The sequence below is a fragment of the Nilaparvata lugens genome, chromosome 7 (genome assembly GCF_014356525.2).
Source record: "Nilaparvata lugens isolate BPH chromosome 7, ASM1435652v1, whole genome shotgun sequence".
In the NCBI taxonomy this organism is placed as follows: domain Eukaryota; kingdom Metazoa; phylum Arthropoda; class Insecta; order Hemiptera; family Delphacidae; genus Nilaparvata; species Nilaparvata lugens.
The window spans coordinates 52,224,020-52,362,196 of NC_052510.1; the positions used below are offsets into that span (position 1 = coordinate 52,224,020).

General features: G+C 34.2%; 2 protein-coding genes across 5 annotated transcripts; one reads left to right on the plus strand and one right to left on the minus strand.

Moving 5' to 3' along the window:
- Positions 1–2,885: 2,885 nt before the first annotated feature.
- On the plus strand, positions 2,886–110,605 carry LOC111058214. 4 transcript variants are annotated; one of them, XM_039433090.1, is made up of 4 exons: positions 2,886–3,004; positions 41,724–41,792; positions 99,116–99,309; positions 108,290–110,605. In XM_039433090.1, the coding sequence occupies exons 3-4, from the start codon at positions 99,132–99,134 to the stop codon at positions 108,580–108,582; spliced, it is 471 nt and encodes a 156-aa protein (XP_039289024.1). In that variant the 5' UTR covers positions 2,886–3,004; positions 41,724–41,792; positions 99,116–99,131; the 3' UTR covers positions 108,583–110,605. The 4 variants fall into 4 exon arrangements, with proteins under 4 accessions (XP_039289024.1, XP_039289025.1, XP_039289026.1 ...); XM_039433091.1 differs by lacking the exon at positions 41,724–41,792 and having other exon boundaries at positions 2,894–3,004; XM_039433092.1 differs by lacking the exons at positions 2,886–3,004; positions 41,724–41,792 and adding an exon at positions 42,621–42,964.
- Positions 39,040–39,799, minus strand: LOC120352461 (homogentisate 1,2-dioxygenase-like; the record flags this gene model as incomplete). Its single annotated transcript, XM_039433093.1, is given in 2 exon segments — positions 39,040–39,622; positions 39,625–39,799. Coding segments are annotated over 2 exon segments (708 nt in total), but the record flags the coding sequence as incomplete, so codon positions are not given.
- Positions 110,606–138,177: the final 27,572 nt, after the last annotated feature.

A 138,177-nucleotide genomic window follows, 5' to 3' on the forward strand; every position in this document is an offset into this window, starting at 1 on the left:
TATATCATAGATAAAATAGCCCAATCCGGTGCTCCTTTAAAATAATAATAGGGGTGATTTCCCCCCCCCACCAATGGAAAAATTCGTCTTCCACCCCTTCTCCTTGAGAAACAAATGTCAGTGGTAGTCTTAAACCATTTTTGGACCCCAAAAAGTTAATTTTTTTAATTTTTTCCCCTACCCTGAAAGAATTTCAAATAGGGGTGTCCCCACCCCCCAAAAGGAAAAATTCGGCATCCACTCCCTCCCTTGAGAAAAAATGTCAGTAGTAGTCTTAAACCATTTTTATGGACCCCAAGATTTGATTTTTACCCCCACCCTGAAAGAATTTCAAGAACGGCGCAGTCTGCGTCCCTCCCCCCCCCCTACTGGAATTTTAAAAATAGTCTATTACGGATAATGTACATATATAATGAAATTCCAAGCAATCAAGCAATCATCGAATGTTGATGGTAAGCAGTGCTTAAATCCAGTAGACTATTGGATGGTAATGGACTTTTTGAAATAATGAAAGAAAGTGAGATATCGCAATACTGATGTTATTGAATAGTAGCCTAATATATAATAGTAGTTCTGTGAACAGTAGACCTCACGCAGTATTCTCATCCACAAGTACCTGATTGAAACTATAGACCTCACAGCAATAGACTGGCTTCTCCACACATCTGTGTAATCACTTGTCAGCTGATTTATGATGAATAATTCTATAGTCTGATTTTTACTCTAATATTGGCGTATGAAGGAGGCTCCTTATTCCTTTTATATTATCCTTGAAATGCAAAATTTCCAAAAACCTTGTATATACGTCGACGCGCAATTAAAAAAGGAACATACCTGTCAAATTTCATGAAAATCTATTACCGCGTTTCGCCGTGAATGCGCAACATATAAACATTTAAACATTAAGAGAAATGCCAAACCGTCGACTTGAATCTTGAACCTCACTTTGCTCGGTCAATTATCAAATACTAATGAAATAACTGTAATTCAATAGGAGGATACGTTATAATAGTTTTCCGCCAAGTTATTCAATGATCTTTGTGGAAAGCATATCAATCTGTTCCTCGAATTTCCAGTGAATACAGTACGATAATTCCATTGAAATCTACATCAAAACCATTACACCCCTCTGACCAAAATGAAAGCACTCCGCTTTATTAGTAAAGTTAAAGGTCATGAGTGCTAATATGGAGATTGACTAGTTCAGTGTAAAGCTTGAGATGATATCAACTCAACTCAATTAAATTAGCTATCCGTGATGGGAACTTCATGTAGTGATGATATTTTCACCTCAGTTTCAGGCTTAGCAAACAATGGATTAACTGATTAGTATCTGAAACAATCTTATAAAGTGGAATCAATTTTTTTCTAGAGATAATTTCAAAACAAAGTTTATTTGTATTATGGGTTGGCTTCATATTCTGAATACAGTACTATATTTGATATTTTGTTAATTGGTTTTTTGGTAATTTATCAGTTGTTTTCCTCCAATCTGCTTTCCCTCAAGTGAATTTTTCAGATTTTTTCAAACACTATATTATTCCTTTCATCCTTTCTGACGGTAGGAGTGGGGTTTTATAATTCTCATCTCATGCATTACCGTATTCCTAAACTTCTCACCACATAACTTTCATGCTTCTCACTGTAGTGAGGTCCACGTTATAATGGCAGTGGAGAGAGATAGGAGAACAACGTTGCCGATCCTCTGTCTTGTCAATGCCTTTTCTACGGAGGAAAAGTGATGGCTAATCAAACACTGCCATTATAACGTGGACCTCACTATAGTATTGATTTGTCCACTACCTACTTGATGACAAGGTAAAAATTCACTCTGTAGCTCTGTATAATAACTCCATTATCACTGGTTCAGAACGAGTGGGTCGTGATTTATACAGAGTGTTCTGAAAAAAGGTCAGGGGGCGATTCCTCACATCAAAAGAAGAAGAGAAGTTCCAATCAACATAGGTCCGAAAATGCTTGGTTACCAAGTTATACAGAGTGAAAGATTTCGTCTGAATTTCAGTTCCCCTGCTGAAACGAAGCCCTACGGGTATTTGTTGGCTGTTAATCAAGATGTAAAATTTAGCGGAATTTATGTAAAATTAACTGAAAATTAAAATTAAAATTAACGTTTGATTGAATAAAACCGTTTCCAGACCAGTAGCTACAGTAATTTTTAAGATATGTGACGAAATACGCGAAACTTGGTCCCAAAAAACAAGTTCCTTTAAGGTTTGAAGCAGATTTACTATGTTAATGTACAATAAACACAAAATACAAAATATTTATCGGTTTTGATCGAATTTGAATGACATCTTGCTGAACCGAAATCGACAGTGTAGCTCGGGCCACAATATTATCATGCAGCGTTCCGATCCTACTCATGTCCGATATTTCTGTGGGGTGGAGGGCAGGTGGACATGTGTGGCATGCACCATTTTATGCTTTTGTCATTGAAATAATAATCGATTTTAAAAATCTGCATTTAACGAGGATACGATGTTCGTCAGTTAGTCCTTTTCCCTCACTGTCAATTGAAAACAAATTCATCAACCTTCAATATAATAATGAAGTCCCCTCAAGAATGACGAGAGAATGTTGATTTTCCAATGAAATAGATAAAAATTGACCCATCACCATCAGAGACTAGGAGCCAATGTGATGAAGATGTCCGTTTGATCGTCAGTAGTCGCCGCGTCACGAACAAAGCAGGGGTTGACGGTGTGTGAGTGTGTGTGAGTGTTGAGTGTCGTTTCAGCACGCTCGATGGGGCGTGTGATGTGCGATTGCCGTGTGTGTGGGTGCGTGCGCCTCTCTTCAACAGGTGTGTTGACGCACGCGCACCTCCGTCAGCGCGCGAATATTGTTTGGTCAGCGTCGGCGTCAGACCGTCAAACGGAATCTGAACGGCTTGCGACGATAACGGGCTCGCCGATGATCAGCAACGCTAGCGATACGTAAACGTCAACTGCGGCCATCTAACAACACAGCCCCCTAGTTGCAGGTAATAGAATTGATGGATTTTTACGAAAAATTGAGGTTTTCGACAATCCAATGGAAACCTCTTCCATTCTTAAGTTTCCTAAACTCTATAGATTACAATAATTATTGAAACTGATGATGTTTTGAAGAAATCTGGAAATCACTCTTCAACAGTGATCAGGATATTCTAAGATTCTCTTCCATTTTCCATTCTCAAGTTTCCTAAATACAAGAGATTACAATTATTATTGAAACTGATGATGTTTTGAAGAAATCTGGAAATCACTCTTCAACAGTGATCAGGATATTCTAAGATTTTCTTCCATTTTCCATTCTTAAGTTTCCTAAATACAAGAGATTACAATAATTATTGAAACTGATGATGTTTATAGAAATCTGGAAATCACCCTTCAACAGTGATCAGGATATTCTAAGATTTTCTTCCATTTTCCATTTTAAAGTTTCTCAAAATACAAGAGATTACAATTATTGAAACTGATGATGTTTTGAAGAAATCTGGAAATCACTCTTCAACAGTGATCAGGATATTCTAAGATTCTCTTCTATTTTCCATTTTTAAGTTTCTTAAATACAATAGATTACAATTGAAACTGATGATGTTTTGAAGAAATCTGGTAATCACTCTTCAACAGTGATCAGGATATTCTAAGATTCTCCTCCATTTTCCATTTTTAAGTTTCTTAAATACGAGAGATTACAATAACTGAAGCTGATGAAGTCTCTTCAACAGTGATCAGGATATTCTAAGATTTTCTTCCATTTTCCATTTTTAAGTTTCCTAAATACAAGAAATTACAATAAAATTGAAACTCATGATGTTTTGAAGAACTCTGGAAATCACTCTTCAACAGTGATCAGGATATTCTAAGATTTTCTTCCATTTTCCATTCCTAAGTTTCCTAAATACAAGAGATTACAATGACTAAAACTGATGATGTCTTGAAGAACTCTGGAAATCACCCGTGGACGGTGATCTGGATATTCTAAGATTTCTCATCTATTCAAATCTTCCATTCCCCATTCTTGGGGGGTTTGAATACAATAAATTTACAGTCGTAACTGATGTTTTGAAGAGCTGGAAGTCACTCTTGAACAGTGATCGGGATATTCACTGGGAATTCTCATGGATTCCAATCTTCCTTTTCCATTCTTGGGGTTTTGGAATACAAGAAATTTAGTCGTAACTGATGCCACTCTGAGTCAGTAATCAGGATAAGCACTATGATTTCTCATGGTTTCCAAGTAGTAGCCTAAAGAAACTATACGAGGTTTTCGTGATAGTAACTGGGTGAGGAGCATAGAACTATATTATTTTTACTACTGTGTTATAGTCATGAACTAAATACTCATAGACTACTAAGCAAGAGGGGCTTTGAGCGTTTCTAAGGGCTTTTTCGTAAATTGAGATATTATAAGTTGGGAATTTTGGGTTTTAGAAGTAGAACAAATATAATCTCACTTTCAGAAACGGGGATGGAGGGCAATAGAAGGATTCCTATAGATTTTCTTGTAGCCTGAGGGGTTTCCAGAGGAGATGTATGGGGTTCTGTCATTTGGAAGCGCTTCAGTCACTGACGGGGTTATGGATTATTCTTTCGATTTAACGTTCCATCCCTGTCCCTCTTGGGTAATATAAGTGGAGAAATTGAATGTTTTATCTTAAATAATTTAAGGTTTCAATGAAAACTGAGTGTCTTGATAGTTTTTAAGGGTTTTGTAGAATTCTACTAAGGGTTAGAATTCTACAAACCCTTCCAAAACAAGAAATTTTTCAAAAGAATTTTTCGTTGTTCTCCAGCAGCATATAATAGAATTTTCAGAAGTTCTGTTCGATCTTCTTCCACTCAATTCAAATCCTAAGGAGTTTCCAGTTCTCAATGTGATACAGGCAACTTCCGAAGTTATATAGGGAGTTGGAATGTTTGAGAGAAACATATTAATATTTTGAGTATCGTAGGACTTGAAACTAGTTATCTACCAAAATCTACTAGTCTCTTTGGAGACTCCTTCTTTATAACCTGAGAGGTTTTTCCCCCTTACAGATAAAAATAATAGGTTCTACTCATTATACTTGAAGCGACAGTGTTTAGAGCATCAAAGTGTAGTGAAATTATGAGAATGTTCATTGTGTGGTTCAAGTGTTTTAAGATGAGTTCGAATGAACACAATAGAAAAAGTTTTACTCGGTTATATGTATCATTGGTAGGGTATTTCCTTTGTATATCCACAATATTAATTTGTTAAATATTGTAACTCTTTTCTTTTTATTACGTCTTGCCTTTTGGTCACCTCTTCCAGATGCTCACTCATCGAAGTCAGAATTGAAAGTAGAGAGAGAATAACATACTGTGCTCCTCACCTGTGTTCAAGATAGAGCATTTGAGTGAGCTTACTTTGAAATAGGATTCTTCTTATGTAGAAAATTGTCTAAATTACCGATGCCTCGTCTAATGCAATAGGATTCTCCAGTGAGAGGTCTCTTTGATATGAGTTCCAAATGCAGAGATCGAGATATACGGTTGCACATTTCAAAAAATTGGAGAGAAAGGCAGATTCTGCCTTGGATTTGTGACAATCATACTGTACAGTATTTCAAACGATTTCAGTTCTCCAATATACAGAGAATAATAGTAGTTCTCTCTAAAAATAATAATTATATTTCTCTCCAATACAGAGAAATATTCTATTTCTCTCTACATTCACTCAATTTTCAAGATTATGTGAACATGCTTCCCGATTCCTTCCTACCGTACTAATCAGGATGACTTGAAACACGTTCTTAGTATGCATAATGAACTTCGATTTCCTATTGTCTTTTCCTCTTTCAAATTCCTTTCAGAATAAACTAGTTGAATACTGTTAGAAGGTTACTGTAGAGAAAATTTCACTGAGAGTATGATCATATTGGATGCTTGTATGTGCAAATGCATGTCAGATCACGCATGAACCAAACAACACAATTTTGAAAGAGCTATTGAAACTCATTGGGCCTTTTTGTAGCTGCTAACACTGAACGCAACCAACAAGTGCACTTGTTCAGAGTGAGTGTTCCTATTGTCATGCATAATCAAGCGTGCACTTGCACATTTACACATCCAATATGCCTCATGAACAAATATTGGCGAATACACCTTAATTTATAGCCTACTATCAATACACCCTTCTTAAGATATTCAATAGTGTGCAATGAATTACTAAATCAGTTGTAGAACTGAATGGGAGCTCCTCTCATTCATACTATTGTTTCTGCGTAAATTAAGCTGTCTAGAATAACAGAGCATTTTTCACATACTCAACGCAGATGAACGCGGAAGTTGAAAAATGTCTGCTAAATGCCTTTTTTATCCTAACCTTTTTCAAAACTCACTGTCAGCAGACCCAACTTCCACTTTTGAAACAAATGAAGGCACTCAAAAAATATTTTTAAAACTCATTCAGCTGAAAAAGTAATAGGCTACTTTGCAATGAGCTTGAAGTTCGAGTCGGGCTTTTCTTTGAAACATTGTTTCAGCTATTTTTTCTGTGAAATCCCTTCTGAAACAAACATCGTCAATAAAGCGATACGTTAGAACTGATCTATTGAAGTCCTCATATTGCCTACTATACCCGTGGTATAGTATCGATTGTGACATTTTAGAATTACATTGAGCCACATAACATTTCTCTTGAACGATGATGTGGAAAAATGCGTGGATTCATTCAATAATATTAATGAGATCTACCATCTTGTGGAAATCCCCCAGAAATATGTCAAATGTTTGTGATAGTGAAGAAAATTTTTTATCTATTGAAAAATTTACTGCATAATATTTTCCTTTTCGGCTCTCAGAATTTTCATCAATGAGCAAAGTGTGGAGAGATTCTCTGTATTATCTATTGTGGAAGATGAAACAATGGCAATGAAGTTGACATCTGACATGGATATTATTTGACCTTTTCGAAAAAATAAAATAGATAGGCCTTAATAACAACAAAAAATTTATTTATTTATTCAAAGACAATAGAATACAATACAGGTGAAAACAACAGGCATTCGTCCAAAACTGCTTTTAAACTTACTTTAAAATAATACAGCTAGTATAATATTCGGATAATAACATTCACTTTTCACTTACATTGGATAACATGTGAATTCTTCCAAACAATTCTAGCTGATATTATTAAGGGTAGGTTTGAACTTGTTAGACAAATAGGAAAGTGTGAATATTTCCTCGAAAGGTCACATCCTGTCTCATTCGCTCATGTCGCATGTCCTCATTTCCACATCATGTCTCTAGCATTATAATATTGACTGTAATACAACATGGTTTTGAAATTCTCCTAGAAATGTTAACCCTACCTATCACCTGCATTGAATACAGTTCACCAAGGAGAAATTGTATGCCAACTGTATAACTATGTGTAGTGTATGTAAACTGTATGCCAATTAGGTACTATTACCTAGACTAGTTTGTGTGGGAATTTTCAAAGAAAATTCAAGGAAGGAACCGTAGCTGGTTTCATTCTAGACGAGAATCCATATTTATTTCATGAATTTCCGGCAGTAGTTGAGTTGAGTGTGATTCACTTGAAACTGTCACCATTCCTAATGAATAATATCAATGCTTTCCATTACTCTAATGCTGAATGGAGTGAATCTCGCTAGAAAGGAGTCGTCACTCGTTAAATTTTTACGCGCGGTGGTGTCACTGTCATAGTGTCAGTCGTGAGGCGTGGGATGGTCTGCTTCAAACTGTCTCGTCATTATATTATCGATATTCGGTCAGGATGTCTTTTTATTACGATATTCCTGTTATTCTTATTGATAAACGGGTGTCACAAGAAACATGCACGACTTAGTTGCATACCTATAGTTGCGTAGTTTAGTGTTATAATGTGCATCATCATTTTCTTCCATTTTCCATTTTTAAGTTTCTTAAATACAAGAGATTACAATAACTGAAACTGATGATGTCTTGAAGAAATCTGGAAATCACCCTTCAACAGTGATCAGGATATTCTAAGATTTTCTTCCATTTTCCATTTTAAAGTTTCTCAAAATACAAGAGATTACAATTATTGAAACTGATGATGTTTTGAAGAAATCTGGAAATCACTCTTCAACAGTGATCAGGATATTCTAAGATTCTCTTCTATTTTCCATTTTTAAGTTCTTAAATACAATAGATTACAATTGAAACTGATGATGTTTTGAAGAAATCTGGTAATCACTCTTCAACAGTGATCAGGATATTCTAAGATTCTCCTCCATTTTCCATTTTTAAGTTTCTTAAATACGAGAGATTACAATAACTGAAGCTGATGAAGTCTCTTCAACAGTGATCAGGATATTCTAAGATTTTCTTCCATTTTCCATTTTTAAGTTTCCTAAATACAAGAAATTACAATAAAATTGAAACTCATGATGTTTTGAAGAACTTTGGAAATCACTCTTCAACAGTGATCAGGATATTCTAAGATTTTCTTCCATTTTCCATTCCTAAGTTTCCTAAATACAAGAGATTACAATGACTAAAACTGATGATGTCTTGAAGAACTCTGGAAATCACCCGTGGACGGTGATCTGGATATTCTAAGATTTCTCATCTAATCAAATCTTCCATTTCCCATTCTTGGGGGGTTTGAATACAATAAATTTACAGTCGTAACTGATGTTTTGAAGAGCTGGAAGTCACTCTTCAACAGTGATCGGGATATTCACTGGGAATTCTCATGGATTCCAATCTTCCTTTTCCATTCTTGGGGTTTTGGAATACAAGAAATTTAGTCGTAACTGATGCCACTCTAAGTCAGTAATCAGGATAAGCACTATGATTTCTCATGGTTTCCAAGTAGTAGCCTAAAGAAACTATACGAGGTTTTGGTGATAGTAACTGGGTGAGGAGCATAGAACTATATTATTTTTACTACTGTGTTATAGTCATGAACTAAATACTCATAGACTACTAAGCAAGAGGGGCTTTGAGCGTTTCTAAGGGCTTTTTCGTAAATTGAGATATTATAAGTTGGGAATTTTGGGTTTTAGAAGTAGAACAAATATAATCTCACTTTCAGAAACGGGGATGGAGGGCAATAGAAGGATTCTTAAAGATTTCTTGTAACCTGAGGGGTTTCCAGAGGAGATGTATGGGGTTCTGTCATTTGGAAGCGCTTCAGTCACTGACGGGGTAATGGATTATTCTTTCGATTTAACGTTCCATCCCTGTCCCTCTTGGGTAATATAAGTGGAGAAATTGAATGTTTTATCTTAAATAATTTAAAGTTTCAATGAAAACTGAGTGTCTTGATAGTTTGTAAGGGTTTTGTAGAATTCTACTAAGGGTTAGAATTCTACAAAACCCTTCCAAAACCGGAAATTTCTCAAAGACTTTTTCGTTGTTCTTCGGCAGCAAATAATAGATTTTTCAGAAGTTCTGATCGATTTTTCCACTCAATTCAAAACCTAAGGAGTTTCCAGTTCTCAATGTGATACAGGCAACCTCCGAAGTTATATAGGGAGTTGAAATGTTTGAGAGAAACATATTAATATTTCGAGTAGGCTATCCTAGGACTTAAAACTAGTTATCAACCAATATCTACTAGTCTCTTTGGAGACTCCTCCTTTATAGCCTGAGATGTTTTCCCCTTAGAAAGAAAAATAATAGGCTCTATTCATTATACTTGAAGCCACTTCAGACAGTGTTTAAAGCATCAAAGTGTAGTTAAAGTATGAGCATATTCATTGTGTGGTTCAAGTGTTTTAAGAAGAGTTCGAATGAACACACTAGAAAAAGTTTTCCTCGCATATATGTATCATTGGTAGAGTATTTCCTTTGTATTCTATATTTTTTCAGATATTTTGACTCTTTTATTTTTATTACGTCTTGCCTTTTGGTCACCTCTTCCAGATGCTCACTCATCAAAGTCAGAATTGAAAGTAGAGAGAGAATAACATACTGTGCTCCTCACCTGTGTTCAGGATAGAGCATTCGAGTGAGCTTACTTTGAAATAGGATTCTTCTTATGTAGAAAATTGTCTAAATTACCGATGCCTCGTCTAATGCAATAGGATTCTCCAGTGAGAGGTCTCTTTGATATGAGCTCCAAATGCAGAGATCGAGATATACGGTTGCACATTTCAAAAAATTGGAGAGAAAGACAGATTCTGCCTTGGATTTGTGACAATCATACTGTACAGTATTTCAAACGATTTCAGTTCTCCAATATACAGAGAATAATAGTAGTGCTCTCTAAAAATAATAATTATATTTCTCTCTAATACAGAGAAATATTCTATTTCTCTCTACATTCACTCGATTTTTAAAGATTATGTGAACATGCTTCCCAATTCCTTCCTACTAATCAGGATGAGTTGAAACACGTTCTTAGTATGCATAATGACCTTTGATTTCCTATTGTCTTGTCCTCTTTCAAATTCCTTTTAGAAGGAATGCTTAGAAGGCTGTTAGAAGGTTAGTGTAGAGGAAATTTCACTGAGAGTATGATCATATTGGATGCTTGTATGTGCAAATGCATGTCAGATCACGCATGAACCAAACAACACAATTTTGAAAGAGCTATTGAAACTCATTGGGCCTTTTTGTAGCTGCTAACACTGAACGCAACCAACAAGTGCACTTGTTCAGAGTGAGTGTTCCTATTGCCATGCATAATCAAGCGTGCACTCGCACATTTACACATCCAATATGCCTCATGAACAAATATTGGCGAATACACCTTAATTTATAGCCTACTATCAATACACCCTTCTTAAGATATTCAATAGTGTGCAATGAATTACTAAATCAGTTGTAGAACTGAATGGGAGCTCCTCTCATTCATACTATTGTTTCTGCGTAAATTGAGCTGTCTAGAATAACAGAGCATTTTTCACATACTCAACGCAGATGAACGCGGAAGTTGAAAAATGTCTGCTAAATGCCTTTTTTATCCTAACCTTTTTCAAAACTCACTGTCAGCAGACCCAACTTCCACTTTTGAAACAAATGAAGGCACTCAAAAAATATTTTTAAAACTCATTCAGCTGAAAAAGTAATAGGCTACTTTGCAATGAGCTTGAAGTTTGAGTCGGGCTTTTCTTTGAAACATTGTTTCAGCTATTTTTTCTGTGAAATTCCTCCTGAAACAGACATCTTCAACAATGCGATACGTTAGAACTGATCTATTGTAGCCCTCATATTGCCTACTATACTTGTGGTATAGTATCGATTGTGACATTTTAGAATTACATTGAGCCACATAACATTTTCCTTGAACGATGATGTGGAAAAATGTGTTGATTCATTCAATAACATTAATGAGATCTACCATATTGTGAAAGTCCTCTCAGAAATATGTCAAATGTTTGTGATAGTGAAGAAAATTTTTATTAAAAAAAATCTATTAAAACATCTATTGCATAATTTTCTCCCTTTCGGCTCTCAGAACTTATGAAAAAACTTCGATTAAAGGTCTTTTCCAAGAAATTTCATCAATGAGCATAGTGTGAAGAGATCCTCTGTGGACTATTATCTATTAATTGTGGAAGATAAAACTACAGCAATCAAGTTTACATCTTACATGGATATTATTTGCCCTATTTGAAAAAATAGATAGGCCGAGATACCAACAAAGCATTTATTTATTTATTTATTCAAAGACAATATATACAATCCAGGTGAAAACAACAAGCATTCGTCCAAAACTGCTTTTAAACTCACTTTAAAATAAAATAATACAGCTTGAATAATATTCGGATAATAACACTCACATTGGATAACATGTGAATTCTTTCAAACTGTTCTAGCTGATATTATTAAGGGTAGGTTTGGACTTATTAGACGAATTGAAGAAAGAGTGAAAATTTCCTCGAAAGGTCACATTCTGTCTCATTCGCTCATGTCCCATGTCCTCATTTCCACATCATGTCTCTTGCATTATAATATTGACATTATAATAAAACATGGTTTAGAAATTCTCCTAGAAATGTTAACCCTATCTATCACCTGCATTGAATACAGTTCACCAAGGGGAAATTCAGTTTACTGTATGCCAATTACGTACTATTACCTAGACTAGTTTGTGTGGGAATTTTCAAGGAAAATTCAAGGAAGGAACCGTAGCTGGTTTCATTCTAGACGAGAATCCATATTTATTTCATGAATTTCCGGCAGTAGTTGAGTTGAGTGTGATTCACTTGAAACTGTCACCATTCCTAATGAATAATATCAATGCTTTCCATTACTCTAATGCTGAATGGAGTGAATCTCGCTAGAGAGGAGTCGTCACTCGTTAAATTTTTACGCGCGGTGGTGTCACTGTCATAGTGTCAGTCGTGAGGCGTGGGATGGTCTGCCTTAGTCTGCCTTGTCATTATATTATCGATATTCGGTCAGGATGTCTTTTTATTACGATATTCCTGTTATTCTTATTGATAAACGGGTGTCACAAGAAACATGCACGACTTAGTTGCACACCTATAGTTGCGTAGTTTAGTGTTATTCTGTGCATCAATCTTGAAGTAGTTTCAGTGAGTTATCAGTTATTTCAATCCAATAATATGAATACTGCTTTTTATAGTAGTTCATTCCTAGTTTACACGATTTCAGTAGACGTTTCAATTAGTCTACTGGAGGTATTTTAACGGCAGAAAGTAACTTGAACCGTGTGATCTCTCACTTGAACCCGAAATCTATTCATGTACGTGTCTACACGGTTCCACCTGTGTCCACACACTTTTTATGTTGTGTCTATCATTTGTATCGTATCATATAGTTGGTTATGAAAGATTATTGACCGAGCGAAGTGAGGTCTAAGATTCAAGTCGACGGTTTGGAATTTCTCTTAATATTTAAATGTTTATATGTTGCGCATTTACGGCGAAACGCTGTGATATATTTCCATGAAATTTGACAGTTATGTTTCTTTTTAAATTGCGCGTCGACGTATATACAAGGTTTTTGGAAATTTTGCATTTCAAGGATAATATAAAAGGAAAAAGGAGCCTCCTTCATACGTCAATATTATAGTAAAAATCAGACTATAGAATTATTCATCATAAACCAGCTGTCGAGTTGACTATAAATATTGCATGCCATGACGGATGCAATTCAATATCTCAATGTAACTTGGTAAAAAATTAACAGCTGTGTAGACTATAAATTGCATGCCTCATTGCATGCCTCATTGAATGCAATTTTTATGCACTATTAAATAGGAAGCAAAGAACTTTCAACAGCTCGTCTGGGCGCCTAGATGTCTTCTGGTTTTCTCGCGCTAAATTCCGGAAAGCGTTATATGATAATTAAATCTTGTGTAAGCATAATCTGATCAAATTAATAGTTAGTGTATCAGTGTGAATGTACTTATGGTTTGGGACGTCGTTATAACAGCGCGAGGTCTACTGTTCACAGAACTACTAGTTATATTGGTTATATGAGAAATTATTGTATCGGTTATGTAAGCATGAGTTACTTGACAGAATACAATAACAACATGATATTCATTCTTTTGAACAATAAAATAGGTTATTTATTTACTGTGATGCGGTAACCAACTAGAAATTTGGAACTGTATTGCTTTTTGTATTCTTGTATCTAGTCTAATTAATAGTTCATGATACGTTTGCAGAATACGTGCAAGTTGATCATAGCAAAACCTCATTCATTGTGAATACCATTGAATTTCAATGTCACTAGATGCTTTCATATCAACATTATCACATACAGGCTTTTTACGAACTCCCTACTAACACTCTAGGGCATTGTTCCTGGGTAACAAACATATCTAAATATCATATTTAAATTGTCCGGAAGTCTTCAGTTACTCACACAGCGGCCATTCTACTTTTTCACTTATTATTTTTCTCCAAATAATGGTTAAACATACGAAATTGAATACTAGAGTATTGGTAGAGGGGTCGTAAACATTCTGTATATTGAGATTATTCTATTCAGGAAGAGTTAATTCAATTTTCCAGAAAAATCTATGGTCTTGCCGTCTCAAATACATATTGGATTTATAAATAGATTTAGGATACCTATTACATTACTAGTAGTTCTGTAAACAGTAGACCTCACGCAGTATTCTCATCCACAAGTACCTGATTGAAACTACAGTAACTATATTGGGTAATATCATAGCCTACTATCATAGAGAAACAATAGCGTAAGTAGATGTCCCAGTAGGGAATTTATGTCGCAACTTTTACGGTTATCTCAAGCCGATTACTGTCGATTATTGTCAATTTTAACTGTTTTGTTGGGGTGATAGTGTATGAACGGCACAAGTTGAGAGACTGCCAGCGTCACACAGCTGCATAGGAAAGAACTTTGTGAACTATCGGCATGGGATAACAGTAAAACTTGCGACATAAACGCCCTATACCAATACCTACTATTACGTAAGTAATTAGATACGTAAGTAGATATCCCATGATATAGGCAATACCTACTATTACGTAAGTAATAGTAGGTATTGCCTATATCATGGGATATCTACTATGCTATCGTTTCTCTATTCCACTATATCTAAAGTAAGCCATGGTAATATAGTTACTGTAATTGAAAATATAGACCTTATGGAAATACAGCAATAGACTGGCTTCTCCACACATCTGTGTAATCACTTGTCAGCTGATTTATGATGAATAATTATATAGTCTGATTTTCACTCTAATATTGACGTATGAAGGAGGCTCCTTTTTCCTTTTATATTATCCTTGAAATGCAAAATCTCCAAAAACCTTGTATATACGTCGACGCGCAATTTAAAAAGGAACATACCTGTCAAATTTCATGAAAATCTATTACCGCGTTTCGCCGTAAATGCGCAACATATAAACATTTAAACATTCAAACATTTTAACATTAAGAGAAATGCCAAACCGTCGACTTGAATCTTAGACCTCACTTCGCTCGGGCAATTATTATATTCAGGAAATGGTAATTCAATTTTCCAGAAAAATCTTTGGTCTTATAGATACATATTGGATTTATGAAAAGATTTAGGATATCTAGACTATATGGTATTATGATGTATGGTTGAGTCACTGCATAGAGTAAACATAACTGTTTGCAGTCATTTTAGCAGACATAAATTAGCTATTATTCATAATTCAGCTATTATAGCATAAATCAGCAGGCATAAATTAGCAGCCATCATGGAAAGGATTAACTGCTGAATTTATATGGGGACAGGCCCACCTGTAGATCTGTTAACCTTGGTTTAGGCATACATGACTGAGGAAGTGTAGTTCTCATCACCGATACTATGCAGCATACAACATGATACATGATTGACAGACCGAGCTGCAGCTTGACGGCCATCTTTTTTTAGAATATTAATCTTCCACGTGATGCTCTTCAAAGGTCTTGTTATTGATCACATCGTTCGTTCATTCCTTGCCGCCGGTTTACAATATTTGCAACCTATACGTGGTGATCCTCCATTCATTCATTCAACGCAGAGTTGTAGGGAACCGACAGTAAATTGGAATAAAAAGTTGCTGATTTTTGTATTATAGTCTAGGAGTAGTTGCTTGTTGGCTTGGCAATTGAGCTGAAGTCCCAACTTGTCTATAAAACTCATTCTAGGAATCTTCTAGTTGATATTATATTATTTTTTCCAAGTACCCATTAATTGATATCTGTTTTGAAAAGCTTTCTGATAACCCTTTGTAGAAGCTACTGTTGATGATACTGTATATGGAAGCTAGTTTCAAGAAGCTGTTATAGAAAAGTTTCTTGATTGATAAAATAGACTATACTTTGCCAAGGTATTTTGCTATTGATAAATCTACTATTGTTGATGATGTTTAATGATTAGTAGATCAGTTGAATAAATAAATAAAAATGATTGAATAAATAACTTGAAATACACAGTACATTAATGAGACAAATTTGTTTGTCACACTAAGGCCCGGTTGCACAACAGCCCGTTAAATTTTAACCGTGATTAATTTCACGAGAATCAATCAGAGGAGGCGTTTTTGAAAAGACGGCTCTCTGATTGGTTCTCGTGGAATTAATCACGGTTGAAATTTAACCGGCTATTTTACACCCGGCACTAAATCTCAACTATCATCGAAATGAGTATGTTCAAATTCGATAATCGTTGAAAGTGACATTTTTGGGTGTCAAGCCTTTTAAATACTTATCGAAACATGAAAATACTACAATAGTCTCAAATACATGAATTCTATCAACCTTGATTGTAACTATGCCCTGCACTTCCTAGTATTATTTTCCGATTGTGCGTCAAGACTTTTGAATACTAAATATCAAAACAAAAACATCCTACATAGTCTAAATTACATGAATTCTATCTGCCTTGATTGTAACTATCCCCTGCACTTCCTAATATTATTTCCCGATTGGATGTTCTTTGCATAAATTTGCCCAATGTGATTATTTTTTCGCTATCAGCAGACAACATTATACTGTTGAATATCATAGTTTTAGTTGAGTAAAACATTATTTATTTATTCTTATGGCTTTTATCGGCAGAGAGATCCTTTCGGATGTTCTGCCTCGCCGTATTACCCAATTTCATTTCCTATCAACACTCAAGTTTATAGGTTATGTCTTGGGTTCTTCATGCTTTCTCACTAAAAATTTGCACTTTCACTTCCTGTGATTATATTTTATAGATTTTAAAATCAAGAAAACTATTTTCAAACACAAAATCTCATTTAAAAAGCAGAACTATATAAATTTTGATGATAATATTGAACTGAAAATTTCACATTACAATTTTTTCCATGGCAACCAGACAGTCGAAATTTCTTAAAAGTAGAACATTTAAGCTCTAGAACTCAATTTCAACTATTTAAACCAATTTAGTACATTTTTCTTAGGATGTCCCTCCCCAAAGTTTGGATACTGCCGTAGGAGGAACGCTTGAAAACATTTCATTTTGACTTCCTCACCTGTATTCTCTACTTGTCCTTATTATACATGAGTAGGCTATTCGATTCGTTAATCAAATGAGGTTATAATACTCACTGAACAATCAGATTGGTTCGATTATATCTGAAACCTTGGTCATGAAGTGATTGCCATATCTAAACTGCTCTGAACTGTACCCGAACACCAATCAACGAATATGACAATGCCATACTGTCTCCGAAGTGACTACAATGATATCAAGTTATAATGTCATCACCAAACTAATATGCCAACTTCAAATTGCGTCCACAATAATCATTATACTACTCTAACTTGCGGGAGAAGTTTAAAGTTTCCTCAGTTAATTTCATTTATATGATAATTTTCTCTCATGAATGAAACACTTTACCTGAATTTTTATTGTTGCAAAGATTGCTTCAAGACAGTTGAAGTGTAAGTTACGTGAAATTACACATTTCATGAGCGGTATTAGAATAATGTGATTATCATAGAGGTACTAAGATATAGTAGAGATTGCATTTGATTGTTTCTCAACCTGATTATATCTTGAAGTTGAAGAATAATGCCAATTTATTTTTTAATTGTCGGAACGCTCATCTTATCTTCAATGAAATCTGACTATACATCGCTCATCGATGGTTCAAGGTTTCTGAAATTCACTTTCTACCAGTGAGTATGGAATATAATTCCATAAGTCTATGAATAGTATATTATGACTATAGTCTCTGAATAGTATATGAATAGTCTATGAATAGTATCATATAAAAGAATCTAAGAAAGATTTTAAAGAATTCTAGAAGAATCTTCGAAAAATAAAAAAGTTTTAAAAGAAAGTTCTTGAAGTTGTTATCTGTGAGTTACGGAATTTCCTTACTCCGTCTAATAAATTACATTCTATACTCACTGCTTTCTGTTTTGATGATTTCGCTAAATCGCAGGAATGATGGAGGTTATTCACGTATTATACAGTAAGCAATTTATATTAAACTTACAAACAATTTTTATCTTTATCTTAACTATTAACTTAATAGGAATCTCACCATATACATTCACTTTTACTATACCTAAAAATCCTCTAATAAAAATTCAATAATACTTACTAGCAATAGGTATTTTGCACTAGAACAAGACTAGACTTGTTCTAGTCTTCTTCTTCCGTAAAAAAAATACTAGAACAAGTTTACCTTCACAAAAGATTTTATGCTATTCAAATTTTTATCTGAAAATAATATATTCTAAATCAGTAAATTTCAAGAGCTTCTATTTTCATGATTTTGTCATGTGATGAATAGACGACGTAACACTCTCACTGAATAGCATGACTATTATCTATTATCAACCACCTATTCGATTTTAAGGGATAATTGCTTATTAATTATTGATGTATTCATGCTTTTGATTTCCAAAAACGAGCTATCAAACTCATGAACCCCTCTGTTCTCAAATATGGCACGCCATCGACAAAATTTGTGTCTGAATTTGCTCAAGGAACGAAATTGACAAGTCCATTGTTGGAATATTACTCTGAAGAAGACCCTTGAACACCCTTTGTAGCGGAAAGACACTTTCCATATTCAGTTCAAAAATGGAAAAATCCAATTTATTCGTTGTTGGTTATCCATCTTGTTTTTACTAATATTAATACTATTGTATTTTTATATAACTTTAAAGTGAAAAACAAAGTGAATTGAGTGTTTTTTCACTTTAAAGTTACATAAAAATACAATAGTAATCCAATTTATTGTTTATTCCAACAACGGTCGTAGCACGGTTTTAAGAATAATAATTTCCATTTTTATAATATCAATCATGTGTATTATCATGTATTACTATCCAGGTAAATTTCTCAAGTCTTGGTAATCAATAAACTAGTGGGGGAAGAATTATTATTAGATTGCAGCGTACCTTGCAAGTAGCGAGACTCGGGCCAACCAACCTTCACTTACTTGAATGTGTCCCAATATAATCACATTGGCACTGCTGTACTCAGAATAAGGCAATCAGTGCTGCGGTCAAAAGTCCCCGTACAAAGAAAGTCCAAGAGGAGATGGCAGAGGAGAGAGATAAGAGGAATGGTGAAGAGAGGGATGAAGATGAAGGGAATAAAGAAGGGAAAGGAGAGGTTACAATGGAAGGGGAATAAGAGGGAGTAGGCTAAATGAGAGAAGTAGATAAGGGAGTCAAAGGAGAAGGAGAATGCGAAAACCACAAGCAAAAGAATGGCAGATGAAATGAATGGTGAGACTGAAGGAGGTGACGGTGGACAGCTAGCAGAATATAATAAAAGAACAAGACTGAAGAAGAGGAAGCACGAGAAGACAGAAGAGTCGGAGGAAATCTGTATTGGAGAACAATGAATAAACTGAAAAAGGAAGAAGAAGATAGAATTATTGGAAGAGAATTGGTAAGGAAGAGAAGGTGAAAGAGAATAAGAAGATGATGAAGAATGGAACATCCTCGGATGGAGTTGCAACAAGGAGAGAATCATGAGAAGAACAGGACAGAAGAGAATAAAGCATGACAGAAAATATGTTTGAAAGAAGAAGGAGAAGAAGAAGAAGAAAAAAAAGAAGAAGAAGAGGAGGAGGAGGAGGAGAAAGAGAAGAAGAAGAAGAAGAAGAAGAAGAAGAAGAAGGAAGGAAGAAGAAGAGTGGATGGAGTTGCAGCAAGGGAGAAAATGATGGAAAGGACAAGACAGAAGAGAATACAGCATGAGAAAGATGACAAGGAAATAGAAGAGAAATCAGAAGAAGCATAAGAAGGAGACGACATAGGAGAAATCAGAAGACAGAGAAAATGAAGCGAAATGGGAAGAAGACATCAGAGGAGAACTCAGAGGACAAAGAAAACGAAGAGAAATAAGAAGAAGCAGAAGAAGGAGACGACATAAGAGAAGTCAGAAGACGAAGAAAATGAAGAGAAATAAGAAAAAAAGACAGAGAATAACGGAAAATACGAAGAAAACGAAGAGAAATAAGAAGAGAAAGGCAAGGAGATGAACTAGAAGGAGGAAATGAACTAGGAGAAGAATAAGAAATAAAGAGGAAGCTGTAAAAGAAGAAGAAGTAGAGAACAGTGATCTGGGAGCAGAGTGTGGTGTGGAGCAAAGTGGATTGACGCGAAAATTGAGGTTGATGAGAAGATTAGACATGATAAAGATAAGTGTCGAAGAGGAGGGGTGAAAGGAGTGAGGAAGAAGGAGGTGCCATTCAAACACCCCCTCAAAAAGTGTCTTCCTTCAAGGGCTGGTTCAATACTCTGAAACAATCTACCATCCAATAAATCTTCAACACTAAAAGTCAATCTTAATTCTTAGCAATATTGTTAAAAATTAAATTCTTATTTTGCTCCCCAATAATTTGTCTCTCCACTTCTACATCCAAATGAATAATAATATTATCCAAATGATAATCGATATCCAAATGAGTCTTTGAGTGGAGGCACAGACAAAATAAGTAAATATTAATTTACTTCCTTAATGGTCAAGGTAAACAGCGAGTGACACCATCCATATGCGTGATAAATGATGATAATGATTATGGGTTGACAATGTTCATGAAGAGAGGAAAAATCTAATAATGCGTGTTGGGAACGCCGCAAGAGAGACAGAAAATGGAACAAGCGAATTAACTAGCTCTCTCTCCTGGGAGTCGAACGAAGTGCATTTCAACAGTTTGAAAATATTTTCACTTGTGGTTGAGCTTCACTCCTGGGATCGTCAATTGTTTGCGGTTGGAACGAATTTTCAATATCCAAATTCAATATGTTTCAATGAATTCAGCTCGATTTTTTTTAGAAAGTTCACTGTTTAGTAATCCTAATTTGCTAATTCATATATTGCTACAATGGAACAGTTAAATTCATGTAAACGATTAACACACCTATCAGTGAAGACGCTAGAAGCTAGACCTTACTATTTTCAGGTGAAGCGAAAAGAAAACATTTTACATATTCAATACCTCGTGCATCACGAAACGCCGCTTGCTATGTTGAACCATTTGTAAACAATGCAACTTTCATAAGAGAAACGTCTTGGTTAATTTGAAACGCAGATCCATATTTGTAATTTCAATACCGAAAAAATGCACACTCATTACAAGAACTTTTAAAATTGTATAATCACTCTCTTTCAATTCTTATTCCTCTTTCTCCAATCCTTCCTATATCAGTCGTCATTTGGTCAGTAGTCTTATTTGAAAACTTCAATGACATAGGCTTTCGTCACCATATTCCTGTTGGTTCTTAAACAGATTATAAAACTTTCAAATCCTTCAATTCTTGGAAAATGCTTTGACAATTTAAGATGAAAAAATACTATTGTCTAACATAATGATTAATTGATAATTGAAAATAATCTATTGTTACTTTCCATTTCTGACTGAGCCTATTTTTCCGTACACTTTGTTGAAGATTCTTCCCCTCTATCACAGCAAAGATTCTGGGGATTTTCAAGCCCCTTCTTATACCCTAATGTGGGATATTCTTCATGAAAGTAATTTCCGTTTTCCAAGCTGAAGATGATGCCTCATTTAACTGGAGGATATGAGACTTCAGGACACAGTTCTGGGACATGTTTATGCACTAGATGCAAACGAATTTTGACCACATTGTGCGTTACCGGTACCTGTTTAGTTGTAGCAGTCTAGTCATCAGATTCACTTTGCCTAGTATTTTGATTATAGTGAACCGGTGGGTGTTCTGTTATCCAACACATTGAGGATAAGATACTCTATAGTGAGGTCCACGTTATAATGGCAGTGGATAAAGATAGGAGAATAGCGATGTCGATTCTCTGCATTAATTAATTATAATAATATTTTAATAATATTTCTACACTGTCAAAAACATAATTGGCATCGTTGTGGACCTAGAAAAGGATAGTATCACCGGCTTTGTCGAATGATAGACAAGGATAGCAATTTCAAAGTTGAGCAAATACTGTCATTATAACGTGGACCTCACTATAGTTAACTGTATTTATCTCCATGTTAAGTGTAATCCTCAAATAACGATTACAGTCATTTGATTAAATGAATGGGTGGGTGCTATTCAGAACATTGAAGATAAGATATTTATCTTATACCTAATTTAAAATTTAACTGTATTTATCTCCATGGTAAGTGTAATCGTTAAAACTATTATACTTCTGAATGAGGCAAGAATAACTGAAATTGGGAGAATGAAAGCACGTCAGTTCAATTGGGAAGCCTACAATTCAGTCTATTTTACTCATAAAAGTACTTACTTCTCCTATTTTGAAAGTTGTTGCCAAGTTACAAATTAAGTTACAAGTTACAATGACCCTTCAATCTAGTCTCCATTTTGAATTTGTTAAATAGTACACTCTACATAGATATTTAACATCATACTGTAGTACCTTTTTAACATAATTTTTCTCAAATAAATTGAAATAGGTACTTTGATTTCTAAAATTCATGAGAATAAACTAGATAGGTAACATTGAATTTTCTCAGCAAAGTCATAAAACTTGGCAAAGCAATACCCTACCGCAATATTCCTCTGAACGGCATTCTTGCCCGATTCGCCAGTTTCCAGACTTTCGACATGAGAGTTTCGCTGAATACAGGTGACCCCATTTCTATCATATTAATTTTCTTCAAATAAATTGAAATGAGTACCTTTATTTTTGGAAATAGTTCATGTCAATACAAAAGTGACCCCGAACAAGGAATTGAATACCACATTTCATTTCATTTTGGAAACTTTTGGAAAGACATGAGAATCCAAATGTAGGTCAATATTTTCCATGATAAGACGTTTTCTGTTATTATACGGGTGACAAGGGTGTAAGAATGCTTTTACACAACACGTATTATATTGACTCTAGTAGATACCAGTATATGAGAGTTCTAAATGAAATCAAAAACTTACTGATTAGAAAAAAACATGTTTTTTTCATACTTACAGCTGTTTTCCATGCATTAAATCAAGCCGGTAAACAGCTGTTTGCAGAAAAAGAAAACATGTGATCTTTATTACAGCATACTATACTGTAAAGAGATCATATGTTCTCTTTACAGTCGAATATGTTAGGACTCTACTGAGTCCTAATAACATCTGAGTAATTAATATACTAACTCAAATAATTAAAGAACTAATTTAAGGTGTTTCAAGTTATAAGAACTCATCTGAAATCTTATAATTTAGACCTTTATTAGTTTATTTGAGCTCGAAGGGTCTCTCTGTTATGAACTAGGCGTTACGAGCTAGGTCATGATTGTTTACAGAATGCAGTAGCTCGAGCATCAGCAGGTAATGATTTCTGTTTCCCAGCAATATTATTCTTTCTCAGATAAGTATGACAAAAAATGTTGTACGTAACTTGTACGGTAACGTATTTACCGCATTCGTAAGATAACTACGTTGTAGTTTCCGTAACTAAGATAAACTACGTTTCGGGCAGAAACAATCATACTTATGCGGTAAATTATCGTTACCGGACTTGTAACGTAAAGTACTATTAAGCTAATTGATGAGGCTTAAGGGGGCAAAGCCCCCATCAAAAAAATCAAGGTTTCTATTTTTACTGGGATTTCACAGATCCACAGATTTCCCTCACTTGTCACCAAACCATCTGCTGCTTTCCACCGTTATTCATATTAGGAAGAGCTGAATTTCACGAGTAGAGTCACTGTAGATTAAACAAATTGAATCTTGTCGCCTATTCTGTGAGAAGACCAGTTTAATCAAGATATAACCGAATTGAGTGGAGAGGGAATTGAACGTGGAGCTGTTCTTGGTTTTGCACGTTGTTTGCATATAAATACGCTTCTGGACTTCAACACGTGGATTCAATGGCAGTCAATTGTCAGCAATATCCTAACTAGAAATGCAATGAATTTCAGAAATAGCAAGGAAGGACCATGCTTATGAACAGAATTTACTCACTGTGTGTTTGTTCTTTTCCATCAAAATTGGATGTCATTAGATAGTTTCTATTAAATACTAGCAGGTCACCCGTGCTCCGCAAGGGTCCATTTTGAAACTTTAAAAACTGAAAACTGAGTGGAATGTTGGAGAGTTTGAAGCAGGCATATGACCATCCTCATTTAATTAATTAAGATACTATATGCAAAATTTTGAAGTTGATTTCAGTCCAGTAGTTTAGACGTGTTGATGCGTCAAACATAATTTTTCTATCCCGTACGTGCATAAGCTAGTTCTTTCCTTTATTATCCTATACTATTAACCGAGCAACTTCTGTTTATATGTTCATATGTTTTATATATGTTTGTATTTCACCGGATCTCGAAAACGGCTCTAACGATTCTCACAAAATTCAGAACATAGTAGGTTTATAATATAAAGATTCGTTTGCACTAGGTCTTATCCCTGGGAAAATTCGCTGAAGGACATTAAAAGGATAATTATTATTCATTCTTGGAAAAAACAGGTGTTAATAAATATTTCGTCGTCTGTTGGTGATGGAAGTGAGTGAGCGAGTTCATGTGTGTGGGACTGTGTCAAAATTATGACTCAGCAGTTGAACTTTTGTAATCATTCAATCAGGTACTTAGTGCCGGTTGCAAAAAAGCCAGGCTATTTTCAATCCTGATTAATTCCAGTAGATCCATCTTTTCGAAATGGTCTTCTCTGATTTGGTTCACGTGAAGTTGATCAGGATTAAAATCTTAAAATCTAACCGGCAACTTTGTGCAACTGGGCCTTCGTGGGGGGGATTCTTCCATTCCTCTGGGAATTAATCTCAATTTACTGTGATAAGATAAAGCATTTCTGTATGAATATTATGAATGTTATTATAATTTCTTCTTTCGTTATAAATTTCCTATGCTTTTGTACTCCAGTACTCCAGAGCGAAGCTCGGTCCTCGATATTAGTATAGATAAGTTCTTCAACTTGGTACTTACATAGTAAAGTGATATAACTCAAATCTTGTTCAGCAACCTTCCTCAACTTGATACCAACCTGACAAAATTGGACTGGCTATTAATTTAGTTACCAATTTTAACCATCTGTTTCGAAGAGGTAGTCTCTAGATTATAGTTCTATATCAACATAAATATATGGTATGTATTCTTGTCCCATGAATTAAAATTTCAACATTGAATTCTAAAGAATCTAGGAGAAAAATTGAAATTCGGGCTTCGAGGAGCACGAGATTGATATTTTTAGAATCTATGTGCAAAATTTGAAGATCTAAATCATTCCCGTTTTTCCAGTATGCAATCCACAAGTTGACATGTTTTGATGCGAACAAACACAACTCTATTCTCTGTTATTATGATAGAAGACCCCATTTACATTATGCTTCCCATGAAAAAAGTTAAAAAATTTTAACATGAAAAATTGAAGAATATAATAATGTAACACTATAATATCTTCTTCTCACAAACAAGGATTAGGCTATAACCTGTGCCGACTCACATCTAGCCAATTATTCAAATAAACACAAACAAATTCTATTATTGCCACCGCTTGCGGGGTCTGCCAACATCTCTTTTGCCTAAAGGCTGATTATAGATTTCCAATGTAACTCTCTCAACTAACATTTTTTTACTTGCTCTCTTCATTAATGCCGATTCTCCGTAACCCTTCCATTCATATTGAATGAAAAAGACTAAGAAATTGTCAAAAAAACACATATTTAAAACAGAATGTATTTTGACAATTTCTTGGTCTTTTTCATTTAATATGAATAATTACCACAATATCAACTTCTCAACTACACAAAAAGTCTTTCATTCATGCTGCAGATATTCAAATTATTTCCTAATAGCTTCATTCCTGGAATGATCTCTCCTGTCACACCCCTTGGTTCTTCAAAGAAATCTCATCTCAGCTGCCTGCTCTCTACTTCAAGTGGCTTGGTTGTCAACCATGATTCACTACCATAGAGGAGGACTGGAGCGGCCATTACCTTATAAAATTGCATAATTGTGTCTGTTCTAGCTTTTTTAACCATAGTCCTGCTGATATTTCCACATAGCATTTGGAACTTTCCTATTTTCTTCTCAATATCTTATTAACTATAGTGAGGTCCACGTTATAATGACAGTGTTTGATTAGCAATGGTATTGCTATCCTTGTCTATCATTCAACAAAGCGGATAGCACTATCTCTTTCTCGCTTTGCTCTGTTGCCAGATCGTCTTTTAACAATGTAGAATTAATAATTAATTAACAAAATATTTCATCTTAATTATGAAAATTCATCATGAGATTATTGGAAAATATAATTTCTTGCTTCATAGAATACAATTGATTATTTTAAACGAAAATTGACCGTTAATACTACATCAATAAACCTGTATCAGCTACCGTCTATAGAAGGCATTGACAAAACAGAGGATCGGCAACGTTTTTCTCCTATCTTTCTCCACTGCCATTAAAACGTGGACCTCACTACTATATACGTGAATATGTAACACTATATTTTTAGAATATAATCAGAACATGTGAAGTATAATATGATGATTTATGTCACTTGTGGGATTTGGTATATTATTTAATAAGGTATAATATGAATAGTCAATATCAGTTTATCAGAATACTGAGTATACATTGAGTGGGAAGAGTACATTGTAAAAATAACCTCTCAATAGTCTGAAAAAAAAGAAATAATTGGGCTGTTTCATGTCCTGAAAAGTGACATATTAGAGTGTCAGATATACGCTCGTATAAGTCAACGCGGTTTACTTTATATAGGAAAAGTTATGTGGTTTTTATGGCAATGCTCTTTCCTCAACCTCGTACCTCTTAGTCCAGCTCACAAATAACAAGCTCTATATCCTTCTTCTTCTTTTACTTCTGCTGTTTCTTCTACTTCACTTATTCTACTTCCTCTAATTCTTCTCCTCTCTTCTGTGCTCTTATTCTACTTCCTCTACTTCTTCTCCTCTCTTCTCTTATTCTACATCCTCTACTTCGTCTCCTCTCTTCTCTTCTCTTATTCTATTCCCTCTACTTCGTATCCTCTCTTCTCTTCTCTTATTCTACTCCCTCCACTTCGTCTCCTCTCTTCTCTTATCCTACTTCTTCTCCTCTCCTCTCTTCTCTTATTCCACTTCCTCTACTTCGTCTCCTCTCTTCTGTTCTCTTATTCTACTTCCTCTACTTCTTCTCCTGCCTTCTCTTCTCTTATTTTACTTCCTCCACTTCGTCTCCTCTCTTCTCTTCTCTTTTTCTACTTCCTCCACTTCTTCTCCACTCTCCTCTGCTCTTATTCTACTTCCTCTACGTCTTCTCCTCTCCTCTTTTATTCTACTTCCTTACTTCTTCACCTCTCTTCTGTTATTCCATTTCCTCTACTTCTTCTCCTCTCTTCTCTTATCTTTTTTTACTCCCTCTACTTCTGCTCCTCTCTTCTCTTCTCTTATTTTACTTACTCCACTTCGTCTCATCTCTTCTCTTCTCTCATTCTACTTCCTCTACTTCTTCTACTTTCTCCTCTTCTCTTATTCTACTTCCTCTACTTCATATCTTCTCTTCTCTTCTCTTTTTCTACTTCCTTCTCTTCTTCTCCTCTCTTCTCTTCTCTTATTTTACTTCCTCTACTTCTTCTCCTCTCTTTTCTTCTCTTATTCTACTTCCTCCACTTCGTCTCCTCTCTTCTCTTCTCTTATTTTACTTCCTCTACTTCTTCTCCTCTCTCCTGTGCTCTTATTCTACTTCCTCTATTTCTGCTCCTCTCTTTTCTTCCCTTATTCTACTTCCTCTACCTCGTCTCCTCTCTTCTCTTATTCTACTTCCTCTACTTCTTCTTCTCTCTTTTCTTTTCTTATTCCACTTTCTCTACTTCTTCTACTCTTTTCTCTTCTCTTCTGTTATTCTACTTCCTCTACTTCTCCTCCTCTGTTCTCTTCTCTTATTCTACTTCTCCTCCTCTGATCTCTTCTCTTATTCTACTTCTTCTCCTCTCTTCTCTTCTCTTTTCCTATTTCCTCTACTTCGGCTCTCTTTTCCTTTTCTTTTAATTTCGCTGATTATCTGTACTTATCATTATAATCTCTAATAGCATCCATGTTAAGACAAAAAGCGATTTTCTACTACTGCAACGCTCCATATAGGTGATTATTATTTAATATACACAATATTTTCTTGGCTGTTAGGACTCGAAATAACAGACCTTGAAAATTAGTTCAAACGTCTCTCCATGTCCCGAAACTGACTCTCTCTACCGGTTATCTTTTTAAATAATTTCCAAGGTATGTTCAAGGTTTTTCAAAGAATTACATTGTCAAGATATCGTAATTTGCATCCCAACATATAGAACGTATGACTCCACATTCAATTGCTGACTGAGTCCCTCGAGATCCAAGTATAGTATAAGTTAAAGGATAGCTACGGTATATACTATCTTTTCTCGAGATCTAAGTTTTTCTGGTATTCCTAAGATTGTATACTGGTTTCTCATTTGGTTTATAAATCAAGCATTTAACTCTCTTCTTTACCTGGATATCTCAGTTCCCTGACAAATCGGTCAAGACAAAAAAGTTGATAAATTAGTTGAAAAATTAAATTAGTTTTAAATAGTTAAAAAAAATAGTGATATTTTTGACAACATCCCAGTGTTTCCATGATACAAAATAGTTAATTAAGTTTGTGGCATGAATATTGATGTTGTGGAACTTTTCCATAATTGAAGAGGCTTGAAATGTTGTCAAAAATCCACTTTATTTTAATAAAAATTGATATTTTACAATTCAAATTGATATTGCTCTTGCTTTTCTTGCTTTTGTTAGGTTGGAAACTTTCTACTTCCCAACTGTACTGAAAATTACAGCTGATGATGTCTGAGCACACACGAAAGCACGTTCCTGTAAAATATTAATTTTTATGAAAATAAAGTGGATTTTTGACAACATTTCAAGTATCTTCAATTACAAAATGGTTAGCCTATTGGCTTGTTCTACATCAACAGTTTGTTATATTGCTCTTCAATGACTATTACGATCTAGACATCGTGATTGCCCTTGTACCACGCTATCATCAAGTGACAACCAGTGAGTATGATTGTAATTTAATATTACATTACATTCTATACTCACATGTAATGTTACAGTCTATACTCACTGGTGACAACTAGATTATTACTGCTTTGTACTGAATAGCTGGATAATAAAATATCATTGTGCTTCAGCACGGTGCAGTGATAATATGCGATAATCGCGATAATATGTTCTCATCATGTTTACAACATTGAATAATTTGTTGCATTGTATTGTATTGTAACTATCGGCTGCTAAAATGTGTAGTTACCAGCTACAAGTGGGTACCTATCGAGATGCAAGTATCAATAAACCATAATGTGATGTAATTATACAATGATTGCAATGTCATTATTGTTCATAGTTATCTCATAGTATGTGAGTATCTAATGCAGTATATTGTCACTTACCTCAAAGGTCGACCGGAATCTATAAATATGAGTTTATCTTGCCTAAAACACCCAATTAAGGGCCGGTTTTCGAGCTCGGGATTAAGCTAAGTCCTAGACTTTAAACAGCTGGAGTCAGAAAATTGGTTTTCCAAAACGGGGCGTAGTCGCAGTCATTGTCATAGTCACGTTTGAATTAAATTTCGAAAAACTAGAAAATTGAACACAAAATAGAATAAAGAGAAAATAGTGTAACGTTTTAGCTATTTTGAATTATTTAGGAATGTCTAATTTCGTCAAGGAAAAACGTTTCCAATTATAGTAATGAGAAAATAAAAACTACGACTACTGTTATAAAAGCTGCGACTACGCCCCGTTTTGGAAAGCCAATTTTCTGACTCCAGCTGTTTAAAGTCTAGGACTTAGCTAAATCCCGAGCTCGGAAACCGGCCCTAAATGATTTGAGATGTGATAACAATACACAATCAATCACCCAATCCAGATAATTGAAGAAATGAGGCTTCTATTATTAGATCCAAATGGCAATCAATCCATGGTAACTCTACTCAGACAATAATTATCACATCTACATGGATTAGTTTCAAAATGACAATCAATCAGTAATGATTGTCTAATGATCTCATGATCTAATTACTGATCAGTTATTAGCCTAATGACTGACTATTTCGTCGATCTACTAGGTCCATGGATTTGTGCTTAAAATTCTAAATACTAATCCCTATTAGTAGGTAAGGTTATTCCACTCTATACCAATCAATCATGAGTCATCAAACACATAACAAAAAAGTGTAACATTTTTATGTCTGAATCAGATCCTTGATCGGTTTTCAGAAACCTATCCATTATTTTATAGTTTCTTTTCAAGTTGTGGAAATTATGTTACTCATAAGAAATCTGATCAATTATATCGCTAACCCCAAAGCATCGTGGATAATTATCATCAGCAGCAATACATGGCATGAACAGCACTAAATAGTTTCTCTCTTTTCATTCTCAGTATATTATCTGGATGTTTTAGCATATAAAACGTGGTCCATGGATAATCATCAACAATTCAAGGCATGAATAACACTTATGGTTTCTCCCTGTGTTAGCATAATATATTCTTCAATGAAAGTTTTATTAATTTGTTCATTCACGATACAAATGACACGGTTCCATGATTTTCATAATTTTTTAAATTAATTTCTGGGTGCTCTGACAAATTCCTCCTCAATCATTCGTTGGAAATGAGAGAGGGGAGCGACCAAGAATAGAGTGATGAAGACTGCTGAGTTTCCGAGAGATTTTGTTGAGATGATGTATTCTCGTAAAAGGAGAACTGATCATATCCAATCTAGATGACATTTGTATGAAAAAATGTTGAGTGGTAATATAGGAAGAGGAATCGTGACTCAGATTTATTCAACGTTGAGTGTGATGAAAAGAGCGGAATGAAGACAATTTGCGTCATTCATTATGAGTGAATGAATGATTCATTACGTAAACCATACCTCCCGGCGGGTATGTGACAAAATGAAGGGTTTGTCAAATCTTGAGTCGAGATTATTCCGAGAATTATGGTGAAGGAGAATATTATAGAGAATGAAAGAATAGGAGTGGAAATAAGAGAGGTTGAGTTAGAGAGGGATGAATGCAGAGGATAACAAGGGATTTATAAGTAGAACGGTTGTTAGGAGAGTCGAATAAAATTGCCTGAAAAATTGGGAAGAAGATAATAATATGAGGACGAAAAAGAAAGAGTGGGATGTAGAGGGTATAGTGGAAAATACATAGACAGATGCGATGAGGAAGCGGAGATAGAAAAAAATATTAATCAGAACAAATACGGAAAAAATATTCAAGAATAAAGATGAGAGGAAGCGGGAAACAGAGAGGAAGACAAGGAGCAGAGATGAGAAAAAAGGGAATGGGAAGAAAAAAAGAAGAGAGAGGAGGGAGAATACAAGAAAAAGAGAAAATAATGGAGAAATGTTGACAGTTGGAGGAGACACAGAAAAGAAAGAGGAGATCGGAAAGGAGAGGATAGAAATAGGAGAGACTAATAGAATAGAAAGTGGAAAGATGACACGAGAAACAAATGATAAGTAAAATACAATGAAATTTGATCTACGAGCTTCTCTCGATCTAGTTAGATTCTCTTCGGAAAAATATTACTACAAAATATTCAGATTTCAGACTTCATAGATGATCGAAAATTTCCTCACTCTACCATCTAAGCTTGAGAATATCTTCTATAACATCTCTTGGAGGTACTCGCTCAAGCTCTCAAGAAATCATTGAAGTGAAGTTCACAATCCACAATACTCCTTGGTTGAAATACGTCGAGAAAGGATAAGAGTGAATATAGTGGTAGAATGCATAAGAAATGTATTATTTATTCTACAGAATTATGAAGTCAGAAAACGGATAAACCGCTCTAGAAACTTCTGAATGTATCAATGTGTTTTTTTCTCGTATGGGGTGTCGACTCAAAAACATCATGTTTGATGAAACTATAATTATTCCCAACAACTGAAAAAATATTGGAAATTTAACTAACTTTTTTTTTTAATTTCATTGCGATCTAGTCTAAAAATACTAATGATCAATTTTTTATAATATAATAAGGGGTTAAATTAATGAAATTGGTATTAAACTATCTGTATTTCTATTAAGAACCCAAGTTTTATTTTTATACGATAGACTCATACAAACCATCATAAGCTAGCCTACTCGAGTATGATTAATAGAATATATATTTTTAGGGGTTCATGTATTCTATATGTGACTTCTGAGTAAATATGAAAAGTAAAGAGCTCTGAATTCCTTTGTGATGAACAGTGATTTATGATATTCTTGGAAAGGCAACATGTCTAGGAGAATGAGAAGATTTTTGTCATATTTTGTTCAGAAAATTTCCGGCTCTTGTCCTCATATTGAGTGTTTTGTGAATTTATTAAACATGAGAAACAGCAAATAGGAGTCGAAAAGCCAGGGAAAATTGCGTACGGTAGCAGAAAATCAAATCAAATCATCCGTCTTTATCTATAATGACCAACTTTCAAATCATCAACGATGATGATGTCTATGCACTGCCTATTATACTCATTTTTTGGTCAGTGAATAATGCATAGCAAGTCACATTTTAAGCCATAAATAGTTTTCTTCTGCTCCTTATTAAAATTGATTGAATTTTAAAATAATTCTTTAGTTTGATTGAGCTTTCTCTGTAAATAATTATGTAATATCATTATTAAGGAAATGGAGCAAATTTCAGCTCTCAGCAGAATCTGGCTCATCTTCTAACTTTTCCAAGATATTTGTCGAGAGAGGTCAAATTATTGAGGTTGCATCAAGCATAATATTCGAATACATGTTCAATGAACATCACGATATTATTCAAATAAAAGTGTACCACAGTATAAAATTCACAGTACATAACCATGCCACAGTAATAATCATATCGCATGATCTCATTTCATCACGTTTAATATGAATTAAACAATACAGCTAAAATTTTCCGCAGCTGCTAGAAAATGTACAGGATCACCATAATCTTAATAAATCTTTGCTAGGGAATCATAAATTATTTTGCACTCCTCGACGTCGATTACCTAAACTCAATTATGACCTCCTCTTCAAACCTATTGAAGAGTGAAATACCTCTTTAAAAAGCCATCAATCAGAATTACTCGGCTCGTCTCATCTACCTCAATCAATTTCACCAAACTACACTTACCATACCAATCAATTCTAGAGCTGCAGTGCGCATTCCTAGATACCGGGAACTTACCGGTTAATCAACTGGAGTGAAACTTACGTTCTATTGTCAGTATTATTTTTTGGAGAAGTGTTTTAATTTATGTGGTTTAAAATTCATGAATTACTCAGATTACATAATAATAATATCGAGTGACCTGGCTGGCTCAGGTTTGGTGTCAGAGTTTTCAGGTAACTGATAAATTTCAGGGCCTCTGACATGACCTGACGACTGCTTTCTAGGCAGCCGGGATCGACGGATTAGATAATAGAAAGATTGGTACCCTGGAGAAATAAACAAAAATTTTGAAGGTACAGGATAAGGTACTTACCTAATGCCTTAACCAACTACCTGTCAGCTAATACTTCTCCCAAATCTCAAACAATAAAAGATCAACAAGCAGTCAGGAGAAAACGTAGCTGCCTCAAAAATGTTGTTCTCAAGAAAGAGTTTAGAACATCTAATAATTTTTAAAATTTGGTTCAGACCGAGGAAACATCAATATTATTACAATGTTTTTGATTCTTACAATGTACTAATAAGTTGTTATTCTAATACCTGGAGTAATTTTGCATAAAAATAATATGTTCTACGCTAAATTTTCACAATTTTAATCGTCACAGTTCGTACAATCGTCAAAAGACAGTATTCAATCGTATTCAAGAAGATGATAATCAATTCTAACGAGAAAACCGTATTTTCTTGCAATTACAGGTTATTCCTGTTGCCGAGAACTTCAGTTAATTTTCCTGAATAACATTAATTAAACTGGGAGAATAGAATGCTTGATAAAAAAGATTGTCGGTCAAGTTTCCGTTCAGGTTTTCAACAGTTGGAAAGCTGAACTCAACAAGGGTGGAAGTGTGGTTTAATGGCAGCTTTGCCTAATCCGTTCGAGGGATGTTTAAGCCGTATCGTTTTTCACAATTTCCTTCTCACCAACTACAGAGTAACTCATTCCTCCTTTCATCTCGCCTTTCTTTTCTCTCCTCCTCCTCCGCTCTCCTCTTTTCTCTTACTCCTCCTCGTCCTCTTTCTTCCCACTTTCATCCTCTAACAAGTGCTGATCGATTTGTGTCATGATTGTTTGTGAAGGAAGTCTGTACGGAATTTGCCGTCAACTGATTCAGTGTTCGTTTTTACGTCTTCTAGAAGTGAAATCCACCTGTTACTCTCTTCAAAACTCAAGACTTCCTGTCGTCACAAATGAATGCTTCTCCTGTGCCAGTTTGTAATATCTTATAAATGTTATTATGTCTTCATGCAATTCAAATTCATCACTATGATTGAGAATTTTAATCAAGATCTACATGATGTATAATAAGAAAGACATGTGGTTTAGATTAAAGTTTCGACTATTCGATTCTATATTCATCAGAGATGTGAAAATCCTTATTTTGAATCGCATCAGGGTCTGTAGATTATGGGGATAAATCATTTTGTGTTTAAATAAAGTCCTGTTACATTATACTCCAACTTTCTTCTTGATTATTTAGTCTCCTCATGTGATTCTTGAAACGTATTCAAGGAATATAAATTTGAATATTTCTCTGTTTTCTTGCTTCTCTCTCTTTTCTTTATTGATTTATACAGAAAGTAAATCATCGAAATGATAGGAAGAGGAGAAATATGGTAACCTTGTGCTATTCTTAATAGAGCACATTGTGTTATCCAAATTTAGATAACGTAGCACACAGTCCGAAATAGGTTATTGTGCTATTGTGTTATCCAAATTTAGATAACGTAACACATAATCCGAAGTAGGTTAAGTCTTGTAGATAAAAAAATCTTCAAAAGTCAATCGTAGATAAAGCAGATGAAAAACTATAACACACTAGAGCTTCAATGATAACTCATGCATTCTATATTGTAGAGGTTCCCCAATATTGATTGGATTCAATTAACGTGGAGAATTTATTTATAGAAGAATTATTTCCTGCTTAATACAAAACGAGACCATTTTCCGTTTTGGACAACATTAGTTACGAATGTACTTTCAAGCACCAGTATCACAGTTGATTCTTAATCATATATCCTATTCCTCACACACAATATGATCACGAATGTCGCAAGAATGAATTACCAATTTTTCATGAGAAATGTTGGAAGAGCATCAAACAAAACATAACTACTGCAAATAATTATCGTTCTCAAGCTTGATTTTCATGGAGAATAATGAGCTCAGCCCACTCATCCGTGTTGGTGATGATAAGAGGGATCAATGAGCAAGAAACGACATGATTATTTCCTCAAAATTCCACCGTGACATTCAGCTCTTTCCAGGAAATTAGAAACAGTCCAAACAAGAGCTCTTGAGTCACTCTTTTCTTCGGAAAAGCTAAATATATAATAAAGCAACTTCCATTCGAGGATAACCGGGAATCACGCAATGAAACACACCCACTAAGAGAACGAGAGAGTAAGAGAAAGTGAGAGTGCAAAAGTAATGCTATCAGAATAACAGGAATCTGAAAATTGGGGAAAACGAGAGAGAGAATGTAATGAATACTATTACAAGAAAAGTGGTTGTATGGTGAAGGAGTAAGAGAGAGAGGAAAGTGTATGTGTGAGAGAGAGATGAGTGGGGTTAGAGACAGACATAGCTTTGAGAGATTGATGATAATACAATAACAAGTATTATCAGAAAATTGTGTTTCCACCATGTTATCAAATTCTCCACACGCTAGCTCTTTTCCATTTATTTGATGTGACAATTTGAATTTGGATAATACCAATATACCTGGAATGTATTGTAGGTACCTTGGATAATACGGTACAATATTTCTTTATTCTTGGAGCAGTGAGATCGATTAGGTAGGAAATCGGCAGGGGAATTCTATAGGCGTGAAAGAAGAATGAGAAGTATGGAACTTGAAGAGAATAATAACTAGCTAGACATGTGTGGGTGGAGAGAGAAATACGAACATAGAATGAATGGAGAAATATGAGAAAATGGAAGGCGTAAGATAGGGAATGAATGAAGAAATGGTGCGAGGTATCTAGTTAGCATGATACTTGAAAAATGTAATGGTTGTGAGCGTACTAAGTTGTAAAATAGATAAGTAATATAAAATAGTTGGTTGTAAAATAGTTGTACAGTAATTTTAATGTAGAATACAGTGATGCCACATGTTGTAATATTCATAGGCCTAAGCTGCTGAAATGAGTTTTTATAAGCTAAAAAATTGTATTGTAATTGCTATAAAATTGCCACTGAATTGGAGACATGTAATGAAAAATTCTTTAGCATTTGCATATTTGCAATATCTCAGTAATTTCCATATCTGTGAATTGGAGACATTTACCTGATTCGATCATTTACTTCAAATTCCAACAAGTAGACTGCCAACACAATGGCTTGAAATATGGATTCGAAGTAGAATCAGATGTAAAAACCGAATTAGAAGACATAAAAACAAGAGGTGCTTGAACAGGCCAATAGGCACTTGTAAGAAGATTATTATAATGTGGTAACATGAGAATAGTCGATCCACCCCACATAATAATTTATTGTATTCTCCTTGAAATTCCTGTTATGCGGACTCTATCATCTTGCTGCATGTAAATGAACGATTCTTAATAACTGAGTTTTAATGTGAGTCATCCAACTCGAAACTAAACTCATTACATAAAGATGAAAAGCACAAAACAGATTCAGCCAGTTAAAGGGAATCCATATACAATTAGAATAATATCTGTTAGTGGCTTGCCATTGACACACTTGCTTATTTTCAAGTACCAATAATATAAAAGAAAAGTATTGTGAGAGGTATTATGACTAGGAATAGTATTATTTTATCGTATACTCTCCAGAAGTAGTAGAGACATGAACTAAGTAAGCTCTGCAGAAAATCTCACTCCTTGGAATAATTACTTATCATTTAATTAATTACTCCTCTACGATTTTACAGTATAATGAAACTGGTCTAGAATATAATTTCAATGTCATTTCCATCAAGATGTCGTAAAATGACTCGGAGATAGTTATGAAAATCGATTGTAGTGCGAAGAAAAATTGTCTGCTCTCCCTAAAAAATACTATCTTTTAGGAATAGTTATTTCTCTAATCCTTACAGTAATACAGTTACTATAAATAGTACCTATTCAACCTCTCAGAGTACGGAAAGATTGTTGAGAAAAGTAATGTAGGGTGTATACATTATCTGCTTAACAATTTTTTTATTGTATCTACTAGTAGTTCTGTGAACAGTAGACCTCACGCAGTATTCTCATCCACAAGTACCTGATGTCAACTGTTTTAAATGTTCAAACTCAGTTCACGTTTGAATTTGTATTCCTTATGATATAATTCATCCAGTTCCGTGATAATCTTTCTATCTGATGAAAATTAATTTTTCAGAATCAAAGATATTATAACTTCTCCAGCATTATTTAGTTCATTTGTTTATTTTTATTCACCTATTAAATTAGTTTTTTCGAATGTGAGAATATTGATACTGATGGGCACGCTTAATATACCATGACTGCAAAACAAAATATCGAAACCAAATTTATTAATAAAATATTAATAACTCAATCCTTATAGATCATATTTGATTGAACATAACTTATCACACACGATGAACATGTTTGTTTGTCAACTTCCGTTCAATCTAATAGAATCTATAAGGATTGAGTTATTAACATTAATTTTGTTTAACTTTGGTGTAAACCCAGCTCTAAGATGCATACCTCTTTATTTGATTGAAACTATAGACATAATACAAATACAGTAATAGACTGGCTTCTCCACACATCTGTGTAATCACTTGTCAGCTGATTTATGATGAATAATTCTATAGTCTGATTTTTACGGTAATGTTGGCGTATGAAGGAGGCTCCTTTTTCCTTTTATATTATCCTTGAAATGCAAAATTTCCAAAAACCTTGTATATACGTCGACGTGCAATTCAAAAAGGAACATACCTGTCAAATTTCATGGAAATCTATTACCGCGTTCGCCGTAAATGCGCAACATATAAACATTTAAACATTAAGAGAAATGCCAAACCGTCGACTTGAATCTTAGACCTCACTTCGTTCGGTCAATTGCTTTCGTTACGATGTAACTATAATAATAACTATACTTTAAATATATTTTACGATGGAACTGTGAAGATAAAACGAATTAGACAAAACTAGGGAAAAGTTGAATGTAGTATGAATTTAAAACATTCAAATGAGAGTTATCAAATAAACTTGAGAATATAGTCGTGATATAAAAATCATCACAGTATCTTATTGGAAGAAATAGCAAACAGTTCTTCAAAAACGGTTGGTTCTATTAATTTATCGAGATCGAGTGTTCCCTTCCAGACAAAAGTCACTTCCACATAATGACTGGAAAGGCGGAAAGCAGTGATAAAAAGTCCAAAAGCAATGAGAAGTCTAGCCGAGAGCGCAAATAACTCCATATAAGTTTCATCGAAGCTTCATCTCTTCTTCTTTATTCACATCACACCAAACCTTCTTTTCATGACTCCTATTTCATTAAGATTGTAACTTTCCGGAAGATATCATTGTCCTTTCAAGAAACAGATTCAAGATTCAGGACTACTCTAAATTAATTTTGGGATTCAGTTTCAAATGAAATTAAAAGTAAAAGAAGTGACCTGGTGCTTCAGCTCTCTATATTAATATCTAATATAGATCTATAATGTATCTATTTCTATATAATATCTCATATATTTAATATAATACGGTTAGGTTCACGTTTCAAAGTCAATGGAAATGATAGAAAGACGTTGTTGTCGAGTCTCTTCTGCCTACTGTTGTGGATAGCTGTAATTCCTCGGTATATCTGATTTATTATTCATAATTAAATCTTGTTAATGATAATCAATTCTATCTCAAATTCATATTCATTAAAAGAATTTTATATTTCATGATTGTTATGATAAATATCCATGATTGAGTCCACAAACAATCCGACAACGGTGCGTAATTATTGAATTCTATAAATCTTTGCAAAGAGATAGTACTTTACTATTATTGATCTTAGAATGAACTCTTCCTTGTCTTGTAGAATAAGGATGTAGTTGGAAACTGATTTGATACAGTGAAAATGTGTCAAGATCTTTTCACTTTATTCCGTTAAATTGTTTCTTCAAATTCAGCCAACATTTGAAGTAGTCGGGGTCCAATTTCTGGCAGATTTTCTCTCCCCATTTAGTGACAAATAAGCTGAGTGAACTCTCAAACATGAATGCCATAGTACCATCTGCCACCCTGCAAGGTTTCAATGGTGCTTCTGAAGCTGATTTGAAGCATTCGGCATCGGGACCATGAGGAGTCATCATGGAATGAAGGGACGCTCCCCCGGGCATAAAGCCGTCTTCTTTTGCTTCATATTTACCAGTTATAAGTCCCATGAACTCGCTCATACAGTTTCTGTGGAAATAAGGAGGTCTGAAAGTATTTTCAGCCACTGACCATCTTGGAGGGAAAATTACAAAGTCAGCTATCGCTGTTCCCGGCTTATTAGAAGAGCAGGTGAGTACTGTGAAAATCGAAGGGTCACAATGATCGAACGAAACTGTGTTTATGGTCATGAATTTATTCAAATCATATTTGTAAGGAACGTAGTTTCCATTAAAAGCCACTACGTCAAAAAACTGTGATTTTGTTTAGCAGAAAATAATTTCCCTTGATATTTGGAAACAATAGAATACTCATCATCCTTGTCTTCGTAATATGCACCAGGCGTTTGGAAATCTCTCGGATTGGCCAGGCCGTTGGCACCTATTGGACCAAGATTTGGCAGATCGAAATGACCGTTGAATATTTCCAAAATGTATTATTGGAGAAGGAAAAGGCTATCTCCTTTGTTTAATGACAGACAAGGGTAGCAAACCAATATCAATCAGATGCTGATTTTCGAACATGAATTGCACTGTAGGAGGATAAACAATACACATAACATAAACAATATACAATAAAAATATATATGACAATCATTTTTCTTTTGCAGTGCTGCTCTTGTTCTCTGTACTTCACAATGTTGAAAACTCCATTTTCAAGTGATACCGCAAAAATCGCTTCATTAATTTAAAGAGTATCTTTCTTCGAATTCATACTTGCCTGAGTTAGCTTCTAAAGAATATTGCAAAGTAACAATCAACAAAGCTGCCATTGGATACAAGTCTTCTATTACAAAAGTATTCAAAACTCAATATTTTCTACAATATTTATTAACTAGATACAAAACAGCGAAATGTACCTCAAATACGTTCTCGTAGACTCATTGAATTATGATTTCGTTTCGATCTATTTATCGATCACGTTTCTCAGAAGAATGACCAGAGAATTGTTATTGTAATATTTCATGAAGATCGATTATTGTCGAAATTTATTTTTGTGAAGGAAGGCTACTGTGTATCAGGGTGGCAAATCACATTTATTTATCCTGTCAATCCTGATAAATTATACTAGAAGGTGCGTAGGATAGAGAATCAAGTGAAAATCTCAAGAATGCACCAGTGTGGGTGCTCGGAAGACGTTTTCGAGTGATGAAAATTCATCCCTTTCATGTGGGCTGTGGTGCTGTGGACCCCTCCTTTATTGAACAGTACCTATGAAGAAGTGACAAATTGAATTGTGGTGAAAGTGCAGTTCACGACAAGAATAAGTTGAACCATATTCCTGAAGCTATAGTGTGGTTTATAATTCAATAAAGAAAATTATATAACTTGTTAAAAAGGAACTCTTTTTCGGCTCAGGAGGCCTGATAACATATATACAGCAATCATTAAATTAGGTGAATCTACGGTTTTGAGAAAGTAACACTTTCCCACGGTAGTAGTGGAAGGAAAGTAAAAACACATTTTTTAGCGTTTTCATTCTAAACTAGGAAATATATTATAGTCTTTTCTATTTTTTCCAACTTCAATAAGGTCTAGAAAACTCAGAAAAAACTATGACTTGAGTTTCAAAAGAGGAGTGGCTTGAAAGAATCACTAATTTTTCTAATCAATAAAAATAGAGATACGAGCAGAGAGATAAGGAGATACGAATAAAAAACTAATTCATCATTCAATGGAAATACACGAAAATCTACAACCTACTTCAACTATAAATTTCTGTGATTATGATAAGAATTTTTTATATAACCTCATTTGAACTTTTTTTGTGTATAAAAATTGAGGGGAGAATAGTTTTTGATTTATCCTGCTGATTCTCTCCCAATCAAATTACTTTTTTTTCTCTTAAATATTCATATTGATTGAAACTTTTACAAAATTTCCATTAATGAATAAATCCTTAGTTTGAATAATGAAATTAACGTTTTGGTAGAGAGTTAGTGGGGAGGATATTTTTAATATTCTTTCCGAAGGATGGACATTGATATGTCCAAAGCTCCGCCAATTTATGTAGATGCATAACAATATAATTATTATCTATAGTTATTATATTACAAATTGCTTTTTCATATCATATACAGTTCAATTTCTTAGTCTATATTATGTAAATTCATCTATAATGTTGCTGTATTGTAAGCTATTGTATATAAGTGTATAAGCCAGTATATATTGTAATCTACATAAATAAAGTACTCAATCAATCAATCATTCATTTAATGTTGTGATTGCATAAATGGAATGAATAAAATGAAATGAAATGTAGCTGTGGATAGTATATCGTATGCTGTAGAAACTATGGATTATTTCAGCTCATTGAGTCCATCATGATACTATAGGTTCTGTTACTGATTTCAGACGTATTGGAAGAACTCTGTGATCATTGGAGCTGTCATTTGAAGTCTTCAAGAAAGAAACCGATAGAAGGTAGAGTTATATGCTTCATCAATAGCATGGATTATTCCGACTATTTTTCAGTGTAGATAGTATTCGCTATATACATCACCAATGATTTTATAAATTAAACATATAAAAGATACTATAAATTACTATATACATTTACATATAGATTACAAAATAATTATATTAATATTAGACGATATTTTCTCTCGGTACTCATAAGAAGGTTCCAATGCCTGGTTTTAGTAATACAATAGTTGGATATGTTCCTCTGGCTTCTGAGGAAGAACTAGTCTGTTCTGATAAAGTAGATGAACTTATAGTTTTCAGGTTGTGCAGAAATTATTATTATTCTCGAAAAGGTAGAAATTATCCAATTATGAGTAATCTGAATCGAAACAAAACAGAGATTCAATAGAAAGTCAAAGCCTGAAGTATGAACTTGCCAGATCGACTCCACGACATGATACAAAACAAATGAGTTGAGTATTATTAAAACGTTATGAAATGGGGAAAAAGCCTTGAAGAAAATCAAATAGAATTCAGTCTTCACCCCATCAATAGAACTAGCCCTGAATTACATTTTAAACTTTTCAATCCAATCCAAACAAAATAGATATAATTGAAATCGTCCATGTCAATCGTAGAAAAATGTCGCAGCCTCTAACTACATCCTATACAAAGACAGTCCACCTATCAATCTCTATTACGCAATCAAAAACAATACAATCAGATGCAAGTGCAAGCACGTGTGTATGCATGCGTTGATGTGCATGTGTATGTGTACTTGAAGTGAATGGTGTGAAGTGTCCCATTCAGATTGCATCTGGCAGTATTGACATAGAACGCGACAAGTGTGGACGCCCGCCTTCACACGAGCCAACATTTCATCTGTCAATTATCAAAAAGTGCGAAAAGTTCACCTCTGGAGAGAAAAAGTGGGAAATATTGTGTGCAAATGAAACGTTCTTGAAATATTGCCGCTGTCATCGGAGTAAAATTTAATTTTCCGTCCTGGTTTTCTTTTTTCCGGAGTCGCGTTGGAGAGCTCTTCTCAATGAAAATGGAAAAGTGGGTGTTTCCGGTGCCATGGGTTGAGTGGCCTACTCATTGTTTGTGTCTGACATGAATTTGAAAACAATTAGTGTAGTTGTCGTCTGATTTTTGCTGCTTCAACTATATGTTACCTGGAGCCGTGAGTGAGTAGGATTTGATTCATTTCAATCATCGTCAACTACTCAATACGGCGGATGTAATTCTACTCCAATAATTATTGTCATAACATATAATTATTTTCATCCCTCCACTGCTGTTAATTTTTCCTTGCCATCACAAGCTTAAGTGGAATCATATATTTTCGAATACGAGATTTTAAACTGTACAAATAGTACAAAACTTCTAGATAGATGTACAAATCTTCTCCTGTGGATTCTGATATTGTTGGGAACTTTTTCGGTCTTGAGCCCTCGGTTTTGAGATTCCGATATATGTTGTCAGGTTGATTACATTCAAACTGTATAATCAATCAATCAAATAGTTTTATTATTTGTTATTGAGAAAATGCTCATATAAGTGTTGCTATCCTATAGTGACGTCCACGTTGTAATGGCAGTGGAGAAAGAAAGGAGAAAGACGTTGCCAATCCTCTGCTTTGTCAATGCCTTCAATAGACTGATACAGGTTTATTGATGTAATATTTTAACGGTTCATTCTCGTTTAAAATAATCAATTTTATTAAGCAAGAAATTATATTTTTCAATAATTTCCTGATGAATTTTTTAAATTAAGATGGAATATTTTGTTGATTAATTATTAAATCTATATTGTTAAAAGACAACAGAGCAAAGCGAGAAGAGATAGTGCTATCCGCTTTGTTGGATGATAGACAAGGATAGCAATACCATTGCTAATGAAACATTTCCATTAAAACGTGGACCTCACTATATAGCAATACCTATAGGAATTGCTATCCTAATGACCAAGTTGCTATCCAAACTGTATAATATTAAATAATTGTTGTGTGTTTCTTTTCAAGAGTTTGCGTTTTCTTTTATGGAATTCAATATTTTGAGTAGGTTGGGAGATTGAGTATTAGCATAGCAAAATATAATCTTCAAAAATATCATATCTTTTTCGATATTAGGGAAATTGACTATCCCCTTATAAACAAGAGGTGCTTCACAATAGTCAACTAGACACTAATTGCAGAAGGCCACATCTCGCTAGTTTTTTATATCATATTTTGTAAAGTTACATTTTCCAATTTCTCAAGTTCTCCATTATCACGAGATACCTGCAAGCAATTAATGCGCTACTCAGTTGATCACACTGTTAGGATTGACATCTGAAAGGTGATCAATTCCCAGCATTAATTTAGTTGTAGAGGCAAAGTTAGATTGAGTGTTATTGTTGTACCAAATTATAGTTAGTTGTTGTGTATCGTGGCCTTGCAACGTCAGAGTCTGTTTATTGCAAGTGTTCAGACAAGAGTGACCAAAGTTCTATAACTACGAATGAAAAAATGTTTGAGCTACTAAAGAAATTGAAGTGATCACTTCAGAAGTAATGATTTACATAGGAGAGTAGATTGTAGCTTATTTCGATAGCAAAAGATGGAAAATCCATTGAAAATTGTTCAATTGGTGGGAAGAAAAAGGACGAGGGTGAAATAAAAATTTGATCATGAAAAGACTTACTTGATGTTGAATGATCCTTTAGCAGGAATAAATTCAAAGAATGATAATCATAATGAAAATAGAAATGTTTTCCCATCAACATTTGTAGAGTTTCGAATTCCATACGGTACTCTTTTAAACATTTCCAGTAATAGAACAGAAATTTATCAAACAATTATATCATCAATCAACTCAATGTGCTCTGGCCTATAATAATATTCGTCCATCAACGATAATCACTGGAGGTTGCATGCGAAAACATTGGAAAAAGTTTTAATTGAATCTTAGTTTTTGAAAAAAAAACAGCTTTACCAGCCATTTCAGAGAATATTAATGCAATAATCAATTTGTTAAACCAGCTTATTTCGGTTTTTTAAGTGAAATCCTAGTGTATTTTGTGTAATACTTGCATATTTTTACAAACATTGTGCTCGATTTCATATAATTGCACTGGTAATTGAAATTCTACCCCAACAAAACCGTACAGGCAGAATGAATAGGATGATAGATTGGATAGGATAAAAAAGTTGGGAATATTATTGTTTACTTTGGCTGATACCGAAAACGATTTCATGGCAAAAACAAAACTGGCAGCTAACGGCAGCATTAAAAAACAACAATGCTCAAAACATAAAAATTGTTTCAAACCCACACTCGTGAAGACAGGAGTTCATTAAACGGAATAAATGACATGTTATCCTTATCGAGGGTTCAGGAGTTTATTAACAGAAATAATTGACTCATCAATTTTCCATCGGACTCTCAAATTCGTTAACTGAAATCCATATTCAAGACCTCGGTGATTGAAAGGACTCCGCTTTTCAAAAAATTCAGTTACTATTAGAATACAATCTCAATCTAGTGTTCAATCGATTTATGAATGATATAAATTTTCAGAATGATAGACAAGTATATTATCCAATTTTGTGTTGTTAGTTAGCTATGGGAGTTTCTATATTTCTATATTCTCTCATTGTGTTCAATAGTTAGCACGTAAAAGTTTCACTTGGAATCAATATTGAGACTACATTTTTATCGAAGAGGTCATTGTGTTTAATAGAGAAGGTTCACAAAGAATTTCATTTCAATCACATCATACTAGACTCCTTGACAAGCTCATATTCTTCAGGAATCTGAAATCCTGATTATTCTTTCCCTGGAATCGTGTCCTTCAAGTTCAAGTTTCACTTGTGATGTAAGAGCATTAATTCAATTTTATTAATTATAGATTTATTTATATCCATTAATTTTGTTGTATTCTCCAAAGATACTCTGTAAATTGTAACTTGAAATAATTTCTCCTTTTTTATTCACATTAGCTGAAAAGAGAAATAACTCATAATGAAAAAAAAATTAAAGATGTATATTTATAAAGATGAACAGGAGAGGGTATAAAATGAAGGTTTTGAGAATGGTTGATTTGCTTAATTCATCAGCAGGAGTGTGAACAACATTCAAATTCAAAGTAAACTCTGGAATACAGAAACAGAAAATGAGAATCATGTATTTATTCATGACTCTCAGAATATACGACGTTTTCCTCAGCAATTCTATCTTTCTAATGACAAAAAATGGAATTTTTCCGTCTTATTTCACAATTCTCTGCTACGCAATCACTCTGGCGATTGGTCCAGAGTACACATAATCAATCTACAGACATCGTCTCTTCCTTGTATTGATCAGAATTTAATTTTAGAAGAGAATTTGTAATTTGTTGTGTCTGGCTGTCTCTTTTTCGAATCATTCAATGATGATTAAAATGTTGGTAAGCTTCTCAATGAGAGGTCATTATCTACAAAAATTTCATTCACTTTAATATGCGGTTGAATCAGCTATCAAAGAGTTATCAACTTCTTGAAAATAACAATTCACATAGTGTTATTCATTTTTTGCAATAATACGGCACTATTGATAATGATCGTGAGCTTGATGTTTTGTGAGGTACATTACATCTTAAATATGAAAATACTAATCAGGATTCTATTTTACAAACTCTACGTAGCAAGTACGATTTAACCCGTGAAATTTGACATTTTGCAAACCTCAATAATTACTTAGGAAATATTCGAAGCTGTTATTATACTCATGGAATCTATAACTGATCACTATTCTATTCATATTTTGTAGCCCCATTTCAATTTTATTATGTATGTTTTTGCTGTAATTTTACGGCTAATAAATTCGTAACCAGAAGTTTTCATATCCTAGGAAAAACTGAAAATGAATTTATTCATAAGTAAGATAATATTTGAACAATGTCTGTCATCAACAACGGAATCCTGACTGCAGAGAATCATCCATGAGGTACATAGTACCTCATCATATATCATATGATTGCATATTGAGAACAAGTAGATCACAAGATTCATGTATAAAAATATTGACTGTTGTGAACATATTAATTAATTTGCCCCAAGCTATTTTCTGGATTTTTTGATGTCAACAAAGTCGTAATTTCAATGAATGATGTTTCGCGAGATTTTACTTTTTTTGAGCAGGGCAACAACCACAGGAGAAAGAAACTTTAATTTTTCTTGGATTTCTATCAATCCTCCACTATGATTTCTTCAAGAATTCTTTTATTTTTGAGATTCTCTTTTTTTGGAGCAGGGCAACAGCCACAGGAAAAATAAACTCTGTTTTTTTTCTGAATTTCTATGAATCCTTCACTATGATTTCTTCAAGTAAGCATTTCTTTTCGATTTTTTTTTTTGGAGAAGGGAAACAGCCACAGAAAAAAGAAACTGATTCCTCCTCGATTTCTATGAATCATTCACTACGATTTCTCCATAAACTCTGGTCAACCCAACTAATTCTATAAACTTTGTCATTACAAGGCTGCCTTGCTATTACCGGCGTGAAGCAACATATCAAGGAAGTCGGACTGCATGAATGTTTGCTATTGTGTGGCAGCATGTTTATTCATACACCTGCAACACGACATGGCGATGACACAGGCTTGTTGCTGCGGTACCAATACCGGGAGCAAGGATCACTGCTCTGTCTTGTTCACAGGAGGATATCCTCTCTGCTAAGTGAGGAAGTAGCCTGAAGTATGGGGGAGGAGGATGAGGATGAGAAGGATGATGAGGAGGAGGAGTATTGGGAGGAGGAAGAGGAGGATGAGGATGAGGATGAGGAGGTGGAGGAGGAGGAAAGGAGGAGGAGGACGAGGAGGTGAAGGAGAAGGAGGAGGATGAGGAGGGGGAAGAGAAGAGAGGGAGAATGTGGGTGAGAATAAGATGATGGAAGAAGAAAGGGAGAATCGTTCAAGGGGAAAGTGTGGGAGGGGTGAATGTTAACACTGACTGTTAACTTGCTCGAAAGGGTATTTGACCTTGAACAGGCAATCTTCACAAATCGAATGTGTAGAAAAATTTGTTGCAACTGTTTTCTTGTTCTTCTTCTTCTTTTTTTACTTTCCTTGCCCTACTACCATAGGTAAGGAAAGTATTGGTCCCCTGAGTCCAAAAACATGATTTTTGGGTGTTGGTCTGTGTGTGTGTGTATGTCTGTGAACACGATAACTCCATTTCTAAGTAACCGATTGACTTGAAATTTTAAACTTGAGGTCCTTATACCATGAGGACACGAAAATAAGAAATTCAATATAATTCAATTCAAGAAGGCGGAAAAAATGACGGATAATTACTAAAAACCATGTTTTTCACGGTTTTTTCAAAAACGGCTCTAACGATTTTCTTCAAATTTATACCATAGATAGCTATTCAAAAGCCCTATCAACTGACATGAGTCTCATTTCTGGGAAAATTTCAGGAGCTCCATAATATTCATGAGAAAAATGGCGGATAATTACTAAAAACCATGTTTTTCACGGTTTTCTCGAAAACGGCTCTAACGATTTTCTTCAAATTTATACTATAGCTATTTATAAGCCCTATCAACTGACATGAGTCTCATTTCTGGGAAAATTGCAGGAGCTCCGTAATATTCCAGAGAAGAATGAATTTTGTTAAATTTCTATCACGATTTTCTCGAAAATGACTTGACCGATTTTTTTCAAATTCATATCCTGTATAGTTATATTATATCAGCTCTATTAACTGGGATGAGTCTCCTCCCTGAGAAACTAACAGGGGGTCCACCGCATCCCTGAGAAATTCACTTTGTAACCTCTTTCTCGTGCGTGAGGTAGGTAGGTAGAGCAGTTTATTCAAAAGAACACATGTCGATATTTTATTTGTCAAACAGCTGTCTGTTTTGACAACTTTCAAAAAAACCTGAAATTTCATAATTCAAACAAAGGAAAATGTACTCTGAACACAATAACAATCATAGTATAATCGTAGTTATTTAGCCGCCAATCGGCATAATGTTATTCCCCTAAATTATCCCCGTTTAAGAATGAGGTTTATAGATCAATGAGCAAGGAAAGTTGTGTGAGTGTACCACACCAGATTTTTTTCTTCTTATTCTTCTTCTTTTTCTTCTCCTTCTTCTTCTTCTTCTTCTTCTTCTCCTTCTCCTTTTTCTTCTTCTTCTTCTTCTTCTCCTTCTTCTTCTTCTTCTTCTTCTTCTTCTCTTCTTCTTCTTCTTCTTTCTTCTTCTTCTTCCTTCTTCTTCTTCTTCTCTTCTTCTTCTTCTTTTCTTCTCTTCTTCTTCTTCTTCTTTTCTTCTCTTCTTCTTCTTCTTCTTCTTCTTCTTCTTCTTCTTCTTCTTCTTCTTCTTCTTCTTCTTCTTCTTCTTCTCTTCTTCTTCTTCTTCTTCTTTCTTCTTCTTCTTCTTCTTCTTCTTCTTCTTTTCTTCTTCTTCTTCTTCTTCTTCTTCTCTTCTTCTTCTTCTTCTTCTTCTTCTTCTTCTTCCATCATTTCTACTGACATTAAAACGCGAATCTCACTAAGAGAGAAGTAAATGGATGAGTAAGTGAGAGGAGGTGAAATATAAAAAGGTGAAGAAGACAAAGATCAAACAGAGAGAATGGAAATTGAGAAAAAATCAAAAAGAAGTAAGTAAAATAAAGAAGTGTCCAATGGAAAGAAAACAAAAAATAACGGAGCGGACAGGAATGATAGAAGTGAGGAGCTGGAGAACAGTATGAAGGGGAATGAAGACTTCAAATATGAAGCTTAGTAGAGAATAATGGATTATTTCCTATTAGAACTCTGATAATAATAGATCATTGTACTGTGGTGTACGATGATAAAGATGCTTCACGAATTCACGAATATAGACGGTGAATTTGATAAAAGAATAAAATTATTGATCACAATGAATTGATTTATGTATTTGTCACAACACAGCAATGTGAATTTGGCACATTGTAAGATAATTCAGACATTTTACTTTCCTTGACCTATTACCATAGGTAAGGAAAGTATTGCTTTTCGAAAAAAATTAAGGTACCCCAATTTTCAAATTTCTATACGTTTCAAGGTCCCCTGAGTCCAAAAAAGTGGTTTTTGGGTATTGGTCTGTATGTGTGTGTATGTGTGTGTGTGTGTGTGTGGTGTGTGTGGTGTGTGTGTGTGGTGTGTGTGTGTGGTGTGTGTGTGTGTGTGTGTGTGGTGTGGTGTGTGTGTGTGTGTGTGTGTGTGTGTGTGTGGTGTGTGGTGTGTGTGTGTGTGTGTGGTGTGTGTGTGTGTATGTGCGTCTGTGTACACGATATCTCATCTCCCAATCAACGGAATGACTTGAAATTTGGAACGTAAGGTCCTTACACTATAAGGATCCGACACGAACAATTTCGATCAAATGCAATTCAAGATGGCGGCTAAAATAGAGAAAATGTTGTCAAAAACAGGGTTTTTTGCGATTTTCTCGAAAACGGCTCCAACGATTTTGATTAAATGCATACTTAAAATAATTATTGATAAGCTCTATCAACTGCCACAAGTCCCATATCTGTAAAAATTTCAGGAGCTACGCCCCATCAATGCAAAGTTTGATTTTAGATTCCCAATTATCAGGCTTCAGATACAATTCAAACAAAAAATGTTGAGTGGAAAAGATTGAGCATGAAAATCTCTACAATTAATATTCAGCAACATTTTCACCTAAAATTGAAAATAAGCTCGAAATTCGAGAAAACACCAGATTTCTTTTCTTTCATTTGAATTAAGTGGACGAGACTGTTAAATGTGACTGGGTAAAGACAAGAAAGAAAAACATTCAAGTTTGTGGAAGATGTGAGACATTAAAGAATTCTCAGATCTCAAAAGAAAGCTTTGAGAAGAGTTTTTGGTCTTTCTAATAGATGTTCCTGTAGACCCTTATTTAAGAAATACAACCCTCTTACTGCACCGGCTATTCATATATTAGAACATACTGGCTCTTTCTGTTTTTAGGAATAGAAATCTTTTTGGTCAGGGACGGGTGACGCATGCATATAGTACACGTTTTAGAGGCCTTGTCTACTCAAGTCATAGACTCACATTACTTGAGGAAGGCCCATATTACATGGGGATGGAAAATTTCAATGCTTTGCCACATAGAATTCAAGATCTCATGATCGTTTCCAAGAAAGCCTTAGATATAGTCTCTTGAATATTTGCCCATATAATATTGAGGAATTCTTTGAAAAAATCTCCACTTAATGCTATACATATCCTGAAATGTATCATGTAATATGTATTATCCATTCATCTATTTATTCATTCTTCATTGTTTCCATTTATATTAAGTTGGCGTTTCATACATCACTAGAGATTTTCTCTATCAAGTGATTTCATGTGAAAATTGTGTGATAAATAAAAAAATAAATGAGAGAAATACATTCTGGAGTGAATGAAAGTGGAGATAGTTTGGTTAGTATTAGTGTAACAAAAAATGAATAGGGAAACAATGAAAAAGAGAAAAAGAGAATAGAAAACCTAATGAAATGATGTCAACAGGTGAGACATTCGATGAGACCTGTCAAACAACGCATTATCTACGTGAAAAATCTGTTGTGCAAGTATGATTTGATTTAATCTATCAGTTTATTAGAACAGAATTATTTGTTGGTTATAAACGCAATGAAGTAAACTCTCTTTTGAAAGAGAGTGGGAGATTGAGGAAAAGACATTTGAACTTCCATGAAACAATGAACAGGAGACAGATAAAAACAGAGAAGTAGGAATGAACATGGTAGAAGTGAGATGGAAGTAATGGCGAGACGTCACATCCTCCAGCCTTCTCACAAAATAATGCTCATTTCAAAAGGGTGCCTCACAAACACTTTCCAGTTGGCCTTATCTACAGTGAAAAAGCAGTCTGCTTCAAATTTGTTTACTCTTCGAACAATGGCCGCATCGAGTATGGGTGTGGGAGGATAATAGAATCCTGACTGGACTACTGGACGATTTCTGTGCGAAGTAGAAATAGGTCATAGTATTATTGAATCACTTCCGTTTTTGTAGTTTTATATCGTGGGTTCACTACGGTTCAACAATAACCAATAATTCGTTGATTTTTAGTTATTTACAAGTATTTTGATCCTTTCGTATTTATTATTCAATAGAAATCCAAGTACCCTTTTTCAAATTGTTTAAATAATTTATCTAGTCAGTAAAAAATTTTAGAAAAGTGTACTTAGATTTCTATTTTTATTTCTATTTAAGAGTAGCCCTAACAAAAATAGATAATTTGATTATTAGTTTTTCACATAACGAAACAGAGGATAATAACTATGTTGGAATACAGTAACTATATTAACTATGGTTTAGTTTACTTTGGAATTAAGAATCTCCGTTTTAAACAATCAAAACACTTTGAGAAAAACAGACATTCCCCAATAATCTGAATTCCAGTATTAATGGGAGTATTATTCTATCCTGTTATATGTCAAGCAAAATAATATTATTATAATATAAAATTATATTACATTATTATGTGGAACTGAATGAATGAATAAATCTTTTCATTGCTAAAAAATTTCGAATAAGACTACACGAATTATGAATGCTGAAATATTGCTTGAAATTAATCAATATTCATACATGATTTTAATTCTGCAAGTGCCCTCCTGATACTCGAACAGTTTTCGAAACTGTCTGTAGACTTGCAGATTAATTAATTGAGCTCCGATTTCAATTAAACTCATACGTTGCGGAATATCAGTATACATTAAAAAGAATCGTATAAACGCGATTTTCAATTGAATTCAAGCATGGCTTGAGTAATAAATAACCATGACATATATGCTTTAACCATTATTATACTAATTAATATCTTATCATTTATTTGAATTCATAATACGAGCTCATACTCAGGGATTGAATTGAGATCGAATTTAAAAAATATTGTAATGAATAAAAGTGTTCTCTTATATTACGGCAAATAAGGAATCAGATTGGCCTCATAGCATTTAGAATTTGGTGTTTAATCTGTGATATTGTGTTCAAGCAACATACTATAGTGAGGTCTAAGTTATGATGGCAGTGTGTGATTTTCAATGGTGTTGCTATCCTTGTCTACCGTTCAACAAAGCAGATGGCGCTATCTCTTTCACGCATTGCGATGTTGCCACATCGTTTATCAACAACGTAAACATTCAACTAATTGACAAAATATTTAATCTCAATCATGAAAATTTATTATTAGATATAAAAAAAATATATTTTCTTGACAAATAAAATATAATTAACCTTTTTCAACAATAATGAACAGTTAAGTTCATCATATATACCAGTATCAGCTGTTTGGGTGGCAAGGCTAAAATCTGGCAACCTTTTTCTCCTATCTTCCCACACTGCCATTATAACGTGGACCTCACTATACTTCACTATCTATTTGGCTTCATCTCTCTACCTTTGAAAATAAAGAGAAATAATAATATTATTGAAATCTTCACGTATAACGCTCATTAAAAAACCCCTCTATAATGAGCTTCACATGACTTAGTTCATTTCTGTATGCAGTATTGTTTTATTATGTTTTGCTATTTTTTCCAAGCTCATTAATGGAGAAGGAAATATTAGAAAAACAATCTCATTAGCAAATATATAATTATTAAATCTACGATGTACATACCTACATACCGGCTCGAACATAGTTGAATATCATAATATAAAATATTGAGAAGTGAAGTGACTGCTCAGTTGATAGCAAGGCGGCTGTATATTTTGGATCAGTGACTATGTTGAACACACAACAAATTCTGTAGATTAACAATAAATAAAACAAATATCTACTATGAATAAATAAAAATAAATCTGAGTACCCTTTTTAAAATTATTCAGTCTGTATTATAAATACATTTTATTTATTTCCCAATCACTTAATAATGACATTATATAGCCGAAACATGTCATGACTAAATTATTTTAAAAAAGGTCCTCAAAAAATAAAATTCACTGCATATTCTAAAAGATTTTTTTGTAGAGATTAATATCGAAATATTCATCATTAGGCTACTGCTTCGTTTGTCTACAAGTGTCAATACTCGTTACACAGAAAATGTTTATCAACATAACATTCAAAAATAAAATCACATTTATTGTACATATCCATGAAAAACACAACATCATCTTAAACAATAGACATAAACATCTACTATAATAGAAATGAAAATCACCACCTATGGATCTCACATAAATCCATAATGTATCTAAAATTGAGAGACTGGGTTAAAAAAATGAGACGGGGCCGCCAAAAAACAATGGATGGGACAGGTAGAAGTTCTAGAGGACCTTCAGTGGTCACTATTGTTATTGAATTTCGACATTTTCGTGGTCTATTGTTAAGTTTTCCACTCGGAGCAATATATTGGTGGACCAGTGTGGTTACTTGAAGGCACTTTCAGCTGTAAACCAGTGGTAGCATACAGTGATTGGATAAGCACACACGTTTTTCTCATACACACACACACACACACACACACACACACACACACACACACACACACCACACACACACCACACACACACACACCACACACACCACACACACACACACACACAACACACACACCACACACACACACACACACACACACACACACACACACACACACACACCACACACACACACACACACACCACACACACCACACACACACACACACCACACACACACACACACACACACACACACACACACACCACACACACACACACACACACACACACACACACACACACACACATACAAACCAATACCCAAAAACCCCTTTTTTGGACTCAGGGGACCTTGAAACGTATAGAAATTAGAAATTGGGGTACCTTAATTTTTTTCGGAAAGCAATACTTTCCTTACCTATGGTAATAGGGCAAGGAAAGTAAAAATATTGTAATGAATGAAAGTGTTCTCTTATATTACGGCAAATAAGGAATCAGATTGGCCTAATAACATTTAGAATTTTGTGTTCAATCTGTGATATTGTGTTCAAGCAGCATACTATAGTGAGGTCCACGTTATAATGGCAGTGTGTGATTTTCAATGGTGTTGCTATCCTTGTCTACCGTTCAACAAAGCAGATGGCGCTATCTCTTTCACGCATTGCGATGTTGCCACATCGTTTATCAACAATGTAAAAATTCAACTAATTGACAAAATATTAATCTCAATCATGAAAATTTATTATACATATAAAAAAATATATATTTTCTTGTAAAATAAAATAAAATTAACTATTTTCAACAATAATGAACAGTTAAGTTCATCATATATACCAGTATCAGCTGTTTGGGTGGCAAGGCTAAAATCTGGCAACCTTTTCTCCTATCTTCCCACACTGCCATTATAACGTGGACCTCACTATACTTCACTATCTATTTGGCTTCATCTCTCTACCTTTGAAAATAAAGAGAAATAATAATATTATTGAAATCTTCACGTATAACGCTCATTAAAAAACCCCTCTATAATGAGCTTCACATGACTTAGTTCATTTCTGTATGCAGTATTGTTTTATTTATGTTTTGCTATTTTTTTCCAAGCTCATTAATGGAGAAGGAAATATTAGAAAACAACTCTCATTAGCAAATATATAATTATTAAATCTACGATGTACATACCTTACATACCGGCTCGAACATAGTTGAATATCATAATATAAAATATTGAGAAGTGAAGTGACTGCTCAGTTGATAGCAAGGCGGCTGTATATTTTGGATCAGTGACTATGTTGAACACACAAACAAATTTCTGTAGATTAACAAATAAATAAAACAAATATCTACTATGAATAAATAAAAATATAAATCTGAGTACCCTTTTTAAAATTATTCAGTCTGTATTATAAATACATTTTATTTATTTCCCAATCACTTAATAATGACATTATATAGCCGAAACATGTCATGACTAAATTATTTTAAAAAAGGTCCTCAAAAAATAAAATTCACTGCATATTCTAAAAGATTTTTTTGTAGAGATTAATATCGAAATATTCATCATTAGGCTACTGCTTCGTTTGTCTACAAGTGTCAATACTCGTTACACAGAAAATGTTTATCAACATAACATTCAAAAATAAAATCACATTTATTGTACATATCCATGAAAAACACAACATCATCTTAAACAATAGACATAAACATCTACTATAATAGAAATGAAAATCACCACCTATGGATATTCACATAAATCCATAATGTATCTAAAATTGAGAGACTGGGTTAAAAAATGAGACGGGGCCGCCAAAAACAATGGATGGGACAGGTAGAAGTTCTAGAGGACCTTCAGTGGTCACCTATTGTTATTGAATTTCGACATTTTCGTGGTCTATTGTTAAGTTTTCCACTCGGAGCAATATATTGGTGGACCAGTGTGGTTACTTGAAGGCACTTTCAGCTGTAAACCAGTGGTAGCATACAGTGATTGGATAAGCACACACATTTCTATCGATGGACTAGTAGGTACAAATTTAGTCAAACGTACGTGGTGTGTAAAGCTAAAGGTGCGTACAGATATACGCGCCGCGAACATGAGCAATTCACTTTTAATCAGCTGATGCCAAGCTTCTAATATCTGTATCTTACCGTTTCTGTAAAAATACAGATATAGTCAGCTGATTAAAAGTGAATTGCTCATGTTCGCGGCGCGTATATCTGTACGCACCTCAACATCAATTTTTGGACGTACATTTTTATTACATAGACTACATAATATTTTTCTTCCTATTTGATATTCATTGATCTATATCGAGTGAAAGTGAACTCCACTCACTTGTTCACTCTCTCTCAACTCTCTCTTTCTCCTTCTCCACACCAACGCATTTCCCTCCACCCTTCCATCAATCTCATCATGAAACTGCTGTGTTCTAGCCGGCTGCTATCCATTGAAAGGCGTGACGTCATCGCGATGAGGGGGTGATTCCTCTTTGAAATGGCTTCTTCTTTTTGCCAGCTCGAGTGCGCGCATAAGAGACTAGTGGCCTCTTAGTAGAGTACATTAGTGTGCATCTAAGATGAAGATGAAGGAGAACAACAAAGAGAAGAAAACACCGAAAAAATAGAGATGCTCCCCTTGTTTGCTGCTAATAAAACAGTTAGCTGTTAACAGTCAGTGTTTTGCGTCTAATCACATTCGGTACTTCCCAGTATCCATAAATAGAGTTTCTCATCCTTAACTTGTACTGAATTGATACACTGCCTTATGATCAACTTGTATTCAACAGCTTGCTGTGAGTTGAACGATGTAAATATCGTTTATCTGTGATAATTAGTCTTATTCACATCAGTTATCTAGAAAAATTAAGGCTGTGCAAAGGCTAAAAATAAACTTTCTACTCGTGATATTTTTCCAAGTTTTTCGATTTGTATATCATCAAGCTATCAAAATGAAAAAGTTTTCTCAGGAAAACATTTTTTTTCGATCATTACTTTTTGAGATATGAGCGACTGAAGTTTGAATTTTTGGGACAGACCATTTCAAACTCGGTACGATATAAATCCATGAGATTCAGAGGATACATCATGGTATTATTGATCTAGTAAAACAAAAATTTTCTGAAATAATCAATTTTTGGAAAAGTTATTCAATTTACCCAAAATAACTCAACTAAGAGTTATTTTTAGTAAATTTAATAATTATCTTAAAAATTTATATTTTCAGAGAATTTTTGTTTTACTAGATCAACAATAGAATGAAGAATCTATCCTCTAAATCTCATGGATTTATCTCTTACCGAATTTGAAATGTTTTGTCCCAAAAATTTGAACTTTAGACGCTCATATCTGAAAAAATAATGATCAGAAAAAAATGTTTTCCTGAGAAAACTTTTTCATTGTGATAGCTTGATGATATACAAATCAAAAAACTTCGAAAAATATCACGAGTAAAAAGTTTATTTTTAGCTTTTGCACAGCCTTAAGGAAGAGTAGGCTACTGTAGTATTCCTATTTTTCATTCACTTAGTAGTTGATTTTTTAAAATTTTTATTTATAGTTTCATCCAAAAATGTTATTGTTGTTGTTGTATTTGAAAATAGTTTGGTTTTTATTGTAACAGTTCTAAAGTTAATGAAAGTTTTTAGAGAATGAAATGTAAATTATAGGATCTTTTGAGTCTTCCAATATGTAGATGCATAACAATTTAATTATTATCTATAGTAATTATATTACAAATTGGTTTTTCATATCATATACAGTTCAATAATTATTTTCTTAGTCTATATTATGTAAATTCATCTATAATTTTGTTGTATTGTAAGCTATTGTATACAACTTTATAAGCCAGTATATATTGTAATCTACATAAATAAAGTACTCAATCAATCAATCAATCAATAAGTTCATTATTGATCAGTTGAATGACTTTTGAGTTTTTCTAGTGGAAGAGGAAAGTCTTGTCATATTTTTTTTACAATATGTATTCTTAAGTGGAAGAAACTGATCCCTTATCAACAATATTATTTTGTCTTTATTATTTTCAACAATGATTCATACTAAATAGTTTCTAAGTTTACGCACACCGACGCGTGACGAATTATCATGAAATCTGTTTCAAAATATTCTTCTTCTCAATTCGTGTTTTCAAAATAGAACAAACGTGAGTTATCTTTCAAGAATATATGTAATCGAAATCGACTCATCTCGAATTTTCTAGTTTATTAATTTATCACAACAGAAGACTTCCTCACTCTCTCACTACAGCATTTTATGTTAATGGTATTCTATAGTGAAGTCCACGTTGTAATGCCAGTGTTTGGTTAGTAATGGTATTCCCATCCTTGTCTATCATCCAACAAAGCGAATATCGATATCTCTTTCTCGCTTTGCTCTGTTGCCAGATCGTCTTTTAACAGTGCAGAATTAATAATAAACCAACAAAATATTCCATCTTGATTATAAAAATTTATTATGAAATTGTTGAATAATATAATTTCTTACTCAATAAAATATAATTTATTATTCTAAATGAGAATGAACAGTTAATATTACATCAATAAACATGTATCAGCTACCGTATATAGAAGGCATTGACAAGACAGAGGATCGGCAACGTTTATCTCCTATCTTTCATTATAACGTGGACCTCACTTTAGGTTTCATTCTACCTCATTCGGTCACTTTCTTATCTCATTCATCAAAAATAGTCACAGATTGTATGTAAAGCCAATCAAACTCATGTCGATTAGAATTGAAGCAGCTTATTCCAGCCTGTGAATTCAGATTCATACGAATCCGTGCAAACTGTTTAGCAAGCACTTGTCATCACTGGGAAGTGAGAAGTATACGCACGCTCTCTCACACACGCACAGGATTGCGAGACAGATTTTGTCAAGTTGTCCCTCATGTCGTCACGTGACGTCACGTCTCTCATATACTTCCTGTTTATTTAGCAGAATATTGTGCGCGACTGGAAGTGTTCGTTCTCCGCCAGAGATTCACTTCATAGCAATGAATATTTCATTCTGCTCTCAAAATAACATTCAGATGTTGAATTCAAAATAGGAGATTATTACAGCATATTGTAGTGAATCACTATTCGCCTAAAACTAGTCCTTCTTCGTGATGATCTGTTTTACAATAGATTGAGGACTATTTTCTTATATTATTATATAGGTTACATCAATCACAGTACTACTCATATCATGAAGGAGTTAATCAAAGAATCTCAGTTCCAGCCAACATCTTTAGTCACTCAATTCTAGGTCAGGATAACAGGGAATTTTCAAGATAGCTCATAATTGACCGAGCGAAGTGAGGTCTAAGATTCAAGTCGACGGTTTGGCATTTCTCTTAATGTTTATATGTTTATATGTTGCGCATTCACGACGAAACGTGGTAATGGATTTTCATGAAATTTTACAGGTATGTTCCTTTTTTAATTGCGCGTCGACGTATATACCGGGTTTTTGGAAATTTTGCATTTCAAGGAAAATATAAAAGGGAAAAGGAGCCTCCTTCATACGCCAATATTAGAGTAAAAATCAGACTATAGAATATTATTCATCATAAATCAGCTGACAAGTGATTACACAGATGTGTGGAGAAGCCAGTCTACTGCTGTATTTTCATAAGGTCTATAGTTTCAATCAGGTAATTGTGGATGAGGATACTGCGTGAGGTCTACTGTTCACAGAACTACTAGTTTAATTTTGAAGCTGAATAAAATAAGTGCGATGAAGATCCTGAAGATGACACCATACGGTAGGTGTTTAAACATGGATGTAACTTTTTTATAAATTCGTGATATTTCTAAAGATAACATTCTAGATTTTTTATTATAGATTTAATATCACTATATCTAATCAAAAATTAGAATCTGATCTGAAGATAAGTAAAGCTGCGTTTACACTGAAGTTATTAACAAAATCTTTATTTTTCCGTCCTTATAGATTCTATTAGATTGAACATAACTTAACAGAGCTTTGTCAAGCTCTGTCCAATCTAATAGAATCTATAAGGACTTAAAAATAAGCATTTCCAATGAATTTGGTGTAAACGTAGCTTTAGTAACTGAGAATTTGTGTACAGCTGCGTACAGACTTATGTGTCACGAACACGCGCATTACGTTTCCCATCACCTGATGCTAAGCTTATTACATCTGTATCTCATCGTTTCTGTACAAATACAGATGATATGAGCTGATGAAAAGCGAAATGCGCCTGCTCGTGGCGCAAAAGTATGTACACAGCTTTACTCTACTGGCTGTTATAACACTAAATTGGGAATTTTTTGCGCATTGAACAAATTAATTGTTCAATTTCTCATATACTCGCATATTCTCAATAGTTAGAGAATCTGGTGTGGCGCACTCACACAGCTTTCCTTGCCGATATGAAAATTGATCGCCTGACGCTAGTGTTCACGCGCATCCCAAGTCTACTATTCAAAAATCTGAGCCAGCTGGTGACAGGACAATGACTCTGGAGACACATGGTGTCTGCTATCTCTACAAAGTGAATGTTTTAATAGAATCAACAGTTGCCAACAGTTTGCAATTGAATAATCATATTTTCTCGAATTTCGAGCTTATTTTCTATTTTATGTGAAAATGTTACAGCACATCAATTGTAGAGATTTTCATGCTCAATCTTTCCCAATTGAAATTTTTTGTTTTAATTTTATCTGAAGCCTAACAATTGAGAAATCAAACTTTGCATAGATGGGGCGGAGCTCCTGAAATTTTGACAGATATAAGACTTGTGGCAGTTGATAGAGCTTATCAATGACTATTTTAGGTATGAATTTGATCAAAATCGTTGAAGCCGTTTCCGAGAAAATCGCGAAAAATCCTGTTTTTGACAACATTTTCGCTATTTACGCCGCCATCTTGAATTGCATTTGATCGAAATTGTTCGTGTCGGATCCTTGTAGAAGGAGGACCTTAAGTTCCAAATTTCAAGTCATTCCGTTGATTGGGAGATGAGATATCGTGTACACAGACACACATACACTCATACACACACACATACAGACCAACACCCAAAAACCACTTTTTTGGACTCAGGGGACCTTGAAACGTATAGAAATTTAAAAATTGAGGTACCTTAATTTTTTTTGCAAAGCAATACTTTCCTTACCTATGGTAATTGGGCAAGGAAAGTAAAAAGGTCAACTTCTTTTAGTACGTTTGATAAACACTAATGAACTCTCTTTAATTTCTTTATAAGAGTAACAAACAGAGATAAACTGTTCTGACATTATGATTGACGCCGAGTGACAGATGACAGTGTTCCCTACTCAACTCCCACCTCCCCTCTCTCACCACGGACCACTACTTGTCAACTACTGTGTAGATAACATTGCATTGCATTATATTATACCCTATAGCTATATTATCACGTGGATATGGTATGTTATTGTAGATGTGTATATATATGGTTATAAATTATCCTCTGCTTTGAGTCACAACAGTTCAATTGATAATGCCACACAGCTTCCATGATAAACGTATCATATTGATAACTAAGTGTGTGATAATGGGGCAGACTGTCTGCAGACTCAGGCATAATTGAGGAAACTTGGTTCATGTGTCATATTGTGATCTAGGAAAGGGTTGGTGATCTAGGATGTATTTTTTTTACCTCCTCGTTTTCAGATGGTTAAAGAGACTAGTATGTATCCCTTGGTTGAGAAAAATTCAACCACAAGGACTATTGTGTATTGTCACAACAAAGAATAATATATTTTATTTATTCAAAATGGAAACAACGGGTTTGAATATTGAATACACTTCCATAATACCAACTGTTGAACTACTTTGTTGTACACTTTACTTCGTAAAGTAGCATTTTTCAAAGTTTGAGGTCAAAGTCTCCTCTGCTCCTCTCAATCAATCAATCAAACTCTTTATTCAATATACAGAGTATTTCAGAATTAGTGTCGAACATTTTAGAGTATTGTTCCTGGATGATATAAAACTAGTAGTTCTGTGAACAGTAGACCTCACGCAGGATTCTCATCGTACTTGTGGATCTATGGTGTCATCTTCAGTGCCTTCATCGCACTTATTTTATTCAGCTTCAAAATTAAACTAGTAGTTCTGTGAACAATAGACCTCACGCAGTATTCTCATCCACAAGTACCTGATTGAAACTATAGATCTTAAGGAAAAACAGCAATAGACTGGCTTCTCCACACATCTGTGTAATCACTTGTCAGCTGATTTATGATGAATAAATTCTATAGTCTGATTTTTTCTTCCAATATTGGCGTATGAAGGAGGCTCCTTTTTTCCTCTTATATTATCCTTGAAATGAAAAATTTTCAAAAACCTTGTATATACGTAGACGCGCAATTAAAAAAGGAACATACCTGTCAAATTTCATGATAATCTATTACCGCGTTTCGCCGTAAATGCGCAACATAAAAACATATAAACATCCAAACATTTAAACATTAAGAGAAATACCAAACCGTCGACTTGAATTTTAGACCTCACTTCGCTCGGTCAATTATTACAAATGTCAAATTTGAAGTGTCCAAAACTCAGCGGTTATCCTTTTGTTTTTTCACTTGGGAATTTTTATCTCAAGAACGAAATGTTGTATTGATCTGATATTTGACATGAATATTTATGCTATAAAGACTCAACTTTAAAAAATGAAATAAAGAATTTCCGATTTAAATTTTCAAAATGGCGGTCATTTTAAATTTTTGTTTACGAATTTCACGAAAACCGTTCATTTTACAAAAAACTTACAAGAGACAAAAAAGTTAGAAGATTTTATTAAGATTTCAATCATACCTTATTTTTATCAAGATTGGTCACTATTTCTGAAACACTCTGTATACATTGATTATGTACATGAATGCGGAGTATTCCGGAACAGTCTTATAAAGAGGAGTATATTGTTGGGTGTCAACTTTGGTCACAACATAACAATGTTGATAATATTCAGACTTATCAAAGTTGCAAAACAAAATTCTAACACACAAACAAGCTTCCAGTAGAGTTCTGAAATGTCGACACACTGCTATCCAAGGATTAATTTAACGGTTAACTAACTCTGGTGTTAAGCATGAGTTAACTTGCATGACATAAATACGTGAGCAGCACCTCAGAACGTGGGTTGAGCCTAATGCCTGTAATGAAATCCAGAGTTCAAGCTAACATACAGCCGAGCTTTTGACTTGTAATATTATATTAATGGCCTGTTAAGTGAACTATGAGTGAAGTCTTCCCTGTTCTACTTTGGGCTTTCGTCTTCGTGGGAAACAATCAGATCAATTTGATTTGTTGTGTAAGTGATGACGTTGATGGATAAATGAAGTCCCTATTTAAAATAGAGCTGCACTGCAGCCTGTGTATCAAATTCTCACTTTCTGACCATATCTTTCTCACAAACTTTAAGTAAACTAGTGAGAAATTGCTGGAAAACATGGTGTTTAAGCGCTCCCTAGTATTGTCCTTACTATTGTATCCTTTATTTTGCTTTCAGTTAAAGTTGTGTAATAAATCTAAACTTTGGTCAAGCTGCTCTTAGTTACTTGGTTTACTTGATCAATCTTACACTATGCAGTATAGTTTTTAAGTTCTGGTGATAAATGGAAAATTCGAAGGTTATCGAAGATCAGAGACCTCTCCATTATGCTTCCATCTAATACTAGTGACCCCCTGGGTTGGAGAACTCGCTCAAGAACAGTTGTATTGTGATTTTTAGAACCCACAACTTTCAATAAATTATACAGAGTTGGTGAAAATTATGGAAACAGCTAAATATTTATTTTAAAAGAATAATTTGACAGTAGGTTTCATTGATGATCCTATTCAAAATGAAAAATAAAAATTTGGTGTGCCGCACTCACATTTCCAACTTTCCTTGCCGTTATGAAATTTGATCACCTGACGCTAGTGTTTCCGCGCATCTCAAGTCTACTATTCAAAGATTTGAGTCAGCTGGTGACAGGGCAATAACGCTGGAGACACACATGGTCTGCTATCTCTTTATAGTGAATCATTTAATAGAATCAACAGTTGCCAACAGTTTGCAATTGGATAATCACATCTCAAATTTCGAGCTTATTTTTAATTTTAGGTGAAAATGTTACTGAACATTATTTGTAGAGATTCTCATGCTCAATCTTTTCCACTCAAAATTTTTCGTTTAAATTGTATCTGAAGCCTGATAATTGAGAATCTAAAATCAAACTTTGCATAGATGTGGCGGAGCTCCTGAAATTTTTACAGATATGGGAATTGTGGCAGTTGATAGAGATTATCAATGACTATTTTAGATATAACTTAAATCAAAATCGTTGGAGCCGTTCTCGAGAAAATTACGAAAAACCCCGTTTTTGACAACATTTTCGCCTTTTTAGCCGCCATCTTGAATTGCATTTGATCGAAATTGTTCGTGTCAGATCCTTATATTATAAGGAGCTTACGTTTCAAATTTCAATTCCGTTAATTGGGAGATGAGATATCGTGTACACAGACGCACATACACTCCTACACACACACACACACACACACACACACACACACACACACACACACACACACACACACACACACACCACACACACACACACACACCACACACACACACACACACACACACACACACATACAGACCAATACCCAAAAACCACTCTTTTGGACTCAGGTGACCTTGAAACGTATAGAAATTTAGAAATTGGGGTACCTTAATTTTTTTCGGAAAGCAATACTTTCCTTACCTATGGTAATAGGGCAAGGAAAGTAAAAAAGGGAGCTGCACTGCAGCCTATGTATCAAATTCTTACTTTCTGACCATATCTTTCTCACAAACGTTGAGTAAAATAGTGGAAAATTGCTAAAAAATATGGTGTTTGAGCTCTTCCAAGTATTGTATCTTTTATTTTTTTTCAGCTAAAGTTGTGTACTAAATCTAAACTTTGGTCAAGCTGCTCTTGGCTACTTGGTTTACTTGATCAATCCTAAACTATGCAGTATAGTTTTTCGATTCTGGTGATGAATAGAGGATTCAAGGTTATCGAGGACCAGGGACCTCTCCATTATGCTTCCATCTAATACTAATGACCCCCTTGGTTGGAGAACTCGGTCAAGAACTGTTGTATTGTGATTTTTAGAACCCACAACTTTCAATAAATTATACAGAGTTGGTGAAAATTATGGAAAGAGCTAAATATTTATTTATTTTACAAGAATAATTTGACCGTAGGTTAAGGTTTCATTGGGGATCCTATTTGAAATGGAAAATTACTCTTCAAAAACTAATCTTCAAAAGATGAGGAGGTGGTCATGTGATACATGAATTCGATACAAGCTCGATAATGTTCCTTCAATTACCTTGAATTATCAATGGAAACCAGTTTACCAGGAATCAGAAACTATTGGGAAACCAGAAACCAGGATACCAGAAACTCGGAATCTTGATGACAGAGTTAGCCAAATGAAAACTGGGCTTTCACTATGTGATAAGAATTCATTTGGTTTTTATGTGGAACAGTACTGTATTTAGTTGTTGTTATAATGCATTTAGTTGAAAGATTTCTCACAATTTTGAGATTGACAGCATGTTTTCATTTTCATAGTCCTTTTTTCGAATGACAAACTATCTATCCTGGGTAATTGAAGATAATACAAAAATGATATACCTAGTAGTTTCTGTTTCCATTGTAAGAGAACTGAGAACAGACTGAAATGGAGCTCGAAGCCAGGAAGACACTCCCACACCTTTTTGTTTCCTATGCGCATGCGTGACAATCATGCCTGACAACACATTAACTTCGTTTGCGACTACTTGCCAAGTTGTTAGCCTGCCACTTGACAGCAACTTTACACGTCCACCGTTCAACAAGTAACAAACTTCATTTAGTGACTTACAACTTGCAATGGATATGCTCCCTCCACCCGACACACTACACTGTCTTCAATTTTGATTCTTCTCTCTTCCACATTTTCCATTTCTTATTTTGCTTATCTTTTCTCTTCTTTTCATATTTTTTTCTTCCTCTTCTTCTTCCTCACCTCTTATTCCTTTTACTCCTCCTTCTTTTTCTTCTTCTCCTCCTCCACCTCCTTCTTTTTCTTCTTCCTCGCCTCTTATTCCTTCTACTCCTCCTCCTCCTTCTTCTTCTTTTTTTTCTCCTCCACCTCCTTTTTCTTCTTCTTTTTCTCCTACTTCTCATTATTCTTCTTTTTCTTCTTCTTCTTCTTCTTCTCCTTCTTCACTTTCTTTTTCTTCTTCTTCTTCTTCTTCTTCCTCTCCTTCTTCTTCTTCTTCTCTTTCTTTTTCTTCTCTTTCTTCTTCTCTTTCTTCTCCTTTCCCTTCTTCTTTCAAACACCACCCATTCTCTTTCTCTTCCTCGTCCTCCACTTACAGCCTACTTTTTTCCCAACTTTTCTTACGTCTTCTTTACCTTCCCCAATTATGTCTATTCTACTCCTTTGTCACCTGCCCCATTCTTTGCCTCTCCATTTTGTCCTCTCTTCTACTGACTTACTCTGTAGAAAGTTCTAAAGATTGTAGTAGCTGAGATAGAAGATTCAACAAATTGGATTCACAGCAAGTGGATGAGTTTAGAAGTGCTTGATTTAGAACGGTTCTACGGAAACAGACTACTAACACTCTCATTCATGTCGTTTGGAGCTTCAGTTTTGTAGAAAAATCTGTACTTCACAAAATACTATCATCAAATATATTCGTATTAAATCTATATATATAAAAGCGAAATGACACTCGCTCACTGACTGACTGACTGACTGACTCACTCACTCGCAGAACTAAAAATCTACCGGACCAAAAACGTTAAAAAACAACCTTAACAATGACAATTTTAATAATAGAACTATTTGCCTCAAAAATTGATTTTACTGTTCAGTTGGCCCTTTAGAGGAGCACTAAGAAATCTTTTGGCAATATTTTAACTCTAAGGGTGGTTTTTAAGGGTTTAAAGTTCGTCTTTTAGCATGTATATTCTTCTTATTCCAATCTCTTAATTATAAAATAATACATCTCATGTCAATTCTCCCGAATTTTCAACATATTTGAAGAATTCTCATCACTATCAATAGCAGGTATCCAATATCTATTCAAGACGAATCAGAGATTTACGGATTCTTAGGATTTCTTAAATATTTTAAATTTTACGATGTTCAAATTTAGATTTCTTGCAGCTTTGATAAATGAAGAAACATTTTCTTATTTCGTTTTCATCCTAGTTGAACTGTTGATATCAATAATAATAAATTGTGTTGTTAGCTTACACTTCCACAACAGTAATCACGGTTTTCTTGCAAGTCCGACGAGCTTTTACTGTTGTAAAAGTGTAAACTAACAACACAATTTATTATAAAGAAACATTTACATTATATTTATCATATATTTACTTCAAATCTTCAAATTCTTCATTTGCCATAATACAATACAATTTTTTCAAAACAAAAACACCATTGAAAATTTAATTTAAACATTAACATGAAATAAATAATAATTCTTCTCAAAATAAGCTTATAGGCGTTGCCAGCAAAACCAGAGGTTTGTGTGCTGCAACGAGTATCAATCTTAGGAATCTTAACTTACAAAATTAATAAACCATCGATATATCAATATTGAAAAAATAAATAAAATAAAAATAAATAATAAACAAAAGGAGTGCTTTATTACAGAGATGGCTATAGGAAAAAAACCTAAATTGAAACTAAAAATCTATATGGAGGTGATAAAAGACTAGGAGATCAACTTTGAAAAAGGTGAGGTACATTAACAGATTTTATCCATTCAACTATATTTCTTAGGGATGACTTAGTAATATGTTTTGCTAGGAAATGCTGAGGTACCAAGTTAATAAGTTTATTGCTGATGTAAGTGAATTGTCTTCGGCAAACAGTTAAGTCAGTTCTATTTATAATATAGTTCGGTTGCAATCGGAAGTTGTATGACATCATGTATGGCTTAATATATTTTTACATTCATTCAGGTACAGTATTAAATTTTTCATATTTACATTAATAAAAAGTATTTACATTGTAGAGAAGTCACGATGCATTGTACTTGAGATACTACTACTAATGTTTTCTTGCTTTCACCACTAGTCATGACAAAAAATATCTGTAGAAAATTTGAACATGAAGGCTTCATCGCAGCGTCATTCAATGTTATATCCTGTATGTCAATCCAGTTGAATAGATGACAAAGCTTATAGCCCTTGAGTTTCGAATACACAAAGTTTGGCTACCCCGTTATTCTATATGGAAGTTGCATTCTAACAACACACTGAAGTTGGGGCTTTGTTGCAGCTTCAATGTTGAGCTTAACTTGTTGTCTATTCTTCGTCATAAGCTACTGTAGCGCTCTATTATTAGGGTTGTCTAGTCGACTGTATAATCCTTCATATTCACAAGAAATAGAGGGGTATCATTATCATCACAATAAATGTTGCCGCTTTCTTACAAAAATTGGCAGTTTGGAAAATCACCTTCATTATAATTACAGGAAATTTATACACTTTCCCATTTGAATTTCCATAAACATTCAAGTTTGTTTTTTGGTCCTTCAAAATGATTACTTAAAAATGTGAATATTCACTATTTCAGTTATAATAATGTGAAATATTTTTCCTATGTTTGGCTTTGAAACATCTAAATTTAAAAATCTACATTGTGAAAATAATTAAGGACTGGAAATTTCGTTAAGTGAACAACTACAAGAGACACCCTATTTTGGACTATTTGTAACCTTATATAAATTTTGGAGAGGAATAGCACAAGGTTACCTTATTTTTCTCTCCCTATCATTTTGATGATGTACTTATTGTATGAATCAATCAATTTAAATCGACATCCTCTTACCATTCAAAATCAAATGTTATACAGATAGAGAATATTCCACTGATATTTTACACCCACTTTCACTGAGTAAGGAAATTTTTGATAGAATTAATTAAATTCTTAAACGTGTGCTTACTTTAGAATTATGTAATTGTGTAATTTATATTTTGCTCTATGGTGTTCTGATGTGTAAATCAAGCACATTAGATGAAACCAGGTATGGTAAGGCACCCACTATACCTGAAAGCCTATTTTCTGCAATCCCATATATTATATTTAATGAATCAGTTGATTACAACGTGGGAGAAGAATTCTCTCTCACTTGCGCTTTTAGAATCATGTAATTATTCACTTTATGTAGTACTGATGTGAAAATCAAGCACATTTGATGAAACCAGGTACAGTAAGTAAGGCACCCACTATACCTGAAAGGCCTGTTTTCTCTAAATCTCATATCAAATTTAATAAATCAGTTAATTAAAATGTGGGAGAAAATTCTCGCTGATCGGTCAACTGAAATGAATATCACCGGGAGCTGTATTATGATATTCATACCACAACATCCCACACATCGGAGAGATAAAAAAATTAGAGTCTATCACAAGTCTTATCAGTTTTTTGAATTGTGCATGTGGCATCACTGAAGTGGGAGCAGGGTGGAGCGAATACATGTAGCTGACAGGTGGACTGATATGAAGTGATCTTTTCAAAGCTATCACACCGAATCATTCACTAGAAATGTTGAGTTGAATAATCAAAGCAGCACACAACCCCCTGCTGGATGATCCCAGTTGAATAAAAGAATATACCACGTTGCACTTGGTGAAGGTCGATCAGTCCACAAAATAAAAATTATCATGAATCTTTTTGTGTAGTTGAGAAGTTGATATTGTGGTAGTTATTCATATTAAATAAAAAGATTAAGGAATTGATTCTAGGGGCTTTAGAAATAACAAGAGTAATTGAAGACAATTCCCAGTATAGTTTAAATGACCAGATTAATTCAAACCAATACAGCACTACGAATTTAGTTTTATCATAACATTGTAAGCATACATTAGTCGATAGTTTTTCTATTTACATATTTGTTTTATTATCTTTTACTTGTTTTCTTAGTTCTTATTTTGTACTGAAAGTAAATTTTGTTATCATGGCGAGTCTGTTGCTTAAGCCGCAATTTTGTGAAAGTTCTGTTATACCGTTGAGTGGGAGGAGACTGTCTGTCTGCCTACTGGTATAAATTCTGCAGCTCTTGAATTAAGTTTTAGTTTATCAGAGAATGACATTGGTGTAACAACCGAAACCGGGCTTTCAAACTGGCAATAAAATCTGTGGTTTTTGACAATTTCTTAGTCTCTTTATTCAATATTATCATGAATGATGAATGTACTAGGAACTCCATAGAAATAGTTTTGTTGTATGATGATAACTGATTGAAATATTTTGTGGCAGAATATACAGTATTTATTGCAACTTCATTCAAGTTCATTGGTCATCACAACAAGAATGCTTCTTACATTAGAAACCTGATGGATGATTCCTTAGCCAATATAAATGTAGCCTAGATCAGAATACCCAATTCCAATACAACGAATTTCCCTTTTGTTATATTGAGTTCGATTGTATGTTATCAGAACTCTGGTTTTCCTATATTACCAACGTTTAGATGACAACATTTTGAATTTAAAGAATTCAGAATTAAAACAAGAATCAAGAATCAACATTCTGAATCTGAAGAGTTTTTGCTGGTCATTGCTCATTAGAAACAAATAAATATTTGAAAACTGTTAAAGTTAGCGATTTATATTCAGTTCGATTCAGTGGTATCGTTTTCCTCAAATATATAACTTACTATACTTATGAGAATGAGTTTAATCACATGGCAATGTTTTCCTAGTATCCATTCGATATTCGGTTTATTCAGTGACAATGAACCAATCATAGTTGGAAACTTATTATTCGAACAACTGCTTCTGAAAGAATAAGAGATCATAATAATATATGAGGGTGAGATAGTTTGAAATTTGAAATATACGAGTAATGTCCGGTTTCAGCTTTACCAAGCTCGATCAAAACATTCGAACATTGTCAAGAAGGGGACAGTAATTTAAAACGCGTACACTGGAGCATATAATTTCTATGATTTTCAATAATTACTATAGATAATTTCAGTTCACGCGTGTAAAGCGTACCCAGTTTGACCATGTTCAAATATCTTGACCGAGCTTGGTGAAACCGGGTATAAGTGTACTACTGAATGGATTGTTGAGAAGACAATTACTTAATCAAATCACTTAGCTATTGTTTTAATTGGATATCTTTCGATTGCAGTCCGATCCTCCAATGTAAACGTAGAGTAGCGGTTCCCAACCTGGGGGGCGTGGAGAAAGTCCAGGGAGGGGGCGAGACACTCAAATGAAATAAATGAAAAAAATACGAACATAATTTCCTCAGAACTTTGAAATAGCGTCTGTCTGATTTTTCATAATTGTTTTTGTAAAGTTTCAATAGATTTATTGGTTTGTAAACTCAAGTTGTAATCCTCATGGTTTCGAGTGTAAGTTAATTATTGTGCCGCTAATACGTTGTGAATCAACTATACCTAATCTAATCTAATTTTAGTATCAATCGTGACTGAAAGTCCAACCAGAATCAAACAGTAAGGAAGTGTCCTGTTGTTTACTTGCGCTAGTCTTCACCATTTAGATTTTTTCTCGACAGAAAACCTAGATTTCGATTAAGATAACTGTTCAATTCAATTGACTCTGTAACTCGATAGAATGACTTCTCATTAAAGCCGATCCGCATTAGTAGTCTATCCCTATTGGAAATGAATTGAATTAACTTCATTGAGAAAACATGAGGTGTGAAATTGAAGAGAGGCAATATCATTAGACACAAAACCAGTCTGTCAAGTCCTTGAAGGCTGTTTATTGGTTTTTCAAATCGAATTCGAATTGGACTTTGAGATCTAAATATCAATTATGCATGGTGCTTTTCCTCGGTCTGGCGTCTTCTTTTCAGAGGTACGGCATTCCCCAAGAAATCGAAGCTTCTTTCAGTTTATCTTCCTCTCCCATAGATTACCATTCCCCCTCTATGTTGACGATTTATTCCACGTTCAAAATAAAAGGAGAAAGTGTCGAATATATCTCTGCACTTCTGAGACTTTTGGGAGTAGAAATAATATTGGCAAAGTTGGAGTTATGCATGTCAAAAATTCATAGAATAAGAAAAAGAATGTAAGGGCATTGCACTTGTTAAGAGAATAATACTTTTCTATCATCATGACACTGTGTATTTTGATTAACATTAGATTAGATTTGATTAAATACTGTAATTATTAATTGTATAAGGATTTCATCCTCCAATTCAATGATTGATCTGTGTCACACTACCTAACCTCATAGTTTTTTTATTCTCCAATTCAATAATTTATTTGTGTCACACTACCTAACCACAGTATACATACAGTATGGAAACTCGGCTAGTACCCTGGCGCAAAAATGCGCCATCTTGCTAGGAAGCGCCCCATGGTAATAGTATTAATGGGAGGTTCGGATCACTTTACTGATCCAGATCAATTGATCTCGTTCACTCCCGCGAGCCAATCAGAAAACCAGGATTGGAATTTCCTAAGGTCACGTGACGTGTCTAGTATTTGCGCCATGTAAAAAGCATTGGTTAGATAGGCGTTTGATTGATAGTTTCCATTCTGTACCTATTCTGTGACCTAACCTCATAGTTTTTATAAGATTTTCATAGTTGATCCATTGGTTTTACTTCCATGTAGCGAATGCGAATTTTTCATGCAAAAATAGTTTTTCTCATTCCATGAAGCTAATATTGAGAACAGAAAATCATTATGGAAGTGATATAATTTGTGAATATCGGCATTTCATGGAAATCCTTATTCCAAGATTTCCACTATCCATGACGAACTGCAAGTAAATAATTCGTTTTGAACTATTTTTGACGACACTACAGTCTGATTTTTTAATAATAGTCATTAAAAACTAGTACGCTCACGTGTGGAACGCTTTTGAATTTTTTAAAATCTATTTTCAACACTGCTGTCTTTATCTCGTTGTCATTGGTAGGTGGGAAGCGGTCGGTCGGTTGGTATCGGTGGTGTTGGCGGTTTTATCTCAATTTATTAATGAGTCAAACAGTTTATGAGACTTGAAATTCAGATGTTCGTTTAAGATGTTTTGTGGATCAGTTTTTATATGTTTGTAGATTTCCAAAATTTTAATAACGAAGCATGGATGAATTATAGAAAACGAAAAATCATGAACGTAATTGATTACTAAATCATGACAACTGTCGAAGTATAAATTGGTGGGATTAATGAAAAATTGTAATAATGGATCTTTGTGTATCGACTGATAACTCTTGAGCATCTAATAAGTGTTCACATCAAATTAATAATTCTCCCTCTCACTCAACCGATTTATTGTCAATAATATTTTTTCTGCGAAATCTGTGCACAATTTGCTAGGATAAATCAATTTGTTCCCAAACCCAACTTCATCTAAGTAGCAGAGGCTTGGGAGTGTTTCTTCCAAAGTCATGATGTGTCTTGTAAGCTGCTTATCTTGCTCTCAACTACTCATAACTGGCTCGGAGACAAACTCAGCAGCAATATAACCCCTCTATACATTCTCCTCTACCACTATATATCCTGCTACAACCTTACATACTCCTACATATTATCTCATGCACTGCTATATATTAGACCCCACACTTAGTAGCAGATGCTTTTCATGGTGTGAACCCTACCGTATGTTATGGAGCATTGAAGTGAGCAGAATTCCCCAATATTCTGGAGTGGAGAATCGTGATTTCCCTCGAAATTTTGTTGGAACTCTTTATGCGGTTTGCAGTGTCAGTAATTGAATAGTTCAGTTCCATCAGGACAGAACGGTCAGGGCGATATTACTTTGCAATTGTAGCAGAAACTCAGTTGCAGAACGTTTTGTAAAGTTTAGCAGCGAAATTTATGAATGAAGTTGTACATTTGTTGACAACCTCTTCATGAGATTATATGCTATACTCACGATCCTAAAATAGCAGTATGTATTCAACTTTTCAAATATACGGTTTGAATCGTCAATAGCTCTGACACAGTTGTATTATTACATCTCCATAGAGGAATTCTATATCCACAAATTAGACAGGAGAGACGAAAAGGTTGATGTATCAAGTAACTTTGTAAAGTAACGGGGGAAATCCTGACGCTCGTCAGAAAGCATTTCATAAGAGGTTTCTATAATATGTGACACATGTATAATATGTATATTATGCTACATTTATCTATTTATTTCATTTACAATCACAAATCATAATTATAATATATAATATTAAATAATTTATATTTTTGAATAAAATTTATAATTTTTAAAGTGAAAAGTGAAATATTAACCTCATTCTTTTTGAAACTTTTATTTGTAAAAATTTGGGAGAAGACAGTTTGGACTATGCCTGTTGTCTTCTCCCAAATTTCTACAAATAAAAGTTTCAAAAAAGAATGGGGTTAATATTTCATTTTTCATTTTCCAAAGTCCAATTTCCACTTCAAAACTAATGAATATACTGGAAATTTAAAATGTTGATATTCAAAAACTAATTAAAAACAAAATATTACTCTATCCATTAGTAATAAAACAACCATACTATTTCATCTCGATGGAAAAAGCCCGAATACAAATTGAGTTTGAAAGTAAGAGTGAAAAACAGAGTATTTGAAGTAAATATTTTGAAAAAAGTCTAGAGAAACGCTTGTAATTAAAAGATTTGAATGGAATTTTTATTTCAAATTAGGAGTGAATTTCAATTTGTATATCAATACATATATTTACATCCGCCAGAAATAATGGTATCTCACTTAGAAGAAAAATCCGGTCCCGTTCGTCTTCTGGAGATATTTCAGGTCCTTTCCTTGTCTTCCTTGACTGCCATGGAGCAGAGATTCTCCAATTCAATTTTCTCTCTACTCGCCATGAAATCCAGCGTCGGACCGTCATCAACACTTCCATGAATGGTCATCGTTTCATGGCAACTACGCTTTTCATTGACGATAAAATATATAGCTCAAAACTTTCTACTACAAACTTCACAATTTAGGTAGATAAAGAAGCTTTGAAACCTGGGTTTAGGTACTTGATATTAGTCGAGTAGTATGGATGAAGTATGTTCTCCTCATGCTTCCATTGAATTAATCCCATTAACGGCAGATCGTTATAGACGATTATATTTCAAATAGGTATAGATATTTCTTCAGATGGATATTTTATTTATCAATTGGGCACTGTAATAGAAATATTTATTCTCCGATGAATGCATTGTTTGCAAGGATATATTATCGCACTTACTGTTAAATGGATAAATGTATATAAGGGATTGACGGCATAAGCCCTGACCAAACACATCGATTCTTGTTCGTACGATATTTTGCCGTCCTTAAGAATTCTATCAGATTAAACGGAACTTGACACACATCATCTAGTTGAAATCATCTGTTTAATCTAATAGAATCTATAAGGACGGGAAAATATCATGCAAACAGAAACCGATGTCTGTGTAGCTAGCCAAAGTATATATTATTTTACAGGCTACGTGAGACCTTCCCGTGAAATACTCCTCAACAACAAGAAGCCATACTAATACTTTTGTTGAAGTATGAACGAAGAACTTGAATACGAAGGAATCCAAAACTTACAATTTCTCCACCAATCAATGATTTCTTTAGAAATTTCAGTGATATTTAATAGTCTCGACCAGAGATTGCTTCCCGGACTCACCTACAAATTACAATGTTCGCGAATTCTCACGTAGTTGTGTTGGCGGCTGGAGTGGTCCGAAGCAATAGTTCCAGCAGTTTGATTAATAATTCCGGGAATTCGAGTCCAGCTGGAGCCTTCTGAATATTGAAATCTGTATTGGGGGTAGAATTCTCACATTCATCTGAATGACCCGCCCCACAGCAGCTTACTGACAGATTTCAGATCATCTTATTAAATATTCATTGGACAGGCATGACAATTGGACTATTGTTTTCAATGAAGATTATTTACTCAATTTTAATTATAATTGTGTTATATTGACTACAATCATTTTTACTCGGATACCATTTTATGCTTTCAATTCGTAGTATGTTATTGATAATTCTCCACTTAGCAAAGGGCGACAATTTCCCTGAGAGAGAAATGGACTTTTGTCCAGCGATGCATAAAAAATGTTTTCTTCATCTATTCTAATTAACAAATTATCTTCAATATATAATAATACTAGCAGGGCACCCGTGCTTCGCTTCGGGAATTGAAAGATAAGATTATTTTTGTGAACCATTTATAATCTAAATTCTACCAACATTGTTATAATCGTTTTTGAGATTAGGCCACAGCTTGGCATAAAAAATATTGAATCAAATCATTCGATCAATCATTGATGTGTTGGAAGTGCTCTGTAGAATAGTAGTCCAATTGCAGCGAATTTTGTAGAATATTGAGAAAAGGAACAACAGCTATTTGGCCGTTTTAATAAATGACCCCTTTCTTCCGCCAAAGTTAAATTTTGGCCGAATTTCCTCATTCTTTGCAAACAGATTCCACAACGGACACTTGGAATAGCTCTGATTGAAGCAGCAGTGCACAATCAATTTCTTCTCGATAAATGCATTTTGATTCGTTCTTCAACTTGGTGCCAACCTAATGAAGTCATCTCAATGCCAACCTGTCAAAATTATTAATTGAGTTGCCAGTTAACAACTGTTCGAAGAGGTACTCTCTCTAGATTATAGATCTATGATAACATTTGATAATTATGGACATTTCTATTATAATAAGGAGACTGGGAGAAGAAGAATATACATGCTAAAAGACGAACTTTAAACCCTTTAAAACAACCCCTAGAGTTGAAATATCGCCAAAAGATTCCTTAGTGAGCACCTAGGACGTTTAAGGAAACTATATTCCAAGTTTTGTTGCAATCCATCCAGTAGTTTTCCAGAAATCGTGATCAGTGAGTCAGTGAGATAAGAATTTTATAAGTATAGATTAATGAAGTATGAACGAAGAACTTGAATATGAAGGAATCCAAAACTTACAATTTCTCCACGAATCAATGATTTCTTTAGAAATTTCAGTGATATTTAATAGTCTCGACCAGAGATTGCTTCCCGGACTCACCTACAAATTACAATGTTCGCGAATTCTCACGTAGTTGTGTTGGCGGCTGGAGTGGTCCGAAGCAATAGTTCCAGCAGTTGATTAATAATTCCAGGAATTCGGGTCCAGCTGGAGCCTTCTGAATATTGAAATCTGTATTGGGGGTAGAATTCTCACATTCATCTGAATGACCCGCCCCACAGCAGCTTACTGACAGATTTCAGATCATCTTATTAAATATTCATTGGACAGGCATGACAATTGGACTATTGTTTTCAATGAAGATTATTTACTCAATTTTAATTATAATTGTGTTATATTGACTACAATCATTTTTACTCGGATACCATTTTATGCTTTCAATTCGTAGTATGTTATTGATAATTCTCCACTTAGCAAAGGGCGACAATTTCCCTGAGAGAGAAATGGACTTTTGTCCAGCGATGCATAGAAAATGTTTTCTTCATCTATTCTAATTAACAAATTATCTTCAATATATATTGATACTAGCAGGGCACCCGTGCTTCGCTTCGGGAATTGAAAGATAAGATTATTTTTGTGAACCATTTATAATCTAAATTCTACCAACATTGTTATAATCGTTTTTGAGATTAGGCCACAGCTTGGCATAAAAAATATTGAATCAAATCATTCGATCAATCATTGATGTGTTGGAAGTGCTCTGTAGAATAGTAGTCCAATTGCAGCGAATTTTGTAGAATATTGAGAAAAGGAACAACAGCTATTTGGCCGTTTTAATAAATGACCCCTTTCTTCCGCCAAAGTTAAATTTTGGCCGAATTTCCTCATTCTTTGCAAACAGATTCCACAACGGACACTTGGAATAGCTCTGATTGAAGCAGCAGTGCACAATCAATTTCTTCTCGATAAATGCAGTTTGATTCGTTCTTCAACTTGGTGCCAACCTAATGAAGTCATCTCAATGCCAACCTGTCAAAATTATTAATTGAGTTGCCAGTTAACAACTGTTTCGAAGAGGTACTCTCTCTAGATTATAGATCTATGATAACATATGATAATTATGGACATTTCTATTATAATAAGGAGACTGGGAGAAGAAGAATATACATGCTAAAAGACGAACTTTAAACCCTTTAAAACAACCCCTAGAGTTGAAATATCGCCAAAAGATTCCTTAGTGAGCACCTAGGACGTTTAAGGAAACTATATTCCAAGTTTTGTTGCAATCCATCCAGTAGTTTTCCAGAAATCGTGATCAGTGAGTCAGTGAGATAAGAATTTTATAAGTATAGATTAATGAAGTTTGAACACTAATTCTGAAAAATCTAGAAGGAAAATTGCAATTTGGGCTTCCAGGTGCACGAGATTGATATTTTTAGAATCTATGTTCAAAATTTGGAGATCTAAATCATTCCCGTTATTCCGGTATGCAATCCACAAGTTGACATGTTTTGATGCGAACAAACGAACAAATGAACACACGAACAAACACAACCCTACTCTCTCTTATTATATAGATAATCTTTTCCTCGAAAAAGATCAGTTTAGAATGAGTATTTCCTATACTACAATGGCAAACCCACTCAAACGTGAGCACATGATTCATAGAGAAGACGAGTGGAAGGGTTACCATATTTTTTCACTTTCCTATAGCGTTGTTGTCAATTTACCCCCCACCCCTTCTACTATTTTATCTAGACGAAACTGCTTATATTTAATCCCGGCGGAGTACCCACATTCAGTAACAATACTTCGTCCCTTAGGGGAAAATAAATACTTTATCATTCTGCACCAGAAAGTAAATGACTTCAGATAGTAGGTAGGATCAAAATGTATTCTCATATTCATAGAGACAATTCAAATGTTTACAAATATTTCACCTATACTCAATTGAAAATGTCAATCCTTTTGGATAACGTACTGTGATAAAGCTCACTCCAACCACATCACATCTAATGCAATATAATTTAGATCAGAATATGGAAGAATATGCTGAATAAGATATATTTGAATATCAAATGATATGCCATGAATAGTCATGCCTTATCTGTGGCAATGCTATAGAAATACTCACTCATGAGTCCCGTCATGATTCTCCAATATTCTATCGTAATATTCTAGTAATATAACAAATGCCTAGATATACACTGTATATTCCCAAATTCTTTGAGATGTTGTGTAGTTTTCGGTCAGGAGAACATAAGTTTGTCTGACCGCCATCATTTGCTAGTCCATTTAGCGTTACCCAATGTGCACCATGGAGGCGAACTAGCGTTACACATAATTAAGTTAAAAGTCTGATTGCTGGAACAATTTTGAGGTTAAAGAAGGTTGAAACTCAATTTTCAATTTCAACAGAAAAAAAAACATTTTCAAAATCATCTTCATCATTACAAATGTCCAAAATTGCTTCAAATTGTAATTTATCACATAAAAACAATCCAAAAGTGGAATTTCTGTTTGAAATTCACACCCAAAAAATGATTAGACTAGTTAATAAGATCTTACAATTGTCTCTTATCAGAGGATAAGAATGAAATGAAAGTAATAATGTCACACATTTGTGTGGAGAAATGAATGTGTTCATTGTAATAACTGCAAACTTTATGGTTTGAAATCATAACTCGGGTGCAAGTAAAACCTTAATAGGATATGAAAAACATCAATCCACATCTACCTTAGCTCATTTAGTACGTGATGTGAATGTTAATGACGTTTCTCGTTTCAAGATGCTTTATAAACATTGATTTTTCAATATGACGCTTTGTAATTTCATAGTGTCTCTAACACTGTGTATAGAAATCTTGAATGTAGAGATGTGCGGAATATTTTGTCTAGAGATTGTTAGAATTAAAGTAAATCTCTATGCCTCGCCAGGCATTATTTTTGACATTTTGAAGAATTTTTCACTCTTGCTCAGTATTTCTCACTCCATGGAAGTCTTACGCATGAATAAATTATAAATTTTAATATTATAAATACATAATCATTGCTAAAAATTCCAGTTCTGAGTATTATTGATCTATTCTCATTTTTGAGTCATATTGGGATATTATTGGGTAACTTCCTACTTTTTGTAAATTCCAAACCAGTCACATCATTGACGTTACTAGTAGCACTCGGAATTCCAGTCTCAGACCTCTATTGTGAATTACTTGAATGGTGTTTTCCTTAACTCATTTTTTTGAAATCATCTACTCGTAGAATCCTAGTAGTATAGGTGGATATCCATCAAAGTCTAAACCTCCAATCAAAATTAGTTTTGACTGGATTTGATTCTTTATTCTTCGTATTGAAAGTCAACTGATAGTTTCTCAACATTGGATGTCAGTAACTCCAGTGAAAAGTAAAACTCTAGTAAGTTCACTGTCAAAAGTTTGTATGCCAGATTGCAGTGAATTCTGAAAACTGAATACAGCACTGAACAAACAAGCTGTATGAAATTATTACTCACCTTCTTGTGCAAATAGCTATACAATTTATGGAATGGGAAAGAATTGACACATTAATAAAGTTCTCACAGAAGGATGTTTCAGCAAATACTAATAACTTGATTGACCTTGGTGAAGCTGTGTAAGTGTTGTCATATGCAAGGAGCAGAACAATCTGCAATATTTACTCAGTGGTTCAGACCTGACATGTTATGAGGATGAATTACTTTCCAGGTGTCTCTCAATTATTTAAATTGGAAAAGTCTGTAGTCTGTATTTGCATGATATCACACTTTCTGGAAACGTGGTTTATATTATAGAGTGATATATCATTTTCAAGGTAAACTGGAATAATCTGATAATTAGAGCATCATGAGTGCTTCAGTAGGTTAGTTTCATTCCGACAAGTCATGTCTGTATCAATCATGGATTTAAACTATCACTGAATAGTTTACTCGTTTTTAACATTTAACAGTTTGAACATTTTAATCGTTTTTTCTTGAGTTATGTTAATTTAAGAAAATCAGAGTGATTATTGTTAATTGAACATTTGTCTCTTGTACTTTAGACTATAAATCTTTGAAAATGTGACGTAACCTAGATTTTTAATGTTGTATGAATTGAAATGAGAACAGTTTTGAGTACAAGCCTGGTTGGTCATTTTAAAAGTCATAATTATACGATCTGACATAAATAATGAATAAGATTCTACACATTTCCTTATTTTTAGATCGATCAATGAAAGTATTGTTTTAATAAACGACAATGCTTTCAAATTGAGTGTATTTCGGCATAAATGTTTTTGATTTTGATCAAATTCATACCTGAAATAGTCATCGATAAGCTCTATCAACTGCAACAAGTCCTATATCTGTAAAAATTTCAGGAGCTCCGCCCCATCTATGCGAAGTTTGATTTTAGATTCTCAATTATCAGGCTTCAGATAAAATTTAAACGAAAAGCTTCAAGTGAAAAAGATTGAGCATTAAAATCTCTACAATTAATGTTCTGTAACATTTTTTCCTAAAAATGAAAATAAGCTCGAAATTCGAGAAAATGTGATTTTTCAATTGCAAACTGTTGGCAACTGTTGAACCTATTAAATCATTCACTTTGAAGAGATAGCAGACCTCGTGTGTCTCCAGCGTTATTGTCCTGTCACCAGCTGGCTCAGATCTTTGAATATAGTAGACTTGAGATGCGCGTGAACACTAGCGTCAGGTGATCAATTTTTGACCGAGCGAAGTGAGAAATGAAATTCGACATGTCATGAAATTCGACAGGTATGTTCCTTTTCAAATTGCGCGTCGACGTATATACAAGGTTTTTGGAAATTTTGCATTTCAAGGATAATATAAGAGGAAAAAGGAACCTCCTTCATACGCTAATATTACCGTAAAAATCAGACTATAGATATCAGACTATAATTATTCATCATAAATCAGCTGTCTAGTGGACTATAATACTACCCGTTAAAAACATCGAGCATCTTGAAAATGTATCTTTCCATTAACGTTAGTAGACAGTTGACTATAATACTGCCCGTTCAAAAACATCGAACATCTTGAAAATGTATCTTTCCATTAACGTTAGTAGACAGTTGACTATAATACTGCCCGTTCAAAAACATCGAACATCTTGAAAATTGTATCTTTCCATCAACGTTGTAGACAGTTGCAGCCAGACCTGATAACAGCGCTCACACTCACATTCCGGGACGACACGTCACGGTACGATATAGGACAGAAAGCTCTATGTTTATTTGGGGTTTTTTCTAGACATTTTTAATTGATAAATTATTTATTAATTTTTGAGAAAACATAACAACAGGTCAATGTAACTCGCGAGGTCTACTGTTCACAGAACTACTACTAACATAGGAGGAACTGTATACCAGGAGGAGCTACTAGTTATAACGGCAGGGATGAAAGTAGGTGATATGATAAACCATATGTTTTCGTTGTCATTGATTCATTCATAAATATCAAATGTTGTTGATCCGTTACTAGTAGAAAGTCATGTTCAATTTTATTTGATTAAAGCTCTACAAATGAAGAGTTTACTTATTTCAATTTAATCAAATAAAATGCCGACAAAGAAAAAGACAAAAACGATTGAAAACCGTAACTACGAAGAAGATAAGATGGAATCACATATTGACAAGTTTCTCAAGCCAAAGGAATTATCTATCGACCCAGATTCGCCTACGGCAGAGAGAGAGTGGAAACATTGGAAAAAGACGTTCGAAAATTTCTTAGAAGGAACGACAACCAAAGACAAAATGAAAATATTGGTAAACTTCTTATCACCTGCTTTATACGAAATTGTGGAAAGCTATACTTCATATGAAGAAACTATATCCATGTTGGAAGATATGTTCGTTAAACCAAAGAACGAAATTTATGCACGATACTGCCTTGCTAATGCAAAACAACAAATAGGTGAGTCCATTGATCACTACTATTCTGAACTAAAAAGATTAAGCTTATCATGTAACTTCACTAGAGTGTCAGCCGAAGAAAACAAAAACGAGCATATTAGAGATGCTCTTGTTTCAGGGTTATGTTCTATTGAAATTAAAGAGAAACTTTTTCAACAAGGAGATTTGAGTCTACAAGAAACCGTTTCCCAAGCACGTGTTCTTGAATCCGCAAAAACATATGCCGACTCCTTTAAAAGTACTTGTTATACAAACTCTGTTGAAGAAAATAAAAACATAAGCTTGAGTGAATCTTTCTCAGATGTTATGCTGTAACCCAAAATCGACAGGCAATTGTAGAGAAATCCGTTCAATGCCAACGTTGCGGATATAAAAAACACTCAATTCTCAAGAATGTCCTGCAATAGGAAAGACTTGTCATAAATGTTCCCGAATTGGACACTTTTCCCATGTGTGTAAAAGTAAAACGCTCAAAGAAAAACTAACTACGTCAACTATTACTGCAGCTGGTATAGCCAGTAATCTTTCTAAAGCTACAATTATTGTTTCGGTGAATGGAATAAATACACCAGCTCTTATTGATACCGGAAGTGTTGCCAGTTTTATTGATAAAAAATTTGCAAAAACAAATAAATTTAAAACTGCATCAGATTCTTGTTTTATAAGATTTGCATCTGTTCAACATAACACCGCTACAAAAGCATGTGTTTATAGCAATATTGTGTACAAAGGAAATGAATACAACAATATTAAACTCTTGGTATTAAAAGAATGCTGTTGCAATGTGATACTTGGTCACGATTTTTTGATGAATCACTCTACAATAAGTTTAGCATTCAATGGTAATAAACAGCCTCTTGTAATAGATAATAATTCTACAACCACACCACCCTTGAAAGATTGCCTCTTGGTGGAGGCCATGATAAAACCATGTTCCCTTTTCAATGACTTGACTCCCGATTGCCACCCAATAACTACCCGATCCAGAAGACACCCACAAGATGACTATGAATCCATGAAGAATGAGGTCAATCGCCTCCTTACAGAAGGAATAATTGAGGAAAGCCAGTCCAGTTGGCGTGCCCAGCCTTTCATTGTAACCAATGGACAGAAGAAACGAATGGTCATAGACTATTCACAGACTATTAATAAATTCACAAATTTAGACGCATACCCTCTCCCATTGATCGAAGATCTTGTAAACTCAATTGCCAAGTACAACATTTTTAGTACTGTAGATTTCAAGTCAGCTTACCATCAAATACCGATTCTTGAGAATGAACGACATTACACTGCCTTTGAAGTAGGCCGAAAACTTTATCAGTTCAAACGAATACCATTCGGAGTAACCAATGGAGTAGCTGCCTTCCAACGTACAATAAACGGACTTATAGGAAGAGAGAATTTGAACGACTGCTTTGCCTATTTGGATGATGTTGTCATTTGCGGTTCAGATCAAGAAGAACATGACAGAAATCTTAAGAAATTTCAACAAGTAATTGAATTGTATGGCTTGACTATAAATGAAGAAAAATGTAAATTTTCAAAAAAATCATTGAAGTTCCTTGGGTATGAGATAAAACATGGAGAAATTAAACCTGACCCAGAACGCCTTGCACCACTCATGAACTTTCCACCCCCAAGAAATGCTAAAGAAATGAAACGACTCATGGGATTACTGGCTCATTACTCCCGATGGATTAAAAACTTTTCTCAAAAGATTCCCCCTTGTCCACATACAGAAATTCCCTCTATCTCAAGATCTGATGGAAACTTTGGAATTGTTGAAAAATGAAATTGCTTCCGCGGTACTGCTCTTTGTTGTTGAAAATGTACCATTCATAATTGAGACAGATGCATCAGATTTTGCAATTGGTGCAACATTAGCACAAAATTCTCGACCAGTAGCCTTTTTCTCACGAACTTTGTCCCAAAGTGAAACCAGGCATTCAGCTGTTGAGAAAGAAGCCTATGCCATTGTGGAGTCTATAAGAAAATGGAGACACTATTTACTACGAAAACAATTCACTTTGATCACTGACCAAAAATCAGTCACATTCATGTTTGGCACTCAACACAATAGAAAAATAAAAAATGAAAAGATACAAAGGTGGCGCCTAGAATTATCTGAATACAAATTCAACATAGTCTACAGACCTAGAAAAGAAAATGCACCAGCTGATGCACTCTCTCGTATATGTATTACAGCTGGTTGTTCAACATTTAACTCAGCTTTGGCAAAATACCATGATGAACTTTGTCACCCTGGTGTAACTCGTTTCTACCATTGGCTCAGAATGAAAAATCTCCCCTATACTGTAGATGATGTAAGGAAAATTTGCTCCAATTGTGCAATTTGCTCTGAAATAAAACCACAGTATATGAAGACAAAAGGAAATCTCATAAAGGCAACAAAACCTTTTGAACGAATTAATATGGACTTCAAAGGACCCGTACAATCAAAAACAAGAAATAAATACCTACTGGTGATGGTTGATGAGTACTCAAGATTCCCTTTTGTATTTCCTTGTCCAGACATGACTGCGAGAACAGTCATAAATTGCCTGGTCTCATTAATATCATTGTTTGGCCTTCCAAGCTATATTCACACAGACAGAGGAACATCCTTCATGTCAACTGAGTTGAAGAGCTTTCTTGGCTCAAAAGGGATAGCAACTAGTAGATCAACGCCTTACAATCCGAGAGGGAATGGTCAAGTAGAGCGATATAATGGAATTATATGGAAAGCAATAACACTAGCTCTAAGATCACGAGGACTTGATTCAAATCGATGGGAGGAAGTGTTGCCTGATGCACTTCACTCTATTCGATCTCTTTTGTGTACTACAACAAATTGCACCCCTCATGAACGAATGTTCCTACACATGAGATCCTCAACAAATGAACAGTCACTACCATCTTGTCTAATGAGCCCAGGACCAGTTTGGCTGAAGAAAATGAACCGAAATTCAAAGCAAGATTCATCAGTAGAAGAAGTTGAATTGATTGAGGCAAACCCAGAGTATGCTCACATTCGTCGCCCTGATGGACAAGAGTCCACTGTGTCGCTCCGTCATCTTGCCCCTAAGATAACACGAAAATCTAGCCGGGTAGAATGATATGATAAACCATATGTTTTCGTTGTCATTGATTCATTCATAAATATCAAATGTTGTTGATCCGTTACTAGTAGAAAGTCATGTTCAATTTTATTTGATTAAAGCTCTACAAATGAAGAGTTTACTTATTTCAGTAGGCAACCTGCTTAACAGGCTGAATGATCATTTTTTAACATTATTGGCTGAAGTTTATTCTATCAGGAGAATTCTATCACATTCCTGGTTTAAGACTATAGGTACCATGATCAGTCTAGATCTACATGAAAACATGTATCATAAATATACGACGAAATAACATCTCTACTGTTTCGTAACAGGGATGAAAGTAGGCAACCCGCTTAACAGGTTAAATTATAATTTTTGAACATTATTTTTGTCAGTCTCTGAAATTTATTCTGTAGGAAAGAATCACATTCCTGGTTCAAGACAATATAATAGTATCGATAAACCAAATAATTCTCATCTGTGGTAATATAGTTATAGCAAGACAATAATACTATGGCAAGATAATAAATCATTAGCAAGACAAGTAACTGATTGTTGAATGCTTTGGTACGCTTGTATACAAAGCCGCATCTCTTCCTTTCAATCTCAGAAGAAATCGAATATGGACGATCAATTTTGAATGAATTCATATTCTAATCTAAATATCCGAATAGACTTCCCAAAATTGAAATATAGCTCAATATTATTATGAGTTGTGTCAATTTAGTAGCTTTTAAAGGATGCTACTCCAAACAGTTGCACAATAAATTCAGCTTGAACAAACTCAACTAATCAATGATATTATTGGATGGCTAGATGATCACAAACTACAAAGAACATACGTATGTAATTAATTATACCATTCGGAGTGTTTATTTTCAATTGCAAATGTTGACGATTACCGCTAATTATCAAACAAATTATCGTCAATTTGTTTACTCACTGTACTTGTGCATTTTGGCAAACTCAACTTTGGTGTTGATGTTGGTTGCCTTTTGAACGTATTCTAATGTATTAATACATCAATTGGCTCCTGAACAGAGCTCCCAACATTTAGATAGTTAGTATGACTCATTATAAATGTTATATGATGCTTGATTAATGTATTTTGAATATTGTCACAAATAAACGTTGCTTTATTATAAAAATAGTTTATGGGCTGAATTTCAAGATTAAAATTTATAATATCGTGCTTAATTATATGGAGAATGCTGCTTAAAATCGATTGCTCTGATTGATTTTATAATCGATTTTTATAACCTTGAAGAAGTATTTATAGTAGCCTATTATACCACAACATTTTCTGATTGTTGTGTCGAGGATTCATTCATGAATCCTTTATTCATTCAACACATTCTATATTGTGTTCTTATTTGTGTTGGCCTTACATTTTATCTGTCTTCATCATCATCATCATTATCTTCTTACAAGGATTAGGCTCTATTGGCCTGTACCGGCATCCATTTTTTTCTTGGTCTTCCTATGCTTCGCTTTCCTTCGGGTTTGTATTCCCATGCTAATATTGGGAGCCTGTTGGATGGCATAATGAATAAATGAGTAGACCAATTTTCCCGATATTTCTTCAGAATATCCAAAGCGGTTCTACATTTAATTCAGCTCTTATGTTGTCATTCCTTATTTTATCCAGTCTACTACAACCTTTGACCGGTCGTATAAATCTCATTTCAGTAGCTTGTATACGAGATTCAGTTTGTCTTTTCTGTCTTATATAAGTCTTATATTCAGTTTGTCAGTGTATCTGTCTTCATTATGTCAGTTAATTATGAGTAGTATCTTTGGATATTGCCAGAGTTATGTAAAGATGATAAGTCATTACCTGCTTGTTTAGTGGATGGTATCAACCAGTTCCATCTCATTACGAGCAGCACTGTGGAAAATAATTGAACCCCTAATCGATTACTCTACAAAGGACGGACTCAGCTCTCCTGTCGACCTTTCGATCACATAATGTATACTCATTGTAAAGGTATACTCTACAGTATAATGCTAAACCGTAGTATAGAATCCAAGGGTTATGTTGGAATTAATTGAAGCCGGGGGTTAATTTAGCTTGTAGCTGATACCACCAAGTAAGCATGGGTAACCGTTGATAGTTATAGTTAATTGTTAACAGTTCAACTGGTTTAACAGTTTAACGATAATTCATCTACGTAAACATTTAACAGTTCAACTGGTTCAACAGTTTGACGATAACAGTTCAAGCTTAAACGGAACTCTACTGTTTCAAATAAACGCTAAATAGTGAATGAACCAGTTGAAGCTCCAGTCTTTTTTGGAAACCTATTATGTAAACATAGGTTCATTGTCGTTTCCTGTTTGTTGTATTGAATGTTATTAGATACGTTTGAATGTTTTGATTGATTATTAAAAATCGATTATTCCTGCTAGAATAATCGTCTTCGCTTCCATTATGACTGTCACTGATGAATAACGTGTTAAAATCTAGTTGAATATGAAAATCTATCATTTGCTGCATCGTTTTCAAACATGAGTGATCTTCTTATGTTGAAGAATTGATTAAGAGTGGCATTATTATTATTATTTTAGTGGTAGCATAAGACTTTCTGACATTCTCCCGGACAATTTGGTTCCAGTTGAATGTCCATTGGTGAAAGATCAAAAAAGTGTACATAAAATTATACAGAAAGTGTACAGAAAATTCAAAAGCTTACTTTTGGCCGAAAAGGAAGTGTACATGGGTGAATGAGAATATCACTTCGTTTGTTTGATTTCATATTTCAATAAACTAGAGTTTACAGGCATATTTCAAATATCAAAACAAAGCACATAAAACAACACACAGTGCGTTTTAACTCAACACATTAAGTATTGACTCGTATTAACTCGTTCACATTAACTCAATGAGTTAATATTTTTGGGAAAATATAGCTGAATCTATGACAACCAAAAACCAGTTAATCCAACTAGCTGGAAGATCAGTTTCATTAACTAGCGTTGATAGATCAACGTTCACACCAGCTAAAACAAACATTCACGTCTTATGTTCTTGTATGTTATCTTCTCGTTCCTGAACCGATAGCAGTGGCTTTAATCTCAGATCTGTCTGAAGGCCAATTTAAGCAATGGCATGGATTCTTGTTTGTATCAAGCAACAAGCATCTTGTTTGGCTACTTGACAATAAATCTGAGCGTAGAGTGATGATCGAAAGGGGGGGGGGAAGAAAGACGTTGTCATTCCACTCACAAATCCCCTACTTGATTAGCCAACAGCTTTGAATGTAGAGTGGAAGGTGAAGGCCGAAACCCTCAAATGAAATCAAACCTATGAGATGAGAACTATTAGAAACTCTTCAAGAAATCAACCCAAGTGAAGTTTGAGATTTTTGAAGAAGTAAAACTATTAAGGGAATACAGCTTAATTGAATATAAGGAATATAGAATTTTCAAGCCGTTCTTGATTGTATCATTATCATGGGGGAAAGTTTGCGGAACTAATGACAGTATGTGAGACTGTTATATTAAATCAATTTAGATGCAGTTTGTGCCAAAAGGAAGTTTATTGCCTAAAAAAGGCAATCTTGGTATATTTAGATTTTATTTTTATTTTGAAAAAACCTATGTTATTTGGTTTGAAATTTATCCTCTGGAGTTATAGTCGAGACAATTATCATATTCCTGAGAGCTTCAAATATTCAACCGAGAGTTAATTGATGGGAAAATAGCAAAAAGTCCTGTTGAGTGATAAATTCCTATTTGTCGACTGCGCTATGAGAGTGATACCAGATTACATCAATTTATTGTTTTAGTTGATACATTACTAGTAGGTATTCTGATAACAGCAAATTGAGATTTTCAAGAGAATCAAAGATAACACCGTTAACATGAAGCTCTACATTCTCAATTCGAACAAGGAAAATCACAATAATTACCTGATAGAAATCGGTGATGCCTTTGAGAAATACTTGCTCGATTATATCGGATGTCAATTCTCCATTTCAGATATTATATCCATTTTCAATTATCCATTTATAATAATACATACAGAGAAACTTGGATAATAATGTGCAACTAAAACGATAATTATTCTACTTATTCTTCAAAATACTTCCTCAATAGGTATGGAATAGTAATATTCTCACCTGTAATAGTAAGTAATGTTTGTAGAATTTTTTCCGTGATGAGAGTATAGCATTTATATTTTTGAAACACATCCATCATCATCATCATCATCATCCATCATGGTCTAGGCTTGTAAAGCCTGTTCTGGTATCCACCGCTTCCTCGGTCTTCCGACGTCTCTTTTCTCATCCAACTGCAACTTCCAAGCTTGTAGTGGAAGACGCGTTGGTGGCATACGACGCAGGTGACTTGTCCACTTCAATCTTTTTTTTTATGATTTCTGTTAGTGGTTGCACATTGCACTCACTTCGAATTGTTTCATTTCTTATGTGGTCTCGTCTTGAGAATCCTTGAATGCTTCGCAGAAGCCTCATCTCTGATGCCTGGAACACATCCAAAATAACTATAAAAATATTTATGAGAATCTATAACAATTAACTCCTATACAAAGAAACATCACTCACAGTGGTCAATTCTCAATCCTCACTCACAATTCCATCTTTATTCATTTTTCATCTCCCACCATAGAGGAATTCCCATGAGATCCCCTCGTGATTCAAACAAAGGCCTCACAGTCCACTCACTTGTGACGATTTAGGCTGTCATGATTCAAACAAAACATTTTCACTATCAATGAACGTGGTTACTGGCAATCTCGAATGAGTAATGAATCAATTGGTACTCTGTGTTCTGTGTTACCGGCTGAGTGTTCGCTGCAGCTGATATTGGAGACTGGAGACACTACTATCAGTCTCTCCCACAAATTAGCCGAGCAAAGTAGAGTGTGGGTGGTGGTTTTGAGGGGGGGGAAATTGAGGGTCTTCGGGGGTACCCTGCTAATTGCTCCAGTAATAACGTCTCTTTCAACCCTTCGCGATTAATTCCTGAACCCCCCACCGTCCCATCCAACTCACCTTCCCATCAAATTCCTCGCGAATAAATTGGGGGAGGGTAGGAGACAATCAGAGACATTTTTCTTCGATACGTTGCAGCAACACAACAAATCAAACTAAACTCGAGTGAGATGAGTTGGATTTATTACTTATCAAATCAGATTGATAGTAAACTCCAATATTAATCCAAATTAATTTTCAGAATAGTAGTGTAGGAGGAAAGCAGATTTAATTTGAACGGTAGATTTCAATATTAATCTAATTCTGATTACTTGCCGAATGACCAAGCTCTGTTTGGATCGTTGTTATCAAGAACTATCAGTGAGAAAATCTGTACTGGAAACCTCTGTGAGAGTTTGAAATTGTTCCACTTTAGCTGTATTTATTATTTAGCGTATGGCAGATACACAACACATATAAAGCTCATGAGTCTCAAATGTCTCATATATACACTAATACACATATACACTAATATTTTTTTCAATGTCTTTAAGATGATGTGTAGTTTTTGGTCAGGAGAACATAAGTTTGTCTGACCATCATCATTTGCTATTTACTATTTACTTGAGCTGCATCTTATGGTCGACTTCAAGTACAATGTAATATGATGTCCCAATTATTCAAATCTCAAACAGAATAGTAGAAGTAGCTAAAATGGGATAGGTGGTAGAAGTCTTGTAAAAATTTGAAGACTTATAAGCTCATAGGAAAAGTTGAATGAATTGATTTATTATTTCCAAAAACACTGTAACAGAGCAATACAATTATTATCATTTATATTTGGGAAATCACTTCACAAGGTAAATTCTTTTTAATAATTTAAGAATGTATTCAGGATGACTGGAACTATTGAAATGAGTAAAAGTCAATTTTTCATTCATCAGCCAATATTTTTGGTGCATTAATTATGTTATTTATTGTCATCTCTCACTTGGCCTTCCCATATTGTCTATAGACCTTCTGGTCTATAATTTAATACTTGAAGGGAAAGCCTTTCTGCAGACATTAATTTTATATGATTCTTCCATTGTATTCGGTATCCTAGAACTTCTTCATACAAATTGAATATTCCCAGCTCAGATCGGATATCTTCATTTCTAAAACGATCTCTCCGATTGTAGCACTCAGTTCTGCGGAGGAATCTCATCTCTGCCGCCTGTACTCTACTCTCAAGTGGCTTCGTTGAAGTACTGTGTATAAAGCAGTTTTTTTGTAAGTCGTAGCAGGCAATAGCCAAATCCTCGCACGTAAGATGATGATGCTTAATTATGTTTTTCATTTTTATTCTTGTGGTCTGAGATTTCCTATACCAAAAAATTATGACAGATTTTTAATAGCAAATCACAAAACTTTGACATCATCCAATACTATGACATACCTTATGACAGTTGAAAATCATCATCCCCCACCTTCATATCCTGATGCTGCTATTAAGACAAACTGGAATACTGTTGAGATGCTGTTTCAAGCTGAAACAGTTTCAGGTGTTGAGGGTTCTCAACGATGCAACTTTAATAGAAAATTTCCAGAAATTTGAATACTTACATAATTTTACTTCGGACGAAAATATGCCCGTCTCAATTTTCAAAACAACACATAGCCTATTGAAAACTTATAGCAGAAGTTGAATGACTTGATTAATTATTTTCAAACACTGTTACATAGCAATTCAATTGATATCACTTATATTTGAGAAATACTTCACAAATTAAATTTTTTTTTAATAATTTGAAAATGTATTCAGGAAGACTGGAGCTACTGAAGTGAGAAAAAAACAATTTTCCATTCCTCAGCCGAATTTTTTGGTGCATTAAATATGTATTTATTATTATTTTTGTAGTCTGTAATTTTCTATTCTAAAAGAGTGCCGTATTAAAGATTTTCAATAACAAATCACAAAACTTTTTGTGTAGTTGAGAAGTTGATGTTGTGGTAATTATTCATATTGAATGAAAAAGACTAAGAAATTGTCAAAAAATAAATCAATAAATCAGTGGTTTTTTGACAATTTCTTAGTCTTTTTCATTCAATAAATCACAAAACTGTGATATCATCCAATGCTATTACATACCTTATGACAGCTCATGAAATCATTTTCCGCCATCTTGGATCTGTCATATGGATCCAACTTCACTTCGAATCCAGCTTCATTTTGAATTCAACTTCATTTTTTCAAATGGAATGGTGGTCATGAGATACATGATTTATATACAGCATTTCAAAGGAAAATTAATGGCGAAACCCAGACATCGATATCTCAAACCGTTTCAATGACCTCAACATTTTGAAGGTACTAATAAATGATACGAAATTCTCTCTAAAGTTCTTGTCAAACATACAAACAGATAGAAAACGATTTTGGGCTCTAGAAAGTCAAAAGTGAGAGCTTCGCTAACGCTCGTTCAATTATCTCGGTATAGTATGGTTCAGTATAAATCGATTGTGGATATAGTACATGCAATTGGGAAATTTGAAGTATGTAAATATCTTATATATTGGCAATAGAAAGTAGGTACAATACGCCTACAATAGTGCAACAGGAACCGTATTTATCATATGAATAATATTGGCTATAAATTATTTCAATCATTCAATATTATTTTAGAATGAAGTCAAGTCGAAAAGTTAATGAAGAGTGAAAAATTTTGAAGAGAGTAATAAATTTATGTAAGAGTGATTGCATTTCAATAGTATTTTGTGTGAAATCGGAATAGTCAACCGAATTTGATAGATTATCTCACATGTAATTGAAAAGTTGTGAGTTTTATTCTGAGATCAATCAATGGGGAGAGAATATATGGATTGAAATTTGAAGCAAGAAGTCTCCTATTCTATTTTCTGTTTTTATTGAAGCGATGCTCATTGATCTAACCCAGAACTGAAGAACACTTTCTCTGGTTCAATGGACTATTCTCATATCAGACATTCTTTTCCCTAATACGAATGATTAGGATTCCAGAATTATTCAATACTTATTAAAGGTTCTGCTTTCGAAAAAAAATATTTTGATGAATCCAAACTCATTGACTTTCATATATTGCCAATTTTATATGAGGATCGTACTGAGAAAAATTGAATTATTCAACTTATTGCATATATTTCATCTACTTCCAATAAGAGGGCAGACTTTTACTCGTTAAAGTATCCTGGATTCCTGCCAGTAATGTGGAAACACCCAAAATGACAAACAAAACCTGAAATAATTTGATCATATCTCGATGTTTGTTTCAAACTGTTTCGCTAGGGAGAAGAAAAATTCATAGGAAAACAATGAATATGGATTTGGATTAGATTGAATTATAAAACCTAAACTTCAAATCCAATGGGAGCTCTGAGAATCATGGAGTTGAACAATTGTTCAGGATTTAGGGATACAGTATCGGAAAATGATAGCGAAATACATTGTATGCATTCATAAGCTTTATCTCTGAATACCCAGCAATAAAGCACGATCTAGTAGGTCCATATATTCTGCTATTCTCTACTTTTCCATGCAGTTTTCGAATTTCATTCCTTGACAATTCTCTCTCTTTCACTTTTATAATCATAAATCTGAATTTATTGTTTTTATCCTCCCTACTATCTACAGAAAGCAACCAAAGCTCCATTTTTGACCTTGGCTTGTCTAGTGAGTCATAGCATTTCCCTAATGCATCATACACTGTATTTTATTTGAATGGAATCCAACTTTAGTAATATCAACCGTACTACATAATCTCACAAATATTGCTTATTCCTGAATGGTTTACTTGGAATGAAATGCTATTCTAACACTCTATCAATATCAAACAATTCATTCAAATCTTCAAAATAATTCATTCAAATCTTCAATAACACTGAATTGTTCTGAATCATATTCTGAATCGACTTTGAAAAGACATTGCCATAATTATTCTGAATGATAGTTACGTTTATCTATTTTGAAAATCATTTCATAATAAAGTTTCGATGGAGTAGTAAGAAATAGGTTAGTAGTTTCACGGTCAGATTCTGCACAGAATCTAGTCCTAACTTCGTTAAAGTAATGAGGAAGACCTACGGTTTTGTAAGCCTCTCAAGTCATAATGAATTTGCAAAATTTCAATGCCACATCATTCATAATAAGATCTGTGTGGAGATTAGTTGAAGATATTTTGTACAGTATTAGAATCTTACACAGAGTTCTTACTTACAGTTCTAGACTCATTTCAGCCAAATCCTCAACCTTGAATACCACTCTAATCCCTCAAAGATTTTCAAATTAGTTACATACTCAAATGAATGAAATGAGTTACTCATTGTTCAACAGCTACGAAACTCACGACCATAAGACATCAAAATATTTAATAATACAGAATAATGCAATAACAACAATGAAAAATATCAAATGATAAATCATTATAAAAGACAACAACGAGATATCAAATAATCATTAGTAGTAAATCACATTTCTGTGGATTAGAATCCATTAGAATACGTACATCATGAGTAAACGTTGAAGCTACATCTTCCGTCAGTGGACTATTAATAATATTTGAGAGCTCTCTCTTCACTTGAATCATCAGACATAAAGACATCATCACGCATGAATTGATTCAGTCGCTCGGGCCTCAGCTTTCAGCTGGTCTCCTAAGCAACCGAGCCTCACAAGTTTGCGCACCATTACATCTATTCTTATGGTTTCCACTGCCAACAAATCTCCAGCCTCACGATATTATTTGTCAACATTACAACAATCCCACACGCTTTCATATCAAGTGATTATAACTGTTTGGACGATTAGGCTTGGCGGGAGATTTCAGTGGGTTTTCAAGTCTAATAAAAAATAATGTATTTTCATATGAATAATGAATAATGAATTTACTGCCAAATACTAGAAATATTTTTACAAATGAAATAATCTTTAAATTACAATAGTTTTTGGCGTGACTGGAAAAGAAGCCTTGAGCTCCAGCCACGAGTTCTAAAAATAAGAAATACGTTTTTTTAATCTAATAACAGCAGTACAAATGATACAATTCTGATCTATGGATGTTGAATTTTATCAATAATCAAGTACTTGATAAATAAAATATAGATGCACAGACAAATAATATAAAAATTGTCAAGTTTTAATAATTTTTACACAATAAATTAATATTGCCAAAAATTGGTGATTCAGCCAACTCAATGCTACTGTATGCTACTTGTTTCACGATAACAATAAATCGAGTAACATCAATTCAGAAAAATATCTCTATTATAGAAAGTAGAGTTAGGGAACGAACATAACGGTCAGGTCGATACGTAGATTTCAGCTAGCTATATGGATCAGCTTCTTTATGGATGACTCCAAATGTACTCATTATTGCACAGCTGTTTAATAGCATCGATTTTCACCGCAACTAACTCGTTCTATCCGGAGCTTAAGGTGCCTCTTAGTAGAGGTCAAATGTTTATTTCAAGTGAAACTATAAAATATTGAGTTTTCCATCTTAATATTTTTGGTTATCTGATATTGTGACTACAATACTGCTACTATACAGGATTAACAACTATACTATACTACTCTACACTTCAGTTACTATACTACCACTATACTGCTATACATGATCAATATGTTATGTATAACAGTAATTCTGTAACCTTGCTGTTAATCTGTATATTTATGTAGTGCATGTTTGCATGCTATAAATAATTTCTCAGTTACGTTTCAAGATCAATTTAATTTGTTGACAAAACCATAGAGAGAATAATTAAGGACTGGAAATTTTGTGAAGTGAACAACTACAAGACTTAACCTATTTCGGACTATGTGTAACCTTATCCAAATTTGGGAGAGGAATAGCACAAGGTTACCTTATTTTTTCTCTCCCTATCATTTTTATGATGAACTTATTGTATGAATCAATCAATATGAGAATAGTCCCTAATTAACACAATTTCTGATGATACTGATAACTGATTTACCCAATTAATTGATAAACACTAGTCAATTATCAAACTGTTTAATGGTTCAACAAGTTCAAGCTACATGAAAATCCACTTGAATTCTGAATAATTGGGAATGAATTCAATCATGTCAGATAATGATATTTAAAATCAAATGAATCACACACCCGATCCTCCAAGCCGTCTCTACTCATCGCATCCAACAGATACAAAGTTCCATATTACTTTGAGTCGATTATGAAATAATGCAACCCAGGATCATAGTTAGTACCTGTCTGGTCCAATATCAGTTCCATTATGTTTCTATCGGTTTTGTTATGAGTGGAGGATGATATCTGCCAACCTGTAATGAGAATTGCTGCTCAATTTTGCCGAATTAATTCCATACATCACCTTCGCTTACTCCAATTTACAACTGTGAATTATTGCTTTTCGATCGGAACAATGACGGATTCAATTTTGAATTTTGCCACCCACCTATTTGATAATCCTCGCGGTTTCATTATATACCTTTTGATTCGTCATTTTTCAATGAACGGAAATCCAATTTTCTATTTTCCTGCTCATCATCCATGAACTTTGTGGTTTGTTTTGTCTTTTTTCCATCGTTTTCTAACAACTTCCCACTTACAATGTAAATTAAATTTCAAATCAACCAACCCATTTATCTACCAATAATCGATAAGTTCTTATCATTTTCTCATTATTTTCAATGAATGTGTAACGTATAATCCAACTAAGTTTGCCTACTGATCCCTAATTACCTCTTTCGAAATTGCAATTGCTGAAAATGTTGACGTAGCAGTTAATGATGTTTGTGATAATGTTGTGAGAGTGAGCACCTGTTAATAAAGCTCATTATTAAAGATGACCCACTGGTCAAATACGAATCTGATAGAATTGTTCCTCTGTTTATTTCGTACTTCAGAGTCCAGTTTGTTCTTCTATCCTCTAGTATTTAAGTGTTTTGTTTTGACAAATTGTTTCCACTAGAGATGCAACATTTCGTGCTATTTTGGTCTGAGAGTCACCTCATTACATGTATTTCACAGCAAATATAACGAATCTGTTTTGATTCACTGTATATAACCATAGAGTAAAGATACTGTTCAACTTCTATTCATTTGTCTCTGATATAACTCACATATCCTCACTTTAACGACAAAATTTGCGTTGTCATCTTTAATATGAATGACGTGCATTTTACTGCGAAATGATAACTATTTACTCACTTTCTACGAGGAAGCACGAGTTGATCTCTAGTTATCAGCTATGTAGTTCTCAGTAATTAACGTACCACCAGCACTAAACATAAAACTAGGTTCAGCTTCAGCTATAAATATAGAGCTGAAAATAGAAATATTCTAGTCATGTGTACGCTTTACTCCTGTTAGTTGATTTGAGAAAATTGATATTCCTAAGTGAAGTGATATATGAGTTAGTTGACTAGATTGACATTGAGCTTCACGCCAAGAATGCTGTAGCAAGTGATTTTATTTTCCTAAGGAAATCATTTTACGAGGAAACATGCGTCATCCACGAATCATCCTTGTTATCATCAATGTCTATGTAATAGTTATGAATAATAAGTATTCAGTTATGAAAAACTGATACTAGCACTAGGGAAAAAACTGGAAATAGTCTCATACAGAACTTATTTAGTTGACTGTTTTGGTGAGGGCTACTCGTATTTATGTAGAAATTAAAAAATCTAAGTACCCTTTTTAAATCTTTATTTCATTACCCACATCATGTTTTTGGCATATAATGTCATTTCTATTCTCTATTTCATTCATTTTCTCCTCGATATTGCCATTCTTCTGCAATAAAAAAGTTTAGAGATAAGGGTACTTACAGAACTATTTTATTCTTTCAAACTCAAAATTCAAATTTATTTATTCATCGAAAAGCATAATTACAAAATCATAGTGTAACAATAGTATAATGAACATACTCCCTGCGTGGATTTGTGAGGTATATAAGGTGTCAATGACTATAAATACTTGACAGACGTTGTTGTGATTTGGGAATTCCAGGAGATTCGGACCAAGGATGCTGTGGCGAGTGATGGTGCTGAGCTGCGCATGCGTGGTGGTGCGTGCGAGTGGCAGTGGTGCGGCTGCAGCCGATCATCTGCTGGAGCCAAGATGGCAGCGGGAGGTGCGGGCACTGCTCGAGGCTAGCAGCTGGCTGCAACCGAGTGGGCCCGGTCATGGACGTACTTCGCGAGGTCTGTACACATCCTGAAACATTCTTACACATTTTTCACTCAATACAACTAGCTTCTGTATCAGTTAGTGTGAAAATAGCATACCTGTTGACATCGACTACGTCAACATGGTGCTTGTTGCACAAAATTTTAATCGTGATTAATTTCACAAGAACCAATCAGAGAGGCTATCTGTTCTAAAAAGCCTTCTCTGATTGGTTCTCGTGAAATTAATAACGATTAAAACTTGACCGGCTTTTATGCAACCGGGCCTGAGAGTAAGAACAGAATGGTCAGTTTGATGTCTATATTTCAGTTAAAATCGCGCTTGCAATCGACCTCCATGAGACAAAATCACATTATAAAACATGGGAGTGAACAGAACGGTCAAGTTTCAGCACGATGGCAATCAAATGCTTCCATCATTGCGAACTGATTAATGTTAACGATCGAAACGGAAATCTACAACGCAACATACTCGTTAAATAATCGTTCTGTTCGCACCTTGTCAGAATTATACGTAACTTCTAGATATAGCGGAGTGAATAAAATATTGTACCCACTCCTCCTTCACCCTTAAGCTCTTCAATAAGGTTAGAGGACTTTCAGTTTGTTTACCTCCCAACTACTTCACTAATAGCCGAAGTTTATTTATAATGCATAGTAAACTGAGAACACAGAAGTTCTCAATAAATGAAAAATAAAAAATCTGAGTGCCCTTTTTCCAATTTCTACCCACATCATGTTCCAAAATGACATTTTCAAGTAAGACATCAGTTTTGAAAGTAAGACATTAAGATCTAAACCTGACACTAAAACATTAGTTGTAAGTGAAAATCAAAAAAAGGATACTTGGATTTTTATTTTCTATTTCTCGATAATTAAGAGTAGCCCTAACCAAAAAGTAGATTCTATGTTCTCTTTATTGCTGTAGGCTACCTGAAAACTCTTGGATAGAATTTTATACTTAAATTTCACAAAAAACACCAGTTCTCATCACTGTATAGGACCATTTCTCAAATTTGAAACACATTTTTTCAAAATAAAGCAAATAATGGAAGAATCCTCGAATTTCATAAGATGCAAAAATGATATTCTCTGTTCATATTGAAACAAGTTCAGCTTAGAAGAGGAAAATCGTAAAGAAATTATGCCTCAGAGTCGACTCAGCTACCATATTTTAGTTTTCGACGGTTTAATCACCTTTTCCAGCATCTTCTGACATCGACAGCCTTCATTGACAAACTCAATTGCGTGAATTGTGATCGAGAATATGCAAATTCATACATAACTGAGTTAAGATTTGAGAGAGACCACCACCTTTATCCGCGTAGATTTTTATTCTTTGGAAACGAGTTCTCTTGAAACAGGATGATAGGATACTGTGAATTGACAATTGAAATTCCGTTATCAAATTGTATTCATAAATAGTAGATGGGACAGACGTGATCCAAGTTTAAATTAATCGTTTTGTAAGGGAGGGAATGATTGGACATAGCTGTTACGAAAGAATATTGCGTTTTACATACATTTTCAGGATTATTATTATTATTGGAGTATACAAGATGTAATGTTTTGCAAGATTTTTATATCAATCAGATCTACCTAGCAGAGCAATATAAACCTTCAAGACTATATTGATAGGTAATAATTGAATAATGATAAGGATGATTCAATGCTAAGGCCTATTGATTCTCAGACAATTATTGTACTAAAATAATGGAGGAAACAAGTCTATGCAAGTAATCACTGTGTTGGGCACAAAAACTTCCCCTGTCGACATCACTATTAATTTGTAGTAGGTGAATTCAATGAATATTCTGAGATTACGTTCTTCATATAATTATCGTGGAAAGTGATTTAATATTAAATTTAATTTTTTACAGAAGTTGAATACATGGTGTTAAAGTAATGGTCTCCAAGTAGGTGCTACAAAATCATGAAAATAAAAAGTCAAGTTAACTTATCCAAAAAAAGCATTTTACATTCGTGAAGCATTTTGCAAAACTTGTATAGACTTTTTTCATTCAGTATTTCTACAAGAAACCACTTGTTTTGAATGTATTTTCTGTAAATCTAGCAAAATTCTGTACAACTTGTTATATGTGTTACTGCAGCTGTATTAATGGTTTCAGATTTAGGTTGATGACTGTTCTTATCATAACACCACACATCTATTATTGATTAATAATGAGGATGAAAATGTTTGGAAAACGAACAAAGTAGATATATTATGTGAATCACATAATGAGTAGCATTCACAGATAACATGATTAATTCTCTTGCAGTTCAATATTTTCATGATATCTAGAGAGTATTTGACGCTCTTGAACAAGAGGAGTGATTGATCAGACTCTGGCAACCAAAACTAGAGGCAATCTTAGTAGAGGATTAAAGCTCTTGGATGAATAATTGCAGAACTTGTAATGTATACACTTGTTTTGAATGTATTTTCTGCGCATCTATGAAATTAATCACCAATCTGAATCATAGGCTCTCAAAGTTTCCATCGACTTATTCAAGTTGTCCTATTTTCAAATATCAGGCCTCTTGACTGAGGTAGCTTGAGAAACCTGTTTCGTTACATTTTCAAAGTCAAATTATTTTAAAATCCTCCAAAAACTATTGTCATCTACTTACCCTCATCTGAATTATATGAACTGAATATATTATTGTCCACATTCAATTACTCACTGTATAGAATATACCGTACTTATAAACAATACATAATACATAATCTAAAATGAAGAAAAATATTTGTGATGTTACCCAAGGTACCTAGAATACAATGTATTTTAGGTAGATTGATGCTACCTGTTTCAATTTCGAAGTTCCAATTAATTTTACCATTCATATAAATATATTACACATGCTGATAGACTATTTTCATCATCTTCTAAATCATCCACCTCGATGATCTAGATCAATTATTACACATTTTTACTTTCCTCTCCCTATTACCATACGTTTCAAGGTCCCCTGAGTCCGAAAAAGTGGTTTTTGGGTATTGGTCTGTATGTGTGTGTGTGTGTGTGTGTGTGTGTGTGTGTGTGTGTGTGTGTGTGTGTTTGTGTGTGTGTGTGTGTGTGTGTGTGTGTGTGTGTGTGTGTTACATTCGAAACCGGCTCCAACGATTTTGAGCAAATTTATACCTGGAATAGTCATTGATAAGCTCTATCAACTGCAACAAGTCCTATATCTTTAAAAATTTCAGGAGCTTTGCCCTATCTATGAAAAGTTTGATTTAGATTCTCAATTATCAGCCTTCATATACAATTAAAACAAAAAAATTCAAGTGGAAAAGATTGAGCATGAAAATCTCTGCAATTAATGTTCATTAACATTTCCACCTAGAATTGAAAATAAGCTTGGAATCCGAGAAAATGTGATTATTAAATTGCAAACTGTTGGCGACAGTTGGTTCTATTAAATCATTCACTACGAAGAGATAGCAGACCTCGTGTGTTTCCAGTGTTATTGACCTATCACCAGCTGTCTCATATCTTTGAATAGTAGACTTGAGATGCGCGAGTAAACTAGCGTCAGGTGATCAATTTTCATAACGGCAAGGAAAGATGTGTGAGTGCGCCACACCAGATTTTTTGATCTTTATTAAAGTGGTTCCATAACCTCTTTTGGACTATTTTTATCAAAATTAGAGAGAGAAACAGTTTTGCGATTATCCTGTTGATTCTCTTCAAATCAATAATTTGATATCGTGAGTGTGAAATGTAATAAATTAATAAATAAAATGCGTCCCAAGTATCAATGTTCTATCCAAGGCAAATGATATTTCAAAACTTTTATCAAATCAAAATATATAAAATCAAAATCATACCTGAATGAAATCAAAATCAACTCTATCAAACTATGGAGAAAAAATTGTAAAGCTCAAAACATGTTTCATTTCCTCTTCATTCGCACCAAGATAGCAAATTGCAAAACGTCTTGAATACTCAAATACCTGCTAATGAAATCGCATAAATTTGCTCCATTAATAGGGACTATCTTTCAGAAAGAATTGGTCTTATTTTTTCGGAATAGCCGCAAGTCTTTAAACTCTTTTCAAGCCCTTGCTCTCACCATGCATAAATTAGAATCCATTGGTTAATAGGAAGTGGAAAACACTGGAATTCGTTTCTTGTAGCCGCTGGGTCTACAGAATTAATGAACAAGGAATATTTTTAAAACTGCCCTTCTTAGAAGAAACAGAGTTTTAAGTTAAATCGATTTAGATACCGACATTATCAAGTTTCTAGAAATTCGAGGAGAGGAAGAATTTCTTAGTATTGCAGTTAAGAAACCCTGTCTTGAAGTTGTAGGCAAGTCGATAAATTTATATGATCTATCGGTAGAATGGAGTGAAAATCTGTGGAAATTTATTTTTGAAAATTCACTTCCAGCCTCTCTCCCTATCAATGTCGTTAACCGAGGAATAAAAGAATATTCCAACAATAATGAGACAGAGTATGCCTAGCCCGAGGGTACCTGCGGAAGGAAGAGAGGCGTAGTACTCCGCGGAAAGGATATGAAAAAGGATATTCTAGAACTAGGATATCCCTGAACAATGATCTTTATTGGAGAAAGTTAATTGAAGTCTGTTTGAATAGATTTGATGAAAAATAAAAACAACCAACGATCATGCCTTACCTACAATCATGGAATGCCATCAATAACATCAAATCAAACACAGAAAGGTTCAAATTAGAGTTTAATTCCAATATTTTGTTATTGTTTTTGTTGAAGCCTATAAATAATTAAGTAATTGATAAAACATTTTTCCAGTAGAGGATCTCATGCAAAACACATTTTTGTAGAATGATAACATTTTTTCTATTTTTGAGGGTGATTTACTTTTTGTATTCCACATAATGTACAGTTCATAGTCGATAGTTTGTGATCAAAATAAATTCCAACTTCGTTTCATTGCTTTCAAATAAATTTATTACATTTTGTGCTCATGTAAATAGAATAAATTAAATTTTTCAAGTAATTTTGTTATCGGATGAAAGTATGTGAAGTAAATGAATGCATGCTGTTTTTCCAGTAAGAACAGTTTAAGTGAAGCTGCTATTTATGTTGGTGTATGAATATTTGAAATACCTTCTCTATTTATGTTGTTATTTATGAATATTTGAAATACCTTCTCTATTGGGGCTAGTTTATTATGCGATCGGCCAATCATGTTACTAAAATAAATACTATTTTATTCAGATTTCTCTCTTACCTTTTTTGTCTATATAACATCTATATTGAAGATTAGATACGCAAATAATTCTGAGCATTCAAATCGAATAATTCCCCGTGCAGACAATTTTCAGTTATCTCAATTAATTGAGCTTCGAAAATTCACACAACGCATTCTTAGTATCCACTTCACAGTCTCTAACCATTTCCCACCAGAACCTCTTGAAAATTACTGTATGAAATCAGTAGAGTAGAGAGCTATAATTATTTCAAAAACAATTGAATGGAATTCAGAACCGACCAAAACAAAGAAAGGAATTTTCCGGTGAAACATTTTTTCAGAGAGCTTTCAGAGTATGGAGACAGCGCGATTATATTCATTTGCATCCAATGTTTATTTTCCAATTGCATCTCCATTGGAATAACTGGGTCTCCAGCTTGGAATAACAATCATGTCGTTGTTGTGGTCTGTTATATACTGTGAAGTGAATGAGTCTGTTGACATCAGAATGAGTAGGTGCTGCAATGGCTTACACTTTGTTTACTATATTTGAGTGGAGCGAGAGAATCGAGAGTTCATAAATATATTTCAGACATCAAAATCGAGAAATAATGGCCCATATGAATAAAACCAGAGCAAATGCTCATGAGCAAGAGCATGGAGCATAAGGTTTTGCTTATGAGCAAAAGGTAGAAGCAAAAGCATTTGCTCATTTTTATATGAATAAGCTTTACCTTATACTCTTACCTCATGCTCCTGAACTCTGGAGCAAACGCTCACCTATTTTTAAGATTTTTCATCGCTTTTGTAGCCTTACTTTGTTTTTATAGCTCACGGAAGCGCTAAATATGCAAGTAGGGGGCACCGCTTGTGTTTGCATCGTCTGCTCTGTTTTCTATTTATAAATAGATTTAGGGTAGTTCAGTTTAGAATTTTTAAATAATAGCGTGAAAAAATGTCATCCCTATAATAATCTTTAGCATATTCTTATAATATCAATAGCCTTATATAGTCTACACTCTCATCTTCTTAAATGCCTATTTCCTATTTTGTGATGGCTATCTTTATATATCAGGTATCTTTTGTATTTATTCTTTTGTAGGAATGATGGTGATATATATCATGGTTGAATCTAAAAAGAGGTTTATAGTTCTCAACTATTGGTTGTGATCGTATCTGGTATAGTTTCCTCATACGAATTAGGTGAGCAAAAGGTGATAAGCTGCTCTAGACTAGACTTACCTTTTTTGAAGCATTTGCTTCAAAAGTTGAGCAAATGCTCTAGTTTACTCATACAATTTTGAGTATAAGCTTTTACTTTCGAGCAAATGCTCAAACTATTTTTTTGATGAGCATGAGCAAAAGGGTTTGCTCACGTTTATTCATAGAAAATGAAGCAAATGCTCCATATTTTAGAAGTATAAGCAAATGCTCAACTTTATTCATATGGGCCATTGTGTAAAATTTCAGTTCACTCTAAAATAAATCTTCAATATCGTTGCTGAGGTTGACGCCAGCATGAACCCTAGGCTTGTGCGTAGGTGATTAAGGAACCTCTGAATAGAGAATAAATGATTCAAGGTGGTTCTCAAACCATTGAGTTGAAACCAATATTGTTAATCTCATAACCGTAAGTTAGTGAAGCCATTTTTTAACCAGCCTTTCTTCAATGGGAAAACCGTGAGGACGACGTTCATTAGAACTGATCGATTGAATGAAGCACTGACGGCAGAGTTAACTACATCACAAAATTCACATTTCCCAAACAGAAAAAACACTTTTTTGTGGAATGAAGTTTACACCAACGAATTATTTTTGATAAGCACCTCTCAACATGATTTATTTAATATTATACAATTATATAAGTTTTTGGGGTTTTGGACTCTACTGTACAACGTTTTTGTATTGGGCCTACTTTTATAGAATGAGTAATACTTCTCACTCCACCACTCTACGTTACCATTTTAACTACTACATTTGAATAACAACTATTTAGAGATACTTACTTATTCATGAACACCATCATCATCCTTATCATCTCAACTCACTTCTCCGTCTCATCTCTCCACACTTCATATCATTTCGAACATATCATCTCCTCTCTTTCTCCTACCAGTGTTTCTCTGTTACCCCCGTTCTCACACCATATCACTAGACGAGGTTGAGTGGTAGAGAGCACGGTATTTAGATGAAACCGTAGGGGTCACGAAATGTGTGTGCAGTGGCCAGCTAGCTAGATCGCGTCATCGCCAACAACCGAGGTTTTTAACACCCATGAAACTTATTTGTTGAAAACAGATGATTGGATAAAAAATTAGGTCAGCTACACCAGAAATTTAGCACAAACATGCGCGTGACACCTACTGTCTTCGTCTATATACCGTGGTAGAGAGCACTTGAAAGTCCCAACTCCACCCAATAAAAAAATTTATCCTGTTTTTATCCTTCACTTAACTGTAACATAGGAAACATAGTTACCCAGGTATTTCTTATCCAGCACAGCTCATCATGTGGACAATTTATTTTTGGCTGAGCTTAAAATTGTGGTTTTGAATTATTCTGTTTTCAATATGTTTTTTCTGGGTTGTGAATGAATAAAGAATTCATACTATTAAAAACAAGTTTGAGCTGTATCATTCGGGAGTTTCCACACCATATTCCCAATCTTTATAATTGCTTATCACATGGGAAACATTGTTGATAAGGTATTTCTTATTTTATCCAGTGCACTACACCATGTTGTCGATTTCAATTTTGTGTATGCATCATTAATTTAGGGCTGGATTCCGAGCTCGGCATTCAGCTAAGTTCTAGACTTTAAACAGCTGGAGTCAGAAAATTGGCTTTCCGACACGGGGCGTAGTCATAGTCAAGGTCACGTTTAAATTAAATTTCGAAAAACTGGAAAATTGAACACAAAATAAAATAAAGAGAAAATAGTGTGAAGTTTCAGCTATTTTGAATTATTTAGGAATGTTTCATTTCTTCAATTTGAGTGTATGTGTGTGTGTGTATGAGTGTATGTGCGTCTGTGTACACGATATCTCATCTCCCAATTAACGGAATGACTTGAAATTTGGATCGTAAGGTCCTTACAATATGAGGATCCGACACCAACAATTTCGATCAAGTGCGATTCAAGATGGCGGCTAAAATGGCGAAAATGTTGTCAAAAACAGGGTTTTTCGCGATTTTCTCGAAAACGGCTCCAACGATTTTGATCAAATTTATACCTGAAAAAGTCATTGATAAGCTCTATTAACTGCCACAAGTCCCATATCTGTAAAAATTCCAAGAGCTCCACCCCATCTATGCAAAGTTTGATTTTAGATTCCCAATTTTCAGGCTTCAGATACAATTTAAAAAAAAATTCAAGTGGAAAAGATTGAGCATAAAAATCTCTACAATTAATGTTCAGAAACATTTTCACCTAAAATTGAAAATAAGCTCGAGGTTCGATAAAATAAGATTATTAAATTTCAAACTGTTGATTCTATTAAATAATTCACTATAAAGAGATAGCAGACTTCGTGTGTCTGCAGCGTTATTGTCCTGTCACCAGCTGGCTTAGATCTTTGAATAGTAGACTTGAGATGCGCGGGAACACTAGCGTCAGGTGATCAATTTTCATAACTGCAAGGAAAGTTGTGTGAGTGCGCCACACCAGATTTTTGTGGGTTGTGAACAAAAAATAATAATGAATCTATACTATGGAGAACAAGTTTGAGCTGTAATATTTGGGATATTTTATAGGGTTTCTTTATTTAGGCTCAACAATTTTTTAACAAAAAAAATACAATTTCTTTGTTACAGATTTCGAAGACTATAAGGAGGACGGCGATGAAGACCAGGACCAACAGGAACGTGACCTTGAGGACAACTCCAACATTCGATTAGCAGCCAACAAACGCGCACTGTCAGCTTTATCGAGATGGAAACCGTTTTCGAGCGCCTGGGGCTCTAGCAGACTGCGCCCCCTTGGACGCGCGCCCCTAGTTGCTGCCCTCTTGCCCCCTGATGCCGATCTGGTGTCGGCCGAGACACGCAACATCATGGGGCAACGACCGATGGGGCAACCCCTTCGCTGGGGCAAACGCCGACGCTAACCTCGTCTCCCCAAATTATTCACTTCTTCCTCAGCCCCCCTCAAAACAACAATCCCCCCCTCAAACATCAATTCACCCCGTCAAATTACAAAAAAAATACATCTATACGCTCCGTTAGTTAAATATAACTTCAACTTGAAATCTAATACGGAATATTCCAAGAACATACTCCTAACGGACTCAAAATAAAACTTGAACTTGAAATATTAAATATTCTAAGAACATTACTGGATAGTCTTAGAAATGAAACCCCTTCTTCAAAATCCAAGGTTCCTATGAATACCACTTGCATCCTTGCATGAAAAATTCTAAAAATATAACAATCTTATAACTGAGAAAAAATAAATATTATTACATTCTGGCACGAGATAGTAGCAAAATATTACAAATAACTCATGATGAAAAGCTACAAATATGACTGAAATTCAAAAACGGCTTCCTATAAAAATATAGCCTGTCTTATGAACCTCACTTGAAAACTTTTATCTACAACTTGAAACTTGGGATATATTCAAATAGAAATTGAATCTCTTATTCATTACGGAATTTGTTCTACATCGAAGGAAATAATTCATTATTATTGATGTTATACTTTTTACTCCGATTATACCTGTTTACTCGAATCATGGAATATGGTATTTCAGTTTGGTTTGTCTTTGAACCGCTGCTCGTCATAAGAATTAAGTTCGATTATAATTATATAAGTAGCTTACATTTTATTCTGAGGATGACTCGATTGAAAATGTTTCTCATTTGTTAATTGAAAACCATTGAGAATTGAAACAATAAGCTATAGAAAATTCAACAACTAATATTTGGATGAAGTTTGATCACTTATTATATTTATCCTCTGTGACTTAACAATTAGAAAACTTGATATTATGATAACTGGAAATCAGCCAACAAATTGTATATTTTGGTTGCAGATAACTTTTCTTAAGGTTTTTGATATATTCTAATAATATTCATTGCTATAAAATGTTATATAATTATATTTTTCCTGGTTTCAATATCATAAATAGTCAGTTATTGATAAAGTGATAACTTGTTGGTGAAAGAGAGAAGTAATATGAAAAATATGTTCCCCTATGTTACCGTTTCTGTATTATCTTATTCTTGAAATATCATTAATTCGTTAATTTATCCTGTCTGAACGCGACAAAGGTGAACTAGTACTTCTACATAGTGAAAAGTAACATTCAATTCATCATTTTAATACATAATTTATTATTGTACATAGAGTTTGAAAGAATGGGTTTGACGTTCGTGTTATGTGTTATAATTGTACAGAAAATCTATTATTTTACTATATAGTATTTAATTTCCATTGTGATCTCCCCACAATTCAATTAACAAAACGCTTCTCTCTCATTCATATTATTACTTTAAAATTATAGATGTTATTCCATGAATATTGTTAATGGTGATGATGATTGAGATCCGTTGGTGCGATGGAGCATGTTGAATGAGAAATACTGTATTTTCTTCTAGTGTATGTGCTATGTGATACAATTACTGCTTCCAAATTTTATTTTATAAAAGAGCTCTCTTTGTTACACAACATGTCCCGTTTCTCATTCATTAATTTACTTTCCGATGTTTGTACGATACGTACAAACTTTTTCACGTAAATTACTAGTAAAGATTCTAAAGTGAACCTCAGTTTCATTTCGGAAAAGACCCATCAAGGTCTGCTCGACTTGATAAAAAAATTTACTTTACTATGAGCCCCTTTCTCCTAAATCTAGAGTTGGATATATAATGTATTGTTTCTTGTTATCAATGCTATAAATCTGCAAAGAGCTATTGATAAATCAAGATAAATTGTCAGATTATCAGTAGTTATTTTGGAATGAGTACATTGGTAGATAATTGTTTGAGTATAAAAATGCTACTGTATATTATCATTCCTCTAAAGTATTATTTTTCGTCTACAGATGAATAACCTAATATACAAAACACACTGTATTATCGTGGATAAATAATGGGAAAATGAACGAATAAATGGTACACTACGATCTTATAAAATATACTCAAATGAATTGGTATATGCCAAAACAGTATAATATATACTACAATACTATCATAACCTGTGAAATAAGTAAGAGAAATTCCTAATGTTACTTTATTACTACCGTACATCAAATTCCCTTTATCAACATGTGTCTCAAGCTATACTTTTTAGTGAATGAACTGTTCTAATCATTTTCCCAAATGTAAATATTATAAATAAATTGTGATTCTTTTGTTATTTGTGTCAAATAAATGGTTTATCAAGATGACTCGTTCATTTAAATACTAATTGTATTCAGTTGTGAGTAGAGACAAAGAAAATAATCGATTCAATCAGTGATTGAAGAGTGGGATTGAGAATGAATAAGCAAGAAATAATTCTCGATGTCTAATCATTTTGATTGAGATTTGTTATTTTGTTAAATATCACACTTGTTACTACACTAATTTCACCATTCAGGTGGTTAATTATTATCTGATGTAGGCTAGATGTACTCTCCTTTCCATACATTACCGCTTTCACATTTCATTTCTCTTGGCTATCATACCAGCAATATAGAAATTCCAAGAGCTCGGAATACGAAATACTATAGAATTTACGCTCTCCCCTAAATCTATGGAGCAAATTTTTCATTAATCTCCTGATTGCGCTTGAATGAAATATTAATTGAAAAATAGAATAAAATTCAATATTTGTTTAGCTCTCCCTGATATCATCTAAATAAATTACTGTACTACCTGAAGATACCTATCTTAAGCATATCTCTAGCTATTCTCACTTAATACAGATTGATGCAATACGAATGTTTGAACAATTCATTTTAATTCCTTTCAAGTCCATTTGGGATATTTCATTACTCTCAATGAGAGGAAAATAAGACAAGAGAAAGAAACCGTGAGTGATCCTTGGTTACATTTCAAGAAGAACGTGGAACAGTGATGTATATTATTCAAGTTGGTGAATTGAAGTACTCCCACTTTTTACTGCATGGTATGTTATCATCTTCAGTGAGTACTTCGTGGAAAAACTTCTTACCTGAAGCCTTTCAACTTTGTAAAGCCTCTTTTTGTGTTTTCAATCATTTCTCTGAAATGAATTCGAGATATTTTATCACTCCAATCGAAGATAATGTGGTTCGATTATCTAAATCATTGATAACAAAATGAAGTCTCCTATTCCGATTAAAGGTAAACACAGCGAGCGTTATTCATCTATTTTTCATAACAACCATACAAAAATCGCATCAGCAAGTAATATGGATCATGTACGATTTCGGAATCCGTCTATCAACTCCAAGTGATTACTAGAAACATTTAAAGTGGGTACTTTTCTTCTCTCTTTGAGACATTTTTACCGCCACTTCCAAGTGGAGAACTCTCTCATCCACTAATCTATACTTAAATAAAGGAAATAACTGACTTTTACGGAATAGGAAAATTATGTTTGACGCATTATCACGTCTGAACTACTCAAATGATTACCTTTAAATTTTTCATATACACTCTTAATTAACCGAGGATGGTTATAGACCTATTTTCAATTCTTCAAGATTTCATTACGTTGAAAAATGGACCCTTGCGGAGCACGGGTTACCTGCTAGTCTTTAATAAAACTAATAATTATTTTCATATCGATATTTTCATTTGATGTGATCAATTTTACTCGCTACTTTCTACTTGATAACTCTCTCATCCACTAGTTTTCAATAATGGTAATAATTTCTATATCGAGATTTTCATTTGATGTGTATACAGTACAGACTGATCCTGAAAAATCAACCGAATCAGAATCGCAATTTCATAATCAGATTATGAACTTGCTTCTCAATGCTGCTCCTACAAGTGGTACTTGTGAATTGGAGCCAATTACTTTCATCCTTCCGTATAGGGATACGGGCAGAGACGGACGGACATAAGTTGAGAGAAAAAAATACCTGTTTGATCATATCGATGAACATAGATCTCGCCAGATCAACAATCCGTCGGTCGGATGCAGACAGACTGAAATAGTCGGCTCCAATGTAGGATTAGCCTTCGGAGGATAAGTACTGACCCTAATCACCAAGAGTTACCGTGTAATCATAGAGAAAAGATACTAAAAGAAAATATCTCATAGTATGGGGCGTTTATGCTCCATTTTTCAATGTTAACTCAAGCCGATAGTCCTAGTAGTTCTTTATCGTTAAGCTACGTGACACATGAAGTCTCTTATACTGTGCCGCTCTTACCCTCTTAGGCTAGCTACACACACATCGATTTTTCCCTTTTTGTGTAGTTGAGAAGTTGATATTGTGGTAATTGAATGAAAAAGACTAAGAAATTGTCAAAAACCACAGATTTATTGATACTTAGAAAGACCTTAGAGAAACAGAGAGTTTATCAGAGGTTGACAATGGTTTAATAACCGAAACCGGTCTTTCTAAGTATCAATGAATCTGTGGTTTTTTGACAATTTCTTAGTCTTTTTCATTCAACATCGATTTTTGTTCGTACGATATTTTGCCGTCCTTATAAATTCTATTAAATGATTTCAAACAGATGATGTTTGTGAAGTTCCGCTTAATCTGATAGAATCCATAAGGACGGCAAAATATCTTACGAATAAAAATCGATGTGTGTGTGAAGCCAGCTTCACCCGGCCAAAACAGTAATAATGGACAGTAGTCGACAGTAATCGGTTTGAGTAACAGAAAAAATCGGCTTGAAATTTGGAACATAAACGACTACCTATAACATGAATTATCTTCTTAAGCTATCGTTTATCTATGATATTAATATATATAAAAGTGTGACCACAATCCCGTCAAAATTGGCAACTCTATAGCCCCGCACACACACATCGATTTTTGTTCGTACGGTATTTTGCCGTCCTTATGAATTCTATTTAATTGAACAGATGATTTCAAACAGATGATGTTTGTCAAGTTCCGTTCAATCTGATAGAATTCATAAGGACGGCAAAATATCGTACGAACAAAAATCGATGTATGTGTGCTGGGCGTAGTCTAATACATTGTTTTAGAAAGAAATCGAAACAGATATTCAATGAAGTTTCCACTTTCTAATGATACAAGACTTCTTAAACTAATGAATGAACTTGTTAACTTAGCAGTTGTGAGATACACTTGAATGTTCATTGATGAATCATTTGGCTAACTAGTTACTCGACGCAGGATATCAGATACAGTGAAAAGATTACAGGATCAAGTAAGTGTAAGTAAGTATCCACACAGTTCAAGTTATGTTTCCAGTACCTATTATATCATATGTTGTTGGAGCTAGAATCTATGTTGTTGGAGCTAAGGCTTTAACATTTTTTGCCCTATTTGGCTTTGAAGCTAAAATTAGAATAATATTTGTAATGTTAAAATATTAGTCTTGAGTAAAGCCTTGAAAATAATTCCTACCGTCACGGCTACTAAAAAAACTTGGATTTTCTCCTCATTATTGTGAAGATTATGGCAAAAATGGAACATAATTGCTCAAAAACTTCAAGCATCACATGTGTGTGTCATACATGCATGTGTGTCAAGCATCACATGTGTGTGTCATACATGCATGTGTGTCAAGCATCACATGTCATATGTGTTCTTTAATCTATCTACTCGTATTATAATACTGCGAAGTCGATAGCAAAATAATGGTCTGCTCAGAAGAGAATCCTCGTATCCTCGTAAGCCTTCAAGCATTACATATTATGTGTTTTATATAGGCCTAATACATCTACCAAGACCATAACAAAATAATGGTTTGCTCAAAAGAGAATCTCTCGATGCCCTTTGAAGGATTCCGCGGAACCCTGAAGCTCTGAAAAACACACTTCAAGTATGGCTGAACTGAACCTATATATAATAGCATGAATGATGGCTACCCATCAAGTTACGGAGAGAAAATTTTGAGATCTCCAAAGTTATTTTGAATTGCAAATGGTCATTTTTATTAGAATATAATCACATTTCTCAACAATTAAGCAATGGAATATCAAACATGAGTTATAAATGGATAGTGGTAAGGGATTGAGAAAATTTTATCCACACCCCCACACCCAGAGTCATATTTTATTGTTATCAATTCAAACACAGTTCTGAGAGGTGTGAAATTTTTCTTTGATAAATAAAAATCAAATATTTTGTCTTTCTCAACTATTAAAAGTGGGTTTATTTGCACAAAACGTTCAGATAAGTGTGAGTTGTGACATAATCAACAGTTGTATGTTGAGTAGAAATTCAAGTTCTAGTTTCCAGAAGTTTCAACACAAGTAAACAACTTATATGATGAAACACTTATTGACATGGGCTGATTTTAAATTAATAAAACAAAATAGATCTTATAGCACCCTTTATTTTTAAAAAAACTTTAAAATAGTTGAACAACTAAAATTATTTATTGATTTTATTTTATAACCTGAAGATGGTGTAATATATCACCGAAACTAGTTGTTCAACTATTTTAAAGTTTTTTTAAAAATAAAGGGTGCTATGAGATTTATTTTGTTTTATTAACTTATATGATGTAACCGTGAGCTATGAGTCGATCCTGAAGTTTCTACATTCTAGAACATTCTATCATAGATTCAATCCTCCTGATGATGATGATGTGAGAACTTTTTGTGGAAAGAAAATAAATTTAGTACAAAGCGATATACGAGTAATAAGTGTGTTCTTATTCCACTTGTTCATTGCATATTGGGACAAATACTATTTTCTTCGATTAAAAATTCAGTTTTCACAGATGCCCTTCACCCCAAATGGAACAATACTGCTTGTTCGAGTGAGTAAAATTTCGTGTTTGAATTGTATAAGTTACAATGTATTCGAATGGTACTTTAATTTTATTGTGTGCAATGAGCGCAACTATTAGTTGTCATCACATTTCTCGGTCTCTGGAACATGTGAAAATAACAGTGGAATTTCATACAAAGACATTCATACAATGTGACCCATACAATTCAGTCTCCTTTTCATTGTTCCGTAGATTGCCAATCAAGCTTGTACAAACAATTCCCTCATCAATCACGACTTGAATCAGCATTTTCAATGATTTTATACTTTGATATCTCCATATTTCGCGATAAAGTATCTTATCAATATTGTGTTTTTTGCATGATAATGATGTGTAGGCTACCAGTGTTGGATCTTTCCTTGTGAGGCAACCTTCCAGTAATTGAAAACCTTCAAAAGTCTTGAGTCTCTTAATTCTGAGATATGAGGGTTCCACGAAAAAACGTTTAACACTACTCCAAATCATGTTATACATCTAATTACTCAAAATCACTTCACTTATATGGGCTACTTTATTGAAATTGATAAAAAAAATAAAACTTGTTACCCTTCTATTAAAACATTTTAAAATGTTTAAAAGTTTTAAAAATATTTTAATAGAAGGGTACTACAATTTTTATATTGTTTTTATCAATCCAATTACTTCTTTTTATATGTGCATTGTATTGTTCTCGGTGTGATGTTTTACAGAAAAGCAGAGGTCTGTTCCATTTTCAAGGTCAATTGATTATTCTAATTTGGTCTCGATCTTTGTTTTCCCCACCTGGAAGTTGAAAAAAGGTCTCAGAATTTGGAGTTTTGTTATTGGTAGCGAGAAATTCACTGTAAAAGCAGATTGGGTTTGATAATCTATTCTATTTATCTTTATTCATCTGGATAGATTTTAGAGAATAATTATAGATTTTGTGATAGATTCGAAGAAAAACAGTCTCACATCAGAAATTGATATGAGGCATGAATCTTCTTGAATTGGAAGTGGAAGGAGGAAATGATATCCTCGAAAATGTATGAAAATATGTTGAGGAGAATATTATGAACTATAAAAAACAACATCCAGTGCATCACGTTCTGTTCTTGATCTTGTTCTGCCTTTTTATTTCCAATTTCTCTGCAAATTTATCGATTTCCCCTCTCGAAGAGCGCTTTGCATCAAGAAAACAAAGTGTTAAAATCCTTCTGCTGTTGAAGCTGTTCATGTTTGCGTGGCAAATGCTCTTCGAATCCTCTTTGAAAGCCGATGATCCCTCAACATCTATCCTCGACTTCATCTAGTGTCGGTCTCTCTCACTCTTTCTTACATTCTTTTCTATAGAGTTCATTCTAGGAAACACTATATTATTGTTCCTCTTCCATATTTTGGGAAATTTCTTTCTCGTTCTCATTATTATTACATTGTCACTACAATGTTTGCTCGAATCTGTATGCAGTACATCAATCTTTAACCTATATTTGACGCAAAATTAATTCAAATCAACTCATTATTACGACCTAAATAGCTTCCATTAGTTTTCAAACTCCACACACTTTACTCTCTCCACCCTCTTTCTTCCTTTCTTTATTTTCTCTCACCCTCTGAAAAATTATGGATTCTATTCCTGAGTAATTTTTATACGATATTAATTATGATCATAATATTTTTTAGTTTATTCAAGTTTTTATTTATTCTATCTCCCATCTTATTCAATATCACTTCTCTCACTCTCTAAAGCCGTGTCCACACTGGACAAATATGTTCGACAAACATGTTTGTTGAAAAAGTTTGGACAAATTTTATTATGTTTGACAAACAATGTTTGCCCGACGCCAGTGTGGACGCATCACCTAACAAAATATTTTTGTAAGTGGAAAGAATGTTTTACAGCTGTTTTACAGCTGTGAACACTGAAAATGTTTGGAAAAACAGTATTTTTTTGTTTGACAAACAATGATTCAAATTCAAATTCATTTATTTCCATCTTCATACAACATGCACGATAAAGTATAATAAAACTTTTTGAAATGTTTGTCCCTGAGCTCCTCAATAAACATGTTTGCCGAACATGTATGTTGAACATTTGTTCAGTGTGGACACGGCTTAACAATCTTCAAACAATATAAATGAATAAATATATAAATAATAAATAAATAAATAGATTTTACTGTTGTAGACCAATATAGGTGATTGACAAAGTCATAGTGATACAATTACAAAGTAATAATGTCTAAGTAATAGTTTAAAGTCACAAAGTAGAATAACACCAAGTAGAATCGAAAAACTCTGTCAAACAATAGAAAGGTCTCAAAACCGGCCACTCAAAAAGTATTTTTTTTTTAAATAACAATATTTTCACAACATTTGATATCCAATGGCAACTTATTGTACATTCTCAAGCCTATGCTGTCATAGTGTTTCATGCTTATGACAAGACGTTGATATGGAATATCAATGTGGTCTTTTCCTTAGTGTCAATAATTGACTGCGTCTACAGACTATCAGCATTGTTAAGATGAGAAGCATTGATGATGTTATGTAAGGAATTCTAACAGTGTGAAATGAAACTCTGCCCTTTGTAAGTCCTTTATTCCTCACATTGTCAGACTCAGATGCATTTTTTTATAAGAATGACCAATAATCAAACAATGAAGAACTTGAATAGAGCAATATTCAATATGATGCAAGGGGTAAGCTATGCAACTCGCTCGACACAACCACTGTCTATACACAGTACCATAGATAATCTATATATATAAAAGCGAAATGGCACTCACTCACTGACTGACTGATATTCTTCTTGATATATTCGACTTGATGTATATTCTTCTTCTCCCAACCTCTTAATTATAATTGAAATTTCCATATCATATGTTACTATAGAACTATAATCTAGATAGAGTACCTCTTCGAAACAGTTGTTAACTGGCAACTAAATTAATAATTTTGTCAGGTTGGCATTAAGTTGAGTTGACTTTGTTAGGTTGGCACCAAGTTGAAGATTTAAATACATTTATCGAGGAAAAATTGATTGGGCACTGCTACTTCAATCCTGGGAATATTATATTACTAGCCGTCAGGCTCGCTTCGCTCGCCATATCCGTTTAGCCAGACGTTTAGTCTGGACCCCCGACTGGATTGTCCTAACATGATAAAAATGCAGGCGAGCGAAGCGAGCCTGCTAATCTCATTCTTGGACAATCCAGTCGGGGGTCCAGGGGGCTCCGCCCCCTGGCTAGACGGATATGGCGAGCGAAGCGAGCCTGACGGCTAGTTATAATATAAGCGACTACTTGTTTGTCTCTGACAGTACAGAGTTATTCAGTAGCTACTGAGAATGTAATTACTGTCTTTTGTTTATCATTCTTCCATTCTTTCAACAACTCTTTATGATCTCGTTTATTGATCATTCGTGGTCATTCGTATTTACTCATTGTACTACACGTCTGTTGGCGTATTTGTTACAGAATACACTTTATCCCTTTTTATTTTCTCAATTATTCTTCTTTGTCTTCAATCAATCAATCTCTTTATTCAAGACATACAATGTATATTGTACATGAATGCGTCATTGCATCACACAATATTTCTAATTCTTTAAAATAAACTAGAAAGATAGAAAGTAACACAACAAAAGAGAAACAATAACAATCAAGGTAGGTACTGTATACATAATTCCCCCGATAAAATACTTCAAAACTATCTTCGTCTCTTCCAGCGTTTTGCCAATACCTACTATTACTTAAATAATATTGAATTAAATTGAAACTATTGAATAATAGTAGGTATTGGTTTTGCTCATGACTGCATGATTATCTCACATTATTATCCTTTTCGGAACTCTTTTTTCATTGTACATTCTCCTCCTAGAATTTCTCGTTCACGCTCTTGTCAACTTACTCGTTTTCCCATATACACTACATGAACTTTACATGGTTTGTCATTGAGTAACTTCTTCATCATAATGAGTTTTCTTACTTAGTAGACTTCCACATAAATCTTCTTCATTTTTCAAACTACTTGGATCTCATTATCTTCATTTTAACTTGTTCTACAAGTTGTAGCTAGTATTAGATCCTTCGAATCCTCTAGCAATTCTAAATGTTATTCTACATCAGATTTTATCCCCATTCATCCATATTGATAATTTATGAATCTTTCATCCTCAACCTCATTCTCTGAAGCTCAATTTGTTTTCTTATATACAATCTTCTATTTATTCTATTTTACACTATACATTTTATTCAATCTATTCTATTTATTCTGTTTTATTTAATTTCTGATTATTTAATATTCAATCAACATTTCTAATTATTATTAAACGAAAATCCCAATTAAATGCTGTAAATCACCCCGAAGGCTTCTGCTACTGCAAATATTGACAACAAGGTGAACAGCTAGATGGAAATTCGATGAACTATTTTGTATAGTATTGCTCATCAAATTGAATGTTGTAAATCACCCCGAAGGCTTCTGCTACTGCAAATATTGACAACAAGGTGAACAGCTAGATGGAAATTCGATGAACGCTACTATACAAAATAGTTCATCGAATTTCCATCTAGCTGTTCACCCTGTTATCAATATTTGCAGTAGCATAATTCTTCGGGGTGATTTACAGCATTTAATTGGGATTTTCGTTTTATAATAATTACTAGCCGTCAGGCTCGCTTCGCTCGCCATATACGTCTAGCCAGGGGGCGGAGCCCCCTGGACCCCCGACTGGATCGTCCAAGGATGAGATCAGCAGGCTCGCTTCGCTCGCCTGCATTTTTCATTTGAGCATTTTTATCATATGTTAGGACAATCCAGTCGGGGGTCCAGACTAAACGTCTGGTTAACCGGATATTGCGACCGAAGCGAGCCTGACGGCTAGTAATATAATACTCCCAGGATTGAAGTAGCAGTGCCCAATCTATTTTTCCGCGATAAATGCATTTAAATCTTCAACTTGGTGCCAACCTAACAAAGTCAACTCAACTTAATGCCAACCTGACAAAATTATTAATTTAGTTGCCAGTTAACAACTGTTTCGAAGAGGTACTCTATTCAGATTATAGTTCCATAGTAACATATGAAATGGAAATTTCAATTATAATTAAGAGATTGGGAGAAGAAGAATATACATGCTAAAAGACGAACTCTAAACCCTTAAAAACAACCCTTAGAGTTAAAATATTGCCAAAAGATTTCTTAGTGCGCATCTAAAGGGCCAACTGAACATACCTACCAAATTTGAACGTTTTTGGTCCGGTAGATTTTTAGTTCTGCGAGTGAGTGAGTGAGTGAGTGAGTGCCATTTCGCTTTTATATATATATATATAGATTCATTAATTAGCATTTGAACAGACTTCTAATTTATTTCCATCTGTATAAATTTCTATTTATTCCTTATTATAAAACATACAGTGTATGATTATCATGTTGAATTTCTTCGTCTATTATCATCATCAAATCAAATAACTTTCATTGACCAAAACAAAGCATTATAAACAACTTACAATATTCATCCAAAATTTCAGATAATAATTATTACATGTATCATCATTCTACATCTTGAATATTGTGCAATCACCTATAATCCTATCCGTTAAGTTATTCCTCGATCACCTCGTAATAAAATATATCATTTCAATCAACTCAATAAAATACTCGGGACCAAAAATATTTAAATCTCCTGTTCTTATGTGACAATCAGCATGGAAATAAATAATTGGATCGCAAAATAGATTCTTTTTCGAAAGCAGACTACTGCTGCTATAAACTTTGATGGACTTCTATATTGTTCTCTTGCAAGGCGGGAAGTGACACTAACTTGTAGTACTTGACAGAAGCCTACAGACTAGAATGCAATCGAGGAGTAATACACAGCACGCTTAGGCTATTATCAGGCTTTCGTGCTCTTTACGAGCTTTGTTGCTCATGTTTGAACTCCTGTCTGAGACTTTGAAAAATCAACGATCACCATCGATGGACCCACTCTCAAACTTGATTCAGAGAAAAATTGAAATGTAGTACAGATGAAGAACTTATACAGTTTTATCAAATTGCTAATCAATATATAACAGGTCATCGATAACAGCCTAGGTCATCTAATCGATTCAATAACATGTGATGAGTCTTTACTCTGATATTCTCTCTCTTTGGTTAACATTTGGTGAATTATGAAGGGATAGGAGAAAGGAATAACTTAATAAATAATAATAAGGAATGATATGGGATTGGTAGAGCATGGAAATGAAGAGGTGAAGAGTTAAAGAATATTTAGTTGTGAGAGAATAGAAATTAAAGTGAACCAAGAAGTATTAGGAGTAAGAGAGAAGAGATCAATTGCAGAAAAAAATATATGCGAGACAAAAATGAGAAAAGCCTTGAAGAAGGTTGAAGCATAAAATGAGAAAGAGTGGAGAAGAAGCAGTAAAGACAGGATATAATATAAGAAATAAAGATGGTGGGGAATCTCTGAAGAAGGTTTCGAAGAAAACTTCAGGTGACTGAGAGAAGGATAAGGTTGGAAAGTGAAAGAAAACTCTGTGAGAAAAATGATAAAAATGTCATTTCATTTCTATCAAACTCTGCAAGTACGGTACAGTTCAGTGTCTTCCTTGAATCACTTATAAAGGTTGCCAACCACAAATTGAATCTTGCACAATATAAATACATACTACTGCATGGTTTAGTATTGAGGTGAACGTTGCATGTGATACATGTATGTCTTGAACCCTTATCCACTTGGAGCTTTCCACTCAAGAATCCAAAGAGCTAGAATAATTTGACAAGTCCACCCACAAACTCGTTGACTTGCGTCTAATACTGTATGGATTTCAAATTGGCTGGACAATATTCCTTATTTGCATCCAGTATTTGGATAGTAAGGGAAATGTTATGATATGCACCCGATTCAATCTATCTCTGACCTGAAACGAAATTAATTTGTCTGGGAAACATTCAATATTACATTTGATTCAGTTATCTTGTATCTTGAATATCTTTCATGATACACATACAGTCCATTTTGAAGTATGATCAGAAAACCTCTTTCCTGTAACCTATAATCTATAGAATCTGTAATATTCAATCTTATTTGTATAAACTGTGATATTGGAGTCATTAGACCAAAAGAGATCATTTCAAATCTCAATAGGTAAATCAATATAAATAAAAATCGAGTCTCAAATTTTGACATTCAATAACTTTTTTATGTGTGCACCGAATTCGATGATTTTTGTTCAGTTGTTTCGTTATGTTCAGGACCAGGTTATGGCCTATAAAATTTATAATCCGACTTCAGGACTCTTTACTACGGTCCTTCAAAGTTTACATGTAATCCTTATGGGAGAAGATTTGTGAGCTAGCAACACACAGTAATAAAAATCAGCTGTTATAATCATTGCGTCATACAACAGCCGTTGGTAGATAGTAGACAAGAAGGTGTGCTGCTCCATAACCGCCCATGTATTTTATTCTAAACGCTCCGACTAAAAACAAAATGACTGTTCTGTGTGTAACAATCCAGTAGTGCGGCCTCAGGTTAAAAACTTACATGCTCTAAAGACATTGCTTTGTTTCGAATAATTGTGCTGTCTTCGGTGTTCAGAATTAATTTATTTTTAGTAAATTATTTATTTTGCAGTTGGAAAATTATCTATATGAATGAAATGCCACATTGTGACTCTTCAGGTGTGGAGGAGGAGGATGACAAACTTCATCCAGCTAAAGTTTGTCATGAGATGCATTAAACTATTTGGCGGTACGGAGTTCGCCGGGCCAGCTAGTACTAAAATAGTTTTGTGGATATAGTAAATCCTTCAATGAATGCTGTTGTATCAAATAGTGGCAAGGTGAAACCATGCATAAGATCTTCACTTCAATGGACGCATTAACGTTTATTATCGTCTAGGATAGTATTATTTCAGGTTTTCAAATGAAGGTCTACCAGGTTATTATATAGAACGTTCCTTGAATAAGGTTTCTTGATTGAAGCATCTCTAACAATAATTATTAGATGATGATATCTTTAATATTTATTATTGGATGATGATATCTCTAATAATTATAATTAGATGATAAGTGTTATACTTTAAAGGATTATAATACTTTAGGTTTCTGTAACTTAAGGGAACTCATACGACCGATAGTTCATCATGCATTTCAAAATTCTGTTCTAGGTGAACATTATTACTCCACTATTTAAGGTGGATTCCGAATCAAACTTTCAGTTGGAAAATGAACTATCCTAGCCGAGATCCAAGCACACAGACGTGAGGCTTAAAATCACACTAAAACTCAGCAATCGATTAAACGAGCAACATTTCTCTTTCCAATTTCAAACAATTCGAATAACAGTTATGCATTACTGGTGACTTTTGTAAAGAATGAACGTCACATTTTCACAGTAGTAAGCACGTAGAAAAAAGACGATTCACGGTTTGGTTGATGAGATCAAAGTCTGCACTTCACTGTATTCAAAGAAACTCGTCTCAACTGAGAAGATTTTCTCTGGTTGGCAACGAGGAAAATTCTCGTTCCAAGTACTGAATGAGATCGGAAAGAATTTCAAAAGCGATATATATTCATTGTTGAAAAATGCATTTATTCCAGTGCTTTGTACTCCCTCGCATAGGCTTGCTCTTTCGCATGGATAATGCTATAAGCCATGATACCGATATGAAAAGCTTCGAAATCCTATATCAGACTCATGCAATCCCATTCAGACAAATTTTTATTCGCATTTACGAGGCTTTGAAATCGATGCGTCATTTCTCTTTGTTTCTACATATATATTTTATGCTACCTATCCTACTAAATGTAGTAAGAAGATATCGATTCCAATATTTCCCAAGCTGCCAATTTCCCAACTAATGATGTTCTCCCAACTTGTTTCTAATCTCCCATTTGAGAAATTCTATCAAACAATAATCAATCTACTATCCACAATAGATTACACTACTGATAGGACTCCATTTCGCAGCTCATGGAATCCATCCATAGTTTTGTAGCCTACGTTTCAGTCGTTGTTTCAACAGTGAGATAATAATCAGTAACAAGAAATTGCAGTTGACTAGGTATTCAAAGGCTTTTCTTACCTTGCTGGCCAGAGAGAGTTCGGTGTGGTCCAAGTTCTAAGCGGATCAAATACACTGAAGACTGATCGAACTGTACAACAAAGTACAAGAAATAGGCCGTGAAGTAGTTTTCTGAATGATCTGACGCAAAAGTAGGCCTGTACAGTATGGATAGAAGAAGAAATGCTTTAGAACCAAACCCAGCTATATTCACTTGCAAAACATCAATAATACACTGTAAACATTCACGAGAAATGACTTCCGTTTCCGGTATCAAACATCAAAGAGAATGGGCTTAATAGAACATGAGTGAAAGTTTGCGCTACTACATACTAGAATGAATTTAAAGGTAGCTTCTCCTCATTGTTTATCTCAATGCACTAACAATATTTCTATCTTTCGCGAACAGGAACACCCCATATCCTTTGAGTTTTAGTACTGATCATACTTAATTCTTATCAAAATCATAATTGATTCTTAATTCTTAACTGATTCATACTTAATATTCATCGGACATCTCTTTCAAACACATTCGAATATGTCCAAGGCCCATTTATGCTCAATCTCGGTTCACATAGATCAGTTGTTGATTTAAACCCGGAATGAAACACATTTTAATGGAAGCAGCCATTATCAATTTATTACATTCGAGACAGAACCATTATTTCACTTCCAATCTGTAGGACATTACACAACATTTATGTGAGTCAAGTTGAAGATCAATTTATGGTCATTGCGCTTTGCGATATTCTCTAAAATATTTCTCTCTCAATTCAAGTTTGAAACTATGAATCCAGCTCAATAGTCTATTATTTAGAGTATTTTACAATACAGTAGTTTTTCATCTGACAATACGATTTTAATCTGATGACGATTCCAGAACATAAGATATTCGAGTTCAATCACATTTCAAAGGAATAATGGTGATGATTATGTCATTGAATAATCGATGTCCTTTTTCAACTTCTCTACTAATTATAACGTCTGAGAGTCTCGTAATAATTGTTTTCCGCTCAAATACAATAATTAGTTTGATAAGAAAAGACGGTAGACACAGTGAGAAAGAAGCGAGCAATTAGATGCCAAATTCGTGAGATACCTGAATCCAGGAATTAGCAGCATCAAGGAGATTGGCTGGATGTTTGATAAAACGAAAAACACTCGAGTGATAATTATAGGTTGGAGCTGGGGACAAGTAACTTTCCAAAAAAATGTGCTAATTATGGAGTTGTTGTAATACAGAACCGTTAAAAACGCACTAGACTGTAGAAAAAATCACTGTTTGAGCGACTGAATATTTCTCATCAGGAATCAATTTGTGAAGATGTATTTTATGTAACTCTAATTTCATGAACAGTCTTTATTAGAATGCCAGAAGTGGAAATCGCTGCATTTATCTCTTTAGAGCGATGATTTTAGATATTATTTTTTACATGAAAGGAATAGATCGAGAGCTACTGAAATCTATTTAGAGACAGCTTCCATCGAGAAGAAATTAAAATATTGCACAACTCATGCAAGAAAACTGAGTAGGTAGAGTAAGGTGGAGCTAGAGGCGAAGCCATGTAAGTTATACGATTCTTATTCCATCTCATTCCAAAAAAGCCATGATTGAAAATTGAAATTAATAAATGACCTTACAGAGGATGATAAATTATACGATTACAATCATTGAATAGAGCCCGGAGCATAGTTTTTTTTAAATTAATTATTCCAAAACCCAAAGCCTTTTTACGACCACGGAAATCTCAAACCTAGACCACTCCAGTTATAAAACTCTCTCCCGTCAGAAAAGAGATTTTCATACTATTTTTAGTGATTTACTAATTACCATTTTCTCTGGCTACTTAATTATAAAATTATGGAGTCGATACCCTATCTCATCTTCATGAAAACCAAATTATATACTCCTCTCTGTTGATCAATAGGTTATTTCAATATTCGTTTCTTTGTAATTTTCAAGTAATAATATTATATAGCCTAGTATTAGAAATAATAATATCGAGTGACCTGGGCTGGCTCAGGTCTGGTGGCAGAGTTTTCAGGTCGCATATAATCTATTTCAGGGCCTCTGACATGATTTAACGACTGCTATTGAGGCAGCCGGGACCGACGGCTTGACGTGTCCATCCGAAACACGGGAGTGGCCCGAGAAAAATATCTTGCCCGGGATGAGATTCTGAATTATAAAGCCAGCATCCATCAACTGAACAGAACTAACCGATCAAATAAACTTCAGATTTAAGAAGTGCTTGTCTCAGAATTCATCCTTGTATCTGATCATCCATATCAGATGAATGAGGTCCTTTTCAAATTGGTATATAATCGTTCAGCGATTATTGACCAGAAACAATTGTTTTTAATCACTTTCCAGAAGTTTTGACCCTTGTAAAATTCATGTAGTTTCATCTCTTATAGTGATTGTATCTAATGATGGTGTTCTATTATATTGAGCGAGCATTTTATGTATATATGTATTTATTTATGTATGTCCAACGGATCTCGAAAACGGCTCTAACGATTTTCACGAAATTTGGAACATACTAGGTTTATGATATAAAAATTCGATTGCACATGGTCTCATTCCCGGGAAAACTCGCTGAATTTTGAAGAGTTATATCAATAATCAATACCAGATCTACTTGGCAATAACTTCATTCTCATGCTAGTTTGAATTCCTAGAAATTCAAAAATTGTGGGTGGGACAGACCGTTCAGAGATAAAAGCCCGCCCCCAGACCAATATTGCATTCGGATACACGTTTGAAAAATAAAGAATTACACAGCTTACACAGCAGGAAAACAATATTGACATCTAAAAAGCGTTCAACACTTTGTTTTACCGGCTTTTATTTCGAACAATACTTGGATCATAAATCATTGGCTTCGAATTCGACGGTTCTACGAAATGGAATTACAATAAAAATGTTCTTTGGTTACCGAGAAATGATGGAAACACAAACAAGTACAGAAAGGCCACGCAGGTTGAACACTCTCTTAATGTTATGGAGAGTAAATAGACTACATTTTCAATAACTGTTCTTAGAAATCAAATTAATTCTAGAAATTTTGATGTGGAATAATGTTTCCCTCCCATCATTTTTGACAATCATTGTAATTTATTTATTGGAGTATCTCTTCCTATCTCAGTTTATCACGTATTTTTAAAAATTGCATATAATATAAGATTATAACTAATCATAGTTTCTCTTTTGAATAATCAATGAAACAGGATGTGGCTTTTCATGTTGAGACTGGCGATTTGTTCTTATCTAGTGATCATATTAAACAAGATTCAATTTCCTTTTATAGATAATACTAGCCATCAGGCTCGCTTCGCTCGCCATATCCGTCTAGCCAGGGGGCTCCGCCCCCTGGACCCCCGACTGGATCGTCCAAGAATGAGATCAGCAGGCTCGCTTCGCTCGCCTGCATTTTTCATTTGAGCATTTTTATCATATTGTAGAGCAATCCAATCGGGGGTCCAGACTAAACGTCTGGCTAAACGGATATGGCAAGCGAAGCGAGCCTGACGGCTAGTAATATAATATTCCCAGGATTGAAGTAGCAGTGCCCAATCAATTTTTCCGCGATAAACGCATTTAGATCTTCAACTTGGTGCCAACCTAATATAGTCAACTCAACTTAATGCCAACCTGACAAAATTATTAATTTAGTTGCCAGTTAACAACTGTTTCGAAGAGGTACTCTATCTAGATTATAGTTCTATAGTAACATATGATATGGAAATTTCAATTATAATTAAGAGATTGGGAGAAGAAGAATATACATGCCAAAAGACGAATTTTAAACCCTTAAAAACAACCCTTAGAGTTAAAATATTGCCAAAAGATTTCTTAGTGCGCCTCTAAAGGGCCAACTGAACATACCTACCAAATTTGAACGTTTTTGGTCCGGTAGATTTTTAGTTATGCGAGTGAGTGAGTGAGTGAGTGAGTGAGTGAGTGAGTGAGTCAGTCAGTCAGTGAGTGAGTGCCATTTCGCTTTTATATATATAGATTCCCAAAGCTAACCAACAGAGTTTGGAGCAACTGTATTGCTCTTCTCCAAAAGTATACTAATTTGATACTTTCTATCAATTTTACTTAATGGTTTAAATTGATCCCGAAACTTGGAAATTTTATTTCAAGTTCTAACACACGCACACATGCAGTTAAACACACTCAATGCACTATTCCTCCATTACTCCATCAATCCATTACTCCGACTCTATAAGCGTTCTGAACCTGTATCGAAAATATAAATATAGGGTATGAACCAAAAGTTATTTTAAAATTAAATTCAAAAAAATACAATTCATGCCATCAATAAACATTCTATATTAGCACCCGCATCATCCCTTGAGGGTTTTATACATATTTTGAGATCATCTGAATTGGATTGAGAGGGAGACATTGAACTTTTTTTTCGATAAAGCTAATCGCCTCTAGTGAAAGTTGAAAAAGTTTCAACTTGGAAGTTTTCTGTTTAGCACTTGGTTAATGCAATTAATGCCTGCTTTCTCTCAACCTCCCCACTTCCATCACCAACCCACCCAGGTTTCAATCTGGATTAGCTTTGCTCTTTTCTAATTATCGATTTCGAGTTTTACAATCAGCTCGTGTTACAAATTCAATAGAAAGTTTGGGCTTCATTATTTTGAAGTTTGACACCAGCAACTCAGCCCACCTGGTCACTGATTATCTATAATTGAGGCGAGTGCTATTATAATGTTCAGCAGCTAGTGCATGCACTCTGCATCAATTGACGATTCATTTATTTTCATTTTGTTTAATCCAATTAATGTATTTTCATTTGTATATTTTTTCATTCTACACTGCATTGATGTACTGTTTGTATCTATTGTACTGTGCTATTGTATTGATATGGGTTTTTAAAGAGACTCATATCAAACAAGAGAAAATTATAAATTTTTGGTATCTGGCTGTCGACGTTTCATTTAGATTCAATTAAAATAGCTGGATTCAGCTACAGATTCAAGCTTCTCAATACATCCAATGTTCCCACCTTCTCTATTTATTCTGGAGAGAGACTTGATGGGAGAAAATATGTCAGACATAAGTGTATCTATCATCAGCAGTCATTCATAACCAAAACAGGGGGAAATGATTGAAAATTTTTATTTTTCCAAACCCCTATTTTTTTGGTATTGTATCATAACATTTCTCATACCACCCTGTCATTCAAAGCTATGATTAAAGACTGATAATAAACCCCTGACAATTAATTAGAAGGTGATCGTCTTTTTGTGAAGCAAGTTTAATTTGAACGAAACTAACCACGTTGAAAAGTCGAAAAATGTGCTCCAATACCAACAATCTACATCCAATCAAATAAATATTTCAATAACGATTGAAGGTCAAGATTGAGAAATCAGGTTTCGGAAAATGTTTGTATTGTGAAGAATTGTTTCAATCTGGCATTGTTCCTCTCGGCCATTAGTTGAAGGAAAAGATTTGTTGTTACCTTGGACCAAGGAGGCCCTTCATTTGTGCACAGCCAGCCATCTCTTGGGAAATAATATGTTCTAGCACTAAGCAATCCAGCTCTTCAGATCTCGACGGAAAACTCAATTTTTCAAGTACCGTAGGCGCGATCTTGCTCTAGTTTTCTAGAGGAGTTTATCTGTATTATTTTCCTCATTTATTAATTCCTATAATATTAAATTGTTGAAAGAATTTGTGATGGGGATTGAATGAAGGTCTATATTACTGTATTATGGAAAAGATTCATGTATGTTGAATAGACTATAGTCACAGGCTGATTGAAAATAGTTATTTTCCATTCTTCCAAAAATTACCATATCTTCGGCTTGCACCAATCGAGATCAGTCTCAATCTGGGATCAGGATAATTCTAAATAGGATCTGCTGTGTCGAAATCCTGGTTGACGCAACCCAGCATGAATCTTCCAAAAGACTAACTTCAATTTCTCACCCAATGAATTTTCAAAGCTTCACAGGCTACGAGGAAGATATAGGTTCCCTATTAATTTTTCTGTTCTCCTGTGGATTTTTTTTTTAAATTCCAGCTGGCATATTTGGTTTAACAGTGAAGTATTAAGAAAACATTTCCATGGTAGATTAAAGGATGGTATAGTACACTATCTTGGGTCTTCTAGTCTATACCCCTCCAGAGCTCTAGTTGCATCCTCAAAACCTACCGATGGGCCAAAAAAAGAATTTAGCTGTGATTAGAGACATAATTAACTGTGATACCACATCTGCAATGAACATCATATTGACTTTCTTGTCTTACATTAACACTATTCATTCTTCATTATTATTTCATTCTACGGCTGAAGTATGACAGTCGTAAGGCCCATTGACGGCTTAAATTATATATTCAGGCGGTGGGACCTTCCCGCAAGGGACTCCCCACCAACAAAAGCCATACGAATCTACTTTTATTTCATTCTTCACTATTCATTATTCACTATTCATTTTTCCAATTGAGAATTTGAGGCAATCCCCTTGAGCTACAGAAAGCTACGATCCCCGAAGTTTCTACACTTCGAAAGAATAAAATATAGATCAATGCCACGAAATGCACAAACGAGATGTTTTGTTTGAATACAATTTGATACAAATATACAGAACAACCTGGAATTCAGATTTACATAATTCACATAGAACAACTTGACGAGATGATTGTTTTTCGGCTAGATCTCTTAGAAGTGAAAGAATTTGTGTGTCATGAATATGATATGAGGTGAACACTGAAAGAACTCTTACTGTTAGATAAACGTAGGAAACAAGCGATTTCTCTTGCTGATTTTCCAAGACAGTGACAGTGGCATTTTTATCATACAAGGAACAAAATGTCAAAAGTTGCAGAGGCTGGGAATGGGGATACAGAAATTGGGATTAGACAAGAGGAAACGAGAAAAGAGTGAAGAGGAGTTGAAATATATTTTTTGAAAAGAAATTCAGCAAAACTGGACTATAAGAATTCACGTGACATACAATATGGTGCTCAAAACATTGAAAAATATTTTCACCATTGACCTATTCTCTGAGAGCTGGTAAGAATGAGGTTTCTTATTTTATTATAATATTATCATTCAATTAAAATTATAAAATGATATCATTTACTTCTTGCTGGTAATAGATGCTATTATGCACTGGTAAAGTTCCTCAATTCCCGACTTATCTCAAAAAACTTGAAAGTACAAGTCTACAACACTGTCATAAGACCAGTGATACTATACGGTGCAGAAACCTGGGTACTGACTCAAAGGGACGAAAACTTATTCAATGTCTGGGAAAGAAAGATATTCCGAAAATTTTAAAAACATACTCAATGTCTGAGAAAGAAAGATACTCCGAAAGTTTCAAAAAATAATCAATGTCTGGGAAAGAAAGATACTCCGAAAAAATATGTAGTGATGGAGAATGGAGGATCCGCACTAACCAAGAGCTGCAAGAGCTATACAACAACACAGATATTGTAGCTGAAGTAAAAGTGAGGCGTCTTAGTTGGTTGGGGCATGTGGAACGTATGGATGATTCAAGAACTGCAAAGAAAGTGTTCAGATCCAATCCAGGAGAAGAAGATTAAGTGGAAGGCTAAGAATTCGTTGGATTGATGATGTAGAAACTGATTGGAGACTGATGGGCATCAGAGGATGGAGAAGAAAGGCGCGAAATCGAGACGAATGGAGAGGCATACTGCGGGAGGCCAAGACCCTCAATGGGTTGTAGAGCCAAGAAAGTAAGTGAGTAAGTATCATTTACTTCGTTTATAATAATAGTTTATTGACTATTGAAAACTCTGAAATTTGAAAAAATTATAATAATAATAGTTTATTGTCTATTGAAAACTCTGAAATTTGAAAAAACTCATTTATTTCATGAAATAATTCTACCTTGAATTGGTTTGTTTTCTCTTGTCAATGAATGAAATCTCTCATTGAATGAAATGTCATTATATTCAATTGAAAACATAAAGTTGAGTGGCTTCCAAAGAGGAACTTTAATCAATGGGAGGTAGTGCCTGGGAGGGAGATAGAGATGGAGCCTGGAAGAGACATAGAGAGAGTAAGAGAATGATGGTTGGAGAATGTGTGAAAGACAGAGAGAGATACAATGTGATCTCTGGAGAGAGGTGATGGAGGAAGAAGGAGGTGTTTTCCAAGGATAAGGAGCTGGAAAGACCTTTTGGTGTTGGAAAGAGCTATTTTACAGACTTGGAGAAAATCCTCTCAAATCTATTCAATTTACTTTTAGCCGTGCGACCACTTGGAACAATGATATCGCGGTGCTTCAGTTCTATTGCAGCTCTTATCCAAATGCTGTGAACAGAAGTTCTCCAAGAGCAAAGCAGAAAATAAATGAGTTGTTTTGAGAGCTTCAAGTGAATCTATATGCATATCGTTGAATATTGGTCAAGTTATAAGAAATTATCTCATTGACCACGATTTTGACTTGGATCTTTGATCCAATACATTGTTACGTCGTTTGAATTGCTACCTGTAGATACAATTGAATATTTTACACGAATTGAATATTTAACATTCGAAGGACTTGAACACATTTCAAAGTTTTTTGTATTTATCAATCTGCTTAACGTATATCATTTATCAAATAAGCTCAACTATTTGCATATCGGTTCCTCATTTGACTATAATTTATTCTTAAATTGTATTCAGTTTCAATATATTATTAGGTATTGGCAATGAATATAACATTTTTTTTTGCATTTTTTATTAGACCTGGTAATGAGGAATGTATCAGATAAAATCAACTGAAAATCTATTTTTCCATGTATCAATTCACATGTTTTGGTGACGTACGGTATTTGAGAAATCCAAAAAAAATCTGGTGTGGCGCACTCACACAACTTTCCTTGCCGTTATGAAAATTGATCACCTGACGCTAGTGTTCCCGCGCATCTCAAGTCTACTATTCAAAGATTTGAGCCAGCTGGTGACAGGGCAATAACGCTGGAGACACACATGAGGTCTGCTATATCTTCATATTGAATGATTTAATAGAATCAACAATAATTTGCAATTGAATAATCACATTTTCTCGAATTTAAAGCTTATTTTCAATTTTAGGGGAAAATGTTACTGAACATCAATTGTAGAGATTTTCATGCTCAATCTACTCCACTTTCTACGCCTGATAATTGGGAATCTAAAATCGAACTTTGCATTGATGGGCGGAGCTACCGAAATTTTTATAGATATGGGACTTGTGGCAGTTGATAGAGCTTATCGATGACTATTTTGGGTATAAATTTGATCAAAATCGTTGGAGCCATTTTAGAGAAAATCGCGAAAAACCCTGTTTTTGACAACGTTTTTGCCATTTTAGCCGCCATCTTGAATCGCATTCGATCGAAATTGTTCGTGTCGGATCCTTATAGTGTAAGGACCTTAAGTTCCAAATTTCAAGTCATTCCATTAATTGGGGGATGAGATATCATGTACACAGACGCACATACACTCATACACACACACACCACACACACACACACACACACAACACCACACACACACACCACACACACACACCACACACACACACACCACACACACACACACACACACCACACACACACACACACAACACACACACACACACACCACACACACACACACACACACACACACACAACACACACACACACACACACACCACACACACACACACACACACACCACACACACACACACACACACACACACACACACACACACACACACACACACACATACACTCATACACACACACACACACACACACCACACACACACACACACACACACACACACACACACACACACACACACACACACACACACACACACACACACACACACACACACACACACACACACACACATACACATACAGACCCATAAAATCATGTTTTTGGACTCAGGGGACCTTGAAACGTATAGAAAACATTAAATTAGGGTACCTTAAATTTTTTTGGGAAGCAATATACCTACTTCCCTTACCTATGGTAATAGGGCAAGGAAAGTAATGAAACTTATAGAAAACATGAAATCAGGGTACCTTAAATCTTTTTTGGAAAGCAATACTTTCCTTACCTATGGTAATAGGGCAAGGAAAGTAATTAAAGTGAAAAAATAGCATTAAAAAAACATTTTTTAATTAAAGAAGTTGGGCTGATTCTGAACAACTACTTATTTATTGGATTGGATATTTCATGTTTAAATTTTGCATTTGAACAAGTGTGTTTCCGTTAATCTAAAATATAGTATAAAATATTGTAAACAATTTTTCTATAAAGCAGTTATAATTTGAAAAACGTTTTTGCATTCTTAAATTGCTCCAGAATATAGTTTGTAATAGAATCGACCAGAGCATATGATATCTTGAAAATATACATTTGCATTGAGCGGTTGATCAAGACAATCCATAAATACTTTCAACAAAAAACCTGAGTATTTTTCCATTTACCGATCGTCTGATAGAATTACTTTTTCATAACTTTTGTAACAACTTTTTCTGTTGCCGGAGAGATGTTGAAGGGATTTGCCTTCAGAAATAAAACTTTTCAATATCAATCTGAACACAACATAAATTTATGCAAAGAACTTACGGTAAGTTATTAGTCTGTTCAACAAAGAGAGAAAAATATTTGGAGAAGTCTAACCGAGACATAGCACAGTATAAATAATATATACCGGTATGTAGGATTTAAACTTTTTCGACTATTCTAAACTATCTGAAAGTTTCAAATAATTTAATGCATTCATGGAAATTCAAGTTAGTAAGACGTGGAGATAATCTTATATTTTTCGAGTTAATGAAGAAACGTCTATGTTTTCTTCAAATAGTATTGGTCTTTGAGTATTTGAAAATAATTAATAAACTAGTCGGGATTAAGTAGAAAATACGCCAATACACTACTAAGAAAGGCCAACAGATAACAGATAGCGCCGACTGGCAAAATTAATTTAATGATCATTCCAATATTTACACAATTTACCAAAAAACATAATAGTCTGCGCTTACCCTTCATTTGGCGCTAAACGCGTGCAAATTTATCAATTTGAACGTTTATTTATATGTTTTGCAAAAGCCTTCTAAAACATATAGATTATAAATTAATTAATGTCTTTTATGTTCTGTGAATATCACTCAATGCATCTGTTGTGGTGTGGTGTGTCTGTACAGTAGCATTTCATTTTTTTACTGGAATTAAATTTTATTTTTAATATTCTTAATTTTTTGTACTCTTACTATGTATAATGGACTATTGTAATATGGGAGATATCCTGTACCTATGCTTCCATATTTTCATTAAATAAATAAAATATATTTCCAAGAATTCATTATTACCATAATGGCCTATACCACAAGTAAAATTTCATCATATATTTTATTTTCTGCATTCAAGCGAATGGTCCTGACCTAGAAAATCTTGGCTAGTATAATTTTAAAATAATTATCAGTTCTAAACTGTATCAGAATACGATTATAATTGAAATCCCACTTGGTAATCGTCTGCCTTTCTCCTCGACCTTGAAACAGTTTGGCTTGACCTACAGACAGTTGAAATGGAACCAAAATGTGGCACACCTAGAGCAAAAAGCGTGTTATATCCTTCATCAAAGAGGTGCACACAGTTGAAGGTGGTGAAGGTTTGGATGGAAATTTGATGGGTGGGTGAAACTTGGGTACGAGGGAGAAAACTGGATAGAAGGAGAAGAGAAATGAAATGGGAGAAGCACACAGGAAAGGAGAGATAATGGGAGAGAAGGGAATAGTATAAAGAAAGAGGGAAACTGGGATGGATCGAGAAAATGAGCAGCGCATGGACGCTTCAATAAAGACATCTTTGCTCCCTGTAATCTGGCTCAGTTTATTGACTGTCTGACATTTTAGCTCTTTATAACACCTCTCTGCAATCGCAGTCCTCAAATCCAACAGTGTGAGCGTTTCTTGCTCGTCTTCTTTGCATTTTGAAAGCTTTTTGAGCAATGCGCGAGTGGACGTGTTTCTGTGAAGTCCTCCGGATTTAAATAGAAAGATAGTTGGAGTGATTACCAAGTTGAGATTCATGAACTGAATCTCATGAATGATTTGTTAATGTTAGGGATTATACAATTTGATAATACTATTCATTTGTTTGTAATACAAAAGTGATAGGGTGCTGAAATGGTATAGCATGAAAGATTGTATTATATAAAAAATATTAAAATCTGATAACAATAAACGGAAGTGATAGGGTACTGGAATGGTATAGCATGAGAGATTGTATCCTATGAAAAATATTTGAAAAATCTGATACCAATAAACGGTCAAAGACTAATTTTGAAGGGCATTTTTTGTTTGTTTCAAATTATATGGGTTCCCACATTCCACAGGATTTAAATGATTTTTATGAAATGTCAAACTCCTTGAATGGAAAAACTAGTTGAGAAGCATCAAATAAATGGAGATTGAATAGATTAGATCTCGCAATAGAAAACACATTTTTATAAATACTGTTTTATTCAACACTTATTTCAACTATTATTTGTCAAAAGTTGTATAATATGATAGAGAGACAATAGATGTAGAGTAGACAGAGTGCAATAGTTTTTTTTTCAGCACTATAGCCCAATATAAGCTTTGGCCGCCTCCACTACAGCTCTCCACGCTTCTCGGTCCTCTGTTAATTGTCTCCATCCTCTAAATCCCATTTTTTTGAGATCGTCTCTTACTTCATCTTAGCAACCTTATTCTCGGCCTTCCTATCTTTCTTCTTGAATGCAGCCTCTCCTTTAATATTATTTTGGGCATTCTGTTTTCGTTCATTCTACAGATATGTCCAAACCATCTAAGCCGCTGTGTCTTTATAAATTTTACAATATATCGGCCTTTTATCAATGCCTCGAGCTCTGAATTAGTTCTTCTCCTCCACTCCTCTCCTTCTTCAACTGGACCATAAATCTTTCTCAGAATTTTCCTTTTAATAGTATTTATACCAATTATTTTATTTTTCCTGTCATTCTACATCGATCCATTCATTAGTTTGTTTCTCGATAAATACAATTTTTTAAAACCATCCAGTTATAAGGGTCCTAAGGATAAGGGTAAGGGTTATCTTATCTGGGTTGTATTGAAATCATTGTGTTGCTATTGTAAGTTCTGTTGTGAAACAATGTTGTTGGAATTTTGTTGTTGAAAGTTGTTTTAGAAGTTTGGATGTAAAAAAGTTAATATTTATAGTATAAACTATTTCTGTTTCCTCTTTCTTGTGTTTGATTACTACTTCCATAGTTTAGGATTCTGAATGCATTTGGGGCTTGAGAAAACCTGTTTTCGTTTATATTTATCATTTCTGTTATTCGATCTAGGTTCAGTTGTTGTAGAACAATGCTACAATCATCATTCAATTTACTTCTGGGATCATCAAGGTTTTGTATTTAAATGGGATCCTAACGTTGGGTGGTCTCCATGCACAAAGATGTTTACTAGGGTTGTATTTAGTTGTTGTATTTGGTTATTCAACGATTCTCCTGAAACCCCGTCAATTTTATATTAAGTTGTTACACGAGTAGGCTACGTTTTTCTTCTAGCCTATTTAGAAATTCAATTGGGTGTTGTTCTCTACTGAATGAGCTCATTACGGATATCTCAGCTATCAATTCTGTAACATGTCTGTTGTCTCCAAATCTTTGTTTTAGACAATTTATTAATTATTCTACTTGGGTTGAACACCTGTTGTTCAGGCTACAACTTCCGCTGTATCTTGGCTGTTCTGAAGAAAAACAACGAA

Bases quoted from the DNA above. Each gene is read 5' to 3' on its own strand.
- LOC111058214 (XM_039433089.1), top strand. The intron at 99,310-108,289 runs GTCTGTACACAT...TCTTTGTTACAG, and splicing joins TCATGGACGTACTTCGCGAG to ATTTCGAAGACTATAAGGAG.